General features: G+C 43.2%; 1 protein-coding gene across 1 annotated transcript; it reads left to right on the top strand.

The window, feature by feature from the left end:
- The first annotated feature begins 25,348 nt into the window (after positions 1-25,348).
- LOC136098216 (E3 ubiquitin-protein ligase rnf213-alpha-like) lies at positions 25,349-87,569 on the top strand. The gene is made up of 65 exons (XM_065831426.2): positions 25,349-25,437; positions 25,707-25,827; positions 27,176-27,215; positions 27,540-27,608; positions 27,712-27,888; positions 28,509-28,723; positions 30,685-30,956; positions 34,952-35,157; positions 36,033-36,206; positions 36,832-37,030; positions 37,918-37,982; positions 38,353-38,548; positions 38,911-39,030; positions 39,128-39,226; positions 39,424-39,552; positions 39,754-39,952; positions 40,724-40,903; positions 42,315-42,446; positions 43,302-43,879; positions 44,845-45,010; positions 45,204-45,421; positions 46,004-46,141; positions 46,680-46,859; positions 47,748-49,218; positions 50,023-50,216; positions 50,887-51,042; positions 51,972-55,541; positions 56,484-56,617; positions 56,758-56,853; positions 58,196-58,311; positions 59,855-59,983; positions 60,668-60,732; positions 61,190-61,334; positions 62,572-62,713; positions 62,935-63,108; positions 63,771-63,904; positions 64,124-64,281; positions 64,534-64,737; positions 65,925-66,115; positions 66,604-66,724; positions 67,162-67,262; positions 69,066-69,239; positions 69,759-69,934; positions 70,013-70,109; positions 70,198-70,312; positions 70,934-71,117; positions 72,332-72,543; positions 73,130-73,231; positions 73,428-73,643; positions 74,449-74,530; positions 74,937-74,971; positions 75,068-75,162; positions 75,526-75,676; positions 75,828-75,993; positions 76,140-76,231; positions 77,598-77,852; positions 78,064-78,199; positions 79,163-79,246; positions 79,505-79,673; positions 79,805-80,000; positions 82,719-82,796; positions 83,437-83,637; positions 83,839-83,928; positions 84,335-84,495; positions 85,882-87,569. The coding sequence occupies exons 2-65, from the start codon at positions 25,722-25,724 to the stop codon at positions 86,048-86,050; spliced, it is 14,595 nt and encodes a 4,864-aa protein (XP_065687498.2). The 5' UTR covers positions 25,349-25,437; positions 25,707-25,721; the 3' UTR covers positions 86,051-87,569.
- The last annotated feature ends 46,446 nt before the right edge of the window (positions 87,570-134,015 follow it).

The raw sequence follows: 134,015 nt of genomic DNA on the forward strand, positions 1-134,015 counted from the left end.
CTGGTCCTGCTGTGCACAACCTCACACTGCCCCTTCAGTCTCAGCACCTGGGAGAAATAGTAAACTCCAGGAGAACAGCTCAACTCACCCCACACCCTCCTGTGCACAGAACCTATGGCTCCTTTACCTCCCCTTTCCTCCTGCTTTACAAAGGAAGGTCTTTCTCAGCTCTGAGGATAGCCTGAGTACTGTTCCCCTCCTGCAGTAAAGCCCATTTTTCATACAGTCAGGGACAGCTCAGGCAAGAGAGAGCATTTCAGTTGTTAATTGTTTATCCTTTCTCCCACCACAGCAGGAAAATCCTATCAAAAGGAAGTTAATTATTTAAATGCCTCCTCCATTTGAATTGCTCATTCAGAGATGTTTCTTACACCTCAGTCACCCTGAGGCTTTTCTTGCTTTGAGCAAACCCGTTATGGGTTTATATTATTTACCAAATAGCGCTGCTGCTGACCACAGATTTACTAAAGATCTATGGGAGACAAAGCAGCCATTGAATTACAATGCAATTTTAGTCTGTACTGACTTAAAAAATGTATTGTGCAGACGATAATCACAAGGAGGGCAATTCTAGAAGCTGGAGGGGATCAAACACAGTAATAGGGATATAAAAGGAAACCTGCATTCTTTCTACACTACTCTCCATGCATGTGAATGCTTCTTTTATCTTTCTTTTTACAGATTTTCAAATTACGTAGTAATTACAAATTTTAAAGTTTTTTTCACACAAAACCATCTGATCTTAGCCACTCTCCTGAACAGCATTGGTGCAGCTTCCCAAGGCTTGCAGTTAAGTTATCCATCCCTGCCAACACTGGCTGGTTTTGTACAAGCTTTCTTTTGGGGCTCAAGTTTTGACCCAGAGCCTTCTGCAGGGGTCAGAATACATGGTAACAGTCACTCCTTCTGATATTTTTTTGTTTACAAAAAGACATAAATAATGTCTTGGGCAGAAAGTTGATTGATCTGAATATTACTAAAGTATAATTTCATCTAAATCAGTAGTCAACTGACAGAGAGTTCAGTGAAGCATAAGGATAATTATGTAAGTTAGTTGTCATTTATAGCTGTCCTGGAAGATTTGTCCTACTACCTAGGATAAAAAATCAGTACTAGTGATTACGGTGTGACTTTGGGAATTGCAAAACTGGATTGGTGCCCAAGGAGTGCATGTGGTGGCAGCTGCAAAAATGTTGCATGAGGAAAGGTGATTAATAGGCACAGGGAGAGCCTTCAGTTTAGATCTGAATCAATTCTGCTCAAAACCTGTAGGCAAGTAGGCAAGCCTGTGGAGTACACAGGACTGTATTTCCTTGTCAAACTTGCAAATGGAGGCTTACAAGGGTGCATGTCTACACATTATTTGAATTTGGTTCAGCAGGCAGATAAGAGCAGATAGGCAATGACAGTTACCATTTCCTTGTGAGCCTCTTCAAGGACATCTCTGTTGCAAAGACAGTCAAGGAACTCAGTCCAAAACACCTTGAAATGAGAATTTTTTCATTTGCTTCAACGGGCCAAAGCCCATTTATCATATGCACAGGAGAGCAACCAAAGGGAGGAGGATGGCCCCGTGCCCTGGTCCAGAGTTAGTTTGCACGGGCCAGTAGCACTGCTGGAAGAGCGGGGAGGAAGGTAGGGGGCAAGGTTTAAGACACCATAAGTCACCCAGTTAAATTCATCCCTGCATTTGTAGTTAAATTCTTCCAAAGACAGCTGTTCTTAAAGATGCTGCTGTGTATTTTCTTTGGAGCCTCTATGAGACTGCCAGCCTTCCTTCGTGTGAGGAGTTATAGGAAGTATTTGCTCACTATTATGCTGCTATTTATCAGAATATTTCCCAGAATTGTTTTATACCACACCAAATAAAAGTCATAATAACAAAATGCCAATCTTGCACCTGGCAACTTTTGTTTGTTTGTCAACAAGGTCAGCACATAACCAGAGCCTCTTCAAACTTACATCAACTCCTGTTCCTGAGAGTCACTTCCATGGCCTTCGAGATACCTAAAAACTTGAATTAAAAATTTGAATTTCAATCTTTTTTTTTTTTTTTTAACATTCTCAATCAGGTTCAAGGATCAGCTTTTTGCAACATTATATTCCATGAAATAGGAATGCCAAATAACTTTCTGTTCAGGAAGTTTCTCCTTCTGTCTATCTCTGGAAACACAATGAGCTGTTACATGTGCCAATCGATAGACTTCCTCAAAAATATTATGATCAGAAAATAACATTGCAAGAGAGAGAACCCGTTGTTTATCATATCTGTATACTATATAACATGCAAATTAGTCACCTAAAAAAACCAAAACTTTAAATTATATATTGGCATCAATTTCACAAATAGCTGTCTCATGATCCATTTTGAATGCCATTTTTGTGCTTCTGACCACATGAAAAATGGATGTCCTTTATGTCTTCTATGATAAAGTGCAGTGTCTTTTGAAAGATCAAGGATTATGCAGAACATAAAAATATGCCCATATCAAACATGGTGTGCAGCAGACATGAATACAGGATGAGGAGCCTTCCCTGTGTTAATCTCCCCTTGCACATCCTGAAGGGGACAGCCCACCAGCTGCCATGGCACACAGGATCTTTGCAAGCACCAGAGGTGTCCTCTGTTTGACTGATTAAATCTTCTCTTTCTCACTTCTCTGAAATAAAGTATGTGAAAGGAAAAAAAAAAAAAAGAGGAGAAAGATAAAGGGAAAACCCAAACTTTCCATTTTCATTTGTCTTCTAGTGATTTATGTTGCCTTGTTCTAATATTTCTTCTGTTGCTAGAAACTAGCTCTAACTGCTTGGCTATTTCCTGGGAGTAATGATCAAACTAACAGACACACTTGTACAAGACAGAGATTTCATGTCTTCACTCACTGTAAAGGTGTATGTTGGTCTGGGTATGTACTCCTACATATCAAAGCCTTCTGGACAGAAGTGAGTTTGAAGATAGACAAGTCATCATATTTATAGAATCAGTCATTAATTAGGAAGATATTCTTCTGTTTAAAGAAAGGAATCAGAATATACGGCATAAGCTCTTGCCAGCTTTTGGTCTTCATAGAGGATCTTTTACAGTGTGATTTAGTTTACAAGGTCTTTGGGGTTCTTTCATCATCACCAACTATTTATATTTATGCTGATAACAATAAATTGTACAAATGCCTCTTCTGCTGTTATATCACAGAAATCTTAACAATAAACAGACAGCCGTGCACCAAGACCCTTTCCTTACAGTCTGATATTGCCATTTTGCTCTGTCATTATTGCCTCTTAATTTTTACACAAGTTGTTATTTGTTTGAGACAGAGACTTTCCATACTTGCTTTTATGCAGTACCTAACACAACAAGGTAGTGATCACACTGAGTAAAGATGCTCCATACCATGCTCTGATTGAAAAAAGACACAGGAAAATTAATTGGTACTGTTTTGCTGGGATTTAATCTGTCTGACTTCCTAATGACTCACTTCATTAGGAAATGAAGCTCTATGAATATGCACACACATGTGAACACTTGGATTAATAGAGAATGGGTTGGCAGCAAGGTAGGCACCAAGGATGCTCACTGGCTCTGGATCATAGCAGCTGAGCCTGATTTATTGCTACTAAGGTGCCAAGAGTTGGTACTGACATACTGGGAGCTGGCAACATACAGAAGAGTGAGGAAATAGTATTATGCATCTCAGGATATCTTGTGTGTGAATTTATTTGTGGGTTGTCTGATGTGCATTCTGGTTGCAGCAATGTATTTCCATTGATATAAAATACTCAGGGTAGAGTCAGACACTTAAAAGATTGATCTAAATGTATTTTAAAACAAAGCAACAGCAGAATCAGCAGGGAAAGCACAAGGTTTCTTCCTTACTCCCTCTCTGTACAACAGAAGAGTGACCTGTTCACTACTGTCGTAGCCTTTGCTCCCTTTGATGCTGGACTAGCAGCAGAGGAATTTCAGTGTCTTGTTTCTAGAGACCACCAAAGTTTGTGTTTAGCAATACTCACCATCAGTTATCCCAGATGTGCTTTAAAAGCCTGGGCTTTCTGGGTAGACAACAGGATCATGGAGACATGAGAACCCAACTCCACAACTATAGCACAATCAGACTTTTAGGGCACAATATATGGCCCAAAAAACAATAGCGTTGGTTTTCTGTATTAGCCTCTAACTGGAAAGCAAGGCATGCATATTGTCATTGTGTTAGGAGAGACTTTTACAATATCACTTGGTTGACTAGTGGTTGACCACTGTCTTCAACCTTTTGTGTTGGATTTGCTCATACGGTGTTGTTCTTGGAGCCCACTTCTTTTGAAACCAAGAGCCCTCTGCTAACTCAGAGCATACATTAACAGTCCAACAAATGTGTCTATTCTGTGTGGTCTCCTGTGTCGTCTGCCTTGTGCTAAGAAAGAAATACATTTATCAGTTGTCTGTGATGCTGCAAAAGTAAGCTGGGAAAGTAATGAAAATTCTAGAAACTTCTCCTTTTCTCTACCACCTTATCCTGAAATCAATGCAGGAATGTTTACAAACTGCGTCTTTTGGTGCGTGATGTCTGATGCAGCCGTTGATCAAAGCTCAAATGGACAAAAGCAAACCAAACCAACCAACCAAGCGAACAAACAAACAAAAAAAAATAACAACAACAAAAAACCCAAGCAAAACAAATAAGTAAGCATGCAAACCACAACAACAAACCAGTCCAAAACACGAAGATCCACAGGATTTTTCTCCTGTGCTTTCTAATGCCCAATCAGCATGCCGTGCAGGTCTGGAATCTGCCTTGCAGACTGTGTCCACATATGTCACTATGTCCACACTGGAGCAAACACACATCACTGGTGGTGGAACTGAAAAGAAGGAATTAGTTCACACCTGCAACATATTCCAAGTTAGACAGGTAAATGCTGAACATGATAAAACAGTGGTGAAAGATGTTAATCAGTTATTTAGTGGCAATGTGATTTACATGCCAAATCCATCTGGTGATTAGCACCACCCTTCCTCTCAGAAAGGGAGGCTCCAGCTTATTTTTCAGAATTGATTAATAATTAATTTAGCATCTGGAAGTCACAGTAAAGCAGCTAATATGGAAAGGGAGGATGTAAATCGTCTGCCTCTTCCAGGCACTATCAGGTTATTATTCACAGCTAAAATACTATTTGTAAAATATTTGTGTATTTAATATTTTAAGGATCAGCTCTGGCACTTGGGTCGATTTCAGCATTCTGGAGGCAGAGGGGCCTGTGTGTGTGCTACAGATACTGTCATCTGAAAGATGTGCTCTCATCACCAGCTGAACCAGCCAGAAGAGGATTTTAGTATGCGAGGGAGCAGGTACTGGAATAAGGGGAGATAAATATGAGCTTAGTGCCTTTTGAATGAAGGTTGTCATCCATGGAAGACAAGGGGAACCTTTCCAAGCCAGCACTCTCATCACACACAGAGGACGCACTCTGCCTACCTTAAACAGGGCATTGCTGGAGCTCATGTCAGGGCATATTAAATGCAAGGAAGTTGCTTACAGATTTTACAGCTGTACGGGTAATATATTGCTGTCTTTCTGTGGGTATCACTTAGTGATGACCTCAATCAGACCATGACAGCATCCCCAATTGTCTTCTAGGAATTCACCTGCTCAAATAACACAGTGTTTTAACCTACTTCTACTGACATGCCACTTTTTCGCTGTATGATATCTGCAGTATTTCTTCTCAGAGTTGTAATTCTATTTACCAACCACAGATTCTCCTGAGTTGGTAATAGCTCTCACTGTCTTATCAAGAGGTTTTTAATAGAGGAGACCATTTAATTAACTGAAAAGGGAAAGGAAAAGTGCTAAATGCTGTGTCATATTTAAGCTACAATTTTCCTTTTTTTTTCAATTTTTTTTTTTTCCTTTTTAAGAGATTGAAGTTGTGGTAGCTGAAAAGGGGTAGCTGCTACAACAGTAATAGAAACCAAGTATTCTCTCCTATTTGTTTAACCCTGAATTGTGGGCTGTACTCTCATTATTATTGTTTACCACTTTCAGGGGGCATCATCCGTGGGGTCCAATCCAGACCACCTCTCCCCTGAATTGTGCACTGCACATACGTAGTCCAAGGTGTTGAAGAGCAATTTGGCTGGGGTGGGAGCATTGACCAGATGACCTCCCAAGTTCCTTGTGAAAACTTGGTGAGCAAGAGCGGTGGCTGGAGACCAGTGCTGACCTGAATGGCAGACACATGGCCATGTTGTATGAAAATCTGTACCTGGTGGTGGCAGTCATAAAGGTATGAATTATGAATGCCTAAACAACCATCCAGACCCTAGGCAGTATCCCAAAAACAAAGATGACAAAGATGGGAGAGGAAGCAGATAGGACATGGGCAGAGATTTTGTGGCAGAGTCAAGGCTTCCCAAGCAGTCTGGTTGCTGTTCATTTACCCACAGTGCCCCTCCTGGCTAGTTTGATGGCCTGAATGAAACTGTCAGTGAGAAAAGCAGTGTGAACATGTGCGGTGTGCTGTGATTAGAAAGGGTACTGCTGGGGAGAGGAGCAGCAAAGCAGCCAAGCAGAAGTTTTCTGCATATTCCCTCTGCCTTTTCTCCTGAGAGGCACTTGTCTCTTATTCCTAGCTCCTTCACTTTCAGTTCTGCTGTTGCAGCTTGCATCTCTTCTCTAAAACATAAAATGCAGTTGCTTTCAGTGTGATGGAGGCAAGGGGGGCTAATGTTCCTTCTGCTCCTGGGTGGATGAAAATGCACAGCACTGATTCTGCATTGCAGGAAGGAGACAACTGAGCTCTCAATAACCAGAACAAACCACACAGCTATTCCAATATTTGGGATCACTGGTTATCAAGACCTTTTTTTTTTTTTGGATCAAATTCTCCCCATACAAAATAGAAATTCCCCGTTAAAAAATTACTGCTTATTGACATTTGGCCACATTTACAAGTCAGTTGTCACAGCTAAATCAAATCATTGTTGGAATGATTTAACCCTGAATACAACAGAATGTACTGGCCCTTGGCTATTCTGCCCTGCTTTAAGGAAAAAAAGCAGACTTTCAGAAGCTGAGAGCACAACAGTGATTGACTGCACATTAATCGCCAATAAACATTTTCCAAGATGAATTTCAGAAGATATGAAGAGGGACATTTCAGAAGATATGAAGAGGGACAACACAGCACTAAGAAGCAAGCAAGCAAGCAGATACTGCTGAAAATGCAATGACAGTAAAGCCAGCTTTGAAAAGAACAGACCTTACAAGCCAGGGTAGCTTTAGCCTGCAGTAAAAGAAGATTAATAATGAACATAGATTGTTCAAATGAATCATATGATAATGGATGCCCTAAATGTCTTATGATGGATGGCTAGACAGCATTTAGTGCCACTAACACTGGTGACTGAACAGGAATACAAAGCAGGTAGGAAGGTGGTTTGGGTCAGAGAAGGGCACAGGCAGCATCTGTCAGTAGGAGGGCAAAACCCACCTCCTGGGGAACAGCCATACCCTTCAACCTGTGGTACGGGGGAGAAAACCAATGAAAAGGGAATGGCCATTTCTGGGACAAGGACAGCAATGTCAGGCGGCACAGAGACTGACAGATGTGTTCAGGAGCAATCTTTATCACCTGCAGCTTCAGTGTGGATAGTTGCAGAGTTACATTGCATTAGGAGCTTGCACAAAACTGGTTTTCTACCCTGTCATCTGCTCAGCCCGAACACCATTTTGAATTTGCAGTTGGCTAGAAGCCTGAGCATTTCACATCGTAGACAAAGATATGACTATTAATAGGTGCTCTGTATAAAATACCTTTTTCCTAGTACAGCGGTACCTCTTCAGTTAACTGGCAAAAGCAGCAGATTTGCTAACTGGCATCTGATAAATAACATGACTGACTCCCTGGGACACCTGCCAGTAAATAAATTCGGTGCAAGCTATTGAAACATTGCTAAGTGGTGAACAAAAGTCATGCAGGGCTGGCTGGCTGGACCAGAGAAGCCACAGAGTTTCAGAGACTGTTCCTCACTACATGCCACTACCAACCAGCCCCACTGGGGCCAGTTGTGCTATTTTCTCATGTCTCTCTTTCCAGGCACTGAAAAGTGTAGCTGACTCACTGTAAGAGACAGTGGCTCTTAACATGCCACTTGAGTGTGTGTGAAAGACAGTGGTCCTTAACACGCAGCATAAGTGTGGAAGGCTTAGATGTTGTGAATTATTTGTCTCAAAGCTTGCTTGCTAAAATAATACGCTTAAGGCCTGCTTGTTACAGAAAAATGCTTGCTTAGGTTGTTTGTTTAATTGGGCCTGCTGTGAAGGCCTAAATACAGTTCAAAATGCATGATCACTGTGAATTGCTAAAACTCAAAGAATGCTTTAAGCTTACATAAGCTCAAGTGAAGCTCCAGTGATATCAGCCACGGACATCTGCGACCAGGCCCGCAGGGTGCTCAGGCAACGCCCGCCACCAGCTGCCACAAAATTACCAGGTTATGACTTGCAAGTGTGGCCATCCACCACCAAGACCAAAATGTGTCACCTGGGACGAGCGGACCTGAGACCCAGGCACTGCCAGCACCTACTGAGACCTGGACCCTGCTACCCGAACCTGGACTCTGCTACCGGTACGACCTAAGACCTGCAAACTGCCAATGCAGTTGGTCCTGGTGGACCTGAGACCTGGGAGCTGCACAACAGGAGATGACCTTTGGATCCCTGGCAGTGACTATCTCTTACTTATCTCTTGCTTATCTTCTTGCATGCTTGCTTAATTTTCTTCCTAATTTCTCCCCCACTTTGTCACTCTAGTTTTAGGTGTGAAAATTACATAGATTGTCTTTACTCTGTCTTTAGGCATAAAAATAAGATTGTTTAGCAGCATCTGACCTCATTTGTGTCTTAATCTCACTCTTGGAATCATTTTTGGACCTTCCTGAGTCCGAAATTGGACAAGGCCCACACACCCACTGGAAAAAAAAACCTCAGAGCCTGTGAAACCAGTAAAAGATACAGGAAAAGAAAAATAATTTAAGAAAAAGAAAAAAAATAAAGAAAAAATTGAAAAAAAGAAAAAACCACAGCAATTTTTTTTCTCCTACACTGACAGTAGCCACAACCTGAGAAGAAAAAAAAAGACCAAAAAAAGAAAAACAAACAAACAAACCCCAAACAAAACAGAAAAATTAAAACAACCACACAAAAAACCCCACAAAAACAAAACCAAAACACACACACACACCAAAAAAAAAAAAAAAATAAAATAACCACACCCCAAAAAAACAGAAAACCAAAACAGAAAGAAAGAAACTCTTAATGCCCTCCTTGCTGGGCAGGAGCAAAACTAGCTAAAAAAGCATTGGGAAAAGGGTTGTGCCACAAAATCTCACTGCAGAAGTATGTCCTCTTTCTTCTTTTGATAAGTTGATAGACCCTGTCTTCTCTTCTAGGACCAATGTTTGTGCAAATGTGAAGTAAGAAATGGAGACTTCGCCAGCTGCACCATGATTGCTCTTCCCTCTCACTGCTCTGTAGTCTATTGGCAACCATAGCCATTGCTAATAGGGACAGTGGTTTAAAAAGTGAGGAGAGTACATTCGGTGGTATTTGGATGCCATTGCAGTAGCAACACATAAAATGAAGGCAAACTGACAAACTGGGTCAGCTCATCGTGGGCCTACAGCAATGGGAGGAGAGAGGAGAGGGAGAGGGAGAGGGAGAGGGAGAGGGAGAGGGAGAGGGAGAGGGAGAGGGAGAGGGAGAGGGAGAGGGAGAGGGAGAGGGAGAGGGAGAGGAGGGAGAGGAGAGGTGTTTTACTGTACTAAAGACGTAGGGACTGTATGTTATACAATGTCATGCAGCATGATTATAAGCAACCTATTGCCCTAACAGGCTCTATGATTAACAGCAAAAATTTATCAGTTAAATGTAGCTGCCAAGCATAATTTCCCTGTTAGAAACTGCCCAGGAAGTGTATGATCCAAGTATCACTGTGGTCCTGTAATATGTGTGAAGTAAACACAGCCCTTTGAATGTATTCTTAGTCTGATGCAGCCTTTCCTTCTCCAGGCATTGACTCTTTGTCATGTCTACTGTATTGGAAGTATGAAAATAGCAGGTGGAAATACAAGAAAAAGCCTGAAATCTTTGCTCTGAAAAGCAGCTCTAGTGGATTACACGCTCCTATATTCAGCAGACCTGCCTCTCTGTCAATCAGATCTTCTCTCAAGTGCTTAAAACAAGCTCTCACTTTCAGAAGAGCTGACACAGCCCAGAAAATGATTTACATAATGCAGAAGGAGAAAAATTTATTCATTATGTTTCTGCTGTGATTAACACTGCAACATGAGCTGACCACTCAAATATTCTTCACTGAACTGTGAGGGTCTGAGCCTGTGCTCCCAGCTCGGGAAGGGGCCTTGGTGCCCGCTGCCCTGCAAAGTACCGCTGCCATGTGTCCTCTGGCTGCAGGGCCAGCCCAGCACACCCAAAACGTAGGGTCAGAAGAGTGAGAAAGGCCACCATAAATACCTGCGATTTGGGCTTGTATGTTGTAAACATGGGCAAAGCAGTAAACCCTGTGAGCACCTGGCCTGGTCTGACCATTCTGAGACCTGTGTATAATTAAAGAGCACCCTTTATTCCATGTATATCAGGGCTATACAGCAGCACAGGAGCTGCTTTCCAGGTAGCACTCCAGGCCACTGTCTTTTCTACAGCAGCAAACAAGCCCATTTGCCTCAGGGGAACAGGCAGTAGTGCCAGGAGGGACAAGCACACAGCAAAATGTCTCACTCAGATCATAAGTCTTTATTCATCTTCAGCTCTGCTTGACAGAGCAGGTGGGTTTCATGTTTTTAAAAGCTTTTGGCTTCAGTTACCTTTTATCACTCTCGATATGTTTACGGGTTTATTTGCTCCTTCTGTGCACACTTAAATTGAATTTATTCCTGTACTTCCTCCCTTCCTTCCTTCCACTCCTCCCACACCTTCCCCTTCAGCAAGCTTATCCTGAGCTGACACCCATTTTGCGGAAAAACTCGTCTGATTTTATGAGGATGTTTGTATGTATAAACAGTCTCTGCAAGTCTTGGTGTGTCAGTGTGTTCTACATGTCCCATTTTATTGATTTTTGAAGCTTAGAGCTTGGTTTCCACATTCTCTTTTGGGATCCAGATATGCAGTCTGAATTTCAAGGTTGTAAAGCTCTCTATAGATCTTACTAAAATCTGAAATAAAGTCCCCAGGAGCATGGTCTGGGAGCAGAGGTGTAACAGATGAGATTTTACCTCAGACTTATCTCTAGGTTTGAACTGTTTAACTGTAGCTGCAAAACACTGCAGCAGGGCCTCTGTGAGCCTCCCAGCTATAAAAACCAACCAACCAAACAAAAACACAACAAACAAACAACCCCCACACACACACAAAAACCCAACCCAACCCAACAAACCAACTAAAAATCAAACAAACAAAGCAACAGCAACAAAAACCCAAACCAACCAACCAACTAAACAAACAAACAAAAAACAAACACAAACTATGCCTGTTAGTGTTGCTGTAGAGCCAGAGTAGCATTTTAAAGAGATATCTGCCCTAGTGAGAGATGTGGGCAACAGGGTACCATTGCTGGGGATGGGGCACAAGACTCAGGAACATGGTGATGCTCCTTCGCTAGCATCAGGGTTTGGCAACAAGTATTTGGCAGCACCTTATACCAAGTAAAGATGAAAACCCCAAGGCTGAGGAGCCAGGCTTCCCATGGTGAGAGGTTGCAGAGAGATGCTGAACATGCACACGAGTCCTGGCTTAACAAAGTGCTGCCTAGCTTTCAATACCAGAGGAGATACCATTTCAGCTGTGGGAAAGCTGCCTGACAGAATGAAGTTTCTGTAAGCACTTTGGGGTAATCAGACAGAAAGGAAAGAAGAGATATAAGAAATTAGAAAGGTCACTGAGCATATGAAAACCAGTGTTTTTTGACACATGGGATTTGCGAGTCCCGGCAACTGACAACGTCTAATGAGGAAATCCGAAGGTTGAACAGAGCACTGAAGGTCTCCTTGAACTATTAATTAGCAGTCACTGGCATAGATTCTTTCAGCTCCACTAAAAACATAACTGTCCTTTACTTCAGATTGTAATAAAGCTGAGCTTAATACTCTTGTTGCTGAATTACTTTATTTAGCTTTGTTGCTTTTACATTGTCAAGATTTTATTTCTGTTCTGCAACATGTATGCCTCACCTCATCGCATGTTGTACTAATCATGCTTTTATTATGTATTTTTAGATCCTTCCCAGAGTATACAGAGATTTCTGGGGCTTTTTTGGCCCAGAATATCAGTAAAGCTTACTGCCAAAGCTCCTGGTAGAGGTACTGTGTCTACTTATTCTGATCGTCCTTGAAAAAACTGAATTGTTACAATGTGTGTGGAGACCTGGGTTCAAGGCCCACTGCATATGAAAATGGAATTGATTACTCCCAATGAACAGAGGCTCGCAGCTCTTAAGAACATTACACAACAAATATGTTGGCACATACTACGCATTTGGCATGCTAAGTAGTTTACTGAACTACTCCCTGCAGCATATTTTAATGAAATGCTGACGGTTTGGCATCTTATGGGATAACTGCGTTCAGTGGCATTGGTCATAAATGACAGATGTTAAAGAAGGCATACAAAGTACTCCACAAGATGTCAGCTCCCCCACGACTTTCTGCTCTGTGTTGCTACACTCTTGGAATTTATCATAGCCAGCAAGGAGAAATCAATAATGAGCACATGGCATTCCTCCAGTTCGGCATCTAGAAGCTTCTGTCTCTAAGCCCCCCCAAAAAAATTGCATGCAGTGTAGTTTTCTTCAATAATTTGGTCCTGTGTGCTAAAGGGATGCCATTAGCATCCCCACATTAGATGAGGTGTGAGTAAGAGCAGCTTGCTGATGTAGTGGCTCTGCCTCTGGCTCTGGCCCTGCTCTGCCGGGTGATGCACAAGGCAATGCAGCTGAAGATGGAGGGAGCCGGGGAGCTGCAGGCGCCGCTCCTGGTTCTCTCTGTCAGTCTCTGAGATGTGAACAATACAGGCACAGAGCCTGGGACTGGCCCTACCTATCTGCTGTTTTTCTGTCTCTTTTTTTTTTTTTCTTCCCAGTGCCTGAGGAGACGTTTATTCATAACAAGAAGATTAAAAAAGCTTTAATCGCAGGTGGGGTTTTTTTTAGCTGAAGTAGTTCCACAGTGGAAGTAATCAAACTTTACAGACAGTTCTTCCTATCTTATATCCTCACCTGTTCCTAATCCTACCATTACCTGAGGTGTCTTGCTAGAATAATGTTTTTCTTACATTCACTGCGTTGAGTCTGTAAACAAATAAACTGATAGCACCTCACCTCTCCCAGGATCACAAGTCCCTTTGAACAAGAAAAAGCTGGAGATGTGGCGCTGATTCTTCGTATTGTTGGTGCCACCCAGTGCTGAAAGACTGGAAGTGGCACCACAAAGGCAGACGCTTGAGAAGTCACAGGTGACAGATTCCTCTGGCACACGTTGTGCAGCCATGTCTGCACTGTCTGAAGGCCAAAGTGCAGGAAAGAACCAGGAGATGAGTGTTTTACTGAATTTCAGATGCTGATTGAGGTCACGAAAACACATATGGGTAGGCATTTAGGTATTTACTATCTACAGTAACTGGAGATCTCACAAGTTATTCTCCTGTCAGTATGAAATTCTATGCATTGCGTTGCTTGGCTGGAACATAGCCAGCACACACACAAATGTAGTGCCATGTGCTGAGTTCACACATGTGTCTGGTTTCATGCCTCAGGTGAAGGACTCCACGTTGAAAATGCTTCATCATAGCAGCCCCCTGTGTGCAGGTCCCTGCCACCAGGCACAGTCCTTGACTGAGCACTGTGGCCTCTCTTCCTAGGTCTTCCCATTTCCATGTAGATAATGTGCTTATCACACTACAACCTACTGTGCCCAGCAATGAGGAAGAAGCCATCCTGTCATGCTGTCAGTATGAGAGATGCAGGCAACATGGTGAGGAAGGGAGAAACTGAGCATCTCAGTCAGAACCTATAAGGTATTAAGAGTCCATACATTACCAAAAAATTAATGGTTAGGTTCCATTCCAAATAACTGATGTGCCTTTCAGATCGGCTAAAGTCTTTTAAGAGGACATGGTGTCTTTCTACACACTCTTTAGTGATCACCTTTCCCATGTATCAGCCCGGGGTGTTCTTTGAGCAACAGTCTTTTCCAACCTACTTTCATCCACATCTTTACATCAAAAGGTTCAACCTTTCCTCAATGCTTTCCTACGTGTGATCAGAGTGACTGTGGGGCACACCAGTCAACAATCTTAAAGGTCTTTTCCAACCAAAATGATTCGAAGATTTTATCATTCTATGTTTACATGTGTGTCAAATGGATTTAAGCACCCATATTGACAGGAGAGACTAAAAGTTCAGAAGTCCCCAGGAAATATGGTCAGGACTTCTGGTATATAAGTCAAGCTCATTTTGATGACTTATCCTTAAATCCAGCCTGGCCTAACTCTGTGTACACTTCCATCACCTGCAGTGCACGCACTGTTACAGATTCAGGTTGAAGGAAAATAGAGAGCATCACCTCAGTGATGCAGAATGAGAGTCCTAGCTACATTCTTCCAGAAGCGAAAGCAACATATTTAACTTTTGTGGGGGCTTCAGTTCACTGAACAGGGGGAGTATGCAGCTGAGGATATGAAGTGTAATAGTACAAATACGGGTTGCAAAAGGATTGGTGCAAAAATTATGTAATGTCCTCTTTGTACAAAAACTGTTACTGTGTGGAATCTAAGTCAGGCTATGAAAAAGAAAAGAGCATCTCCACAAGAAGAGGAGGAGAAAGATGGCCTAGGGAGAGCCTGCAACTTGCCACTGAATCAGGCATGAATGATACCAACAATGGTTCAAAACCAACCAGTCTCCCCTAAATGTGAACTTGCTGCAGCACAACACATATTGCTGTTTTACATGGTATGTATCTATCTTTGGTAGACACCTGAGGGGTTTATCTCCTTTCTGATGTTGGCTGCACTGTGCAGGTTGCTATGCCAATTCGCTTCTCTCTGAATTGAACTGAGCTGCCCCCACGAGACAGCGCTTCAGACTGTATCGAGCCTGGGAAGTTAGTTGGGCTTCAGATTTATATCCAGCAAGAAAGTCAGGCACTTCCTGCCTCAGTGTTGTTTTGGCCTTGAATGATAGCTGTAAAGCCACTCCTACAGGGATGAGTACACAGATGTCTTCAGGAAGAAGTGTCAAAGAGGGCACCAATAGACTTTGTCCTTTCCCAGTGGTACTTTGCCTGATTTTGATACAACTGCTTTGCATTTCATCCATCAGAGAAAGGAGCCAAGCATACTGTCAGCTGTACTGGAAACCAAAGCTACTGGAAACAGGGCCACAGAGAAAATGTGTTATACCTCCATATTAAGAAGGGATGTATCTAAAGAGTATGTGAAAATACCTAAGCAGTAGCAAAGGTGGTGATTCTTCTGAAACTCAGTGGAACTGCAGCTCCGGATTCAGGTGGTTCCAATATTAAGACCTATCATTCCCACCTTCTGAAGACCTCCTCATCCCCTTTATCTTAGTTATTTCACATTACTTCTTCAGTTCTGACAGAGGGAGTCATCCACTGTGTTCACCTGTCCAGACAGAAGCTCACTCTTCTCCACCTGAACATTCTGCTGACTTCCAGGTCTTCTGGATGCAGATTGTCCACTTGTCACTAACTTTGCTAAGTAGTTTCCACCCTTAGCTCCATCTTAGGCCTCTTCCTACATAGAGACCTTTTGATCGAGAAGCCAAACTTTCTCTGTGACCCACAAAATGATCCTAGTAGGCTTCTTCTCCACAGGTTTCTTCTCCATTTTTTTGAAAGTCCTGTACTTATATTGTCCTTGCTTGGATTTCACTGGTTGAATTGTGATCCTAAGCCACAGTTAGAACCCTCCTTCTACAGATACCATGACTTCAACTTTCTCTGACGGAACCATGCACCTCCAGTTGGACATACTTCTTCCTCTGAGATATTCTTCTCTTTTACTGATTAGTGCGAAAAGACAGAGGAAATTTTTCCCTTGAGTGTTTCAAGGCTCCTGGTCCCAATCATTAAGGGCATGGTATCATCTAACTCTTTAAGACTTATTTTGTGGATTGGTCATCCCAGACACAGTGTTACCCCACTGAGATTTAATTAACCTCATATGCACTTTGAACCAAGGAGTAACACAGTACCTCCATGCACACCATCCAGAGCGTTGCATTGTTAGTGTTTATTGACATGAGACAGGTAAGACATGTGGGTTCATGCATGCACATCCATTTCAAAGTAACATGGTGACTGAGTTACTACAAGAAAGTTTATTCTTTCTTCAGCAACCAGTTGATAACTTCTTGTCTAAAAGTATGAGAAAAGACATCTGACCTATGAGAGGAGGATGAGCATCTCTAAGCTTAGTACTGCCCATTCCCCAAACCTAACTAGTCCCCTGCTTCTTTTTCCTTTGTTCCATATGGGTCTCTGCTCTCCCAGTGGCCATCATCCGCTCCTGAACACCAGGGACTGTGGCAGAACATGGCGTACAACAGCATTTGACTGGTCTCTTGCCCTGTGACAGGCCAGACCTCGCCTTGACTTGCCTCTTGTGGAAGGACTCATGCTGCTCATATGGACCAGCTGTCCCAAGTCAGCTGCAAAGGAGAAAAACATGTTGTGGCTTCTGAAGCATGGTAACTGGTTTATCCTTGGATTGCCAGGGTAACATAAGATCTCCCTCATTCATTCATTCATTCATTCATTCATTCATTCATTCATTCAAGCTTTGCAGTTGCACTTTGGCCATAGGTTCGCCCTCTGTCCAGTCCGCCAAGATCTCTTTCCTATGCCTTCACAGAGTAATCCCAGGAGCAAGCATTTGTGGAGGAAGACATGGTTTTGTCCTGTGTCCACTTTGCTCTTTTAGAGGTTGTTACATAGGGGTGACAGAAGTCAGAGTGGCTCTTGTACTGTGTTCTACAGTATGCTTTCCCTGTTTGATTTACACTGGTTTTGACAAAAGTCTGTCTCAGCAGTAACTCTCTGCACTGCCAGCTGGCAGTCTGACAGCATGTATAAGCCAAGATTTGCAATCACAAAACCTGGGCAAATGGACAATCATGGGTTACAAGGGATGGTTTTTACTGAAATGCCTTACATGCAGCTTGTTAATGTATGGACGCTGGCATAAACTCTCAGCTGCAGAAAGTTCTTTTCCAGTTTTGTTGCCCAGAAGGACGCTGGCAGCAGTACAAAGCAGCAATAAACCAATCAGCCAGCTAGTGTATAAGTGCATTGCATAACTGGGTAAATAAACAAGAAGTAGAAACGATAAAACACTGTGGATATTCAGGATAGCCATTCCAGACAATCAATAAGGGGGTATAGGAAAGTTCACTGACTACCTGAATAAATCTCATCAAAATCTCATCAAAAAAACAACTGCTGAACAGCAGTAGCTCCCTCTAACAAGAGAAGGGCAGGGCCTTTAACAGAATAAACTCAAGATTACGAAGTGGCAGTGAACAAATATCAAAGCATAAACACTACACACTACGGAAATGTTGTAGAAAAGTAGGATATTCAAAGCATTGATCTTTTTTTTTCTTTGTTTCTTACAGCTGCAGAGGTCTCTATTCCCTTTTGGCTCATGGAAGAGGAGTTTGGAAGAACACAGTTGCTGAGCTAGCCTGATGGATGCACTTGTAAAGTTATAGCTTTACATGTATTTTGACATTCTGGAGAGTTTTTTAGATTTAACAACAACAACAACAACAAAATCTGAACACATTTAGAGCCCTAAAGATATTGCCCAAACTAGCATATTTTTACATAGGTCAAGAGCTGGTTTTAAGCCATTTTGTGACAGATTTTTAAGTCACCAAAGTCACCTTCACCGGAGCAAATCCTTCAGGAATCAAGTACTACTGAAGTCAGTCTCCTGATTAGTACTTAAGAAAAGTTTGGCTGAACACTCATCTCCTGCCCAGAGATGGTGGTGCTGGCCAGTCACACACCCTGTTGCATGCACTTGGGAAGGCTACCATTAATAATAATGCTAAGGAAGCTACTACTTGCCAGGCTGTGTTGGTTGAAAAGGTACAAGCTTCAGCTGTGAAACATTCGTTGTTGATCTTAAGCTACTGTCTGGCACAGTTGTCGTCTGCTGCTCCATGCCAATCCAAAGCATGAAACATTTACTTCCCTGCTGTGTGTTATGGCACAACCACAGTCCAGAAAATCTACGGCTTTATGGAAAGTTCTGTGTCACTGTGTCTCTGGATGGGCCACACAAGTGTCTGCAACCTGGCAGCAGACGCTGCTATACGATCATTTACATCTTCAAAGCAACTTCCAGTAGAGTTTGCAATTCTGCTTGGGTGTTTGGCAGTAGCCACCAGCTCTACATCCATCTGTGCTGCAAAAGTTAAAGTGATTGTACATTAGACACAGAGGTTTGTTGACAGCTATAGACCGGGATTCCAGTTTCTTCATGTCCATAAAGTGCAGAGACTGGGTCAGCAATCAGCCCTGCCTATCCAGTACGCTGAGCCAAGAGCAGATTGGTATCTCTGAGTACATGGAATGAAACAATTATCATGGCTGCTTCCTCTCTCTCTGTCAACATCAGCAACAAATAATTCCTCTGACAGGGTGATGCCTTGATGAAAACCTGAGGGAAAAGGGGAACCATGCTATCTGAGCTAAGTGTCCAGGTGCTGTGGTTTAACCCCAGTAGGCAGCTCAGCACTACACAGCTGCTCGCTCACTTTGTTCTGGTGGGATGGGAGAGAGAGTCAGAAGGGTAAAAGTGAGAAAACTCAGGGGTTGAGATAAAGGCAGTTTAATAAGTAAAGCAAAAGCTGCTCACACAAGCAAAGCAAAACAAGGAATTCACTCACTACTTCCCATGGGCAGGCAAGTGTTCAGTCACCTCCAGGACAGCAGGGCTCCATCACAGCGGTGACTTGGGAAGACAAACGCCATCACTCCGAACACCCCCTGCTTCCTTTTTCTTCCTCCCAAAATATATACTGAGTATGACATCATATGGTATGGAATACCATATGGATCAGATGTCCTGGCTGTGTCTCCTCCCAGCTTCTTGTGCACCTGCAGCCTCCTGGCTGAGAAGTACTGGATTTGGTATAAACATTGCTTGGCAATAATCAAAACATCAGTGTATTATCAACTTTCTACTCAAACTAAATCCAAAACACAGCACTATGACAGCTACAAGGAAGAAAATTAATTCAATCCCAGCCGAAATCAGGACACATATAGACAGTGGGATCTGTTATTTGCACATGAGCATGACTAGAAATAAGGAGAGTAGGTCCTGAGCTACCTGTGTAGTTCTGATTTACACCATTTGGAAGGACCTGGGCTGGGCAGTACCAGCAGTAACCATTCGCTCTCTTCTACGGAGAAAACTGGTACCAGGAGTGTAGATTTGTGAAGTCAAGATTAAACATAAAGAAATATTAACCATGCTGTAAAATCTCGATGACAAAAGGAAAATGTTACCAACTATAATAACATAAATACAGCCCTTGTGCTCTCTGAGTGACCTGCTCTTTGAAAAGGTATTGTTTTTTGTCATCAGAAAATGATCATCAGAGACTATACTGAAAATGTCCTAAAGGAAGGAAAAGGCACATTAGTCAATAGTAAGCGCAGACATAGAATAATTCAGGTTATAATAGAGGGAGATAAGAGTTTCAGTGTTCTCCTGATCTATTCTTAATATGCCAAAATGATTTAACAGACACTTGAGTTACATGAAGCTTATTTCTCTTCCTTCAGGAAGATTACTGATGAGATGCAGCTGGGGGAGCACTAAGATAATAAACTTTGCTAAAATACTTGGGAGAACAGAACTACCATTTGAACTCTGCCCATTAAAAACAAAAATGAAGGTTGTTGTTCATTTCAACTGAATTGTGTTGATATTCACAGGGTGAAAAAATGATTTGCAGAATTAGAACTTGAGACTTCTATAAGTTTTATGGGAGTGAGTAAAAAATGCATGGCTAGAGATCAGGCATAGCTCTTGGGTCTCTGTATGTGCAAACAAATAGGTTGCATCCAAAATTTATTAGAATAATCCCTAAATTGGACATATTATTTTTTTCTGATTTAATTCTGAATATTTTGCAAAACTTTAGGTAGCGTTGTAAAGCGTGATGTCAGTGAAGAATTAGGAGAGAATATACTGACAATTAAATAAGCTTCAGAACAAGCTATGAAAATTGGATAGCACAGCCTACACAAGATCTTTCAGCAACCTACATCTCTCTGCTCAAACCCTGGTATGGCTCGAGAAGTGCCAGAGTGCACACAAATGTATGCAGTACTGTCAGTCTCTCAAAAGTGAGGTGCCACAAGCCAACTGCAGGAATGTTTAGGTCCATCTTCTAAACTCACCCAAAGGAGGTGAGGGACTCTAGAATTAAAATGTGTCACTTACTTACCCCATAACTCTCACACAACCTACCGGTACAGCTGTTCTGTGGGGCAATTGCAAAACTGTAATTTCCTCTTGCAGATGAAGCCCCTGGGATGATTTACAGAAAAAGCAATTGCATTTTCTTTGGCTTGCTTTCAGCATTTTGAGTCAGATCCTGCCATTGTTTCGCATACATCCATTTTGTGTAGCACCATGAGTACAGTGTTAGATGGCCTGAGGCAGAATTTCTAATTTGTCCAAATAACATTCAGCATAAGCTCCATATGGTAATTAATCAATGTCCATTAAATCAAGAGATACCTATGATGTCTCTGATGATTATTAAAGCCTTTTCATGGCATTTTAATCACAGTGTTGCCATGACAGGATTTCCTTTATTTAAAACAAATGTTGTGCCTTGCAAAATGCTTTAGGGTGAGATTTTTTGCAGAGTCCTGAGAGTGAGATTAGTCATTCCTAATGATTCTTTCTCTCTCTTAATGGTTTAGTAAAAAGATTGTGAAAGCAGCATTGTGATTAAAATAGTCTCTAGATCACGAGCCTCATACATCTCAGATGCAAGTATTTGGGTTTGGTTAGACTTTTGTACAGACATTAGGCAGCATTACTGTGCCAGAACATTCACTCCCCAGAAAATGCAACAGGACTAAGGCTCTCAGAAATAAGAGGAGATAAAGCACAATGAGAAAAGCCAAAGTGGAGTGGGGTGGGAGGTGGAACACAATGGTGTTGGACACAAGACACAAAACTCAACTACCTCAGGAAGAAAAAAAAAAAAAAAGGAACAACAGATTTTCCAACAGTGCAAATTCATTATTTAAAACATGATAATTTTGAAGTCTATACTGGTACTGAATCAAAAAAGATTTTAATTTTTGAGGAAAATGAAGCAGTATCCTGCTGTACATTTCAATACCCTGAACACTGGTTTCAAAAGCTCATATTCAAGAGGCATCTGGGGATTTGGGACCAGATCATCAATGATATGTGGGTATGAAACTCTGACTGAAATCACCAACAGAGAAAAGAAAGGGAAGAAAGACAAACAGTTGGCTACAGTGGCCCCTCAGCCCTTTCAAAGACTGGTGGGAGTAAGAGGGCCTGAAAATTGTTTTTTTCTAGACCCAATTCCTGACTGGTGAGGACAGAGAATATTTAAAATGTCTGTGGTGCATTGGTAAAGAGCTGCACTATTCAAGAGAGCAGAGGGTAAACTTCACAGGAAGTTTATACGAGGTATTTTGTACTATTTCTGTCCTGTCAAACTCTCTCAAATCTTCCTTGGGGAGGTCCTATATCCACAGAGCAGAAATTGAGCACAGACATGAGTTAATACATCTTGATTATTAAGTCAAAGCAGGTGCTCTTCATCAAGTGATAAATTCAGCTCATGACTTCTTATGGCATTCTAGCACTCTTTAGCTTTCTAACATGGCATGGCAAAATAAGATGCTAAGTGCATTACCAGGCTAAGGGGAAAATCTAGAAACACATCAAAACTTACGTGTATGCTTTATATGTACATTTTCTCTTTTACACATTCATTTTTTCAAGCCTTTCCTGATCTCCTTTTTTCTTATGCAGTACTATATATAAATTTTACAGGTTAACTATGTGTCTCACATACGTCATACCAGGTTCTGCACTTTTTGACATTATAGCGGTATTACTTTACAACTTAAAGCTTGTACTTTGTTCCTGCCCAAAACCAATCCTCCTACGTAAGTCCAAGCATGTAACTTTACAGGAACGCATGTCTTCAGGAGGGATTTTTTTTTTCTGAACAAGCACAATCACTTTAATCTTTTATTGATACAGTACCAGCTGTTGCTTAGATCATCTTATCCACAATTCATTTACTTACATTGAATGCTATGGACCTCTCAAACACCTAGTATCTTCTCCTTGTACTTCTGCAGAGCTGAAAACCTCTTAAGGACTGACATCTACCAAGACTCCACTGCAAGAGACTGTGCTATTTCAGTCAGCTAATCTGTGTCCATGTCCACACAAGTCATTCCCAATGGTACTGTTTTTGGTGGTAAGACAAAGTAGCAGCTCCTAACGAGAGCAGGAGGTAAGATATCAAAATACATAATCTCTTTTAGCTCAAGGAGCTCAGATTTTTCTAAAGTATTTACTTTAGCCCATCACCATGACTAAATGTCTTTGCTACCTGAAAATCCCAGTAGAAGAGCTCTTCCTACCTGGTCCTTGTCACATACACACCAGTCAGCTAACTAGAAGTATAAGGAGGGAGAGCCCTATTTTGCATAAACTGTGATTTGAACTTTAGTGACCTTTGACTCTAATGTGCATGCTTAATTGCCTTATACATATTAACTTTTCTGCCCTGAGATGCCTAAAGTAAGATACAATGAACATACAATGTATATAAACCCATGTTGCATGTTCTGTGCAGTAAGTGTGTTGGAAAGTTGTAAACTCTGAGTACCTTGGCCGAAGGGGGAAGGAGGAGTGATCTTGCAGCCAGGAAACTAGTATTTAAGGGGTTTTGATCCTCCTGTGGGTCAAGTGACCCCACAAGGACCCGTCTTGTGGACTCACTGATGCCCCTACTGGACTCTTCCTTTATTCAAATAAAGTAACATCTTTTATTCCTGTCTGCTTTGTGAATACTAACCTCTAGTGCCGAGAATTTTCTGTACAGCTGGGGGCTCATCCAGCAGAACTCCACCATTCAGCGACAGCAGACAGCAAACCGATCCGGCAGCAGGCCCACCAAAAAATTGTCGGTGGTCAGTTCCTTTCTATGGCTGCCAGTACCCTGGACAATCAGTTTGGTTCCTGAGACTGTTCAGGAGACATTTTACATGGCCAAAATACCAAGTAGCTGAGGGGCATTACTGGTGAGCTTTTGGTAGGGACGATGTATCAGTATGTCAGAACTTGTGTCTATATCTAATAGATACTAAAAAGAAATTAATTTAGAAGAATGTGGATGAATGTGGTTAAGAGGGAAAGTAACAGGGAATGAATTGTGATGTGGTTGGCGCATTGCCCATTTTGTTGCCACATCCTGGTCGGATATAGAGAAGAAATTGCAGAGGGTTGAAGAGAGGTGGGGTGAGTCCCCAGAGGAAATGGTGAGAGATGCCTGGTGAGTGTGTGTGAGAAAAGATAAGGAAAAAGTTAATAATTTAATAGAGGCATGTGCAGAACTGGTCTCTGCAATACCCTACACACCCTTCTGTGTACCATACACACTACTTGTAATAGCGATATGGATTTTTAACATGATAACTTCAATTGTTCCCCTATTCTTAAAATTAGGTACAGTGATGTGTCATAGAGGATTGACTTAGGGTCCTCTCTTTTGAGTGAGTACGTGCATGCTGTGGATCCTCATTCTTGTATGGTAATAATATCCTCAACTGGTATATCGAACCAGCAGTTTTCTAAATGTTGCTGGAGTGCTGATTGATTTTGGATTACCCCACCCCCACTTGCATTGGTTTCTATTATTTGGTTTCATTCAATCATTTGTTTTCCATTCCAAATGGAAGTTGTTTTAAGCTTATTATTTATTTGAAGTCATTTGGGGTGCCTCTGTGACAAAAGGCCCCAGGCCCCTGAAGGCACAAGGGTATTTGTAGGGCTCAGACACTCTGAGGATCCCTGAGGAACAGAGGGATATGTGTGTGGGATGGAGTAAGGATCCCTGTGGGCACAGGAAGATCTGTGGGGCAGAGACACCAGTGGGATCACTGGGGACCCCAAGGGATTGCAGGAGGGGGTGGGATCCCTGGGGCAGATGCACTGTGGGATCCCTGAGCCAGGGGGAAACCCATTGGGGCTGAGGCAGCCCCACATGACACCTTTGCCAGGGAAGTGAAGGGCTGCCACACAGTCTGGCAAGGTGGACACACATCCTTGGTGTCCCTGGCTTTTGTTCTTGTTGATAAATTTTGTACTTTGCCCTTTTATGGGGAACTAACAGTACTCCACAGAGTCTTCACCATTTCTTTCGTTTTCACTGATTTCCCAGAAACGGCAGCCTGCAGTCCTGGGGCAGATATAAGAGGCGGTGACAGCCCAGCCCAGTGGGGAGATGCAGCTGAGGCAGCCACAGCGTAAGGTAGGAGCTTGGCAGGGTCCTGTCCTGTGGTTTTGCTCAGACCTTTCCAGGCTTTAAACTCAAGGGAAGCGGGAGGCTTTGCGGGGGGATATTTCTGTGGGTGCTTTCCCTGACAGGGTCTCCAGGGAGCCCTGCATCTCTGCCAGGACTTCGCCTGCTCTCTCTCACCCAGCTTGGGCCCTGGTCTCACCATGCAGAGCTTCGGCTGCCTCCAAACTGCTTCCTCCAGCCTCCTGTCTGCAGGCTTCTCCAGGGGGCATGCCTGGGCATGCCTTCATTTCCTCCACCTCAATTAATGACCAGGCTAGAACAGGGTGTCCGGTCTCCCCGTGTACCTGAGGCAGAGGCAGGAGGGTTTACAAAGCTGTTCGAAATGTGCTGCTCCCGCCCCCTCCTGCATCACAGTAAAAAATACTTCGCAGCAAAGGGGAAAAAATAACTGCCTTTTGAATTGTCTTCTAGTTTTGCTGTTTCAGAGCAAAAAACATAACTGCAAGTATGGGAAAGGGATTGGGCAAGTTTTCAGCTTTTAGAGACCAAGCTGCAGAGAGAGAGAGAGAGATGAGCAATACACAATACAGCTGCGAGCAGCATCAGGAAGGAAGAAGGGGCGGATACCAGAAAACGTGTGAAAGTGCACAGGAAAGTCCAGGACGGAAATTTCAGCTCTTCTTTCGCTTTCACAAAGCAGAGCTGGACTAAGCGGAACTGTATTTGTCTGGAAAGTCCCAGTCCATAGAAAACCCTCAAAACACACCCGTGAAGTCGCATTTCCAGGAGAGGGTATAAAAAACACCTGTTTTTTCCATACTCTTGAGCATTCTCAGAGGTGTTTGCAAACCTCTACAATGCTTGAAGAGGGATGTGGAAGCAGTGGGGTTGTAACCACTAAATGAGGTTCTGCTCCTCATTGCATGGGACAGTGACAGGGAGGTTAAATGACCAGACCTGTGCTTCTCGGGCTGATCTTTGTGATCTTTTAACCTTTGCTTTAGATCTTTAGCTTCAAAGCTGCAAATCTCGTTGCTGAAGTTTTCTCCTTGGCTCCCTAGGTTTGAACTGCTGCAATGGAGAGTACAGAGAGCAACAGAGAGGATGAAAGCAGAGAGGAACCTCATCCCATGTCTCCATCTGTCCAGGAAGGTGGCAGCAACCTGCTACATGAGAAAGGAGGTAAGAAGGAATGTTGTAGGTGGAGGTGATGTAAATAGCCACCAAACCATCCCTGGTGTCTCTAACCTAGCAACTTCCTCCTCTATACAGTACGGGAAAGTCCGGTAAAACTATCTAGTAAAGAGCACTTGCCTGTTGAAGACTTTCAGCTCCTGTAATGGAGAGTGAACTTTATCCTATTGTCCTGCTTTTGTTTAAAACAAGATCAATTCTCTTTTAGTGAATTTTCCTTTCAGCTAAGTTCTTCTAAGTAACTGCATTTTTCTGAAGTTAATTGCATGGTTTTTTGTTTTGGTGTTCACTCCGGACCTGATAACAGCCAATATTTACAGTTTTAGTGAGCTAATGATAGGAATGGTAGGAATGGTATGGTAGGAATGGTAGGAATGGTATGCAGAAAGGCCCAGGTTTGTCAAAGTCACTGATAAATTTTGTATGTGCCCTAAGTGAGAGGGGCAAACTTACATAGGAGAGGTGGACAGAACAGATGACCAAAATCAACCAACTAGATATTCCATGCCATTCATGTCATACACAGTATAAAACCGGGAGATCACAAGGTTCTCACTCTCCTTGTCCAAGGCCTGTGTACAAAGAGAACCCTGCCTGTTCTCTTGCCTGGAGTCCTGATCCATGTTGAAGTCCATGCATTCCTGAATCCAGTTCCTGTCTACTGTGGCATCCAGTTCAGGACTTTGGGGTGCCCGCCCTGCAGCCCTGCAGGCCAGGGCTGTGCTAGGCTGGGAAATTTAACATTGGTTTTGTGTATTTTGCATAATTTTGTCTTATCATTAGTATTATTAGTAACGCATTTTTAGCTTTCCAATTTGTAAGTCTCTCTTGCCTTCCTCCTATTCCCTTTCCTTGATGGGGAGGATTGGGGTTAGTAGAGAGCATCTGCCACACTTTATGGTTGCCCTGCAATAAGTGGTGACACCTATGTTTAAAATGCTGAAATGTTATTTATAAAGAAATGTATACAACTGTATATAAAACCGATTTCCCACCAGTCCTACCAGAAACAAAAGGAAAAAAAAAAAAGGGAAAAGATGGCGAATTCTCCCTAGGCCCAAAGAAAGGCTGTCTGCATGAAGCAGCGTGTCACACTTGTGTGACAGTCAGTCTCTTACCTCCTACACCAGGGATTTAATCTGGGAGTCTGCAGAACTAGATGAAGAAGATGCTACAACTTGTGCTAAAGGCCCTGTAATAACCTTTGGCCCCAGTGGGGCCTTCCAATCCCAAACATACTGTGATACTCTGATACTGTGATACTGTGATACTGTGATACTGTGATACTGTGTGCATGTTCTGCTGATGTTAACACAAGCATTCTCCTCACTTGCAGGTGACCATGAAAGTGAAGAAAACCTGGGATTCAATAGCAGGTTCGTTGATGTGGGGGTCTATGCTGTGGGTTTTCCCTTCAGACTTCAAGGAGCTCTGTGAGATTGCTGGGAAAAGGCCTGCCTTTGGGAGGAGATGTAGCTTTGGTACTGTAAAGCTACTCCACCCTTAAACTCCTTCCTCCACCAGCAGATGAAGATGGAGACAGGTAGAGGCCCCCCAGGACTGGAGTTGGTCTCTTTGCAATGCCGCTTGGTGTACAACATGCTGCCTGTATCTGAATTATTCATACAGTGGCTTGATATTTGCATGTAGACAGCTGTAAATGCTGTAAATGCTCTATGGTAATCAGGATATTTGTACAGGACTGGAAGAAATGATGCAGAAGATACTCCTCTTCCAGGAGCTGCAACCACAAGCTGGGAGAAATGCATGTGAGTGTCTGAATGCTGCCCTGGTAGATCAGGTGAAGATGGTGACAGAGTGGTGGAAGGAGGCTTGATGTTGACTTTGCAATATTTCTCTCCCTTCTAATAGCTTCCTGGAGAATCCGTATCTGTCCAGTGAAAGACTTCGAACAGAAGAAATAATGACCATAGAATTTGTTGTTGTATTGTCAAAAAAATCCGATTTTTCTGAACAGTTGTCCACGATCTGTGTTGCTTTTTACAAGAAACCTGGACAATACCAGAAATTTGCTGTTATGAAAAAAAGGTAAAAATCATACCTAAATGTATGTTGATGTCACATTTCTGAAAGTATATGGCTCACCCCAACTTCATGGTCCCAGTGTGGGCTCCAGACAAAGACACCTAAATTTAGTTGTCTGTAGAAGTGAGGTATAGTGTTAAGTCTAACTTCTATATGTCCTGTGTCAGATCTGCCATATCTGCACGGAGGTCTAAAACATTATGTAGCTTCTGAAATGTCACCAGACAGCTTGCATGAGAGAAGATGGAGTGAACAGAGTCAACTCAGTTCTGGTACAGTTGCACCACTCAGCAAGAATATCTCTAGATGTATTTCCCGTTCTTCCTACAAAGGAGCTTCAGCTTTGGCTAGGATCAGGGTTGTTCACATCAGGACTTCTTACCAGTTATTTTTATTTCTTTCCTGCCTGATAAACCTTCAAGCTCAGGTCAGACTGCCAAGATTTTTTCTGCCATTATAAAGGCCAGAGACATTTTGTGGAACTCTGCGTTTTTGAATGTGAATGTTGGTTGCCTGTTCCTGCTGCATGAACTGATCTGTACAGCTAAAGTCCATCTGGGGTTGAACCTGATGGAAGCTCCTTTTGGCGTAGTAACTAATTCATCCTCTTTATTCCATTCTAGAGGAAAACTGATGATGGGCTTTGCGAGGATCCCAATTTCTGATCTACAGAAAGGACCAATTTTTTATAAATATGCTATTCTTAAAAATGCACTCTCAGCCGACCGTGAAAGCAGAATATGGAATTTAGAGCATATATATGGAATGGACTCCAAGAATACAGAAAGTCAATTACATCGAGTGTTAAGCATTCCCAAGGAAGAGATCAAGGCAGATGGTAAGTGTCATACTTCCTTCAAAAGTGAAACTCGAATGAAGTATGACCAATAAATCCTTGCATGCAGCAAACAAATATAAACTCTCTCTGGTTTTGCCTCTCAGTGGGGCAGCACCTGCTTCCTACAACAGAAGCATTGTCATTGTGGGGATTTTTGATACATAGGCTCATGGGCTACTTATTTAACACAAACTCTTTACGTAAAGGACACACAAACTATTCTGGAAAGAGTGTTTAAGTTACTTTGCTTGTTCCCAGAATAAAATCAGACTTTTCATTGTCAGGCAAGGAAGAGTGTGTAATAAAGCCTTGAATCACCTTTGCATCTGCCATCAGGCTTCAGTTGCAATTCTAGAAGGGTGCAGGTGAGCTGGAGGCCCAGCTTCAGATCTGCCACCCTGTGCAGATGCTTTGAATATGCCAGAGTGACTCAAAGAGTAGTAGACGTCTATTGCTGGGGCATTTGAATCAGTTATGGGCTATGCACACCAGGGCCATCTAAAGCACAGTTGAGAACTCGGGGTGAATTTAAATATGCATGGTGAGTGTTGTGCTTAAGTGGCTCAGTTATTGCTGTTGCGCTAAAAAGATTGATTTGGCAGAAACTAAACTCCCTTGTGTTCCAGCTTGTCCTCAGTGTATTTCTGGGGGCTGGGGACAGCTGAACTTGGCTTCTGAGTGACGCCCAATTAAACCAAAATGACCTCAAGTCAGCACTATAGGTCCAATTGTATTCAACAGCCAATCTGGCATTATGTTAAATTCACATGATTAGGGATTCACCAGTAGTGCAGTGTATGGTCATGATCATTGAATTCATGTGCTTGCACAGATTCAATAATAGTATAATATATACCATAAGTCTGAGCTCATCCAATGAGAGAGTCTCACGACTAGATCCACAGATAATGAGTTTTATTAAAGCAACAGGTACAAGTTCTTTTATATTGCCATTGATATAGTACAGTGCGCAAAAAATACACTTCAGTTGCAAAAATACACTTTGGCACCAAATATATATATATTCTAAGATGACTATATAATTACAAATACAATCTTGAAGCCTCAGTTTCTCAGGGAAAGACTTGGCATAACCAAGTGTGCAAATCTTACTGAAAGGCGTCCCTTTGGGGGCAAAGATAGGTTCAGCCTGTCAACTGATCCCAGAAGTCTGCAATGCTGTCTCTTTGACTTCTCCATGATGATGTTTTCCCTAAGTTACCTCCATTGTTAGGGTATTTTATATTATTTTCCATGTTTAGGTGGAGCTTGAGTGACTGTAGTAATACCTTTGTTATTGATTGGTGTAAAATTCTCTTGCTTCAATTTTAAAGGTATAGACTTAAAAAAATTCAGGGAAGATGCTCACAAGAGAATAAAGGCATGATGGAGGCGCATAGCTTTTGGTATGGAGGTGTGTTTTGGTATTATAATGAGATTATAATGGCCAAATTCATCCACAGGGCAAATTTCACCGCAACTACTAGCTCAGCAAATAGCATTTTGGATGGAATGGAATATTTTCTCTTACTTGACAGCAACTATGTGCACAGTTCCATTTAGTTCCTGTACCTGCCTTGTACATGGAGCCTGCCCATGATATCTCCACACCACTCCACCCTTCATTCTCTCTGTTGTTCTCTCCATATGTGAACATCCAAGAACATAGGCCAGGTGGGGTGGAAGGTTGGGGTGGGGTGGGAATGGGAACCATGGCAGAGTAGATTCCTTGCATACCGAGCAGCTGCTTTATGTGCCAAGGATGTGGACATAACTTTATTCTCAATAATTGTACCTTTGATAATTAGTTTCAATAATTTGCCTCCTCAGTAATTATTCCACAATGGCTCAGCTAGGCTTGGCATTCATGTAGAACAATTTGGACCATTAGCTCAGGGCCAGTTTAAGACTCATGCTTTATAGGTTTGAAGGTTCATTTACAAACTCGTTTTCTTCCCCAGGAACATGGACCATTTTTGAAAACGTGAAGTGCTATTTTAATAGGAAAAATAAAATTTGCTTTAAATTGTCTTCAACAACAATGCCCCAAAAGTCTGTCAACTGCGGTATCATAGAACACCTTGCAGATGAATTTCTCCACCACATCAGGCTACAGAATGGATTTAAGAACATAGAAAGGAAACTGAAGATCTACACGGAGAGCTTCAAAATCTTTCTCGGGGATGCTGCAAAAGGCGAACCCTATTCTCCAACTAATCTTACTGAACAAGTGGTAAGTATACATGAAGCCAAAGCAGCAAGGAGCTCCCAAGCAGAAAGACCTCTGAAGAGAATTTTTGGGGCTAACTCTAATTCCTCATAGGATTCTGAACCACAGACAGAAAACATCAAAACGCTGACACAATTGGTCAGTGAGCCTACTAGGGAAGGCAGCCTGCTGTTTGTGAACAGAGAAGGATTCATGGGTAGTTTGTCTGTTGGAGGTCTCACTGGGCATACTGATCATGAAATGATTGAGTTTTCTATTCTTGGAGAAGGAGAGCAGTCAGCAGAACTGCTACCTTGGACTTCTGAAGGGCAGACTTTGATCTGTTTAGGAGGCTGGTTGGCAGAGTCCCTTGGGAGTCGGCTCTGAAGGACAAATGAGCCCAGGAAGGCTGGTCTGTCTTCAAGAAGGAAATCTTAGAGACACAGGAGCAGGCTGTCCCCACATGCCAGAAGGTGAGCCATAAGTCTGGCCTGGCTCAACAGAGAGCTTTGGCTGGAACCCGTGAATAAGAGGACAATTTATGACCTTTGAAAGAAGGGGCAGGCAACTCAGGAGGACTACAAAGATGCTATGAAGTTATGCGGGGAGAAAATTAGGAGGGCCAAACCCCAACTAGAGCTGAATCTAGCTACTGCTGTTAAAGGCAACAAAAAATGTTTCTATAAATCAATAAAAGAAGGGCTAAGGAGGATCTCCACCCTCTGGTGGATGCAGGGGGGAACACAGTAACAGAGGATGAGGGTAAGGCTGAGGTAATAAATGCCTTCTTTGCCTCAGTCATTAATAATAGAATCAGTTCTGCTACAGGTACCCAGCCCCCTGATCTGGAAGACAAGGATGGGGAGAAGAATGAAGCCCTAGTAATTCAAGGGGAACTGATTAGCAATCTGCTACACCATTTAGACATACACAAGTCTATGGGACCAGATGGGATTTATCCAAAGGTACTGAGGAAGCTGGCAGAGGTGTTCACGAAGCCACGTTCAACTATTTATCAGCAGTTCTGGCTAACCAGGGAGTTCCCAGTTGACTGGAGATTAGCAAATGTGATGCCTATCTACAAGAAGGGCAGGAAGGAGGATCCAGGGTATTACAGGCCTGTCAGTCTGACCTTGGTGCCAGGGAAGGTTTTGGAGCAGATCATCCTGAGTGCCATCATGCAGCACATACAAGACAACCAAGCAATGAGGCCAAGTCAAGCATGGGTTTATGAAAGGCAGATCCTTCTTGACCAATCTGATCTTCTATGACAAGATGATCTGCTTAGTGGACGAGGGAAAGGCTGTGAGTGTTGTGTACTTAGACTTCAGTAAAACCTTTTGACACTGTTTCCCACAGCATTCTTCTGGAGAAACTGGCAACTCATGGCTTGGATGGGTGTACTCTTCACTGGGTAAAGAACTGGCTGGATGGACGGGTCCAAGGAGTTGTGGTGAATGGAGTCTAATGCAGTTGGTGACCGGTCACGAATGGTGTTCCCCAGGGCTCAATATTCGGGCCAGTTCTCTTTAATCTCTCTATCAATGATCTGAATGAGGGGATCAAGTGCATCCTTAGTAAGTTTGCAGACAACATCAAGTTGGGTGGGAGTGTTGATCTGCTCAAGGGTAGGAAGGCCATACAGAGGGATCTGGAAAGGCTGGATCGTTGGGCTGAGGCCGATTGTATGAGGTTCAAAACCACCACTTGCTGGGTCCTGCGCTTGGTCAAAACAACCCCAGGCAGTGCTACAGGCTCGGGGAAAAGTGGCTGGAAAGCTACCTGGCAGAAAAGGACCTGGGGGTGTTGATTGACAGCTGGATGAACATGAGCCAGCAGTGTGCCCAGGTGGCCAAGAAGGTCAACAGCATTCTGGATTGTATCAGGAATAGTGTGGCCAGCAGGACTAAAGAGTGATTGTCCGACTCTACTTGGTGCTGGTGAGACCCTACCTCGAATCCTGTGTTCAGTTTTGGGCTCCTCACTACAAGAAAGAAGGGCAATGAAGCTGGTGAAGAGTCTGGAGAACAAATCCTATGAGGAGCAGCTGAGGGTTCTAGTGTTGTTCGGCCTGGACAAAAGGAGGCTGAGGGGAGACCGACTTACTCTCTACAACTACCAGAAAGGAGGTTGTAGCGAGGTGGGTGTTGGTCTCTTCTCCCAAGCAGCGATAGGACAAGAGGAAATAGCCTCAAGTTGCACCAGGGGAGATTTAGATTGGATATTAGGAAAAAATTATTCACGTAAAGGATTGTCAGGCGTTGGAACAGACTGCCCAGGGAAGTGATTGAGCCACCATCCATGGGGTTGTTTGAAAGATCTATAGATGAGGTTCTTAGGGACATGATTTAGTGCCAGTGCTAGGTTAATGGTTGAATTTGGTGATCTTGAGGATGTTTTCCAACCAAAATGATTCTATGATTCTATGCTTCTACGGTTCAGTGATTTGATGATTCTATCTCTTGTCATGGACTGAGCAGAAATCCTCGAAGAAAGATTGAAGCAAATATTCTCATTGTTCATGGAATTGAATCCCTATCCTGCAAATGCAATAAAAAGCAAAAACTCCATGGCTGAAGGACACCACTGGTGTCCACTGCTATCCCAGACTGGCTTCTGTCCGAGATGGCACTAGGTCTGACTGGGATGGAGTTAACTTTCTTCACAGCTTGTTGCGCTGTCTCTTGCATTTGTGGCTAAAACAGTGTTGATAACAAATTAATGTTTTGGCTATTGCTTAACAGGGCTTGTACAGCATCAAGGCTTTTTGTCTCCCTCAGTTCCTCACAGTGAGTATGCTGGTGGTGGACAAGAGGTTAGGAGGGGATGTAGCCAAGACGACCGACCCAAATTGTCCGAAGGGATATTCCATACCATATGTTGTTGTCCTCAGTAATAGTAGCTCAGAGAAATGAGGAGGAAGGAGGGATATTTACAGTAATTACATTTGTCTTCCCAAGCAACTGTTACGCTTGGTGAGGCACTGCCAATCAGGAAGGGCCTGAACATCTGCCTGCCAGTGAGAAACAATGTATGAATTATTGTTTGCTTTGTTGACATGTACAGCTTTTGTTTTCAGTATTTAACTGTTGTTATCTCAGTTTATGAGTCTTCTGACTTCCCTTATATTTTCACCCTGGCCCACAGGAGAGGAAACTAAGTGCAAAGCCTGGTGGAGGTTTGGCTGTTGGTCAGGCTCAACATACCAGTGCTGTTGAATGGAAGCCTTATTTGAGCTGAGGTGCCATATCCACCTGGTATGGTTTGGGGTTGCTGCAGAGGGAATCAGCAGGGTGTGTCCAGAAAAGGACTGGGTACCTAGGTTAAAAACAGCTAGGTGAGGATGTTATCTTACATTGTTGATGTATCCTGAGAGATCATACATAGTGGAAGGCATGAAATACACCCAGGCTCCATAGGATGCAGAGCAATGCCTTGCAAGTCATCTGTAGTGAAACCCCAATGAGAGAAGTTGAGTGATACATGCTGCATCTCTGTCTAGGTGAAAGTTGTTTATCTGTCTTTTGGGTTTCTCAGTCATGGAATCACACTCCTATACCAAGCTAGGCCTCTGAGAGAATCTCCACTGTTCCTTTGGATTCTCTTTAATTTCCCAGCTCAGCTTGGAGACTGAAGATCTGTTTATATCTTGTAATCTGATCTTATTTTCATCTGTGGTGGGGCTTCAACATCCTAGAATGGACAGCTAGTAGGCACCTGGTGCTGGTGTGGATTCAGCATAGAAGAACTGCTTCGTAAACTTATGGTAGGCAGGAAAACTTTTCCCTGTGGTAGTGCCAGGGCAGTCAGACACAACGGAAGCTAAGAAATTTGTTAGCTGTTGCAAAGACAGGAACCTGTATTTAAGTAAGTGGTTAAACTGAAAGGCTTTTGCCTCCAGATAATGATTCTTAGCAACTTCCATCTTCCATTCCCCTTCCTGAACCCTTCCCAACTCCTCAAGTAAAGTTGTCCTGTCTGTCTTGGTGAAACTCCTCTTCCTTATTCTCTTTGTCCAGTTGCACGATAACATGATAAAGTTCATGGACAAGATATTGGGATGCCTGGAGACAGAGGAGGATAAAGATGATGGCCTGCTTTTTGCCTTACACACCTCATTTTGTTATAACATCACACTAAGCAAAGATATAATCATGAAGGCTGAAAAAGTCTTCCAGGATATTGGCCCATTTCAAGGCAAATTCAAGCATCTGAGAGGAAAGAGGTAATTAAAATTGTCATCCTACTTTCTTGAGTTACAAATCCTTTCATAGTCATTCAGTTCATTGGGACCTGTTCACTTTGGAGCAATTGTGTGAAGACAGAGTTGGAGTGTGGTCCCCCAACACTCTTTTCCCTTCACTCCAATGCTTCCTAGCTGTATTTCTGCCACTGGCTGCCATAACCAGTACAATGTATCTCTTCTGCCAGGTCTCCAATGGAAGGAGAGATGCAGGTCCTGTTTTTGGCAGGAATTGATTTGAGATTCAGACCCTTACAATTATGCACCTCTGTAGGTGTCTGGGGTTCTGTTATAATTGTTGGAGATCCAAGACTCAGCTGGGCATCAGTGTCATTTTAGATGCCATCTGCTATCTCATCAAGTCTCCTGCTGAAACTTTGAAAGGATTAATGTCTACCAGAACTTCTGGTTCATATCTGAAAGCCCTGCAGGTCTGTCTTGAATGTCCAGACATCTCAAAGAGAATTTGGCATTTTTGCATAGGCAGCTGAATTGAGCCTTACAAAAATAGGTATATTAGGTCACAAAATCAGATTACTGTATTCTGTCATGCTGTTTTGGTATAATCTATAGCATTCGAGTTATTTTTCTTTTGATTTTCCTTTGCTATGCAAAACTTATGAAGGGAGACTGGTTTGACAAAGCTGGGGTGGGACTTATTTGTTGTACATGGATGTTTGCTGATAAGATCGCTAGATCCAAGCTCTCCCTCTCACACAACTTCATGGATCCATATATTGGCAAGATGAATGCTGTTGGGTTGAGGGGAAAGTACATAGCTCCCACACCATCCTAGGAGGTGTTTTTGTGAGCTCTGACCATTGGTGGAGGTTTTTGGGTGTTCTCTTTCTTTTCAGCAATTACATTTCATCTGTGAAGAAAATGTGCGTAAGAAATAAAGGCAACACCTTGCTGATTTGGCTGATTCCATTGCTGTATGCAATCACAGAGAAGACAGATGACCCCTTTTTTCCAGAAACCATTCCCTTACAACACTTGTTGGAGATAAGAAATGATGGAGGGAAGCAGAGGTATGTTTGAAAGGGAGAGATCATCAAGGCTGGATCACAGTATAGAGCTGTTGTACTGTTAAAATATTTTTTCTTTGCTTTTACTTTCGAACTTCTAACCACCAGAAACCTTGTTTCTTCCCTGGGATGCAAGCAATTGCCTTTCTGATACATCCTACTCCTTTCCTGAGTTCTAACTAGGAGGAGAGTGTTTGAAGGCAAATTGGAGGAGGAGGAAGACTGAGCTAAGAATTGTGCAGTCTCATTTAGACAGTCTGTTGGGAGTGGTCTTAGGGAAAGAACCACCCCTAGATCCTCTTTTGAGCATTATTTCACATGGAGAAATGTGGACTCACTCCAAAATATCTTGTCTCCAGGCAAAGTGAACAGGGAGAAAAGGCATGTATGTGCACTCACACAAGGTGGTATCCCCTGGACTGAATTTCTTAATAGCCTAGAAAAATTAAAAAAAAAGGCTTACTGTGTAAATTCACTTGCTAAAAATTCCCATATATCCTACTTAGTGTCCAGCAACATCTTTTTTAAGTCCAGTACCACATTTACCAGCCACAGAAGCACATAAGATGGCACAAAGTGCCTCCTGATGCTCCAAAGAGTATCTGCTGTTGATAGTTCTTTTCCATAGGAAAGTCCTGGCGATGATAGAGATTCAGAAGTCATTAATTGAAAGCTGCTGTCCACTAGCAAAGATGGTCTTGGAGATGTTGGCACTGAAGAATTTCACCAAGTGCTGCCTGCTTCAGATCAAGCTTCCACCTTACCTCCTCCTGAATACTGTGCACCAACGCATTATTGACGTTGTCTGTAAAGCATCCCAAGTGCATGTAAGGCAATCAGACAATACACACGGTAGTAGATCAACTTATTGTTGGCATTTCTTTGCTAGGTTATGGAAAGTTGTGCAATTTTGGACAGGTGAACCAGAAAGTCTCTCTGTCTCCTGAGGAAATTTTCAACAAATCCAAAGGGGTTGAATCATAGTAACCTGGAGCAAGAGCTCACTACCTGTGTCTTGAGAGAAGTGTCAAAAGAGAAAATGCAGGGGGATCTCATTGATTTTTGGCCTGGTTGGAAAATGACTAGCAAATGCTGTATTGAGTGAATTTTAATCACAGTCTTTTAGTAGTTTTTGCATCCTGTCCCCAGAACAGTAACCAAAATTAACATTGTGGCGATGAACCAATTAGAACTTTCTTTGAAGTTGGAAAAGTTAAAAGAGGGAAGTTAAAGATCTAACTTCATTTTTTAGGGCAGTGATTATTTTTAAATCAAAATTGGACTTGCATGAGGGAACCTACTTCCTGTCATTCTCACATTTTAACTAGATGGTTGTAATATACTCTGAAGCCCTGGGGAGGAATTCCACTTAAAATCAACTTATTGGTGTTTATTATAGGGTTCACCCCCAACACACACTGATTTGTACTTGAAAAAATCTGAGGTGAGCCCTCCCACATCATCCTCTGAACTCCAAAGATCTTGGAGAGAGCTGGCTTCTGTGGGATTTGAAGAGATTGTTTTAATAGGAACTAGATCTGCTTTTCCATGTGGAAGAGCTGGTGGGGAGAGGGGGGCAGTTCAGTCAAACATTGGCAGAAAAAAAAAATCTCTGAAGTTTCACACTTCTCAGTTTTCACAGGAGACCACCTCAGCTCTAGGAATGGATATGTTTTCACAATTGTTTTCAGTGTATGTTTTTCCCTCTATTCAGGAAGAGGATTTGATTGGAGTTTTGAACAACATTGCTGACAGGATGGCATTCTGGTTCAAGGACTTGTAAGTGCTAACCTTCTGAGAGGAGAAATACTGGGAGAGGTCTGTGGAGAAGGTGGGAATGGATGGCTACAGTTGTGGTTGAGCAGAACAAGGGAAGTCGTAGTAATTTTCTTTGTTTGTTGTACATCATAATCCTTTAAACCCCTCTGGGGCTGAGGACTATCATGTGTGAAGGAGGTCCTGTCAGACAGTCTACCTCCATCTCGTGTTGTGGGATTTGGCTCCAAATTCAGACACATAAGTTGGCTGAGATTGCATAGTGTTGTCCAGCAAATGAAGGACAGTTAAGCTCAAGGTTGTGTTGACTGTTTTTTAAATGCTGTCACTAGAATTAGCACAAGAGGAGTATAGTGCTCTTCTGTGTCCACAGGCACCTGCCAAGGAGTACGGATCCACTGACGAAGCCTACAAATAAGGAGGATGCCTTGTCGTGTCTGATTTCAACATATATGCTCCTTTCATTTTTCTTAAAGCATTGGCATATGGTGCCGTTTAGCTTGGTAAAGTCGCTACTACGGATACTTGACATGTTTGCTGCAAAATCAGATGTGTTGCAAGAAGATCAGGTAAAAACAACACCCACAGCTTTCATGAAGACATATACCCATGTCTTTTTTGCTGAGAAGCATCAGGAGTTCAGGTTTGCTTCATCCAAACACAGACAACTAAAGGAGTGATGGCAGAACATGTGGCTGTCCTTCTCAGTTACTAGTTCTAACCTTGTCAGAATTTGCGCTGGGGCAAATGAAGAGGGTTTGCATAGGCAGAGGTGCAAACAAAGCTGGTAGCTGGTGTGCCAGCCATTTTTCTTCTTGAAGGCCCTGGATAGTTGTGGGAAGGACTTCATTTTCACAGCAGTTAAGGATCAAATGTCAGAGTGAAAATCCAGCTCTCCTTGCTGATTCTCTCATTTTTTTCATTTCCCAAGGAATTTCAGCAGTTCACCTCCGAAAGGTTCAATGAGTTTGCAGATAACATCAAGAAGTGGCTGGAAAAATCCTTTCCCAGGCCACCCATGGAAACTAGACGGTTCCTGGAAAACATTGATGTGAGTAAAATGAACCCACACAAGGGATAACCACCCACCCTGGAAGGTCTGTCTGTACCTTGAGGCCCAACTGACCAGCTTTACTTTTCTGCCACAGACGTGGCAACAGCTGTTCTCATTTAAGATCCTCTGTGTGGACTGGACCCAGAAATGGCAAATCCTGATATACTCGACAGCGGAAAGGTGGCTGAAGAAAGTAAGTTACTTATCTCCAAGCAGGGGGTGGTGGTCAGACTTCTCCTGATCCCAGGATGCTCTGTTTTGTCCCAGTCAGTGTTTGGAAGATGAGAGCTGAGGTGCAGAGAGGGATAACTCCTCCTGCACTGTGAGATCCCAATTATATTGGGTAAGGCCCTAGAAAGCAACTGCAGCTTAAACATTTCCTCCCTGCAGGTAGATGTCAGAAAACTTCTGAGCTTCTACTTGGAATTCATGAAGATTGACAAGAATTGGAATACAAATCTGGAAAGCTGCTTTACAGACTGTGTCATTCAAAAGATTACATACTTTGAGAAAAGTGAGGTACAGACTTTCTATCTAAAATCCACACTTCATTCTTGCACAATGGAGTTTCTACCTCCTGCCACACTGAGCTGACCACTTTGCTGGTTGTGCTTGTTTGGCCTGTGGTGGGTTAATGGAGCAGGAGAGGAATTTTCTGTAAAGGCATAGGTTCTACAAAGCCTATTTACGACTAAGAGGAGAAATTTCTTGTCTTTACAGGAGGCCATGTTACCAGAAATGTTTTCTGAAGTCCTCAAAACAAACAGGTCAAGTGTTGGGAAAGTGCTTTCTGCTGTTGTTGAAAAAGTATTCTCAGAAAAGATGAGCACATTGGAAAAAGATAGATTTGACAGCATGGGCCCAGCTCTTGCAGAGATGCTCAGCTCTTCTGTGATCTATGATCTCTTCTCTGCTTACAGTGAGTTTCCCACAGAGTTTCTCTTTTTAAAATTCTTGGTTTGAAACTGAGTTTTGATGGGCTCTGAAAGCCAAGCAACATCTGGTGCACTTATCACTAAAATCTCACACCAAACAAAAGTTCAGCCATGAAGCTGGGTGAATGAAATTTGTGATCAAGTCCTTTCTCTTGCTAGAAGGGAATATGAGGTTTCACCAGCTCTGTTCAAAGATCTGCTAGGTTTGTTGCCAACACAAAGTGGAAGAGACCAAATATTCACATAGTCTAAAAAAAAAATGATGTTTCATTTCAGAAACTAAGAAGCATCTCAATTTTGTTGCTCATTCCTGGGAAATGTTTCATTTATTAAATGAAGGATATATATATAAAAAAAAAAAAAAAAAAAAAAAGCTCTCTGAAGACGAGAAAAAATAACAGAAATGCTAATTTAAAAGCACCCCAGAGGTTTGCCTCCTTCATGAAGGCAGGTTATAACCAAAGATAGGCCAGGATTTTCATGTACCTGAAACAATTGAAAAATGCTATTTTACGTTGACTGGGAACAAAGCAATATTTTTCCCATAGGTTGGTGTTGGCCACTTAATTGGAAAACAACCAGATCTGCACAGTCCACAAAGATGGCTGTAACAGATCCCCTTGGTATTCATGGCTTGGTGTGGGGTGCTGTGAAGCTCCTAGCTCTTCCTGAGGAGGTACATTAAAAAGAAATCCAGTGGGAAAACTGCTTCTTCTGAAAGCACTGCTCTATCACTAATTTCATATATTTTACAGAAAAAGCAGAGCACGAGCTTCAAAAACGGATCAGTGAACGAGCAAAAATCCTGCTTTCCCAGTTTTCCAATTTCTTTCGCTGTTTGAGGCATCAAGTTTTCTCAGGAGACATCCCCTGCAACATACTGTCCATCATCTTGCAACATCAAGTGCTGTTTCAGAATATACTGTGCATCTGCGGTGAGTTCACAGTTTCCAAATTCATTTCTCAAAACAGTAGTTCCATGTGATGTGTTTTCATATGCATGGGGCAAGTAAAAATATATATCTATTGGAAAGAGGCAAAAAAAATCTATGTACCGGAAAGATATCTAAAATACAAAGAAAACAAAAAATTATCTGCAAGAGAACAAACACAAAGAAAAACTATAGAAGTTAAATACAATGTTTTTAAGCCCTGTTAACACTATGAAGGACAGAAAACAATACTTTTCGTCTGTACAATGCATATCTGTTAAAATATTGCAGTGTTCTTGTGATTTATTTATAGAATTGTATCTGTGTTGTTAGAATCATAGAATAGTTTGGGTTGGAAGGGACCTTTAAAGGTCATCTGTAATAGTCCAGCCCCTCTGTAATGGACAGAGATATCTTCAACCAGATCATGTTGCTCAGAGCCCCATCCAGCCTGGCCTTGAGTGTCTCCAGGGATAAGACATCTACCACCTCTCTGGGCAACCAGTGCCAGTGTTTCACCACCCTCACCGTAAAAAAATTTCTTCCTTGTATCTAATCTGAACCTACGCTCTTTTAGTTTAAAACCATTACCACTTGTCCTATTGCAACAGGCTGTCACAGAGGCACCCCAAAGTCAGTTTTAGGCAGACAACAAGTTCCAAAACAGTCTTTATTCTAGCCAGAGTGCAGACAATAAACCAACTAGGAACAGATTTTGTACAATTAGTTAGCACTCCAACAACATAAAACACAGGTTCGGATATCAGTTGAGGAAATTATTGGGGCACAGCAAAATAAGAATAATGAGGATCCACAGTGTGCATGCATACACTCACAAGAAACAGAAACAGAGCCCTCTGACTCCAGGCATCCACAAGAAATAATCACTTGCCTGTATTGGTATCTGAGGTTGCCCCGACCCAGGTGCAGGAAGTTGCACTTGGCCTTGTTCACATGCGTCCACTTGTGGAACTTGTCCACTTCCCTCTGAATTACATCCTGTCCCTCAGGTGTGTTAGCTGCACCACTCAGTTTAGTGGTTTACTTCTTGTTTTCCTGTTGTTATTTATGTCAGTTACAGAATACACGTCAAGGTCATGGTCCAGTTTCAAAATCCACCTATATTTAACAAAAACCTGGAAGAAAATTATTTCAAATCCTTCTCCAATAATAAACTTCATCCACATGTCTCAGAGGGTTTTAGACTTTGGCAGGGATCACATCAGAATGGCTCTGGGTTGATACTGCTGCTTTTACATTAGGTGACACAGCCTTTGTGCAAATTCAAGTATGTGTTTTTCACTGGCAGTGGTTATGTTTCCAGTAGCTCTTCTGTCTCTGCAGGTTATTTGCTCAAAAATCCTCTGTATCTGAGGTCTAAGCATGGGGTTTTTTTGTTTGTTTCTTTCCTCAGATTCCTCTGTCTCCAACTGCATAGCAACAGTCCTGAAAGTCAGAAAGGAGGAATATGAGCAATTGGAAGAGCAAAAGAAGCAGACACGCTCGTTTCTGCATCTATGCAACAACATAATGGATGTGATAAATGGTACCAATCCATTCAATTTGAGAGGATGGGATTGCCTATGTGGTTCTTGAATGGGGAGCTGCATCCTAAGATAAAAAGTTGGTAGCAAATACTCCAGATAATAGTGCTGCATGACTGTCTAGTGGCAAGCAGTGGCTCAGAGAGAGTAAGCAGGGAGCTCTTTAAGGAAAAAAGGGATGGGGAAAGTCAATAGGGGTTTATATATGGAAGGAGTCAGAATAGTGGGAAAACCTGTATCACGGTGAAAGATTAAACAGTGCCAGGTACTTCATTTTGCTAAGTGACATAAAAGGTTAGATTACCTACTTAGACGAATGTTTGTAGGGGGAAAGTGCATTTCAGATAGGACAATTTCAGACAAGATCTGGGATCTGAAAAGAGAAGGACAGAACTAGCAAAAAGTAGCAGAAAGGTATACTGGCTGGGAAGTCTCACCTAGTGAGCTCTTCCTGCAGAGCAGGGGAACATACATGTCCCAGTGTTAAAGATCTCAGACTGGGCGCAAGAATCGACAGAACTGATTCTCCAGCTGGTGTGAGACAATGGTGAAGTAATTCTCAACCTCTACTTCAAAGTTAAGTTGTTTTCCAACAGTACAGACACTACCATAGTTTCAAGGCCATCGTTTGAAGGCTCCCTTCCTCATCACGGAGCAATTGATTTTGCCTACCATTTGTTCTGGTGTTCTTGGCTTCAGTTTTTCCTCAAGAACTTTACTACAAACAAATACATACACACACGTCCCATCCTCTTTGGTATTGCAGTCAGGTTCAGAATATTTCTGTGCTTGGAGGGTAAGCAACTTTCTAGATGCAGAAATGCACCAATTATTTTGTTTGTTTCTGCCTTGTTTAGTGGACACAAGTGTTGTGATGGAAATCTTCAGTGAAACAAGACTTTTTAAGGATCAGATGTCTATAAGCAAATTTTCTGTGAATGGAGAGAAGAAACTTCCTGCATTGCAACACCCTCCTAAATACAGTGACATGATGAAAAAAATTCATAACTTAAGGGAAAGCAATTATTTTTTGAGACTGTGGAAGCAAAAAGCAGAGCAAATCAAGGCCAAACCCCCTGAAGCCAAAATTCTCTCGATAGAAGCTGTGCACGAAAGTATTTATAAGCCAGCCCTTGCTGACTTTCAGAGTACCTATCTGACCCTCAAAGACTTTTCCATCACCCTTGGGAGGGTGCAGAGCCATTTTGATAAAGAGTTAGCAGATGAGAGTCAACTCAAAAAGGAGTTTAAAATTATGGAGATGAGTGAAGGGGAAAGGAATGAAAAAACCATCTGGGTAGATGCTGCATTGGAGAAGATTAAAAACTACGTCACCCTGTCTACTGTGGTGAACACTGCCAAGATGATTGATGAACTGCGGGAAACACTTGACCTTACTGGAAATTTTCAGATTCTCAGCGACCTAACAAAATACGTATGTAGGACACACATGGATATCTGGCTTATACTGAGTACTTTTGTATCTTCTGTGTTGAGAGATCTGAATGGGGAACCTCTGCTCTTGTGTGTCAACTTTTAACTAAATCATACTGGACACAGTAGATGAAATTTTTCTTCTGGAATACAAATTTTACTGTTGTAACAGTCCCTCTTTTAGCTTGGCACCTTTACAGTGGAGTAAGTGGAGTCAGGAACGTGATTCAGCTCACCCTTAATCAGACTTCTGGTTGTCCACAAGTGAGCTCCCAGTGCCATTAGAGATGCCCAAGGGCATCTGAGGCAACTGTATGAGGACAATGGATGCAGGTGTCTGTGTGTGTCAGCAACCAAATTCTGCATCAAGTGATAGACAGAGAAATTGTCTCTTTCCCAACCTCTGGAAAGTTTCTGGTAGAACCAGAAGTAAAAAACTCTGGGAGTTAAATAACAGATCCCAACCTAATATTCTCTACCAACTCCAGCAATTCTTCATTTGGTTTCCACATGTTATTTTTTTTCAGAATTTGAAGCCTCCTGTTTTATGTTTTATTGTCATAACCTTTCTATTAGGGTAGTAATAATGCTCCACTGCATGGGTAGCTCCAAGCAGCAGCTGGATGTTCTGTAACTTTTTGTACTTTGAATAGCTTTCCATGTTTTGGGCAGGTTTCCCCAGAAATTTTAAATTGGAGCAGACCTTGTAACTTTTGTGGAAAGGTCTTTTTAGTGATTAGGACTTCAATGCACATGGCAGACAAGCTTTATATCATGATTCTGTGCCTCTACTGCAGGGACTTGTATTGAAATAACTAGATTGAGTTTATGAAACAGATGGAATGAGAGGAATACAGGTCTCTGGGGAGCTGGCCCTTTGGAAAAGACCCTGAGTGGAAGCAGAGCTTACCTTCCCCCTTCCCTTACCAAGTGATACACATCAGAATGTTGGGATTTTTTTTGCAGGAAGAGCTGGAATTCAGGAAAAAGAAACTTGATTATATGACCCAGGACTTGATGAAGGTGAAAAATAGTTTGAGCCACCTTCGAGAAGAGACGCTGGACTTTTTGAGGGAACTTCTTGAATGCACAAGGAAAGGTTTTGTCTCCTGGATCAAAACCATAATAAAAGGTGAGTTGTACTGGGATGTAACGGACCGATCAGAAAAGCGAGGCAATAGAAAGGGATCGGTTAGTCCCTACTTGTCACAACAGCCAGAGGCATTGTATGAATCACCTATGTGAGCTACTCAGTCAACTATGATACTTCTCAACTATGTGTTTCATATTTGTATTTTTTATTTGTTACTTTTTTTTTTTTCCAGACAAAACAGAAATCCCTGTATTTGTGGAGCTGGCATCAATTTCTGCAGGTGAAAATGACATAGATATTGACAAATTGCTGTTCTTCCGTGATTCCATGGCTGCTTCAGCACCCATTATATTTGACCTGAGATCCACATCTGGATTTGAAGAATTCTCTGCAGCCCTGTTGTTCATCAATGAAACCATTTCAAAAGACAACAATCTGCCCAAGAAGTTGGTGAGTCTACAAATCCCATGTTCCAAAATTACTTGGATTCATATTAGGAGCATGAATTGCCAAAGTTTGGTGTCATGGCCTAGGGGACTCAAAACAGCCAAGTGGGCGTAGCAGATATGACATGAGACCTATGAGAAATCCATGCTGTTTGGGGCTTCAGTTGAGACACCTTAAAAGAGCTCACATGCATATGTGAGAATAAATGGAGGAAACCCATTAGGTGTCACATGCAGAAGAAAGTTAATCCAATGCTCTTTGTTTTCAGACAGTCTACTCTAGTGCTGTCTTCCTTAATCCTCTCCGCAGAAACTATAACCTCCTACTCAGGCTACCGTTTAACTGACACTCTTCCCTCAAATTACCAAAGACTGGCAGAGAACAGGAGCTTCACAAAATACTTATTCACTGGCTTTGGCTTTCAGAAACCTTGTAAGATAGATGCAGATTTGAGTGCAACAGCTGTGCTTTGTCCCTTCAGCTGCAGCAGGCACAAGAAAACCCACTCTTACCAAAAATATCCTTACAGAGCTGCCAACCAGTTATTAGGTTTCATTCTGTTGTGTTGGGTTTTTTCTTTAACAGAAAGCTTCTTGTGATAACAGAGAGTGGATACGGATGGTTCATGACTCTCATGGCTCCATAGAGCATTCCTCAATCTCTCAAGCCAGAGACATCAACAGCAGGGGGATTTTCATCATCTCAGCACCTAAAAAATTCAAGGTAGTGGTTCTCCATGCTTTGCAGAGTACTTTCTGGGGGGTCGTTTCTGTCCAAAAAGAAATTAAAATTATTGAAATCCATTTTCAAGGAGTATGTCAGATAGTCAATACATCTTTAGTCAGGTTTGAAAGAAACACAACCTTATGTCATATTTCCCATTAAACCTTGGTCATTTTCAAGGCGGAATCAGGGGAGGCGAGAGGTTGTCCACAGGGAGGAGAAGAAGCAATATTTTAATACAAAAAACAACCAACTTGATCACTGAGAAAGGGGGAAAAAAGAGAAGAAAGAAAGGGGAAGATTTAAAATCTGAACTGTCACTGCATCGTTCAAGGAGAGTGGTGCTTGCAGCACACGGCAAAAGAGTGAACCCCGTACAACAGGAATGATCCACATCTTAAGACATGGGAAAACTTGATATTTGGCTGTGATATGCAGGGATATACTACTACTATTCTTGAAGGCCCATTGCACAAGGATGGGAAATTAAACAGGGAAAAAAGACAGAGCAGGGCTGATCCTCTTACTTGGTTTCCAGGCTGTCCTTGAGGACTGTATTTCAGTGCAGCTGCCAAAGGAAACCCCAGAGGAAGCATGTCAGACAGATCAGAAGGCTGAAGAATACAGCCTGGCCCAGCTCACAGAGCTCCAGAACAAGCTTATGTTGATCACCACAAAAGCTGAGCAAGGCAGAGAGGAGGCAAACCGCTTCCTAGAGGTAAGCCACAGTGCAACACCAGTATGTGCTTAGAAAACAGTGTCTATAAAACTTGAGAGTTTTGGCTAGAATTCTTTCATGAAGACTCATCTTTGACCTTCAACTCTGTCTCTTCAGAAACGGAGGCAGCAGACTCCCAGATATCAAGTGTAAGGCAAATTATAAGTACAGCCATTCCCTTGCAAGGTGATGGTGGAGTGTGTAGAAGTCTTACTCTCTGATGTCTTGGCCTCACCTGCATGTTAATGATGTGGATATCTCCACTCAAGCAAGCTATCTAAGCTCCAGCTGTGGTGAATGAAGAGAAATAGGCAACTCCAGCTGTGTGATGGAGGTCACCCCAGTGTGGCCACCCACCACAAACCAGATGCTTTACATACTGAAAATTCCTTTTCCTTATTTCATATACAAGCTGTTTATTCAGAAGATGTTTGAAGTGAGGTGTTCTCCTACATATCTGAAAAATCACCTCAACTGCTTGCTGTCTGATCAACTGTAAGCAGGGCAGTGCTTCAGTCAAAGATGAAGAAACCTCACAAGGACCAGATATCTCAAAGGTGGTGATTCTGAGGGTGGGATACAGCTCATCATAATATTTAGGGGTGTTACCTTCTTGTTCCTCCAATAGATATGGCCTATTTTCCATGGAACCAGCATTTTTGAAGAGTAGTAGAAGTTTTTCAGGAAACATGCACTTCTAAAGCGTGTTCTTGTTCAGGAATGTATCCTGAGAAGAAGCTGTACACAAAAATTGAGCCAAATCAAAGTTTTGTGTTTGTTTGTTTACCAGGTTTTAATAGATCTTTGGAAGAAAATGTAATAAGTATTCAGTAATTGTAGTAAACAAATGATAATCCATTTCCCTATTTTCTCTGTGGCATGTTGCAGATCCTGGAAAAAGTTCAAATGGTTGGAAAGTTGTACCTGCAGCTTCTCAGTGTTGGCAATATCCTCTTCACAGACTGGAAAGCTGACATCTACTGCAACCCCCAACACAGAGTAAAAGTTTACACAGAATTTGGAATTGCCGGCATCCTTGTTCAGAGCACCAGACCCGTCCTAGAGGAGCTGGATGGCCTTTTCAAAGCAATGGAGCACTGCCTGCTAGAGTGGAAGAAGTATCTGAAGACTCAAAGGGACACCTACTACCATCTCAACCTGTTCACTGCACACCAGCTATTCTATTTATGTAGCCAACTGGCTAAAGCCCACAATAGTGCAATAGAGCCACAGGTTCTTAATATGCTTTCTGTCATAAAGCATGACATTAAAGAAGAAGATATTAGAAAAGCCCTGGAGCAAGCCCTCATGACTCCACATGACTCTGTCAACACATCAGCAGGGGACAAGAAGTCTGTTACCTGGCATGACTATGTCATTCGTTTTCCTCAGCTCATCAAAAGCCTAGCTGAATCTGGCTATGATACATCAGTGGCGAAGGCAGCCCTGCAGAGCTGCCTTCCAAAATCTGATGTTACAGAGCAGGAACTCATGAATTTTGCCTTTGAACGAGGTGACGACAAGGAAGAGGTTGAAAAACTGAGCAAATTATATGATGAGCAGAGAGAAGCCTTTCTGCAGAAGACAAGGAAGTTTAAAAACAAGAACAGAGAAGCTAATCAGGCAACTTTTAGTAACCTTGCAAAAGATGAACTGGCCACCTCCTTTGAGAGTTTGCCATCCATCTGTGACAAGGTGAATTTGCTCTGGGATGCTTTCTGTAAGAAATTCACTGGCCTTGTGTCAGACAAATACATCAGCCTGGATGTCTTTGGTGAAACACTGAAGCAAGTAGCTGCTCTTGAAACCATATGTATCAAGAGAAGCTTACCAGTAGGCCTCGAAGCCAGGAAACCTTCTCTCATCATGTGTAAAGAAGAGGAAATGTTACTCTACATGCTCTCCATTTACAGACATACCAAGACAGCACCTCTCCCAACATATGATGAGGTTCTGGTGTGCACACCCAACACAGAGGAGGAAGAAGTGGAGCTGATTGTTAGGAGAGCTCTTTCATCTGATTCTCAAAACCAGAAAATATACTGCTTGTTGGGTGCTGAGAAATTAGTATACAAAGTTTCCAAGCAACTGGAGTCCCACTTCTTCCGCTTGCTGCAATCTTCTACAGTCCATGACTTCAGGTTGCTTATCTTTTGCAGTACCAAAGCTCACAATTCCTATGTCATCACAGCCTTTGACACCTACAAAGCTACTATCCCATGCTGCTCTAAGACAGAAATCCAGGAATACCTGAGTACACATCTCAAAGTGCCTCGTGGGACAGCCCCTGTTGCTCAAGCCTTCAAAGAGCCCTATCAGCACAATGTGAAGTTCATATTATCAAATCAAGCAGGAATGGGTTAGTAGTCCTACTGTAAGTCTTGTCTCAAACCAGGAGGCCTTGAGAGGAACATGTTATGCAATGGAGAGCCCTCCATTCTCTTCATATGCCTTTAGTTTTGAGTAGTGAATTTCAAGCAGGATTTTAGGCCACCTGGAAAGAGTCCAAAGGAAAATAATGTGGTCTAGAAAACATAAGCTTTGAGGAAGTTACAGTTGTCCAATCTAAACAGAAAAAAATAATGGTGTGAGACTCTGGGAAACAGCAAGAAACAAGACTCTCTCCATGGAATAAGCTAGATCATAGGGATGAGAGTCAATTGCCTAAATAAGCCCAGATGTCCTCTGAAAGACCATAGGCTAGCCCAACTGGCTTCCACCTGCCATTTCAGAAAGGAACAAGTTTTCTGTAGGTCCTTTGCAAGCCTCAGCAGGATGTCTCATGCTTCCTACTATTTTTGAAACCTTTCAAGACATATTTCTAGACAGTAAGGTTTTCTGACATTTTGTAGGGCACATCTGAGGCAAGCTGGTCAGGATCCAGGCCTTCCAACTACGTCTGTATTGGTAACCTCAATGAGGCTGGAGTAGGGGCATGAGTTCTGTCTTGTGATGTGAAATACTGCCCAAATTGTGAGAACAGACTTGGAGGATGTCCCTCATGTGACTGGGATCTGGTCCCAGGTATTGTCCTAAAGAGGCTGTTCAGAGATGGCCACTCAATTTGGAGGCAGTTCAGATGTCTGGAGAAAAACTGTCCCATGCATGGGAAAGGGCAGACTGAATCTGAGAGTGAATCTTGTCTGTCTCTTCTGTTCCTTAGGGAAGTCTCTCTTCGTGGACAATATCGTCCAAAAGGTCCGCACCCAGCTGGGTGATTTACCAGTGGTTCACAAAACCATTAGGCTGATGGAATCAGAGATTGATTTCCAGTTCCTTCTGGAGGAGCTACTCTCTGTGGAGGAATTCCCGACTGAAAACCACCCCACTGTCTTCCATATTGATGTGTCACCAGTGGTAAGAGTCTTTGTCTTGGTGGTTGAACATTGTGTTTTGAAGGCCTCGTAGGATTTTTTAGAGGAGAGGATTTGGACAGCCTCTTGTGCTTGCTTATTCTCTTCTACAGGAGTAGTAGCAGGTGCTTACAATTTAAAGTGAACAACAAGAGTTCTGGGTACACTTTGGAAGCTTAGGTGTCTGCATTTGCCTTGTTCCATGCCCACAGGTAGGGAAGCTATATGAAATGAGTCCCATTTCATAAAAGCAATCTTTCCTCCTACAGTGGCATCAGTCAGAGCGTAGGACACTGGAGGATGGCTGAATTCAAACCAAGTGATCAAACAGAGAAGGCCCCATATACAGGGAAAAGAAGGGGTGGATTGTCCATCTCACGTCCAATCTGGTACCCCTCTAAAAGGAGTTTTATTAAAACAAAAGGTAGTGGGCTTATGGCAGAGAGTGAATCCAAATGACCTAGTCCTGCCTCAGAAGACTATAGAGTACCAAGCATCTGAACATATTGGCAGTTACAGCTGTGTCAGTGTGTGCTAGAACAGCAATTCTGAACAAGAAGGGGAGCAAAGCTGTAGTTTGGCGGCAGGTACCACTACCTGCCATGGCTAGTGGACTAAAGTGTGTTTTGATAGACATTTTTTTCACCAGTTTTCAAATGTTTCTTCTCTGTTAGGTGTCAACAGGTCTCTACCGGCTGCTGATAGAGCTATGCATCCTAAGACATATCCAGAGTCCCAATGGCTCAGTCTGGAAGTGCAAATCCTCTCATCTTTACTTGATTGAGTACCTGGAAAAAGGGAAAGGTGTTAGCAGAACAAGAAAACAAGAGGTATTGCTTTGGGGACAGTGTGCTCAGGTCAGAGGAGTAGCAAGGGAGGATGCCAACATAACCTGCAGTAAATCTGCTAAAATCCAAAGTCTATTTTAAAGCTATGTGTAATTTAGGGTCTGTCTCTCCAGTGGAGTGATGGCTCATCTACATAGCAATGAGTAGTCCCAGAACATGTCTATTCAGGAAAGGAAATGTAAGGTGTTGTGTGGGGTTTGGGGTTTTTTTCCAGTCCATTCCTGGTGTGACATAGTCATCCCATATGTTCAAAAAATAATAGAATTCTCCCATATAAGAAATGAGGGATGATACTCTACAAGAGGAAATAAGGGATCTGATGGACAGTTAAAACTTCCTGAGTAGTCTGGAGATGGTAAATTGGGACCAGCATGCATCATCTCTTCCAACACAAGAACCAGGAATATCAAACAATGTTAACAAGATCAGCTTAGAACAAATGAAAAGGGGAAGATTATTCATTATATGGGTCATAAACCTGTGAGGGTTCTTGACAAAGGGGGCTGTGTGTGTCCCCTTTAACAGGCTGACACAGTCTGGCCAAGTATTTAGAGGGGAAAGCCGTTGTGGCTTACTAACTAGAGAAAGCAGATGAAGATGGAGAGTACCCTGTGCTGAAACCTGTCTCTCTGTCAGATCATTTAGTAGCTGAAAATAATACTGTTTTCTCTATTCTAGTTTTTCAATAAACATCCACTCAGCACCAGGACCTTACAGGTTATGGGCACGTCAGCACATATCTATCTAGGAGCATGTATGCAGGCTTGGACAAATTTGATCTACATATGATTTTCTCAGCTTCCTGACCTATTTCTGTGCAGAAAATAAAGCTCTTGGACTGTAGGCAAATGCAGAAGGTTGAGCAACTATTCTTATTGTAATCTGTGCACTCCTTATTAACTTTCTTTTAGATGTCCAGTGAAATAGAAGAAAAGTTCCTGGATCTTTTTCCTGCGGTGAAATGTGTGTCACCAAAGCGAGTACTTGACTTGCTGGAACACCCCAGCTCTGATTGCTGTTCTGAAATGAAAGAGGAGCAGTTTGATCGAAACAAGTTGAAGAGTGAAGCTTTCCAGAGGTCTTACCAGTACCTCAGGAAATATAAGAGGGGAGAAGACCTTGACCATTTCCTTTTCAACCCTGAGATGACTGAAGGGACAGAGAAAGAGTGCCTGAAGCTCTTACTGGACTTCTGTGGGAGACATAACCCTTCCTGGACTGAGCTCAGCAACTTCACTCATTTCCTAAACTTCCAGCTAAGTAAGTGTGAGAAATCGATTTTTTGTAGCCCAGTAGCTGGAAAGGATTTCCAGGGGTTTAAAACATTTGTGGTAAAGTTCATGATCACAATGTCCAAGGACTTTGCTGTGCCCTCTCTTGACATATCTGATGAAAGCGTGCCAAGTGCAGAAGATGACTATGAGGAAAACAGCAGTATGAAACAGTACCAGCTAAGACGAAAATGGGAACAAGAGTCCCACCCCTATATAGTCTTCCATGCAGACAATAACTCCATGGAGTTCTTAGGTTTCCACATCAACAGTAACTTGGATGCTATTGATGCCCATTCTCAAGCTGTTTTGGAAAGGAAAGTTATCACGAGTAAATTATACTGCACGTTGGAAGCCCAGCATGTTCCTTTCAATAAGAAGTTCGAAGACTTGCCCAGAAGATTGCAGCTGGAGGCCCTTTGCAGAGTTTTTGGTGTGAGCTACACCCAAGATCCAGATGAATCGTATCAGCTCACTCTGGACAACACCATGAAGATGCTTGCCATTCACCTGCGCTTCCAGTGTGGGATTCCTGTAATCATCATGGGTGAAACAGGTTGTGGGAAGACAAAACTTGTGCAGTTCATGTGCAGCCTGCAAAGGGCAGGCAGGGACATTCAGAACATGGTGGTGTTACGTGTCCATGGTGGCACTACCTCCAAGATCATCCACAAGAAAGTTAGGCAGGCAATTGAGCTGGCACACATCAATGAAGAAAGGCATAAAGTGGACACTGTACTCTTTTTTGATGAAGCAAACACATCAGAAGCTATCTTTGCAATCAAAGAGGTGCTGTGTGACCGCAGTGTAAATGGAGAGAAGATTCTCACTGACCGTTTAAAAGTTGTGGCTGCTTGCAACCCTTACAAAAAGCACACCAAAGAAACCATAGAGAAACTTGAGAAAGCTGGCTTGGGATACCGAGTGCGGAGTGAAGACACACTGGAAAAATTGGGCTACATTCCTTTGAGGCAGCTGGTGTATCGGGTCAAGCCCCTTCCACCTAGCTTATTGCCTCTTGTCTGGGATTTTGGAGAGCTGAATGAAAAGACACAGACCCTGTACATCAGAGAGATTGTAAAGTCCACCATGAAGAACAAGATTGCCACTGGAAATTTGAACATCTTCACCAGTGTCATTTCAGCCTCCCAGAAGTTTCTCAGGAAGAAGAAAGATGAATGCAGAGTTGCCAGTCTTCGGGACATAGAGCGCTGCATGAATATTGCACTCTGGTTTTATAAATTAAGAGATCTGCTGTTTCCTCAGATTGATGAGAAGAAAGATAAAAAGGAACAGGAGTTAATTTTAAATGATGCACAAAGGGCCTTGATCCTTTCAGTGGGAGCTTGCTATTATGTATCTCTGGAGAGCCGCCAAGATTACCTGGAGGAGGTCGCAAAATGTTTTTCTGTCCCTGCATCTGTGTTGCAGGAAGAAATTCAGCTTTGCCAAGAGGTATTCCTTGATAATCTCTCTGTTCCTGATGCAATTGCCCGCAATGATGCTCTGAGGGAAAACATCTTCATGATGATTGTATGCATGGACCTACGAGTTCCACTTTTTCTGGTTGGGAAACCAGGAAGCTCAAAATCCCTGTCTAAAACTATTGCTGTGGATGCCATGGAGGGCAGGTGGTCCAAAAACCAGTTGTTCAAAAGATGCAAGGAGATCCAGCTGGTGTCTTTTCAGTGCAGTCCCCATTCAAAGCCAGAAGGGATCATCTCCACTTTCCGACAATGTGCACAGTTCCAGAAGGGGAAGAATCTGGATGAGTTTGCATCCGTGGTCCTCCTGGATGAGATCGGCCTTGCAGAAGACTCAGCAGAGATGCCACTGAAGGTACTGCACCCTCTTCTTGAAGATGGATGTGTTGATGATGAAAACCCAGAATCTTACCAAAAAGTTGGCTTTGTGGGCATTTCAAACTGGGCCCTAGACCCTGCCAAAATGAACAGGGGTCTTCTTGTATTTCGGACTGACCCTAATGAAGAAGAGCTAGTTAAGACTGCAAAGGGCATTACTGCTGCACAGCCTCACCTTGAAAGCATTGAGGGTTTGTTCTCTTTGCTAGCAAAATTCTACTGTGAAGTGCTAAAAACTCAAAAAAATGAGTTCTTTGGGCTCCGTGATTTCTACAGCTCAATCAAAATGATGCTGTCCTATACCCAGGACCAGAAGTGCATGTCTCACGAGGAGATCATTACAAAGGCCATTCAGAGAAACTTTGGGGGCTCCAGTGATATCAATCCCGTACAGCTTTTCCAAAACTGCATCAGAGAGAGGTCTCTTCCTCCTGACTTGGAAATCAGCCACACACTTTCTTTGCTGAAGGAAAATATGGGCAAACAGCAAGCAGGACTCATGTCTCGATACCTCCTGCTACTGACAACCAACCATGCAGCTTTCCACATCATTCAGATGACACAACTTATAGATGCTGAGAACTCTGAAATCATATTTGGCTCTGGTTTTCCACAAGACCAAGATTATTCCCAGGTATGTCGGTCTGTCAGCAGAGTGAAAATCTGCATGGAGACAGGGAGACCGGTTGTCCTTTTAAATATACACAACCTTTATGAGAGCCTTTACGATGCACTCAACCAGTGTTTCGTTAAGTTGGGGGGAAACTACTACGTGGACCTGGGTCTTGGCACTCACAGGGTGAAAAGCCGTGTAAAGGACGAGTTCAGACTCATTGTGATAGAGGAAAAGAACATAGTCTACACCCAGTTCCCCACTCCGTTGCTGAGCCGGCTGGAGAAGCACTGCTTGGACATGAACACTGTTCTGAACTGGCAGCAGCAACAGCTGAAGAAGGACCTGCAGACCTGGGCAAGGCGGTTTGTCTCCATTGACAGCAGCAAGTTCTCCAATGTTTGGTCCACCAAGCTCAGCCCCAAGGAACAGGATGTCTTCATCGGTTTCAGCAATGACACATGTGCAGCTGTTGCTTTACAGAGCACACAGAGCAGGTCTGTGGGAGACCTCGAGCCCTATGAAGAGCCAGTGCTCTCTCTTGCCAAAAGGAAACTTGTTCAGTGTGCAACCCCTGACTCCATCCTTCGCCTTAAATACTCTTTTCTGGATGATGCAGAACAGATCCAAGACTTGTACTTCCACAAGCAGAAGCACAACAGTCTTGTTAGTGTTTTGGGAGAGACAATTAACCAGCAAACAAGGAAGGAGAGGACCACTGGGGTCTGCCTGCAGGTATGTGTGCTTCACTGTCAAGCCATGAGAGTGGTCTTTATTTTCCTGATAAGGGATGTTGACACATAACCTCCATTAAGCCCCTGGATAAGTTCCACTGTTGAACAGTGATGGGCTGCTACCTGTCCTCTTTGACTCCTGCCCTATCAGTTGTATCACATATATATCTGGCCCTGCCTTGTGATCCTCTACAGTCAGGGTGGGCTCTGCTTCTCCTCTTCACCCAGATATGGTGGATCTGCTAACAGACAGGCAGTGAGTGCCAGCTCCTAACTCTGAAGGCTCTGGAGGTTCAAGGTTGAGGTACCCAGAGCATCGTTCATTGCCTGCAGACAAGTGATAAGCTGTGGGGGTCTCACCAAGTCTCCAGCAGGACTTCAGGTGGTTCTGGCAATTATGTAGGTGCCAGATCATGCTCACTGCCCTCTGACATCTATTTTGAGTATATGCTGTCCATGCCAAAGAAAGCATCCTGATCAGTTCTCCAGTGACTGTCACAGGATCTCAGGACTCTCTGTTGCATAGAGACACCTAAAAGGGTAGCAGCTGGATCCCCAAACAGATCCCACAGTACTAGGAGCCCATAGCCTTGAGAGAGAGTCAACCCAGTAAGAGTCGCATGCGACCATCATGCTAGGCCTGAGTTTCCAAGTACATCTCCCAGAAGGATTATTTTGGTGTCACTGCCTCACAGTATCTGAGTCATTCCTAAGGATGCAGCTCCAGTCTAAGTCTCTTGTAGTACGAGGAATTGGGGTTTTTCTGGTTGTTAACAATGCTCCCACCCTTTTTCCCTGTGAGCAGGGCACATTTATGAGTCTTGGCTTTTGGAAGCACTTGAAAAGGTCCATAAGGGAATCACTTCAATTTCCCCACCCATTAGGGACAGTAACACAATAACTACATAATATTTTCCTGGAATTTATTTCCCTTTCACTGCAGGTTTCAACACATGCAAGGCTTTTAAATGAGAGAGATTTAGAAGAGATAAGGAAGACACTTAACCTTCAAAATAAAATCCACTGCCTCTTCCTAAGCCAGTTTGACACTGAATATGCTTTCCGCCAGGAACTCAGGTAAGGAAAGATTTCCTTCTCACCTTTGTTTGTTAACTTTATTGGGATTTTGGGGAAAAGGGATGAGGAGGAGCAGGGAGAGTGGAGAACAGAGGTGGTTTTATGAATAGTGCAATAACAGACTATTTCATTCTCTGCAGGAACTTTTTTGCACAATCATCAGGAGAGAAATTGCTCCTCATCCAGTTTCATTTTGATGAACCACAGAGCAGCAAAAGGCTTCTAGCTTGTACCAAGTAAATATCCTTCCTTCTTTCTTCTTTTTTTCTATATTTATTTAGTCAGGTACAAAGGTAAGGGAAGATGCAGTGGCCAAATAGCCATGGAATATAGTGCTGTTTTTAGTGACTTGTTCAGTGGAGTCATTGCAGATTTCTCATATATCTTTATCTGTATATCTGTGTGTGCGTGTTCATGCCTCTGTTCTGTAGCATGGATTTCCAAGCCTGTGTTTCTTAAGATATTAAGATAAAACATCCCAAACATCTCAGCTTTTATTTGTCTAAAAGATCATCTTCTTCATTGTGGCAGTATGCTTTATACATCCTTCACACATTAAAACCACCTTCCCCCAACATGGTTGACTCACACAGCACAAACTACTTCAAACAGAGCCTAACATCAGATGATTTTTTTTTCCCTGTAGTCATCAAACCAAAGCACTTAAATTGACACCTGGTGCCATTTGAGACATCTCAGGTATCTAGAATATCTCTCAGGGCTGGCTGATAGGACACAGGGCATTCAGGAGACTTAAGCCCTTCTGGGCACCAGTGAGGGCTTAAATTATTAACAGTAGCATTATATGAGGTTGATCTCAATGCCTAGAAGTACATTAGTGACATCGTCCCCCAACGAGACACATCCTCCCTCAATATGATCTCTCTTACCCTGTCTCACTCATCCACATTTCCTGTTCATATCCTTTTTTCATCATATCAGCTAATGTGCATGTTGTCTCCTGAAATGCTTTGTTCTGGGTGCATTTGTACTTTTCCAGAGAGGGATTTGAACTTTTCTGGTCCTATTTCTAGGAAAGCTGTGAAGGGCTTTGGCCTGCTTCCCCACAAGTTCTGGATTCATTTGTGTTGTGGCTTTTGTTGTCTAATTTGTCTGTATGTTTGTGGCAGATATTGCTGATGATATTCCTATCATTGCCAGAATATGACTGGGCAGAGACCCTTACATAAAACAATACAAATTCCAATTAAAATGAAGATTCAGTGTTCAGCAGGGAGGCAAATTTGTCAGGAAAGAGCTTGCTGAGACATGTGACTGAGTTATTGCTTGGAGAAGGTGTACGTGAGATGTATTTCACCTGAGTCTTGAAGCACCAACACTAGCTTGTCTGTCAGCTTTGGCAGACCCAGGCTGGGCTAAACTGAGCTGAGCTTCTCTCTTCCCTCTTCACCACTTCAGCACAGCCATGCCTTGAGCTGTTGGTCTTTTCCAAAACTCTGCCTGAGCTCTGGAAAGGCAGGGGATGACTTTGGGAGACTCTCTGGGATGACCTTGGGAGACAAATGACTCTCCAGATGACAGAGAGAATGGACTTTTTAGCCTCTGTCTTGATTCCAGGTACTGTATCATAGATGAGAGAAGGAAATCAACAGGCACAGGTCCATCACACGTTGTGCTGGCCACTCAAGTCCCGCGAGTTCTGGGAGGCTGCAGCTACCTGGCATTTGACGGTGGTAAGTTTGAAATTGTTTTTTTTGGATCAAGGAGAGAGTGGGAGGGAAATGAAAGGTTGTGCAAGGTCAAGAAGAAGGATCCAGGGAACTACAGACCAGATAGCCTCACATTGATCCCTGGAAAGTTGATGCAGCAAATAATCCTGGAAACCTTTTCCAAAAAACATGAAAAGCAGTAATTCAAGATGGATTTATGAATGAGAAATTAAGTTTGACCAACCTGATAGCCTTCTATCACAAGATTATGGGCTTGGTGGATGAGGAGAGAATGGTGGATGGTTTTTATCTTGACTTTAGTGAGACTTTCGACGATGTCGCCCATAACAAAGTAATGAAGTATGGACTAGATTAATGGACAGTGAGTTGGACTGACAAGTAGCTGAACTGCTGCACTTAGGAAGCTTTGTTGAACAGAATGAAGTCTAGCTAGAGGTCAGGCGCTAGTGGTATTACCTCAAGGATCAATACTGGGGTCAGTACCATTTAACATTTTCATTGATGACCCAGATGATGAGACAGAGTGTACCTTCAGTAAGTTTGCTGATGATACAAAACCGGGAAGACTGGCTGATAGACGTGAGGGTCATCACGCCATCCAAAGGGACCTGGGCACACTGGACAAGTGGGCCTACACGAACCTTATGAAGTTCAACAAAGGGAAGTGCAAAGTCCTCCATTCATTGAGGAATAACCCCAGGCACCAGTGTAGGTTGGGCACTGACCAGCTGGAAAACAGCTTTGTAGAGAGTGACCTAGCGATCCTGGTGGACATCAAGTTTAACATGAGCTACCAATGTGTCCTTGTGGCAAAGGCCAACACAGCCTTCATTAGGCAGAGCACTGTCAGCAAGCTGAGGAAGGTGATGCTTCTCTACTCAGCACTTCTGAGGCCACACCTGGAATATTGTGTCCATTTCTGTGCTTTCCAGTATAAAAGAGACATGAACATAAATGAGCAAGCCCAGTGAAGGGCAACAAAGATGACTGATGGACTGGAGCACCTGTCATAGGAGGAAAGGCTGAGAGTTCAGCCTAGAGAAGAGAAGGCTTATGGAATCTTATCACCTTGTATATGTACATGATGAGAGGGCGTGAAGAAAATGGAGCCAGATGCTTAAATGGTGTCCCATAACGGGACAAGAAGGCAATAGGCACAAACCAAAATAAAATAAATTTCATTCAAATATAAGGAAAACCTTCTTTATGTTGAAGGTGGTCAAGCATTTTTGGGGTTATAGGATCATTTTCTTCCCCAGTTAATGGATAAGAATGACAGGGCATTTGTGCCAATCAGTACTGGGAAGATGGAGAGGTAGAAATGGAATGGTATAAGAGAAGTGTATTGTCCCTCAGAGCAAAAAGAAACAGAAAGTGGTAAATCTTCCATCTCTCAATATCTTATTATCCAGGCTGCTCGCAGATCAGGGCAGCCAAAGTTTATTAATTTTTCTGGATGGGTGTGGTGCACCAAGGAGAGCAAGTCAACTGTTCACACCAGTTATGTCTGGTACCACTATTTCTGCCATGCTTACTGCCTCCCCAGGTGAATGGATGTCGATCCACTTGGATGATCTGATGCCCCCAAACAACTTTACAGCCAACCTAGGCCAGATCGCCAAAATGACTATTGCTGAGATTTTCATGACCACTTTCCAGGAGCGTGTCCCAACAGGTAGGCAGCCACTTGCTTTTCATCCAGTACCTGCACAGCTCTGCCCCTTCCTCTGTGTCTCATTTCCTCCATCCACAGCTTTAAGTACAGCTAGATCAAGCAGTCCATGGAGGTACTGGCTCTGGGTCTCAGCAGGACTCACTGTACGTGCTGTTTCTGAAGTCTTCACAGCACTGCACTTTTTCCTCCTGCTCTGTAAGCTGTGACCATAGGGTAGCAGAGTACCTAAGCTCGTTCTTCAGTTACAATAGCAAATTGGTTGTACTGCTGTGGCATCCAGCACATAGTAGACACACAGTTATTCACATTGATTCCCAGCAAGTCTTTCTGCCCACCTTGCCCAAATAAAACCACTAAATATTCCTGATCTGATGAGTTCAAAGCCAACTCAATACATCCTGCCATTGTTTTCAGGGTGTATGGACAAAGGGAGGCAGGAGCAGTTGGGGATATTCTCCACTTCCTGTCCTGACACCTGCATTTCCTATGGGGTGCCAACCAGAACTGAGACCTGGACAATTCTCCCCAAAGAAAACAAAGCCCAGGCTGAAATTTCTTAGAATGACAGCTTTGCAGCCCATCATTGATTGCTGAGAAACTCCAGATGATTCCTTTAGATAGAGGTATCTATTTTACAAGTTTCTACAGTTTTTACAAAGGAGTCTTATGACATTGTGATTCCAGGTTCTCCAGAGGCAACTGCTGCTCTTGAAGGTCCAGACAAGTCCAGTCTTTTTCCAGAAAAAAAAGTATGATTTATTTCTTTTTTCTTATTTCAACTGCCTGACGTTACAAAGGATCTGGTTTAGGAAACAATATATTCTATAGGCATTTCAGAATCCAGTTATACTGGTCCCTGGTTCAGATAGTACATCTGCCACCAGAAGAAGTAGTTGCAGGTCTTTGTGTGTCATACAGTGAGAGTGAAGAGGTCCCCACCCTATGACAGACAAGCACAAGGCCAGAATAGGCACATTTAAGCACTGTGTGAACTTTGATGAAGCATGGAATCTCTTTCCCCATTTCTCTATCCCACACCAGGGATTTTAGCTCTTCTCTGCAATGTTGGGATTGATTTACTAGGGATGGAATGGTGAAGTAGATATATACCTGGGAGTCCATTGTGTCAAGTTATGCAAGAATTGACACAGCAAATGCAACGGAGTGTTAGGCAATATACCGACCTCCAACCTTTTCTATTCGCAGCTCTTCAGCATGGACTCTATGATTAAACAGAGCATCCAGAAAGCTGTGATCCAGCTGGAAGACAAGACAGACAACAGCCAGCGTGCGACCAAGAGAATAATGATCATTCACAACTTGCTTTTCCAGGATCATAGTAGAACAACATGTGAGTACAAATGAAGGCCCAGAGTGGGTTGAGGTTTTCTATTTACACATGGCTGCACCCTGAATATTGCAAACCACTGAACAGGGGAATGAAACGAGTGGTTTAATGACCTGTCCTGGTTCCTGTCTAGGCCAGCTTGGGGGATGTTCCAAAGGAGAGATGACCTGGTTTGCTCAGGGCCTCTTCTGCTCTCCATGTACCCCATGTTGTGTGTTCTCAGAGTCTGTACTGAAACATCCAGCTTTTTGCATAACCTTGGGTAGAGACCTTGGTACAGAAGTCTGAGGTAGGGGTCACTTTATACCCTCGTGATTCTTTTGGAGTCCAAAGCCACCCAGCAGATACATAGAATTGGTACAGTTTGTTCATGCAGGTGGTGTGGCATCTTGATAGAAAACTGTGGCTTCAACAAAATAGAAAGGGTCTGATTTCATCAGAAACCAAGCACCAAAATCCTTGTAGGTGCATTTGGAAAATATTCTTTCCTGCATATGGAAAGATTTAGTCACTGTGGTGCATGACTTGCTCTTCTTTGAGCAGTAGGTTCCTGTCAGGTGCCAAGGATGTTTGTTAATGACTGATAAAGAAAAGAGATCATGTTGCCACTTCAAAGATGGGGTGCGTAAGTCCTTGTGGTCATATGGAAAAAACAGAATTTATTCTGTACTAAATTTTGACTATAAGAAAAAGTCCCTCAGGAAAAGAGGTTTTCTTGTGATTGCATAGTGATACCTTCAGTCCTCAGCACACTGCAGGATGAATTTTGCTTGTGGTTATATCAGTACTGAAATGAAAACAATCCTATTGATTTTATTTTATACTGACATCAGTGTCATATAGATAAGAATAGGATCTCAATCCTTCTGCAACACTGTGACTATTCTTGTGACATACACTACTCAACTCTTTTCCATATAAATATGAATATCAGGGTATTTACGCACCAAATAACCTAACTAATACAATTGTTTTTAAAAGACTGAGACAAAGAAAAGTGGTTTTCCATTCCTCTATCAAAAATGGTATGTCTTTACTAAATGCTGCCCTCAAAATCAAGTCACTAGAAATAAAGAGGAAAGGGAAGAGACTAGGGTAGAACATAAAGCCTCTGAATTTTATTGTGAAGGAAAACCAAGACATAGAGGTCACTTTCTATTACTAGCTTTACTTTGAATAAGAAGTTTGCATGGAAACTCCTTTCATTCAAATGTCTTAATAAACTTTGTTTTATAATCAGTTTCTAGTCATTTTATGAGTGTGCTGAAAAGGAGAATTTGCCTCCTCCTACAAGAACGTGAGAAAATAAGCCTCGAGCCAAGGGAGTGGGTTTTCCGTAGAGCTGTCTCCAGTGAGTTCATCCTTGAAGACACTTCATTCAGGTATGTTCATCTGTGCAGCCCTTTCCAAATTTCTAGCAGGTCTCTTTCTCAGGGCATTAAAAGAACTGTGGTGCATGAAGCACAATATTTAATGAGGCTCAGATATGACAACCAGGAGGGATATTGCTATCTGGTATACAGAAGTATATGTGGGTTTCTGATGAACAGGGAATTGGTGAGGTACAAGGAAGACACTTGACAGGCCATGTTATTCCTCCTAGGCATGCACTTTGGATGCATTTAGAAGACATCGTGGCCAATGTGTTTGCTCAAATTCTTGCAGTGGTGGATGCGAACAACAACCTGGATCATCTCTCTCCTCTATCTCCACTCTCAGAGCTGTGGCTTCAGATGTTCAAAGAAGAATCATTCTTGAGAATTAAATATAGCAGCAAGTAAGAGACATAGTGGAAAACACAGTATTTACCTTAGGAGAATAAAAACCTGCTTTCATAATGCAACCCTCTGCAGAAAAAAAAAATGGTAAAAAAAACAAGTCTGAAGTTAAGATAAGCTCACACAGCTCATAATCACCCATGATAAGTCCTTTGTGTCATGATATTGGAATCAGAACCTTCCTGTTCTCTTAAACCTTCAGCAACTCAGGAACATTAGCAAGGAACTCCGCTTCTTTGCAATAACGATTAACACATTAAAGTCAGAAACAGTAAGTCCAGAATTTAGAAACTTGAATATGAGTTCCCCAAGGTCAGAGTAGCTGAATCCCCTCCTTACAACAAAATGCGTTTAGTGTCGAGCTATCACATTTTAATTGATCAGTCAGCTTACTCCGAACAGCAGCTGTGTTCAGAGACAAGACAGGTGATGTCTGACTCAGTTGTCTTTCCCCTGCTGGAATCCTTTTTAGCCTTCAACTCCCAGTGACAGGAACTTTTTCACTGTTGCAGAGTTGCTGAGTTTTTTACAAAATATCTTTCTGTGCTTTTTAACCTTTAAGCAGAATATATGCCAGTGGCAGTCAGAAATTTCTCTGTGATGCTTCAGTTCAGTACATATAGAGCATATGATGTGATTGTTTCATTCTGTGCTGTTTAAGGAAACAAGATGCTAAGATTTCCGTGTTGTCAATGACAGAAGACCCCAACATATCTGTGTTTTGCCAGTTCCCATTCAGTTGGGTTTTGAAGGCCTACCTGGAGGAACTTTGGGAGAGAGTCTATAATACAAAAGGTAACATCAGATTTTGCAAACAGGTATTGTTCTTTAACCCAGGGAAGCTGATCTCCAAAGTGAACCACAATAGTCCAATAGTCAAAGGTTGTGGTAGGAGCAACGGTATCAGTTCTGTTCCCCATACAGCCATAATGACCTAGAACATCTGTTGTGCTCTTCTGTTTTCCTGGTAGCTTATATTTTCTGGTTACTTGACATCTCTGTCCTTTCCTCTAGGTTGTCCAAAAGTGCCTATGAAGGAACCAGCCAAATTGTTCCAAGATCTGATCAAGAATGTGTTGATGCCAGATGGCAGTAATCCAGAGGTGATGCAGTATTATACCAATGATTTTCTAAGGATGACTTTTCCTGGGCAAGCTCTTTCTGTCTATGAGGTAAATGGCACTGGCTTGAGTCACAGGTCTACAGATATCTATGGCTCCAAGAACCGGGGGAAAAAAGAGTAGCTTATCATGTTCTGCACACTTCCCAACAACTATTGGTGATCAGTCTTAATTCCACCTTAACAAATGTTGGGGTTTTTTTAACGGAGAGTTTGGCTGGACTGCTTCAGAAATGCTGAGTATCATCCTCAGTCCCCTGCTGTTTTTTTTTTACAGAAATAATACCTTTTATTTTATCTGCAGATTCTGTCAAAAGCCCTCCTAGTCAATGCAAAACAGCTCTGGTCCTCTGTGGGTCAGGAGGATATAAGCTTTTCGCCCATTTGGCTTCATATGGAATACTTCTACCTACGAGAGGAGTATCAATTCTTTGTTGACTTGGTAAAAAGCAATGAGACTGTAACAAGCGAGCTGCAAAAAATGTATGAGAAGGACCCGCCAGAAATGGTGAGCAAAAGAGAACAACTGGTGTTTCACAGAGCAAAGTGGCACAGCCTGTTTCTAACATGGTCACTAGCAAATAGTCAGTGAAAGTGTGTAAGAAAACAGTCAAGACTTCAGGAGATCTTTCCTTGGAAGTATTTTCCAGCTTCCAGTAAGTCTTAGGGAGTTTCTGGTTATATCCAGCTCATTCCTCACCAAAGGACCTGTCCTTCATCTCCCTCTAGCCACTTTTTAATTCCATTTATACTTTTTGGTCTTTTTGGTCCATTTATACTTTAGGTCTTCAAAACTTTGTAATTTAATCTGTACTGTGTAGATCCTTTCGCATGTGTTATTCTCAGTATGACAGTCGTGCCTTCTCAGATATCCAGACCTTACAGGTGATGGTCATAGTATTTAACTTCTGGGGTGGAGCCCAAGTCTGGATTCAGACACTGTAGCTTACTTGTCTACAGGATTCTGTCTACATTTGCAATGGTTATCTGATCTCCTGTGACTGCTAGTGAAAACATGGGCAACAGAAGCAGCGAAGAGTGACTCATGACTGAAGGGAGAAGTACAGGTCGGTTGCCCAGAAGTAGGCATTTCTTGACATTTCAGGTGCTGTTTTGGCCTCCAGCTACTGCTGCGGCAGGGCATGAGTCTCCTGTAGGTCCTATGCCCTACCTGTCAGCTCCATATAGATATCTCAGACATCCAAGGGCATTTCAGCTGATGGCACAGATATGCAATAGGGCAACTAGATCCTACCTAAATATCTAAGTCTTCCCAAAGAACAATTCATTCAACAATCTTAAACATCTCCCTGTGAAATGGAAAAACTGTTCTTTGGAGATACCCAGTTCTCTCTCCTAAACATCAACAGAACTGAAGGCAGCAAACTTAGAAGCTTAGAGACAAAAGTTTCCCTGTGGTGGGAAATCAGTGCTCTGGTTCAAGTATTCAAATAGTATTCAAGGCACAACACAGAGTTACACTATGGTACAATTATGGTTTCTGTATTTTTCTCACTTCCCTACCTAATAAATTCCTACTATGGTGTTTGTTGCTGTGTGCATCAAGCTAAGGTTTTAAGGTAATTTGCCATCACAGCCTCCAAAGCTTTTTTTTTTCCCACCAAGATGCAATGGGTCTGGGTCCGCTATAAAAGCTATTTCTTTTTTCTTTTCTCTTTTTAAATATGATTTCAGTTTGTCACTCTTGACACCTTGAACATTCTCCTGAAGAAGGTGCAGCCCACAGGCAATCTTATGTCATTCGAGGCCTGTACAGAATGGCTTAGAAGGGTCAAGTCCATTAAGCCCTGGATGGAGAGGATCAGTACGGACAATTACCAGATACATCTTTACCAGAAGAAAAGGGAACTGCTGAAGACTGTGTTGTAAGTTCAATCGGCAAAATCACTTCAAAAAGCTGTGTTAAGAACTACACGTTTTGATCACTGTCACCCACCCTTCATTCCTTGACAATAAGACCTGTTTTCCTGAACAGCTGACTGCATGCTTGATCATGCTCAGGATACTTGCTTTAATAGAGTAGGTATCTCCATAGACAAAACCCAGTAATGATTCAATAACACAATTTGGTCTGGCGATACTCCAACAAGTGACGGAGACAGGAACATACCCTCTTTTCCTATCCTTGTTTAGTCTAGTCATCCAAAACTAGCCCAGGAGGTCTTGTGTCCCGAAGTCATCTCACAATACCTGAGACCTGTTATAGAAAACTTGGCTGGAAAGGACCTCAGAGGTCTGTAGGGCAGCCTCCAACTTTAAATTGCATCATTGCCAACAGTAGAGTAGGTCACCTGTGGCTGTCTCTGGCCAGTCGTGAAGCTTTGTTCAACGTGCATGTGTGTGTGTTTTCCAGACACCAGTGGACCTGCACCAACATTGTCTACATGTTCTTTGACCATCTGCTGCATAATGAGACACAAATAGATGAGAAGCTTCTGAGACTTCTTGCGAAGCAGTTCATTTTTATCTGGAAAGTATGTGCTCACTGCAGTGCTTGCCTGGACAATTTATAGCCTTGAAGACCAGCAAAGTTTGGAAGGAACCTTACCTTCCAGGGATTCCTCTGATCCCAGTTTGGGGGGGCGGGCACAGAAATGGGAAGAGGGTGAGAAGAGAATGGAAACACCACCCAGTGCAAAAAACACTGAGATTTTAGAATCATCCTGAAAGCCCCTCAAAATCAGAATTTTATTTAAAGGAAGGTTTCCTGGAAAGCTTAAGAACTATTTCAGGCCAATTATCCCTGACATTACATGAGGAAATAGACTTGGTGGGTCTGTTTGATTTTGCTGGTTTTTTACACAATTTTGTGGTGCTGATATCCCATATTGTTCTTTGTTCATAGGCCAAAAAGGTATTTCCATTGAACTTTCACCATCCTTTCTTTGTTTTTTTTTTTTTTTTTCTACAGCGCCTGAGTGAAACACAAAATTTTGAGCCAGCAGAAACTTTTGAGTTGGTGACAAAAGTGCTCAAGATTTGCAACCAAAATGCTGACACCGTGTACCTTGTGTAAGTCCACCCAGGGAAGGGAAGGGAAGGGAAGGGAAGGGAAGGGAAGGGAAGGGAAGGGAAGGGAAGGGAAGGGAAGGGAAGGGAAGGGAAGGGAAGGGAAGGGAAGGGAAGGGAAGGGAAGGGAAGGGAGGGGAGGGGCGGGGAGGGGAGGGGCGGGGCGGGGAGGGGAGGGGCGGGGCGGGGAGGGGAGGGGAGGGACGGGGAGGGGAGGGGAGGGACGGGGAGGGGAGGGGAGGGGAGGAGAGGAGAGGAGGGGAGGGCAGGGGAGGAGAGGAGGGGAGGGGAGGAGAGGAGGGGAGAGGAGAGGAGAGGAGAGGAGAGGAGAGGAGAGGAGAGGAGGGGAGGGGAGGGGAGGGGAGGGGAGGGGAGGGGAGGGGAGGGGAGGGGAGGGGAGGGGAGGGGAGGGGAGGGGAGGGGAGGGGAGGGGAGGGGAGGGGGGGAGGGGAGAGGAGGGGAGAGGAGGGGAGAGGAGGGGAGAGGAGGGGAGAGGAGGGGAGAGGAGGGGAGAGGAGGGGAGAGGAGGGGAGAGGAGGGGAGAGGAGGGGAGAGGAGGGGAGAGGAGGGGAGAGGAGGGGAGAGGAGAGGAGAGGAGAGGAGAGGAGAGGAGAGGAGAGGAGAGGAGAGGAGAGGAGAGGAGAGGAGAGGAGAGGAGAGGAGAGGAGAGGAGAGGAGAGGAGAGGAGAGGAGGGGAGAGGAGGGGAGAGGAGGGGAGAGGAGGGGAGAGGAGGGGAGAGGAGGGGAGAGGAGGGGAGAGGAGGGGAGAGGAGGGGAGAGGAGGGGAGAGGAGGGGAGAGGAGGGGAGAGGAGGGGAGAGGAGGGGAGAGGAGGGGAGAGGAGGGGAGAGGAGGGGAGAGGAGGGGAGAGGAGGGGAGAGGAGGGGAGAGGAGGGGAGAGGAGGGGAGAGGAGGGGAGAGGAGGGGAGAGGAGGGGAGAGGAGGGGAGAGGAGGGGAGAGGAGGGGAGAGGAGGGGAGAGGAGGGGAGAGGAGGGGAGAGGAGGGGAGAGGAGGGGAGAGGAGGGGAGAGGAGAGGAGAGGAGAGGAGAGGAGAGGAGAGGAGAGGAGAGGAGAGGAGAGGAGAGGAGAGGAGAGGAGAGGAGAGGAGAGGAGAGGAGAGGAGAGAAAAAAGAAAAGAAAAGAAAAGAAAAGAAAAGAAAAGAAAAGAAAAGAAAAGAAAAGAAAAGAAAAGAAAAGAAAAGAAAAGAAAAGAAAAGAAAAGAAAAGAAAAGAAAAGAAAAGAAAAGAAAAGAAAAGAAAAGAAAAGAAAAGAAAAGAAAAGAAAAAGAAGAAGAAAGCTGTTCTGGGGGACATTTTACATCAAAATTTTTTGTAAGGGGTGCGGTGAGATCAACACTAATCAATGGGGATGAATCTCCTCAGGCCAAAGGATTCCTCCTGGAGACTTTTAGTGCCAGGGCGTGTAATGCTCAACCTCAGAAGGCCTTGGAGCAAAACCTTTCCCAGGCGGCATTGTGCTTGGCTGTTGACAGAGACAATCCTGGAACTGAAAGTGGTGTAATTGATGTAGGAACCCACAGGTTTAGTGAGACTGTGAATACAGCCCATCCCCCTCACCCAGCCACTCCTAGTATGACAGGCCACATCCATTAGGTGGGATGATCCCCAGTGGAGCCACCCCCTTATTAAACTAGCAGATGCTGTCCTTATTCTCTGTGCACCAGTAAGGCTAGTTAAAAATGACCATCCAGTGTCAATGGACATGGCAAATGCTGGGCCTGAGAATTCTTTGCACCAGTGTAAAATCAGTCCTGAGTTGTGTTTTCCTTTGGTGACATCTTTCAGGAAAGGTGTGAAGGACTGCAAGAGCTGTCTACTGGAGATCACTGACCCAGCAGAGCTGCCCTGTGGCCATATTTTCTGCTCACAATGCATCCATGAGTGGAGAAGCAAACAGTGTAAGATCTGCAAGGAAGCCTTCCCAGAGGATTACACACCTACAGCTAGAGCAGTCACAAGGTATCTTGTAACTAGTAAAACAATTAGTTTTTTTGTTTCAGTCTCTATAATTTTTTATAAAATGCTGGAATAGTTATCAGAGCAGAGGCTACACAAATGGCGTTAACACACGAGCTTCATGGAAATGTCCATATTTACCACATGTAGCAAACCATTGTTGGTGAAAGAATTCACACGCAGTGATTTGGAGTCAGTTCCAGCCCCTTTATCTCTACAAGCAGTCTATCCAGGAATATATAGTATATGAGAATCCATTTTCCTTTGTTCTCTAGCTATCTTCAGTGGACATAACAGAGAAGGAGGGTAGAAGGGAAGAAGAAAGTTTGTCCTCAGTATTCAAGAAAAACGCTATAGTGGGTTTTCTGGGAGTTAATTACCCTGTCTAGTTTAAAAGTGTGTTTCTTCTCCACAGTCTACGTGTACCTGGTCTCCTGGTCACATTCAGAGAAGAAGAAAAATAGGTTTTTTCTGGTTTTTTTGTATTTTGATGGCATATTTTTATTTCTTTCCTCCCTGCAGGGAAGCTGTTGCATGTCACAACAAATTCAGGAGGAAATGTAACTCCTTCTTTGTGGAGTTTGTCACCACCACTGTCTTGGGAGACAGAAGCACACCATCCCCAGAAGTCATCACTCAACTGATCCAGTTTGTGGCCTGCAAGCCATCCCACTCTGAGCAGCAGGCAGTTAGAAGGGGTAAGGGCCTGACTTCACTGGGACCCTGACCTGATCTTGTACTGAAGAAAAATAATGAATGTCATCCTTCACTTTTAGTGTGCAAGTCAAAAAGTGAGCTATCACCCTTTGAAGAGTGCATGGACACCAGTACAACAATCAAGTCCTCCCTCTTGAAACTGCTCCTGCGACATGGGTTAGCATGAGCTAGCTCCCAGCCTGATCACTGAGCCATATGGACTACCTGGATGCTCACATCCTATGTCTTCTTTTTTTTGTCATAGGTTCAACAACATAAAGGTGCACCTGGAAAAATACCTTTCTGAGATGGAGGAAAAGATAACCTTCAACAAAAGGAACTGGAACCATTTCTACTTCATGGTGGTGCGTTGTCTGGAGGTAAGATCAAATATCTTTGAAGATGTTTCTGGAATCCATACTCAAACTAACTATCATTTCCATGTCCTGTCCTGTCCACTCTTCTTCTCTCTTTCCCCCCACTGGCTCCTAAGGCTGTCTGGAATAGGCTGCTGACCTCTCTTAGTAATGTACCTAAACATTATCTGAAAGAAACCAGGCCTGAGTTCATAAGGTACAATGTACAGTATGAATTTCAGACCTGGGGTTCCTGAAGTTCAGGAGTGCTACTGGCCTGATTTGTAAACCATGAGAGCTTCCCTTGAGCACAGCTGTTACCCTGAGCAGAACTGTCACTGATCTCTGCTCCACTCTGAACTGGTACACTACAGAAATGCACAAACACATCAGTTCAACATATGATTCTACACCAAGTGAATCAAGAAGGGAGGCCATCCTCTCCTGTCAGGTTGTGACTACCCTCAAAGATGACAAAAAATAGTCCATCTGCAAAGTGGGTCATTGCTGGGAACTTGAGATTCGCAGGGTACAACATGACAGCAAAAGAAGCTCTGCACCTTGTGAAAAGGCTTAGGTATTACCCAGAACCTACAGCAGCTTTGAACTCCTAACTTTCCCTCTCTCTCTCTTTCTGTTGAACAGGATTTCATGTATCCTTCTTCCCAAGATGATGTCAGCCAGCTCGCTGAAAGCTGCCTCTCTGCTGCAGATCTTTCTGCTTTCTGCTCATGCAAGGCCTCAAAAATTGACACCCTCCAGTTCATAGCCCGTCTCCGGTTCTCTATCAGCCACATGGCCACTGTGCTTGGCAGACAGGTGCTCTGTGGTGAGTCCTTCTGCTAGCAGCAGAGAGCATGGGATTTGTGTTTTCTTATTTAAAACAAGCCAAATATTTACCAGTATAAGAGGTTTCTTATGAGGGTAAAAAAAAAAAAAATAAAAAAATAAAAAAAGATTAAAAAAAAAAGATAGAAAAAAGACAAAGTTTTCTCTAAATTTAAAGGGATTAATGGACAAATTTTCAACAGGTGATTCAGGATCAGAAAGTCTAATTTATTTCTTTTAAATCTAGATCAATTTTTAACCCTCTTGTTCTGTTACTTTAAAACTATTTTTTTGCAATATTGAAATTGAATGGAGTTGAAGTTGCTAAATTTTGTATATAAACAGGTTACATCCAAAGATGTGTGTGTTGCAACCAAAATGTCTATATTACCTAGAACTTGCTGCGAAAACATTTTCATTTTTCTGGATTATTTTATCAGTATGAAGCATCAAATTTTTGTTCAGAGTTGAAAACAACTTATTTGAATAATGACACTCCCCCTGAATAAACAGTTCTCCAGACTTAAGGGATGGTGTGCAGCAGTGTTTCACAATAATCATTTAGGTGTCTACAGGTACACACATGTGCTGAGACTCTGTTCTCCTGTTAGTCTGGTGGGAATGACAGGCGGAGTCAACGGAGTTCACGCTAAACACACACGAGTCTCTCGGTTTAGAAGAGGATGTATTGCACCTTAAACTCTGTTCACTCACTTTCTTATATCTTTGTCAGCTTTGAAGTGTGCCAAGGTGAAGTCTGAGTAAAGAGACTAACACAACCTTATCTCCACCCTTATAGTCAACAAAGATACAGGAGGCGCTTCATAAGGGCAAGATGTAAAGTAGGCCAGAGGATTCCCTTTTCTCTCAGCTACCTAGAATGGAGTCATGAGATTACTCTCTGCCTTCTGGACAGCCTTTGAGAGCCTTACTCTCTGACCTAAGATAGATGCTAGAGAAGATTAACCAACCAAGACCATACAAGGGCCAAAAATGGGAAAACATTGGGCCACTCAGTCCCTGCATTCACTGCCTAGCATTCAACTTCCCTGCATGCTGTAGGTATTAAGAAGCCCAAGATAGAATTGTTGCAGGCCATATTTCTATCCTTGGGGAAAAAGTGTTGTTGTAAGATAAGTAGGTGTTATGCTTGTAAAAAGGATCTATGATATCTGACTGCATGGGAGTGAGCCTAATGAGAAATCCCACTGGTAGCTGCAGATCCAAACATACCATCTCCTCGGGGGAACAAGCAAGAAGAGCAAGACTTGGTGAATGCAATGAAACAGCTGGTGGCAAATGCACAGACACCATGGCCTCAAACATTCCTCATCAGAAATCTCTATAACAACTATGGGTTCATCGCACTGCAGAAGATCCTTCAAGCAGAAGAATGGATTTTACCCAGAGGGGTTGAAATTTCACAGGTGAATATCTTCCAAAAGCCTACCTGCAGGTCACTGAAGTTGTGCCACTCAAGCATACAGATACACACAAGCTTTTCTTTGCAGTCAGCTCTGAGGGTGTACGGCTGGCTAACTTAAGCCCTGCCTGGTGAAATACATCTTATATAGCATATATAGTCAGTGGGATAGGAGTCACCCAGCTTAAGTAATGAAAAATTGCTTCCTGGGGGCTTTCTTCTGTTCTGGGGAGAGATATAACCTCCTCTAGAGAACAGTTCATTCCTCCTTCATACCTGCTTAGCACATGACTGTTCCCCTGGAGGGACCTATTCAGGTATTTGGAAGACTGCAGAAATGAAATAATTGTACAGTAAAATTCAAGCAGAAGAGATTTCAGACTCCATACCTCTACAGAACCCCAACCTTGCCCCCATGATACAAACACAAATTTTTAAAGATATAAAACCAGCCTGTAATATTAATAACACAAAAATGACATGATAATTTGCAAGGGGTCCATCTGAATGCTTCAGTGGACTTGAGATAGCTTTTTGCATGCTGGTGATATCTTCATTATGATAACGTAACTTACATCTGTGTTTCACAGCCTATGGATGCCTGGTCAAATATAACACTGATGTTTTCGGTGATGGACAGAGCAGAAAATCAAATAAAAGCCAAAGATCCTCAGGAAGTCCAAAGGCTGGTGGTGAGTATCCATTGTGTCCCCTACAGAAGATTTCAGTGGGATGGTTGTAGAAATCTATAGGAATTTCCTCCTGAGTTGGAGACAAAAGGATCATCACATCCATGTAAAACACCACTTTTGAAGCCTACCAGCAGACATGTTAGATGCCTTATGGATCTCTCTAGATTCTATCTGGTTTGTTCAATTTCTTTTCTAGCCTGTCATAGAACAAATGGAAAATATCCTCCAAACACCATTGCTCCCAGAAGAGCCTCTGGAAAAAAAGATGAAGAAGATTGTGGATGCTTTGTGCACACACAAAAACAATGTCTTGATGGAAGTGATATTTCACACTGCATTTACTCTGGCCATGTCCCAAAGTCCCCTCACTCCACTTCTCAGAAATATCTGCTTTAAGCCTCATCTGGTAAAGGTAAGTCAAGACGTATGAATAGAGAAACTTCACTTCATGATAACACTGCCAGCAGTGGGATCTGCTTTTACACAACAAGCTCTGTTAGCTTACAGACAGATTCGGTTTGGGTCAGTTTGTTGCTTTTTGGCTTGTTGTAAATACCATATGGAGCTTTCTAGTCCTTCTTCTCTCTTCTGGACAGTCCACTGAGAACAAACTGACACTATCAATCACTATCTGTATTGAAAGTGGGGGACATAGCCTGCTGGAGATACCGATATTTCTCCAGTGAGTCTAAGGGAGCCCAGGGGGCTGCCAAATATTAGTTGTTGACTGAGCTTATGTGACCAAACTGTAGCCCAGATTTCTTCATTCTGACCCCAGATAAGCCAGTTGTCAGGTAGAGATAAACTTTCTACTAGACCAGGCACCTCTGTGCATCTGAAGATACATAAATTATTCCTGTTGTTTGAGGAGTGCAGAAAGAAAATGAGATGTGCATTGCCCATGTCTTGGCTGTGAAGACAATAACGATGTCCGGATCCTGCTGCTTCCCTCCAAATCCTCAATTTGGTAGGCAGATACCGAAGAAGTGATGAAGATGCAAACTCGGGCCTCACTGTTCTTGTTAAGCCCAGCCATCCTCAATGTATGCCCAGATGATACAAAGCTACATCCCTTAGTCTTAGTCAAGCTTTCTCATGTGCCCATTTGAATATGTGTTTATCTTCAGCACTGTTATTTCTCCAGTAGATGAGAAGCAAACTAGTAAAATGTTTACATGATTTCTCCAATTCTTCTTTACACCTGTTTTCTTTCTAAGTGTTCATACCTTCCCACCATGCCTGAAGACCTGCTTTTTGATCAGAAGAACTGGAAAATTGGTGAAAATGATACTCTCTGGAGTAAGTACAAGGAAATATTACTTCATCCCGGCCCAGCTGCTCCTATATGGATGGCAGACATAGGAATCTTGCTAGAAAAGTGCCCTGAGATAGCCTGGCCAGGGGATGGATGGAAAGGAGGAACTGGTGGATGGAGGGAAGGGTGGCTTTCTTCAAAAATACCTCTGTGCTTCTGTTGGGAGCTTTACCAATCTCCTTTCAGCTGCAGCAACTCCAAGTCCATTTAAGGCAAATTCTGGGAGAACCAGTTTGTGAGACCAGATCCCAGTAGATGGGAAGAAGGTCTTACTTGGGAAGGGCCTAGGCTGTTGCCTCCCCCAGCCAGTTTCTCGCTGGATTTACATCATGGGGGATTTTGTAACTGGGAGACAATTGACTGATTAATCTAATTCCCTTTCATACACAGCTTGTAAGTGTGGATCATACTGGGTCATCACAGAGGTAAGTGCCTTGTTTATTTGTGATGCTGAGTGTCTTCTGTCTGCTGTTAGGTTTTCTGCCCTATGTCTTACACTGCTGTCATTTCTTTACCTACAGTGCGGACGTCCCTGGGTAGTCAAACAATGCCCATGTGGTGCTAAAGTTGGGGGAACTAATCACAATCCTTTGAGTGATTTTGAGAAGAAGAAAATGTAAGTTGATACTCCCTGCCTTACAGGTCAAGAGAGATTAACAGGGATACAACCACTTGAACCTCTTTCCATTCTCTGGGCACAGGGGAAACACTGCACCTGTGCAAAGCAAGGTCTTGGTTATCCAGGGTCCAATCACAGGAGGATATATTGGAAATACCTCCTGGAGGGAACAGAGAGGAGAGAAAGCCTGAATGGCATGAAACAGCTAGAAAGTGCATTTATTCCCTTCCAGGTGCCTCATCTCACCCCAAGTTCATACATTTTCTGACCCAGGGATGGTCAAGCCTCTGTCCATGTCAACTTACATGAGAGGACCCCAGTCATTGAAAGTGTAAACTGAATTATATTTCCTTATCACAGCACAGAAGATAAAACAGGAAAAGGATATATCCTTGGGAGCCCTTCAATACGGGTAATTGAGTTGGAGAGGGACCTGTCACCTGCCTCTGTCTGTCTTGCGAGAGCTCTGCTGCATTCGTCCATGCTGCTGGGGACCTATACAGATAAAAAGGTAAGACAGCCCCTGCTTCTTTCCTCTCCCTACCTCTTGCCTGTCTGTCCACCTCACTTAAACTGCAGCTTCCACATGATGAATAGCTACTGCCCTCCTCTGGGAGGAAGCTTTCTTGAGAGCCAAATTAAGAAATTACCCTGTCTTCCAGGCAATTCTGAGTCTGATGACAGAGAAGCCAAAGGATGTGGCAAAATTCTTCTGGGATCACCTTGAAAAAGATATTGAATTACTGGCAGAGGCACTTAGCAGAAACAAAGAGGATGCCACAGTGACTATCCATCTGTTTCTCCAGCACTTGAGCAATGCTGCAACAGGTAAAAGTACATTCCACACATAGAGAGGATACGAGCAGGTTTACATCAGTGAAACAGGTGGCTCTCATCCCATGACTGCAGCTGTACTGCACTGATGCCAGTGTCTACTGGGAGAGGGTCCTAATTTTGCTTTGCATTTTCTACAGGAAAAAACATGGATTTGAACAGTTTGCCCAGTCAAGAAGATCGAAGACAGTGGGAAACCTGCTTTAAAACCCTGGCTCAGCCATTCTTCCAGGTATGCAAGGGACTGGTCACTGGTGTTCCGGGTATCCCATATACAGACTACCACTTTACTAGGGAATGAGTTCAGAGCACATATGGGCTTCTCTTTAATATCTTCAGCAGTGATCTGGGCAAGGGGATCCAGGGCACCCTCAGTAAGTTTGCAGACAACATCAACTTGGGTGGGAGTGCTGATCTGCTGGAGGGTAGGAAGGCCATACAGAGGGATCTGGAAAGGCTGGATCAGTGGGCTGAGGCCAGTTGTATGAGGTTTAATAAGGCCAAGAGCCGGGTCCTACACTTGGGTCACAACAAACCCAGGCAGCACTGCAGGCTCGGGGAAGAGTGGCTGGAAAGTGCCTGGTGGAAAAGGACCTGGGGCTATTGGTCGACAGTCGGCTGAACATGAGCTGGCAGTGTGCCCAAGAAGGCCGAAAAGGCCAACAGCATCCTGGCTTGTATCAGGAATAGTGTGACCAGCAGGGCCAGGGCAGTGATTGTCCCCCTGTACTCAGCACTAGTGAGGCTGCACCTTGAATCCTGTGTTCAGTTTCGGGTTCCTCACTACAGGAAAGACATTGAGGTGCTGGAGAGAGTCCAGAGAAGGGCAACAAAGCTGGTGAGGGATCTGGAGCACAAGTCTGATGAGAAGCAACTGACGGATCTGGGACTGTTTAGCCTGGAGAAAAGGAGGCTGAGAGGAAACGTTTTCGCTCCCTACAGCTACCAGAAAAGAGGTTGTAGTAGGGGGTGGGTCTGTCTTTCTTCCCAGGTAGCGAGAGATAGGACAAGAGGAAAATTCCTCAAATTGCACCAGGGGACATTTAGGTTGGATATTAGGAAAAATCTCTTCACTGAAAGGGTTTTGTGCATTGGAACAGGCTGACCAAAGGAGTGGTTGAGTCACCATCCCTAGAGGTGTTTGAAAGACACATAGATGAGGTTCTAAGGAACATGATTTAGTGATTATGTTAGGGTAATGGTTGTACTAGATAATCTTGAGGGTCTTTTCCAATCGAAAGAGTTCTATGATTCTGTGAATACCCAGACAATACCCAATAAGCTGGGACATTTTCACACGTGATAAACATTTTTATCACCTTGTTTTATCACCTCTTTTTTAAGATGCTTTTTATATGCTGATTCAAAACCACTTTAGAAAAATATGGCTCTATGCCTTGGATGGAAAGAAAATTCCCTGTTGGTTTCTTCATGGACAATTTTATTCTTGTCTCAGCTTTGTTCTTAAACAGGAGGTTTTATTGTCTCTTCCCTTTCTTCAGAGCCATCACTGTCTTCCCTCATGAGAAGACGGTAAAAGTCCTCTCAAACCCTTTTGTAACAAAAATCAGATCCTAACAACCCTTCAAATTACACAGGCCTTGGAGAATAACCTTACTTCCATCAAGCAGCAGAGGATGAGAGATCTTCAGGGCTCCAATCTGCTCCTACAAATAGCTTATGGTGAGACAGCTCCTTTTGAAGATGAGCCAAACCTGGGACTGATTGGCCTGTCCGACATGTGGCAATTTGAACAGAAGATGTCCATCCAGACCCTGATGCATCTCCTTCAGCAAGAACACAGAGAAGGTGAAGGAAACCGCCACCCTGTTCTTCTGGAGCTCACGTCTAAGGTTTGCTATAGAAACATTCCTCCTCCTTCAAAGCAGAGACAGGCAGCATGTGGATTCACCATTGTTGGTGTCAGTGAGGCACCAAGTTGGCAAATTTCCTGTGTTTCCCAATAAAGTACCCTTCTCTTGAATACCACATAATGCCAGATACAATCCTGGTTTCTCAGATAAGTGTGTGGATAGCAAAGTCATGCTGAATTTTCCCTTCCAGATCCAAAACATCCAGCATGTCCAATACCTGCCTGACATTTTCAGTCTGCAGAAAGCCCTGATCCACTTCTTCCAGAACAACCATAAAGGGGAATTATACTCAGTACAACAGTTCTTAGATCGATGTGAACTTTCAGGTATGTCATGGGCCTATTCCAATCACAGTAAAGTGGCCTCTACTGCTCCTCAATACCTACATGCTCCTCCCTGATGTTACAGCTAGACTTGTGACTTCTGTTGCAAGCTGTGAGGGAACAGCAAATACAAGGCTGCTCCGTAAGGGAATATGAGCCGGGAGCTAGGGGTGACCACAGAACAGCCATGGCAGCAACCAGGGTGCAGTCCCACATTATCAGGGCAAGGCCAGGGTAGTGACAGAGCCAGGTTCTGTCAACAGCTTAGTGATCATAACACAAGGCAAGGCAATAAGTCTAGGAAGCCCAGTCAATAAGTTGCAAGAGCAGGAGACAGGTCTGCTTACAACTCAAGCACTGGCCTGAGTTTACATGTGTTTCCTGGGCTCATGGGGAAGGGGTGAAGTGGAGTCCCCAGGTCAGGCCTGATTAGTGCCCTCAGGGCCCTGACACAAGCTCACAGTGGTGACTTGCACTCATCTCCATCTTCATGGTCATCTTTTGGGTTTGGGGGAGAGGGTAGAGATCTCTGAGACATTGGAATGATCTCTGAAACACTGGAATGGGTCTTGGGCAGATTGGCTCCCACCCTCACAGTAGGTATAGCCATCAGGACCTGAGAAACTTGCACAGACTTTTTCTGCTGTTTCAGCCATGGATGGGCAACATACACAAGACAGGCTTTTAAGACTCTAAGCAGGTGTATTAGCGTGGTGCATGTGAGCTGGGATTCAGCACCCCTTAATGCCAAATATGTTATAATATGGACTAGAAAAAAATTAGTTCTGGTTAAGCTTGGAGCCACAGCTGTGGAAGGCAACCAACGTCCAACCTAACACAGTTTACTCATCAGTTGCATACCATAAGCTTTATCTTTCAAGGAGACAAAAACAAATATTTTTCAATTGCTTTCTCTTCAGACCATGCATTGACATTGCTGTTTTTCTCCCCTCTTTGCTCCTGAAGAGGACCAGCGTTCAACTTTCTGCCGAGCTATAGGGATCATCCAGAAAGTCTGGAGCAATATCAGAATTAAGCCACTGTGCTCAGGTATTTTGACTTGCCAGGTGTTTTGACTTCCCTTTCCTAAGCCATTGATGAAGGCTAGAACACATGCCAGTTGCTGATCTTGCGTTGGTTTGACCCTTTAGCTGAAAACAAATTACAGACCCTTTCCAAAACCAGAAAACCTTATATAAAAAAAAACCTCCAAAAATATTTTAACAAAAGCTAACCTGAGTTTCACCCTTGGGAGGATTCTTCCTAACATCGCATGAGGCAGAAGACAAACTCTCCATTTTATTACAGATGTCAGTGTCCCCCAAGACCTGCTACCAAAGGACATCAATGCCAACACTGCTGTCCTAAAACTCCTTCCAACTCCGGCTTCTATCAGTTACTTTGTGACAAGTCTTCTCATACAGCTCCAGAACAGATGTGTGGAGGCAGCTACACAGATCACAAAGGAAAAGCAATGGTACGTTTCAAACTATACCTGTAGAGAAAATCAGGTGTCTAGAGCTGCATATGTCATTGATTGCAAAATGGGATGAGGTAAAAAGTAAGCTGCTATCTTTAACAGCAAAGGGTTCACTTCTTCTCTTCCAGGTTTGTCTCTGCAGAAGAGGTGAAACCATCTTCGGTGCTGACAATAACTGAGAATGATTTGATCACTGCGGCACTGGCCAACTCCCAGTATGTGATAGAGGAAGACAACACCAAGACAACAGAGTTTGACTTCCAGACACTGCAGCGGCAAGTGATTCAACGTTTTATCAGTGGGAAACCTATCATCAAAGCTCAGGTGAGCTTAGCATGACACACTTTCATCACAAGCCAAGTTGCAGTGCCTCAGGCCAGCAGAGGGTGTAGGATGTTATTTCCAGGACCTAGTACTCACCTCTCTAGAGCTGGAGCAAATGCGCTTGTAGGTTTGACAGCCTGCCACTGCATCTATCTGCATTCTTTGGATTGTAGGCATTGTGTGTTCAAAAACCACGCTGTGCTCAGTAAACCTTTGTGTTGTGAAAGGCAGTGTGAGCCTTTCTGTTCAAAACCTGAAGAGGACGTTGGCCTGGATTTTCTTATAATGCAGGAGGAGTCAAACATTATCTAAGAAGACTCAAAAGGGTTGAATTCCTGGGCACAGTATGGGGTTGGAGTCTAATGTGGGTCTCTGAACCATGTTGGCAAAACTGATCTTCTGCTATGATATTCATCTTCACTTACCCACATTAGCCTTTGACTTTCCTCCAGCAGCATTCAGGGGATCAGATTTGCAAATGGTTATTCTCATCCAGAAAGGCAGGCCAGAGGTACATAACTCAAAAATTAAGTCTTGTGGGACAACAATGAATTTCAGTACTTAAGTCCCTTCAGCCCCTTTACAACTCCCCATAACCCTCAAGTGGTTATGTAAAATTTGCCTGGCTGTTGTCCTGGTTGTTATTTCCTATGCCAGAGGAAGGGCCTACTGGGTGTTTGGATTTGTGAAATGTGAAAAACTGGCCATGAGGGAGTGGGGAAAAAGTGGTTCAAAGGCATGATAATGTGTCTATCACATAGTGATTCATGTCCACCAGCTTGTCCAGTAGTAGCGTAGGATAAGCAGAGAAACTAATACACAGTCACGGAGAAACTGAACAAGTTTGGCTGGAAGGATCTCTGGATGCTTCTGGTCCAACTGTTTTCTCCAAGTAAGGCTAATATCTAAGCAAGAGCAGACAGCTCAGGGTGTTGTATAGTTTAATTTTGGAAATCTCCAAGGACAGAAATTCACTACCACTCTGCCCCTGTTTTGATGTTTTAGCACGCTCGCTGTGAAAATGTTTTCTGCATGCTTTACTTAAGATCCCTGGTTCCCCTTATTGCCTTCACTGTGATTCCCCATTTAGTAGAAGAAGAGCAATCAGATTCTCCCCACAGAGCTCCCTTTTACAGGGTGAACAATCCCCTGCAGCCCCTCAATTACCTTGTTGGCCTCTGCTGGATTGACTTCAATTTGTCAATGTCTCTTGTACTGAGGAACCCCAAATTGGACACAGTACTCAAATGTCATCTCATAAGCACCGAATAGATGGAAAGAATCATTTCCCTCATGCTGCTGCATGCACTCCTGCTCATATATCCTGGTGTGCGCATGACCTTTTTCACCATATGAGCACACCTCTGACTCTTGTTCAACCTGTCCACCAGGACACACAGGTCTTTTTTGCGAAGATGCTCCAGAACTGGTCTGCTCTCAGCCTATGCTGTTGGATATGATTGTTCCATCAGAGATGCAGAATTTTGCATTTGTCTTTGCTGAACTTCATGAGGTTCCTGTTGGCTTGTTTCTCCAGCCTGTTGAGACCCCTCTGAATGGCAGCCACACCCTTCAGCAAATCAGCTCTTTCCCGCAATTCAATACCATACACAAACTTGCTAAGATGTTATGTCAGTTGTTGCTGAAGTATCTCACCAACATCAGCCAGCTCCCTTAGCACCATTGGATGTATTCCGTCTGGTCTCATGGACATGTGCATATCCAGCTGTACTGGGTCTGGCTGCGATGGGGTTAATTTTCATCACAGCAGCTTGTATGGGGCTGTGATTTACCAAAACAGTGCTTATAACACACTAATGTTTCAGCTATTGTCAGACAGCGTTTGCACAGCATCAAAGGCCTTTTCCATTTCTCATTCTGCTCCTCCCCAGTGAATAGACTGGGGATGTGCAAGAGTTTGGGAGGTGACACAGCCAGGCAGATGATCCAAACAAACCAAAGAGGTATTCCATGCCACATAACATCATGCTCAGCAATGAAATGGGCAAGAGGGGATTTTTAGGGATGTTAGTCGTCTTTTGCTCATGAAGTGGCTGGGAATCGGGACGTAGTGAGTGGTTACCTTTGTATCACTTGGGGGTTTTTCTCACATTAATTCTTCTTTTCCTCTTTTTCCATCCCACTGGGGGTAAGGAGGGGAGGGAAGTGAATGAGCAGCCCTGTGGTGCTTAGCTGCCACAAGAGCAATTTATCTCAGTCCCTAATTTTGTCTTTTTTTCTTGATATGTCTTTAAACTTTGCCAGTAAACAGAGAGGACTGAAAGCAGATCTTTACAATAAAAAGTGAGGCAAAGAAAGCAGTGAGCATCTTGATGAGTCAGTTTTCCATGTCCTTTGTCAGTAGGTCCCCTTCCCTTTTGAGCAGTGTGCCCAGTTTTCATCTGGTCTTCCTTTTCCTACTGAGGTACTGATGGCGGAGACCTTTTTGTTGGTCTTCACATCCCTCAGCAGTTTCAGCTCCAGATGAGTTTTGTCTTTCCTAACTCCATCCTTGCATGCCCAAGCAATGTCTCTGTATTCCACTTGGGTGGTCCCTCCCTGTTTCTGCCAACCTTATGCCTCCTACACCAGGTTGTCATTGCCACCAGCCCTGCAGCCAAGATGGGTAGCTGTGTCCTACTGCATGGCCATGGGTTTCCTATTTGTCCTGTGTCAGGTCATACTTTGTGTCTTCATAGCCACTCATTTGCTTTCCAGACGGCTCCATCCTTTGCACCAAACAGCATGAAGACCCTGCAGTACACAAAAACAAAAGTGAGAGAACAGCTGCAACAGGTATGAAAGAGTTTACCATCTCTAATTTTTTTGTCCATCTAAGCTTTCTTCTGCTTAGTAATGTTTATTGATAAGCCACCACAGAGGACAGAGAGCTCAACAGAGAATACAGCACCTGCAGAATGTGTTAAAATGTCCAAATCCAAATCATGTAGGTGGCTGGAGCCTCACAAGGAGCCAGCATTCTTTGCTGGCTCTGAAGGGAATCTAAGCACCTCAGATGGACTCATCTGTACAAGTGTCTAAACCAAGGGGATATGGTGACCACAGCATGCCATGCACTGGCATGGTAGATCAGCACAGGTGGCAACTCCAGGGTTATTGTTCCTGCTTGCAACTAGACTGGGGAACCCATGTCTTTGTAGAGTCTGCATCTTTCCCATGTAAACAGAATCACAGAATGTTAGGGATTGGAAGGGACCCCAAAAGATCATCTAGTCCAACTCCCCTACTGGAGCAGGAACACTTAGATGAGGTTACACAGGAATGTGTTCCTGGACATCACTTAGTTATCTCTAAGTCTCCCTCTGATAAGAGGGCAGAACTGGTACCAAAGGTCATACGGTCACTTCACTGTACGCTTGCAGGATGCAGACCTTGTGTGAGAGTCACAATATGGCTATATTTCTCCTACTGATAGGAATCACTAAGTGTGAAACAGCTGAAACAGATCATGGAAGAAGCACGATCAGTGAATGCCATTTCCCAAACACTTGCCACCTTGAAAGTGGCTTCTGAGTTCCTGGCCGTGACTGGTGGGGACCCAGGGCGCCAGTTGTCTGAGTACGTAAAAAATGAGCTGAAGATGGATGCAAGTGCAGAACAGTTCAGAGACATGCCGGTAAGCAAGGCACTTTGCTTGTGCTGAATGAGAGACTGACCGAACATTTCTATCCCTCATACCCTCCCCTAAGGATTAATACATGAAGTTTTAAGCCACATAATTCTGTGAGCTAACCCAGAGCATGGTTAACCCAGCTGTGACCCTTCTGAAGAGCAGGAACTGGCTGACTGATTGCCTATCTGTTTTCTCCTCCTCCAGGTGGTACCAAGCACTCAGCTGAGGCACATCCTTTCTCTGTGGCAGACATTGTCAGCAAAGAGATCTGTGCTGCTGGTGCAGATGAATCAGGTGAGGGAGGCAGCCCAGTTCAGAAAACTGTCTACAAAATCTGGGGGAAGAGAGAAACTTTTTGACAAAGTTGATTTTCTGTGGAAGACTTTAGAAATTTTTAGGAAAAAAATATGAAAAATTTGTGATGTTAATATCTTACATTTCAGCAAGAACCAAGTAATATTCATCTGCTCTAATCATGTAAGACCCTTGGAAAAGGGTGATCCACAAGATTTTGTAGTAGAGGCAGCGGTGCTTTCTAACATAGGTCACATCAGCAGCTGGTGCTGTGGTCTCTGGTGGCCCTGGCAGAAGAGACAGGAGCAAAGAGGATCCCAGTCCTACCTCTTCTATCCGATGTAGCCCCCAAATGGTCTTTTCAGGGAGTCCCAGGCTGTCCTCTTGCTGATGTTTGTCATTGCAGAATCCCTTCTGCCTGGTTTCTGAGCAGTACCACGAAGAGTTGAGTGCAGAGGAGGAAGAGACTCTGACTACTGCACTCTCCACAGTTAACTTGGACTTGTTCCTCATTGAGCTCCATGAGATGATCCTTGTGCCTCTGGATAGCTTTGATCCACACTGGGGGTAAGAGTGGATTTTTCTGGGTTTGTTCCAGTGGTAGGTACCAACTCTTTAGACCCAGCAGGAAGGGGTCTTGAAGTCCCTTTTAAAGTGGGCTCTTCAAACTTGCCGGAGGGAAGGACCATGCCTTCGAAAAGTGGGAGTTACTGCAGCTGTGATGAGCATCACTGAGTCTTTTTGTGATGCCCAGGCAAAGAGAAGCGGGAGTAAAATACAGCAGAAACCCCAGCAGCTTCAGTTCACCTGGCTGTCACAGGGAAGCAAGAAAACTATATAAAAATCATACCATCATGGAAACTTAGGTTGGTAGGGTCCTCTGGAGGTCTCTAGTCCACCCCTTGGTTCAGGCAGGTCTCACTTCTAAGCTACAGGAAACTGTTCAAGGTCTTGTCCAGTTGTGTTCCGACTTTCTCCAAGGATAATGCCACCACCATTCTGCATTACCCCAGGGACGCACCACCCACATGGAGAATATTTTTTTCTTTGTGTTTAGTCAGGATTTCCAACGCTGCATCTTGTTCTTGTTAATTCTTGCGTTTTCACTGGGCACTCCAAGAAGAGTCTGGTTTTATCTTCTTGACACCTTCTACTATGTAGTTAAAGATGCATTTAGAATTCCCCTTCAACTTCTCTGCTGAAGGCTGAATAACCCAGTTCCCTACCTTTTCTTCATATGTCATGTGTCTAGATCTCTAATCATACTGGTTGCACTCCCCTAAACTCACTCCAAAAGGTCAGTGTTTTTCTTGTAAGCACAAAATCAGCCACAATCCTCCAGGTGCAATATCACAAGTGCCAACAGAGGAGAAAAATCACTTTCCTTAACCAGATGGCTACAATCTTGTTGAAACAGTTCGGTATGTGTCTGGTCTTGGGGAAAGAAAAAAAGAAGGGGAATCATGTAAGGGAACAAAAAAGGTGTCCCCTATACAGGACCCATGAGAATCCCCAATGTGAGAATATGACCATATCACCTCCCTTTCCCTGTTTCATACACCAGAAAGGTGTCCTAATAACATAGTGACAGCATGACAGACCCCATGAAGAAGGGACCATGGAATATATTGAGTGGAGTTCAGTAGAGTTCAGTATGTTGTGTTATACCTGAGAAGGGAGAGGCAGTCAGTGAAGCTGAGAGAGCTCAGCTTTGAGGAGACCACAACCTCTGCTTGGGTGCAGTTGACAATGTTGACCAACAGTTATCCACATAGTTGTCTGCTACCACCAGAGACACCCCAGAGAATACTGCCTGGCTTCCAGCTGCAAGGTCATCTCAGGGGTGCCAGAGTGGAGTGTCACTGACTGTCAGCATTGCCTGCCAAAAGTTAGGGCATTTGGAAACCCAGGAGTTATCCAGACACTTAAAACTGTGATCTGTCTCACCCACAGGCTGCAGGAGACTTTCAGATCCTTCCTGGAAGACAGGCAAGACGATGCCTCCATTGCAAACCTGACAGGCACTTTGAGTCCAGACCTACTACTGAAGAATGTTGTTTCCATCTGGAAGACAGCTGTGAGGGCTAGCAAACTTCATAGTCCTACTTATATACAGGAGTGACAACCTAACTTTAGCTAAGTCTCCCAGAAATTAACCCACCTGCAGCTTCTCCAACCCAGTTGCCAGTGCCCTGAGTGCTTTAATGGTCTTGACCAACCTCACCCAGTATTTCCACCTATGCACCCATTGTCCACTGGTCCAGGAGCTCCACTTAAGCTCAGCCCTGGACCTTCTGTCCCCGCTTGAGCTATGCTGCAGTTGCATTGGTGTCCAGCCCTGTGCCCTAACAATCCTGATTTACTCACTAGTCTTCCAGCACTGCCCTTGGGCCTGCCTCATCACCTCACCTTGATTGATGATCACTGGGCAGTCAATAGAATCTGGCTCTGCCCAGGTGCTGTGGTACTGTCCCCGGTCAGCGGGGACACTGTCTTGCTTATGCTGGAGTGGCCTTCTGCTTGGAGCTCATTTTCCTGTGTGGAACAGCCCCACGCCTGCTGCTCCCTGACAAAAATCTCACACAGAATCACAGAATGTTAGGGATTGGAAGGGACCTCAAAAGATCATCTAGTTCAGTCCCCTACTGGAGCAGGAACACTTAGATGAGGCTACAAAGGAATGTGTCCAGGCGGAATTTTAGTGTCTCCAGAGTAGGAGACTCCACAGCCCCCCTGGGCAGCCTGTTCCAGTGCTCTGTCACCCTCACTGAGAAGAAGTTTCTTCTCAAATTTAAATGGAACCTCTTGTGTTGCAGCTTGAACCCATTACCCCTTGTCCTATCATTGTTTGCCACCAAGAAGAGCCTGGCTCCATCCTTGTGGCACTCACCCTTTATATATTTGTAAACATTAATGAGGTCACCCCTCAGTCTCCTCTTTTCAAAGCTAAAGAGACCCAGCCCCCTCAGTCTTTCCTCATAAGGGAGATGCTCCACTACCTTCATCATCTTTGTTGCCCTACGCTGGACTCTCTCCAGCAGTTCCCTGCCCTTCTTGAACTGAGAGGCCCAGAACTGGACACAATATTCCAGATGTGGTCTCACGAGAGCAGAGTAGCGGGGAAGGAGAACCTCTCTCGACCTACTAACCACCCCCCTTCTAATACACCTCAGGATGCCATTGGCCTTCCTGGCCACAAGGGCACAGTGCTGGCTCATGGTCATCCTGTTGTCCACCAGGACCCCCAGGTCCCTTTCTGATATACTGCTCTCTAATAGGTCATTCCGCAACTTATACTGGGACCTGGGGTTGTTCCTACCCAGATGCAGGACTCTACACTTTCCCTTGTTATATTTCTCCCCACCAACCATTCAGTTTGTTGCCAATTTATTGCATCTAAGTTTCAGAGCAGATTACCAAAAATAATCAACTAGAAAGAGGAGGGGAAAGGGAACCTCATTTTAATGCTTTGTACTGTTTTTGTGCTTTTTCCTAATAGCTGTGCTAGGATATCAAGGCAGCAAAAACAATGTAAGCAAAAATACACCTAGAAATAAAAGCATAAGCAAGAAACTTAGAGCAGCTGCAGCACTGCAGCTTGGATCAGCAGTGGCACTTGCACAATAAAGATTTGCTTCACAGCTGCAGTGAAGACTCATTTTATATCCATACTTGGGGACTTCGCACCTTGAGAGAGATGATAAGTCACCACTTCAGCTGGACCAGATCAGGCCTTCAGTTTTGGTCATCCTGACCTAGGAGTACCTGCTGTGCTTCCTTATTGGTCCCAGCTATGTTTTCTTTGGTATCCCCAAAACTGATCCCTGTTCCAAAGATCAAATTCCTCTGGTGACAAGTGGTTGATGATTGGTGAGTAGTACAGCCCTGGAGCTTCCAATATCATGTTACACCTCTATTTTCAAGGCCTCTTCTCTCCTCCCATGCCTAAACACCTCTTCACATTTTTATTCTGGGGTCATACATACTTTATTCTGCATATAGTAACTACCTGTTACTAGTATTGGTCACTATATGTATGCGTGCATGTGTATATAATTATATACGTGCTTACGTATATATGCATACATATATTTATTTGTATTTTTATATATACAAATACATGGGCATATATAAATACACATACACGCCTGCACACACACAGACTATTGTAATGGTAGAACACACAGTTGGATAGCACTAAAGCTCAGACAAGTTTAGGTCTATTAAGCTCATAGACAAAGGAAGGAAGACATAGGTCCTCCTGGCCCTGGTGCAAAGCGAAACCAGGGCTCCTCCATCTCCGCACCATAACTTGCAGTTGGGCAGCAGGAAGTAGAACTGGCTCATGTTCTTCCACAGATCCAGAGGAGGACAACACAGGGAGGTGAACCAGGTCTCTGCAGGAATAAACAAGCTCAGCTCACCCACAGTGATGTCTTATTGGAGCAGCTCTATGGAGATTTGGATGTGGGGTCTGCCCACAGGGCTGGAGATTGAGAGCCAGGGAATGGGCCGGGACACCAGGCTCCAAAACTGGCACGGGCCTCTGACAGGAATGGGGACCGTGCTGAAAACTGATCCAGTATGGAAACAGGATGTGAGCACAATGTGCACAAATATTGTTGCTGTGGTATGCAAGCTCTGTGCCTGAGGTGAGAAACAACTTTTCCTTAATTGAAATTGGGAAGGGAAGTAAGGTTAAAGTAAGATAATTCTTCCCCAAAAAGCATAAAATGTAGATCAGACTCTACCAGTGTGGACTGTACAATCAGGAGGGCGTCTTGCAATGTAAGACATCCTTCATCTAAAGAATTCTATCTTTAATACCGTAATAGACCTAAAATGCCCAAGTAACAGTGTCAGAAACACTGATTTTGCGTGTGAATGTAACAGAGTTGAGATCAATGATTGTTTACTTGGGAGGAGTCTCAAGGGTGAAAAAGAGTTGCAAGGGAGACAAAAATGTGAATTCAGGAAAAGGCAAAAATGGGAAATTAGGTATAAGACCAGGTGGAGAATAAAGAAGTGTGAGAGTCTTCTGAGAGAAGGAGCGCAGATGTCAAAGCTGAGCTGTGGACCAAACACCACTGGGGATGCAGGAGAGAACCCATGTTTCTGTGGTAGGGCCATACCTGCCTCTCTGCCTTTTACTCCAACACAAAAATAAAACTCTGTGTCCATGTTTGGAGTGGAGAGCTCATGGGGTAGTAAGCCAGCATGTTTGGACTGCAGCTTTCCCCAGACTGTGGCCTCGGTATCTGATCAGCCATTTCTCCCTTCACTTGGATAGGAAACTCCTTTTCCGTCCCCTCCCAGCACAGGGTCTCTCACATTGATCAGATTCTCCACAGCTGAACGTTGGCAAAGATGAAGACTGACCATGTCATGTAATGTTGCCCAGACAGCTAGCTGATGGCACCTCCAGCCTTGGAGTCATGAACCCCCAGCTGGCCATGGCTGATGCCAGCCATACGCAGATATTGGAGGCCATCTAAGCATCCTAGGATGAGGCTGAGTTCTTCAGCTTCATCCATCCATGTCTTCATGCAGAGCTCTAATGTACCACAGGTATTCCAGGGTGCAGACCAAGGTGTGCCAGGACAGGCCAACATGTTGGGAGATGGCTGAGCCTTGGCCACCACCTATTTCATGGTCTTTCTTTGCAGCTTGATGTGGGTTGAGGAAGAGGAGGAAGAAGAGGGAAGGATTGAAATTTATATGATCTGTCAGGATTCACCCAAGAGAAAACTAAATTCTTCCAGTCTAACCCTAGGCAAACAATTTTTGTTTTACTAATACATCAAAACTTCAGCTTTTCATTTTGTGACACATTCCCAGCAAAACATAAAGCCATAAATCACAGAGAACTGGGATGATTGATTTAACTTAATAAAGGGAATTGGTAGTAAGTAAATCATAGAGATAGGCTTGATTAATGGCTACAAAAGCCATGTGCCAGCCTGTGTACACACACACACAACATAGAACTTAAAGTTCTTTCAACAGTCGTGCAACTCAGCCCTGTTGTTTACTGCACTCCTGTAAACATGGCTACTCAAACATCCAGCAGATACACCCAGTTACTGCTTGTTCTTTTGCTCTGAAGAAACCTTTTTGTTCTATGCAGGAGTGAAAAATCTTAATGACATTCCTAGTGTTCACCAGTGTAGGTCTCTGCTTGGTGTGTTACAGCTTGCCTAGTGGACCACAGCACCCATCCTAAAAATGTCAAGTTCTGATACAAACCTCATAGATGCCTGGCCATGGCTTAGGCTCCTGCAGGAGTTGCACCGTTGTCAGGAGGAGGCATGAGACATCCATAAAGCAGAGCCAGGAGAGGACACAAGGTGACACCACAGGCAGAGGTAGGGTGGTTGAGATGACATCACTACCAGCTCAAGAATTCATGAGAAAAACCCCATCACAGGAAGGTATAAAACCCCCAAGAAGCAAAACAGTGAGGTGAAACAGGGAGACTCAGCACCATGGAGGATGGGACCTGGGGCTGCAGAGACCAACTCTTCTTCTTTGAGGTGGTGCCTGTGCAGACAGCAAAGGCATGGAGAGCCATCTCAGTGGTGAGTGCCCTGGGCTCAGCTGGATAGCTTGTTAAGCCCCAGCGATCCTGTGTGTGTTAACCAGCAAATTTATTCTGTGGAGTGGTGTGTGTCCTGCTTGCAGCACCTCCTGACATGCTGAAGGGTGCCCAAACAGAGCCACCCCAGGGGGAGGCTCAGGTTTCCCTGGGGCTTCTGTACTGAGCACTACAACCTCAAGACAAACAAGACTGTGTGCAGGGGGAAAGAGAGACTGTCCCATACACAGCACAGTTTAGGATCTGGGACGTGCAGTATGAGCCCAGCCATGGCAGCTGGTGAAATGCATGGGGGAAAGTGCATTGAGAAGGCAAGGAATGAATTTACAGCCTGCCAGCAAAGCACTGAAGTTGAAGCTTATTAAGGTTGCTGTCTATGGGCTTTGTGGAAAGTTCCAGCTACGCTGACTAGCTCCTAAATTGATAAAGGGAAGGCTTGGAGAGAAAATTGCAGGTCTAGAAAAAGGAAGGGTGGATTTAAAACAAGAGACTGAATTGATGAAGGCGTTGAGGCAGAAACACATGTGCCTCTGCAGCAGAGAGCTTGCCATGCACACCAGTGGCAGAGTGAGCCCAGGCAGGATGGCTTACAAGAGATAATATATCATAAACTGGAGATCAAGATCCAGATTGGCAATGAGTACCTGTGAAGACAGTCCAAAAGAGACTCAGGGTCATGGATCTGATGCTTAGGTTTGCCAGACGAGGACTGAGCCTTCGGAAGAGCCATGCGGCAGCAGGCTGTGGCTGCAGCCCTCCAGGAGGTTTCTTGGGAGGAGATACTGATCCTGGGCTGAGGGTTGGGGGGGTGGTTAGCCTGACCCTGGGCTGGCTCATGGGGAGTCACCAGGTTACTCAGTCAGCACCTGCCCCTCCCTCTGACCGCTCCTTGGCCAAGTGCTGGATCCCTGACCCTCCTCGTGTCCCTGGTCACTGCTGGCTCACGGCTGCCGGTGAAAGGATGCAGCAGCAGGTTTGAGCCAGGCCTGAGTGAGAGCCTGAGTGAGAGCCTGGAACAAGCCAGAGCTGTATGACAGCTGCTAGGACCCTGCGTGGGTACTGCTGTACTGGGGTGCTGGAACTCGCGTGAGCCCCAGGAACAGCTGTGGATGATCATAACCCCAACAACGTGCTGTCCAACCTTGTTCCGGTGTCAGCAGCACCAGGGGAAGAAGCTGTGGAGAACATCAGGGCCCACTGCAGAGGACTGCAGAGGTACTGCTGCTCTCCTTAACCATGATGTGGTTGCTCGGTTCAGAAGAAGAGAAAGCCCCAAAAGGTTTTTTTTAATCAAGAGAGAAGGTACAGAATACAGGATTAGATTTCATGCAGGAGGGACCAAGACAGCAACCTTATGCTGAGGTTCAAAATTAAGCCTGCAATGATGGTACCAGCTCCTAGGGCAATTACTGAACCTGTAAATCAACAGCATTTGACTCAGCTCTAGTTTAAGAGGAAAGTCATCAGGGCAGAACAATTTGACAGGGCTCAGGCAGAAAATGTAAAGAGAAATAAGAAGGGGGTCTGTGAAACAGTCCAAGCAGTAACATTTGCCACTGATTATTTGCTCGATGGAAAACCAGGTTAACAGAGAAAAGCCAGTATTTCAAAGTTGAGGCAAATGCCTGTGATTTTGCTGGAATACTGGAGATGCAGAGGGCATTTCAGCAGGTCACAGAGCTGAGGACTGAAGGAAAAAGCCCTTTAATGACTTTTTGGAACAACAACTCCAATTAAACAAATCACAAGAGCTGGACAAGGAATAAGCAGTAACACCTGATCCAGACAGATCTGATTCTGCACAGTAGGGATGCCCACCTCCTCAAAACCTCCAGCTGCTCCTGCCCAAACCCATCCAGACTTTATGGGGCAACCAGCAACTAGAGCACCGATCACAACAAAGTGAACACAGACAGTTCCAAAATGCTAACAGGTGCAGGAGCCTCAGCTGGCTCAAGGCAAGAGTCCCCTGGGGAGCCCAGAGAGCCACCAAACAAGGCAGCTGTGACCTAAACAGGACACAAAAAAGAAACACGGACTTTAAGACTGTTTCATATTCAGATGGGGCAGCCAGTACCTTCAGGATCCTAATGCTCCAGCAACCTGCCACGTGTGTGTTATGAAAATGTGGAATATTTATTGGAAAACAGAGAATCTTCAGTTACACCTTCTGTAGATTGCCTTTTGACCCATGGACCCTCTTGGGTGGCCATGAGAGCAAATAAAGAGATAGTGCTGCAAGTAACAGAGGAAGCCAGGATTCAGTTTGGGTGACCCAAGTCCCAACTAGTACAATGGTAAGAGTTGAGCATGATTTTAGGTCAAAAGGACAAGCTGCTGATAAACAACAGGTAGAGCTCATTGAAACACACAAACATGCATGCCAAATCATATCAGGATTATGGGCCTTGCCAGGAATATTTAGCTTTCCAGAGGTTTTGTTCCCATGTTAACGGGCAAAAGCCAGACACAGACCATATCACTCAAGAAGAGATGGTGGCCATGGGGACCACGTTGGGGCACCAAGACGGCTGAAGGAAGATTTTGCTCAGACTCTTGCATGGGCATGCCCCAGCACAGAGGACATTGCATATTCAGTGACCCATCGCTGACAAAGTGAAGGTGGTCTTGACGTAAAAAGAAAAAACATGTGTGGGGCAAAATCCTTGAGAGCCCTGCAGTCAGCTCTTGCACCACACAGAGGAGCAAGCACTGGGACACGGGCCAGGGGACATGGGGAAGTCACCACCAGTACACACCAAGCAAATGCACAGCACTGGGAAAGTTCAAAAGGGTGGGTAGGAAACCACAGCCAGTGCTGCAGAAGCCTTCCTGAATGAGTCAGGGCCAAACACTGGGAAGAGGAAAGGATTTTGCACCTCTACCAAATATGAAGATCTGAACATCAAAAAATATCAGGGAGCAAGTTTTGCTATTGAATCCAGACTCAGCCTTCAAAAAAAAAAAAAAAAAGCTAATACTGTTTACTGATGGATCCACTTAATGTAAATATGTGGAGCGTGAAAGAGGATTTGCAGTTATTTGCATAAGCACAAAAACATACACAAAAATGCAAGTACTCCTCCTTTCAGCTCAAGCAGCTGAAACTTGGGCTGCTAAAGAAATACTGTAAAATGAGGACTGGGAAAATCTACTTGTTATTTTCATAGATTTTCCAAGCTATTGCTGCCTGGCTGCCAACATGGAAAAACAAAGGGCCATGTTCAGAAGATGGCTAACTAATACTACATGTTGCTCCCTGGGAACAAGAGGCCCAAACCATAAGAAATAAATATAAACAAGTAATTCACATGAAAGCCTGCCAAAAATCAGATGAAAAGGGGGGTCTGAGGTAACAAAGTGGATACACTAGCAAAGGTTGCAGTCCTAAGAGACGAGTATGCAGAGACACAGAGACAGAGCATCTGCTCCAAAAAGGAATGATGTTTTAGGAGTCAAGCAACAATTTCACATAAAAGGACATACCCAAAGCTCCAACTTCCAACTCAGTGGGCAGCATGACCTGAACATTAGAAGCAGCCTTGGGAAAGGCCAGCAGCACAGGAAAAGACTGGCATGAAAAACTTCCAGTCACTGTAAGGGTTTATGATCTGTCTCTCTCATACATGGATTCTCCTCTCACATGGCAATGACCATCCAGGAAATAGGATACCTCAGTAATAGTGAGTTGACAATGGAGTACCAGATGAATATCAGCTAAAAATATTAAGTATTGAATACCTACTTATTCAAATAAGACAAATTGTAGAAAGAAAAAAAAATAGCTATCCAGATAGACTGCAACTTGCAAAAAAAAGGCATGGGACTTGGAAAGCCCCAAAACTACAAAGAGTGCAATATAGAAGGGCACGCTGTGTGCCAGTGCTTCCATGAAACCCCACAGGGGCTTTCCCGAAAAGGGCAAAATCCAGTTGTACCTGTGAAAATTGTCAGCCCTACAGAGTAACACAAAGAAATACCAAAACATAGGGCAAACCCATCTTGGAAAATGAGATTTCATCCATCTTAGTTCAAGCTTTGGGAAAACGCACTGAAAAATATAATAACCATGTTGATGGGTTTTGTTGGGTTGTGTTACAGGGTGGTCAGCCACAGCATGAGAACTTAAAGGGAAGCAGCTCAACTTACGGACATCACTCTTGACTCTAGTAAGTCTCGTCAAACAAGTGTTTAAGTATGGACAGAATCTAGAACAGGCGAATAATAAATAATAAAATACTATGATTGAATTGGGACAGAGGTAACAATCTCAGATGGTACAGATAGCTATTAGAGGAAATTTATACCTGTCTACTAACTGGGGCTTAACCAAGGCAATTTACGTAATGGTTCAAATGCAAACGGTTAACTGAAAAACTGAATTGGTAACTGATAAATTTAATCAGGGAGAAGAAATAAAGGTAAAGACACAAATTTTTAACAGCATTGAACACTCTAGCAATTAAATGTCTCATTTTCCATCCAAGCTGCAAGAAAGCATAAAGGAGAAATGTTAGAAGATCTCTGCAGTAAGACTGACAATGCCCAGAAAACACAAGGATTTCAGTATCTGTCATTCTACTGCACTGAAATGTCACCCTGGTGTTATTGCTTACTTATTTATGCCCAATATAAAGAAAATTTGTTTACTAGTGGAAAAAGATGGAACTAATGGATATCAAGCAAATAAAGAACAAAAGCAATTGAAAGATCATAGATAAACAATGCCTTGTTGGCTGGAATATTAGCTAATAAATTAGAAAAATATATTTGCTTTGCTGTCTGAATTAACTTAAAATAAAATATTCACTCTATGGATGATCACTTCAAGTGCCATTTCCATCATTACAAGCTACTGGAGTTTATATAGACACTGACATTTGTGTAGATTATAACAAGGTGAGATAATATATTTTATTTATCTACTAGAAAATACACAAATGTGAACATTGCTGTCACTGAAGAGCAAGTATTAAATGTCAGTGAAACCCACTTTTATGTGTCTGGAGTTGTTATGCGGTATAATGCTTTGCAATATGCATACTTTGATTTGTCTGTGTTCAAGCTGGAGAGAAAGATTCACAGCTGATGCCTTCACATTGTTAGCACTGAGGTTGCACTGACAGGACAAGAAACATTGCCAGGTTTTGTAAACAACGCCCAAACTGCTAATGCAGCTTTCAGCACCATCATCCACCATGTCACACCTCCTTGAACACCAACCACAGCATCCACTCATGCCGCAGGCTGGAGAGCAAGACGTAACAGGCCTGGAGCAGAGCAGCATCGCCCCGCAGGGAGGAGAGAGCGGGGCAAGGCCACCTCCTGCAGAGACCCTCACCCTGGCTGGCGGCTGCGGCCTGTTAGGCAGAAGTGCAAGTGGAGAATTAGCCTGGTACCAAGCCTAATGCTGCTTGTGGAGATGGTATCCATGATCAAATGCTATCAGCTGGTGATGGCATCTAGGACCAAATGCTATCAGGCCATTGATGATGGGAGCTGCAGCCTTTGTCTGCAACTCCAGCTGTCACCTCCCCACCCCTGACCAGGGCCAACCACCAGCACCTGAGGCCCCACAGCCCAGCTCTGACACAGCCTTTGTGGCTGCACAGCTGCAGCTCAGGCAGACTGTTGTACGGTCATCAGGAGAAACCGTGAGACATCCACAGTGCAGAGCCTGGCAGGGACACCAAGGTGGCACCATAGGCAGAGATAGGGTGGTTGAGATGGCATCACTACCAGCTCAAAGGTTAGGTGGAAAACCCCAGTACAGAAGGGTACAGAGCTGCGTATGTGCTGCTTGCAGCCTCTCTTCGCATGTGCCAAACACTGCCTGAGCAGGGTGAGCTGGAGGGGCAGTGACAGCCACCAGCAGAAGTGGCAGCTGGGCTGAGGTCACTCTCACTGAAGGTCCAGTCCCCTGTCCTTCATGGCATGGTAGATATGATCTTGAGAGTGTGCTGCTGGGGGAAGCCGTTACACCTCAGTTCAGCCTTGCCTTGCACTGGCCTTGGGACCTGCAGAGAAAAAGAGAGGTTACAGATTTTGTTTGAAATGGGAGATAATTCTGGAATTCTTTTTGAGAATACAGAAGTTTCCAAAAAATGTAACATTTTTGCCTCTACACACCATGTTCACTTTACCTCTGTTCAACACAACTTCTTTTGAACATATATAGGGGCATATATCTTGGGCATATATGAAGATGTGTTACATGTGTCCCACTGCAGCATGAAGACACTATCCAGTTAGTCATGGTGTTCATTTACACCATAGTGGCTAGTAACCAATATTTTAGCAGGTCATGACAACCCTTTCCTGTATCTGGGAACTATCCACAGAAGTAATTTTAATCTGTCACTTAATGGGAACGGTTCAAAAGCCCCAAGACTGTCCCTGGCATTCCAGCGCTGTTGGTGAGCTGTTCACAGCCACTCTCACCCCACCAAAGGCTGCCCTGTCTGCCTGGATCTCCTGGAGATGGTGCCTGAGACCTTGCAGCCCAGGAGAAGCTGACATAGACCTGGCAGAGTACGTTCCTGTGCTCCATGCTCCCCGCTCCCTGCCCAGAATGACACACAGCTAAAAAGAAATCAAAGCAGTTTGAAGATGACTATTTCAGGAACCGTGGTAAAGTTTTTCACTCTGCATGAACTGATTTCTGCCATGGTGGCTCCAGAGGTCACAGGGTTGTTTTGTGAGCCCCAGAAGTGCACAGATAGAGATAGCCCCTGCTTGGATCAGTTTATGGTGTAAGTAGACAAGAAAAATTACAGATAACAAGAAGGAAATATGATCTTGCACAAGGGGAATTGAAGTTATTTAGAAACATACAAGGTAAAATTTATCGAAGGCACAAGGTAGGATCTAGCACCCAAATTCCAACTGATGGACAAGTGTGTGATTCAGTACATGTTCTGAAATGCTTCCCCTCAGTGACTTGCTTGAGATCATGAAGAAAGTTTGCAACAGCACTAAATATCTGTCCACAAGCTCCAGAGACGTGATAGTATAATTACAAGACCACCCTCCCTTCTGAAGAATGGCCTCTCTGCACCGCATTTGCATTCAGCTAAAATCATTTATATGCACATTCTCAGAACACCATTAAAAAGGAGAGAGAATCCCAAAGCAAAAGCACAGTTTTTGTTTGAGCTAACGCTGATGAATACTTCTTTGCAAAATTTGCCAAGGTCTACTATTGATTAAAAATAATTAAATTATAACATTCATTTCATATTTATTCTGCTATGGTTGCTGGAGTGTTTCTAAGTGGGCAAACTTCCCTGTGATCATATCATTTGGTTCTGAAAGTGCTGCAGGCTGAACAAGGGTATAAATATGCAAAAGCTGCTCCATTTCACTGTGGCATGGATATGAAGCAGATGGATAGATGAATAAAACTCCTTCTTAGAAAGCAAGTGCCCTTGTCAATACAGGCTGCACCCATCTGGCTCAGTACCGCACCCAGCTTGATGAAAAAACAGATGAACACCATATTTAAACCTCATCCTGTTTTTCTGAACACGGTGGTAGTATTAAGAGCTTGATGAACTAACTATTTCTGTTACTGCTGTAACAGGACAATCCCCTCTGGAGCACAGAAGGACACTCTCCCACCACTTTCTTTCATCCCTCTTCTGACAAAAATGGGTATAGCCCACCCGTGCGCCATGTCACCACCACAGACCACATCTGCGGTGGGGTGGCGGGGCATCATCCAGCCACAATGTGAGGGTCCAGCAGTCTCTCCCGCAAGGTGCTGGAGGCACTCCTGGCCCAGGCATCCACCATCCCTGTTCAAGCAGTGGGACCAGACCTTCCTCTAAATCCCTGCTGCCCAATGTATCCATCCACGAGCCGCAGCAGAGACCATGTCTCAGTGCCCTGCTGGCAAGGGACAACTGGAGGTGGTCTGGGCTGGTTGTCCCCACTGCTGGCCTGCCTCGATGCCTGTGTGAGCAGCAGAACCAGTGTGTCCCAGTATCCAGCACCTCCCTCTCAATCCCAGCCACTCTGCTATGTTCTCTGGGTGTCTGATGAGACAGGACACCTCTGGTTTTTCCTCCATAAGCAACCAAACTTCTCCAGTTATTTTCACCCAACACACACTGATATTTCATATTATTTGATACATCTACCCTTCTGTCCATCTTGGTTCCAACTGGATCCAAAAGTTACTGGCGGGAGAAGAACAGAGGGAAAGAGAAATGGCATGATCCAATAAGCCTCACTTCCTGAGGAAATTAAGTCTAGAAACAGTGATTCATAGTCTCAGTGTGAATCCACTGGACTTGTCTCCAACACCAGTTTTCCCACCATCCCACATGAAAATAAAACAAAAGCAAACCCAGTAAAACAACCCCAAAATAAAAACCAAATGCATTCTGAGAAGATGGAAATTCTGCCAGAGTGGATGGAGAAAAACTTTTCTGATTACAAACCCTGAGCTAATGCAGGTCACAGCTCTGAAGGAGTGATCAGGATGAGCAACCCATGGGAGCTGTGCTGGCAGAAACCAGATCAGGAGGTGCTTTTATGTCCAGCTCAACTCCACAATTCAGGTGCTGCCTCTCCAGGAATCAGTGGGAACTTAGGGCAGGCAACCAGCTCAGTTGCAGCTCCAGGTACAAACTCCACAATCTGCCTGTCTTCATCAGCATTCCCCACCCCACATATCTGACCATATAATGATGTACGTTCACAAACGGTGAAGTGCAAGCAAAGGAGTGATCCTGAAGTTATTTTTCCATTAAGGTCAACTGAGACTTTTTTGGGAAAAAAAAGAAACTGACCATTTTGTGTAGTTCTCACTTTCTTTCCTTGCCAACACACAAACATGTAAAGTCTGTGTTCTTAACTTGCAGAGCACTTGCTGATGCTTTACAGACCAGTAGAGCTCCAGGACCCCCAGCTGTGAAATGCTGTGTTTGGCTGTGCAGATGCTTCCCCTCTTACAATGAAAAGGAGGTTTGTACCTGGGAGCTGGCTTATCTGAAACCCACCGGTAACAATCAGGTCACTCCAAGGCAGATAATTAATTGTGGCTCATTCCCAAAGGCAGGGCACCATTATAATATTCTAGAGCTCCTGAGTTACAGTTGTCCCTTAATCACCTTTTCTGTGGAAAATGCAGGAAACTTGTGTGGAATAAGCACTTTCAGTAACTATTGGCTTCAGTTTAAAGCAATGAATGTTCAAATCACTAGTATTGAGCTGTTTATGAACAAATAGAAAGGTCCAAGAGACGTTACACTAATAAACAGCCAGCAGGTGCCTGGAGAATAAGAGTATAAGTAAGTGAAATTGCTCCTCTTTGTGGTTATATTAGAAGGCATGGGGAAGTGCCAATCTTTCTCTTTATCTTGCTTCTGAGGGGACTTATTTTTTTAAATTCAATAATCTTGTTTCTTCTCAAGCTTTCAGTTCAGTGGTGCAGAGGATGCAGGACCGTGGCCAGTGCAGCAGTGGGTCCAGTACCAGCCGCCTTCTTGCTCCAGCCCCTTCCCCGACCCCCTTCTCAAGGGGCTGCTCTGCCCTGGGGGGCACACAGGGGAATGCTGTGGGGGGCACGTCACCCCAAGGAAAAGCTGGCTGCTGGAGATGGGACAGACTCAGTGGGTCTGAGGGGTCCAGTGTGGTCCTGCCTTCATACTCAGTGTGGTCTTACCTCTGGGCACCTGCTGTGCCCCAAATCACATGAATCTCTGCAAAGCTCACCGTTTCCTTCCTTAAGCATTTATAATGCAGAAACTACTGAAGGGCAAATGTGCTTGGAGTAAGCATGCAGTGCAATGGCTGTGTAGTGCTGCAGGCAGGTACAGATGTGGTCTTTCTCTAGGGATTTCTTTACCTTCTCCACTCCCCGTTCATCTCACTTATGCAGAATAAGCAGAACGATGCCTTTTCCTGATATATCTATAAAGCCAAGCGTATGCAGCTAGTGCTAATCACACCTGTGAAATGGGGGCTAAGCAGTAACCCCCATACCTGCTGCAGGCATGTAGGAGGACAGTGGGAATGAGCAGAGCATCCTGACCTGTGCAACATGGCCCAGCTCTGTTGCCATTCAATCTCATCTGCTTGCACTGACAGCTGTGTGGTCACCTCACCTTCAAAAAAAAACACATGTAACCCTGAACCCCTGCCAGGGGACAAAATCACCAGTAGGTTCACTTCTCCAATAGGGAGGGGAAACAGTGTCACCCCCAATTTGTGCTCTGAAGTCCAACTGATTTCGGAAGTTAACTAAGACTTTCCTCTACATGCTACTTGTGATAACAGAAGGCACAAACTAACCTTCGGTTTTTCTTTGGAAATTCAACTATTACTCATTGTAATTGTTCCTGGAACATGTACTTATGCTTCTTCTGGAAATCTGTAGATCTCCTTCCTGCTTGTATGGAATAACACTGCTGCACCTACGAACTCCGCTGATCCAGGGAATATGCACTGTGTCCTTCTCACTCAAATCTAAAATGTTTCATTTCTGCCCTGCATGTAGTCACTTTTGTGATCAGTAAATAGGTTTCTCTACTTCTTAAAACACAATTTCAAGAATGAAGTTGATGCACAGAGCCCTAATTTGACAGCCAGGCCCTGCAGTGTAGTCTTTCTTTTCCAAAGCTGTCAGAAAACATCCTGTAATTCCAAAGAAAGAAGATGACCCCAGTAACATTTGAAATGTGCCCATGTTGCAGACAGGTATGTCAGTACTTTAAACAAGTAACTGGTCAGTTTTATGAGGCTAATGTCAGCAGTATGACCCCCCAAAGACCATACATCATCAAATAATTTTGTTGTTTTGAAATGCAGCCATAGAGCAGAATCAAAAACACAAAGAATAATTTATCCTGTAACTGGTCACACAGCCCAGTGTGCACTCAAAGCAGAGACAACTCCAAAAAGACATTAGGCAGCTCAGGGCTTTCAGATTTTGCTTTTTTCAGTGAGTATTTTTTGTCCCTTCAGTTCTCTGACCCTGAAATTACTATTCCACATCTCACCTAACACCTCTGCAGGCAAAGGGCCACTGCATAGGCCTCTGGACTTCAGCACTCTCCCTTCATCTGCAGCATCTGCATTGGGACACCTCAAATATTTCAGCTTCTCCTCTGTGTTTCCCTCTCCTTTTCTCCCACTCATCAGGACAAAAAAAAAAAAAAGCACACAAACAAAGCTAGGGAAAATTATTAATATTGCCCCATGCCATTTGGAATGATGAATTAAAAAATTATGGATAATGATGGATGAAAATTGCCATCCTTTCCCTGAGAATATGGCATACAGGGAGCAGCAAGTCCTGCAGCAGGCTGAGGAGTAGTGCTTCTGCTGAGGCCATTAGCTGGGTTTGAGGCCATGAAGCCCCTGGGACCAGACCATAGCATCCCCGAGGCTGGACCGCAGCATCCCTGGGACCGGACCACAGGATCCCGGGGCTGGACTGCAGCATCCTCGGGCTGGACCGCAGCATCCCGAGGCCGGTGGCGGGTGCTGGCAACGCTGCAGCCCTGCCTGTCCCCCACCACCGGCTGTGAGGGAGGATGCTCTGGGACGAGAGCTCCTACGGCAGTCAGTAATACCGACATAGCCCGCTAGACGGTGCCGTCCTAAAAGCTTAAAAAAAAAAAAAAAAAAACAAACACCCACGCAAAACAGCTAAACGTCAAATCTGATTTTTCTGTGAGATGCAGGCGAACTGCTGCCGGAGGAGGACCCACCTTGACACCTCTTTGACCGGAGATCCCCAAAGATGCCACCCAAGCATCCACTCATAAGACCTGCCCTGCTGCAGAAATGCCCCTGCTCCCACCACCGCAGGCCCAGGGGTCCCAGGCTGCCCCAGCAGCAATGCTGGTCCTGTGGAACAGCATCTGGGTGCAGCTGGGTTAGTGCTTTCTTACAGAGTGCCAACGACAAGCAAAAAACCAATAACCTGATGAGTAATCTGCAAGATTTTGAAAGCAGTGCTGATGTACTTTCTCCCCCGGCTGCACCTGCATACTGCGGCTGCAAGAACATCCCATGCCAAAGCCAGCAGAGCACAAACCTCTTGGAGGGTGTGGAGCTCAGCCATGTGTGCAGCCCAGCCCTTGACACAGGGGAAACCAGCCAGAACCAGCAGTGTGAGGAGACAACCGAACTGTCCCGTCCACTACACACCTCCTGGTATCCTATCCCATCTCTCCTTCAACCGGGGAAATGAAGGGTCCTCCCTCCTCTCAAAGAGTCTGACTCCAGTGCAGGGAAAGGGTCTCACCTCCTCCTGGTAGCACCTCAGAGCTGCAAATACATGAAACATCATTATGAACTGCTCCATGCCAGGTATTCCCCACTTTGCACCAAACACTCAAGCCAAGATGCAACACAACCTTGCCCCAGATGAAGACCCCCTGCCCACTTCTCCCTGAGCCGGGCTGTTCGGAGGAGCTGTGTTTCCAAGGATGTATCACACCTCTTTCTTGATGGCAAGCAGCTATGCCATCCTCACGAGGTGTCCTGGGAGACGTGCTGCCCTGGGAAGGCACCACTTAGCCAGGGAGCATCATCCAAGAAGGAAAATGGAAGGGTTAGTCACCCAAATTGCTGCTCCCATGAGGCACAGGTTAATGTGTCTCAGGAAATACTTTGGAACAGAAATGTTCAGGGCAGGGAGGGAGGGATGAAATAACAAAACAAAACAAAGCAAATCTATGGTTGCTCAGCTGTACTTCTAGACCCTCAGAAGATGCGCTGTCTTCACTGCGAGGGAAACCTCTCAGAGTGGGAAACAGGGAGCTAGCACAGATCAGCACGTCCTTAGAAATTTTCCTTGGAAATTTCCTTGGAAATACTGCCGTTTACTCATTGGGTTATCTGGTTTTGCTCATATTTGGCACTCTAACAAAATATATACCACTCATACAAAGCTTAATCAAGTTACATTAAATTTATATGCTTTTATGTAAAGGTCCTTTCTTGCATTTTTATAAATAACTGCTGTGTGTACCACACATTCATCTCAGTAACAGTGACTTATCCTGTTGTCCAAAACTGCTATGTTTTTGTTTGTTTGCTTGTTTGTATGTTAACATGGCACAAGCAAACAGTGGTGGAAACAGCAATCCAATGAGTTAGAACATGAGTTTTTTACTCCATGCCAGACCATCACACTAGTTTCTAGAGAAACCCCCCCCTTTGTGAATCTTCCAGTTCACATTACTGCCTCACCCCACATCTAAGGAGGAGCCAGCACAGCCCACAGCTTTTGCTCAGACAAGGAACAGCCACCCACATAACGCAGTCTCCAGAAAGGACACTGACAGAGCTGTTTCCTGACTTCAGCCAATATGTTCCTCTTGTTTCCCACTCTTCCCCTCTAATTTTCCTCCATCTCAGAGCAGCCACAACAAAGATACTCCAAGCTGTTGCATGAACCAAATGTACAAGAAATGGCATTAGAGCAGTGAGACATGGCACACAGCTCTCGCGGTGGAGAAGGAAGAAAACCTTTTTGCTCAGACAAGGTGCTATCAGTTCACATCCCTTCAAACAGAGGATCTGAAGTGAACCTGGGTCTTATAGACCCTGAGATGTGCCATAGCTAGTGAGCTCAGAGATAATAAATAGGAGACCACCTCACCATCAGCCCCCAAAACTGCTCTCGGGGAAAGTATTTGGCAAATTGGGTCATACTCACTAATAGCCTGGTGACGACCAACACTGTGCTGTTGGAAACGAAGCATTCACCAAAAGCAGTTCAGCCAGCACTACCGACAGGTCCGAACAGAAGATCAGGGCTCAAGGCTTTGTCTGAAATCAAAATTTTCTGTAATTTAATGGAATTAAATTAAACAAACCAAATTAATTAAACTAGTGCAAATCCCTGAGCAGGCCATCTTAATCTACTGTGCCTTAAGGCTTATTTACAGACAGCTTTATGCTCCATTGACCATTTCTGTATAGTTTCTTTATATCAGTGTAACTCATCTGAGGAGACACCTCATTATATCACTCCAGGGGATGCCCTGATTTAGCTTAGAGTGATTGCCAAATACAGTTAATGAAAACAACACAAGCATTGTGTGTATGAATTCAAACAACTACCCATTTGATGTAAGCTAAACTAGGTTTAGACAAAGTTAAGCTTTCCCTATAACATTATGCTAGTCTTAAATCACTGCATATGCTGTAATCTTCTCCAGCCAAGAAACAAATGGTCTCATTAGTAAGTGAGACTGTAGAACGAGACATGCATTAGCTCTAAGCTGCCATGAGTGGGCTCTGAGTGCAGCTAACGTGTTAGCTTAAGCCGAGTGTCATCAGCACAGCACAATTATAGCACAGATGTACTGAGAACAAGGCCAGTTCTGCATGTCTCTTTATTTTAAACAATTCACATACTCACCTCAAACCACTTGCAGTTCATTGCTGAACGGTATTATCATCAAGCAGCAGCACCTCTTATCTTTCCTCCCCTGGGGCATCACTCCACCATTATGCACTAATAGCCATAAGCCTCTCCATCCTGCACATCCAGGTAGGAAGATTAATGCACAGCCACATCTGCTGTAATTAATTCAGCCTCTCCCAACACCGGCACATGCTGCATGTCTTGGCACCAAAGCTATGAGATGGTATTAACTGTCGCATGACCACATGCCCTGATGACAGGGAGAGGTCTGCCTACAGTGAAGGGCTGCATAGCTGTATTGCTTCTGGAGAAACTGCAAACTACATAAAATCAGCTTTCTGCATGGCCCTAATACCTTCCTATGACTTGGCTCCTCTTCTGCCTTTTTGTCTCTCCTGTACATGGAAAGTCACAGGTATTTCGGGCAGGAACCAATACTTCATCCTCGTAGGTATTCAAATTGCAACTGGATGAAGCTCTGAGCAGCCTGACCTGACCTCACACCTGACCATGCTGCGAGCAGGAGGTCGGACCAGAAGCCTCCTGAGGGTCCCTTCCAGCCTGAGGTATCCTCTAGCGCTGTGATTCACAGCAAGCAGCACATGGAGTCAGTGTGGGACTGAAAGAAAGGGGAGGGAGAAAGGCTTCAAAAAGCAAATATTTTTGGTTGTAAGATCATGCTTACTACAAAAAAAATACCTTCTGCATTCTTAAATACATTGAATTCATCAAATTAAATGCGAAAGTCTACCAGGACATTCAACAAGGTATTTATCTCACTAAGTGCTTTGAGGAGCAATAGTAAATGAACAATAAATCCTGTCTTCTGAGAGTTTGGACCAAAACTTGCAATTTTGCCTGCTACAGTTTAAACTTGTCTGTACAAAGACAGCAAAATGAAACTACAGCTACTTCAGCTGAGTGCAGATCAGGCCATGAAAGTCTGAAGTTAGATGAATATAAATGAAACCATCATGAAGGTCAGAGGTTATCTTCTGTATACAGCCTCCTCAACACAATCAATTCATTTCCTCTGAAGACTCAGAAGAATAGTATCAGTAACCACAGCAACGCTGAAATGCAAGTATCATTTTTAGCTTCATGATGTAGGCTGCACAAAATGAGATAATACATTTTGAAAGTTTTCATCACAACCTACTTCAGTTTTTCATGGGTTTATTTTAATTACAGAAGACGTATCTGAGGGGGTTTAATAGTCCTTACAATTTTCATTGAGACATGACTGGTTTGCGTTCATGGTAGCTCGCAGTGAGGAAGTCAGTGGAACCAGAGCTCTTCTGCCTCCCACTGTGGCCTCCTCACCACTGAGGAGACAACTTCAGTCCACTGCCCTCACCTATTCTGAACATAAAGCAGAGCTTGAAACTCCTTTTTAAAACTTTGGAAAAGGCCCAAATGGTATTTCTGAGCACTGCGTCACCAGCCAGACCAACGGAACCCAACTACCCCAATCAGTGTCTTCCCGGCACTCCTCCTGTAGCTGGAGGACAGGCTGGGTCCATGCATAACCACTTGTTCTGTGAGCCCTGAGGCATCAGGCTGTGGGCAATCAGACCTCTGCACCATGTGCCCATAGTGCCTGGGCCATGACTGTCCCTGCCCAGCACAGCACCAACCTGAGAGGAGCTTTCACAGTGGGATGCCCGTCACAACCACCTCTAAACACTATCTACACCATCTCTGAGAGATTGACATGAGACTTTGAGATATAAGGGCTCAGGGATCCTTCGTGTAAAGAGATGGAGGCCACCAGAGAAGAAGGCCACCAGTGCAGACCTCTGTCCTGAGCAGAACTGCAGAAGTGATGGTGCCTTACAGCTCTAGGGGCTGTCCTGCAGGACACTATCCTGTCCTAAGATACAGGGCATAGCAATTCATGCTTGCTATTGCGATCCCTAGCCAGGTTGACTTTTAGAACTATTGTATTTATTTTCAGGAGCCTAAATAGAAGCAAAATAACTTGTCAGCAGTCTTGGCTAACTGGAGAGGTACAAGTTGACTGAAGGCTGGCAAATGTAACACCCATCTACAAGAAGGGCCAGAAGGAGGCAACTACAGGCCTGTCAGGGTGACCTGGGTGCTGGGGAAGGTTATGGAGCAGATCATCCTGACTAACATCATGCAGCAAGGTTTATGAGGAGCAGCTGAGGGAACTGGGGTTGTTCAGCCTGGAGAAAATGAGACTGAGGGGAGACCTTATTGCTGTCTACAACCATCTGAAAAAAAATTGTAACAAGGTGACTGTTGGTCTCTTCTCCCAAGTAACAAGCAATAGGACGAGAGTAAATGGTCTCAAGTCGTACCAGGGCAGGCTTAGATTGGATATTATGAAAAATATATTAACCAAAGGTTTGTCAAACACTTGAACAGGCTGCCCACCATCCCTGGAGGTATTTAAAAGTCATATAGATGTGACAGGGGCATGATTTAGTGTTGGAGTTGGCAGTGCAAGGTTTACAGTTGGACTAAATTATCTTATGGGTGTCTTCCAACTTAAATGATTCTATGATTCTATGAAAAGAGTTCATTTTTCAAAAATAAAAACCTCTTTATTGAGTTAATTTGCCAAGTACATTGTAAAAAAAAAAAAAATGAAGTAGTTTTTAGATGACAGAGAAGAAATACTAGTCTTAGAAACACTAGTCTTCACAGTGCAGACTCAATTTCACCAAAAGACTTAAACTGGATTGAAACTGGAAAAGAAGAAACTGAATTAAATCCTGTGAGGTCCTGATGTGCTGCTGCTTTTATGTAACTACGAGATATTTGTTTCATTTGTCACATGTCACTCAAGAAGGAAATGCTATTAAATGAAAGTACAGCTATGACCTTCCCCAAAATACTTATCTGATACTTCCCCACCTCCAGCAACAGATTTAATAACTCCTGCAGAGGATTCAGAAGTCTTTGCAACACCTTTATATCCATGGCTTCATTTTTTCCCATCTTCTTATGAGCTATTAATCCATGATCAAATGTGTTCCTTGATCCTCACTAACTTACTATCTTTGAGAGTCTTTAGTGATGGATCTTCCTGAAAGCCTTCTGGAAACTCATGTACATGAATCAGTTTGGCTTAGCTCCTGTGCTCACTGGCTTTTGGCTAGAAACCCTGCAGAAACTCTGCTGGTCCTTCCCAAGCCCATGTTTGTCCGTGTATCTGCTGATCCTCCTCGTTACCGTAGTTCCCTTCAGTTTGCTGAGGGTAGCCCATTGATTTCTGACTCCATCTGCAGAATTCAGGTGGAAAATCAGAGCCACATTTGTCAGCTTCTCTGTCACTGACGCAGCTTTAATCAACAGGACACTCACAACAACTTACTATTTAGCAACTTCAAAATGCCCTTTAAATTCCTCCACAAGCAGTAAGCATCTTCCACTGATTTAAGGACCACACTGTAAAACTTCCCCTGTTAATTTTAGAGTAAATGAAGCCCTGAGCAGCCTGGTCTGACAGGCCTGACCCTGCTGTGAGCAGGAGTTTGGACCAGAGACCTTCGGAGGTCCTTCCCAGCCTGAGCCATCCTGTGGCGGTCTGTTTTAAAAGTGACCCTCCAGCATTCATGTCCTTAAAGAAACACCAATCTCTTCCACTAAAACAAACACAGCAAATTATTAACATTGTTCTTCTGTTATAGACCAATACTTCTTCAGAACTTCTTTAGCTTTTTGAGTGTTTATAGGTTCTCCAGTAGGTTTCTTGTTTCACCTGTGTTTAAGAAAGGAGATTTTCACTTTTATGCCTTAAGCTCTGTGTTACTTTTTGGCCTGCCTTACTGTCATTTTATATTTTGCTTCCCAGAGTTAATGTCTATTTCTATTTTTCCCTAAGTTCATTATTTTAAGGATGGTAGTTCTTGAACCACAATAATTTTGTGGCAGCTTTTTTGATTGGTCTTGCTACAGATGCTATTTAGAGGGATCATGCATTTGCTTAAGTCTCTGATATTTTCAGATAATTCTTATGTCACCGATGAACACTTCACCCTGTTATGTTTCTTTACAAGTATAATCATATTTATATTGTTTTGATTTTAGGGGTTCTGTTTGTTTGTTGGGGGGGTGAGTTGCTTTTTTGTGGTTGGTTTGTTTTAAATTGGTCATTGTGACTTTAACATCAGTATTTTAAAACCAGGGTTGTGCACAGCTGTGGATTCAGTGGAGAGTTGTTGCTCTACCTGTCTTTTCCCTGACTGGCTCCTCTAGGGTGCAGTCTACTCATGTCTTCCCAGCATCATGTTGCAATCACACTGCAGGTATTTAATTTATCTAAAGCAACTCATGTATCTCATTCTGACTGGGTTTTCTGCATTTGTCATCTCTCTAATTTCTGTGAGTATGTTACAGTCATTGTCTCCATCCATCCTGGTCTAACATATAGTCTTAACACTGCATTTTTGCTATTTAGTCTGGAGTTTTTATCCGTGGTGACTTTGTGTTTTGACTTACACAACCTAATTTTTTAGATTTGACTCCATGTCTTCTTTAACTCATAGCACCACTGTTAGAGCTGGGCAGCCACTCTTTTTAGTCATTTTTTCCTAGGTGTCACACTATCCCAATGATTACCATTTCTTCCATTCCAGTTCTGAGGTGTCTGCTATGTCAGCTTCCAGGTTTAAAAGGAAACATACCTGTTCTCTGATTTCAGCTTTTAGACATTTAGCATTTCAATGGAAATATATATTGCTTGATATGGTTACCTTTGTGCGTGTGTGTGTGTGTGTGTGCGCACACATGTACCATATTTAAATAGGACTTATTTCTTCAGACCAATCTCCACTGTTTCTCTCCTGGGTTACCAGTCTCTACACTATCACTCATCTGAAGATGCAGAGTTTTTCATGCCTTCACCACAGAGAACATGCCTTTCTGATACTATACCTCTTCACTTTCTTACAGTTCTTTATTAATCTCCCATGCAACTTTTTCCATTTTGAATGCCACTTTCCATTTCTAACATTTCTAAATGTAGAACCCACATTTTCAAAAGCTTCCAATGGCTATGAACCCTGCATCATTTCTCTGTCTCTCTGACATTAAACTATTTTCTCCTGCAGCAGCTTGGGCCTTCTGGCCTAGAAGTGAGATTTTTCTATTATTTGCCTCAAAGTCCTGATGTTGAACCTTTTTCTTTATTACCAGGTTTATTTTTTCATTAAAATATTTTTGGTTTGGTTTGGTTTGGTTTGGTTTTTTTCCCCTACCCTCACTAGAGAGCAGTTTGTACTGAACTGAGCCCTTTTTTTATCCTAAATGGAAGACTTCTCCCTCTGATAAACTAGGATCTTCCATGGGGATTTAAATCTGCAGTACAATGAAAGTTAAACTGTATCAATTACATCTTATCCTACAGAAGACTGTTCAGGTACCTGAACAAAGGGAATGTGACAAAGCTCTAGAAGTGTTTATCAGATTTAAGAGATTGTATAACAGCAAGAGATGGTGAACAGTGGGTAGCATTTATACATGTCCTGTGAATCATAATCTTCTTCAAACTAGGGTTTAACTCTGGGAAGTTATCTCCAAAGTAGCATCTGCTTTTCTTCAGAAGCAGGGAGGGGGCTTTCTTAAAGCAGATAGCTACTGACCCTGTTATTTCACCAAAGAAATGACAGGTGAGAGAAGGGAAGAGGCACAATTTTCAGTAGAAAAAACATACCTTAGACCTAACTGGCAGACAGACCCATCATCTTGTCAAGATGCTGCCAGGATGTCTTGTGTTTGGGAAGTTCATCTCCACCATCGAAGCAGGAGTGTCTCTGGTGGGTGCCTGCTCATGGGGCACTCGTCACCCCTAGGTAATGCTGGGGCTCATGCCCATGTGCTCGTGAAGGACATCAGGCTCAGTGGGAGGGTTTGCACTGACTTTGGCAGCTGGAGCCTGGCTCCTAGTCAGCCTCTACAAAAGATACACCTATGAACAACTGCCTTCTGTGCAGTACTGGCTCCTTTGTGATTAAAAAAAAATTTTAAAATATTTAAAAGGTTCCATTATCACAAACATAAAATTGCTGAAAATTACATGGGAATGGCAATTACACTCCCACTTACTGTGGTCCAAAGCAGGGAAGAATATTGCTTCATTTTTCTCCAGGAATTCCTGTCTGCCATTTTGGGGCGATATTGAAGCACTGGACTGTTTTGGTCAAAGCCGTCCTATGCCGTCAAACTTGCTAATAATTAATGAAATGTAAGGGACTGAAAGTTGTCACAAAGTGTGCTGTAACAGTACATTTTTTAAAGCTGTTCACTATATTCTTTCTATCAGCACTTAAGAATAGGCTCTTTTAATTGCTTAGCAGCTGTCAGTTTAATGCTTGAAACACAATTTAATTCAGTGAGTCAATGAATCAATTCTCGCACATGTGCTTCAAAGGGATGTGCTCATTGCAATGTCTGGCAAACCATTTCCACGACCTCTTCATTCACATCACAATGCAAATTCCATACTAAGATGAAACTTTAGATCCACTTTTTGGAGTCACAGGTGGTGGGTTTCTTCTTCATCTCATTGAAGATATCAGATTACATCACGAACAGCCTTAATCAACTTAGTATCACAACTCTGTTCTCTCAACCTGATAATGCAGAGTTCGTGAAGAGGAGCACCCTGTTACTTCTTGTTTGAGATAATCAAACTCCTTAACATGGCATTTGGAAAACTAGAATTACTTTTGTTGTTGATTGTAAGTGCAAAATTATGTCACTACAATTGCGACATCAGGAGGAAATAGGCAGAAGATACTGCAAACATACCTATCAAAAGGAAGTTTGTTCCCTGACATAGGTAGAATTTTACATATTCATTGGAAAATAGAAGAGAAATAATTCTTCAATAAAAGACTTCTTGGCACCAGATAAAAAGGACAAATAGAAAAATAAACCTTGAAATCCCAAGTATACATATCTAAATACTTACTGGTGTTGCTTGCCAGAGCCAAATTTAATATTCAAGGTCAAAAGAAAACTTGCACAGAAAATCCCTATCTAAGCCAAGATTGCTCATTAATCTGATCAACAGAAAAAACCAGCATTCAAAGGAAGAAGCGTGCCTTTTTCCTCCTGAACATAAGATCAGTACCTTCAGTGGTCAACGTTTCTAGAGTTTTAATTCAATTGAATGAAAGGAATTGTGTTTTAGAGGTTAGAAGTTGGCATATTTGTCAAATCCAGCAATTTTACTCGAGGTGTCAAGGTACGTACTTAAGAAATAACATGTCCCAAATGATTTCTCAGCTTTGAAAGGTATTGGCCGACATTTGCATTTTAGTATTTGATCATTTCAAAGACTCCTAAAATGTTTTGTAACCATAATGAAATGTAGGTCATAGTTGATAACAATTGCCCGTTTCTTAGTACTTCTGTTATGTTTTATTTAAAGCAATGATCCTGGGTTTGTAAAGGGAACCCAAAGTGGGTTCTTAGTGCCATCGAAAAGAAGCTATAGGCTCCTATGACTGAAAAACCAGGTCCTTAAGAAGATTCAAACATCACTATAAAACTTCTAAAATCAGAGGTGAGGATCAAAATACAATCCATTACATATGATTGATTGGACTGGAAAATAAATGTTAAAATCACACTTAGAGATAAGTTAATATCAGATCAGAAAAAATTGAAAGCTTTCTGCATTTGGAAATCTGTTTTCACTATTAATTAGTGTTCAGGGATGACAAAGTCCAAACTAGCCTCTCCACTAGCACCTTTAAAACTAAGATCATTTTATTTGGAGTCCTAGAATACAAGATATTGATATAAGTAATGAAGTACAACTAAGGCAATGCAGAAATAGTGCCAGTGATTGATAACAATATGCACAGTGGTACTTGTCAGTCTTGAGTTCTGCTCCAGATGAAATGAGTAAGATAATAGGCTGAGTACTCTGCTAAACTACACAGAAATTAGTAATGAGACCAGCATTAGTTACTCAATGCACAGATAGAAAGGCATGTAATTTTAAATGCTCTCTCTGGGTCTTTCAATTCATTAACACAATTTTAAATGTCAGGCTTATTACTGAAGTCTCATTTTTACTGACAATAGACCTTTACTTGAAATCATAGCAGATGCAGCAATTTTCCAAGTGCAGAGCAAAAGACTCCAGAACTGTTGCAAATGTTCCTACAGATTTAGGACTTTGAAGTTATTCATGTCACACAGCTTCAGCTGCCTAAAATTTAGGTATCCAGCCTCAGTTCAGTATTTAGTTCCTTCTCTAGTCAATGGGGGAAGTGAAACCCCTTTGAGATGCCTTTCTCTGCCTCTCTGGTCACTGATAGAGGCTCTTTCACAAGCTCAGCCTGGACCTTACTTCTAGATGACTGAAGGCAGGTGAAGTCTGCCATGACTTCAGTGCTCTGCAGGTACAGACCTCACAGAAACGGGGCTTGGAGGTGTGGAGAAAATGTCCATGGTGATGTTATGGCCTGGTGACACTGACTTCTCCAGCATAGTTGCAGTACACGAGGGGAGTCTGCCACTGATCAGTCAGTAGTTTTGGGTACGCCATTGGCACTTCACATAATACCATGTTGCCAACACTGACTTTTCAGCTGTAACCAGCACATGCTCAAAAAACAGATGGAATTAACTGCATAATGGAAATACTAGATTTAGAAATAGCTCTTTGTTAGAAGAAGCCAAGTTTCAGAATTAATAATAATACAGACAGAAATCAACCTAGCAAGATAGACGAGATATATAATCAGTGAAGCTGTGTTGATCAAAACAGTGCTTTAATAACTTCTACTTTTTAAACACTGTCACTAACGAATCAATGGATGTCAGCCAATTTATCATTCTCTGTGGTTAGAGATTAGTTCCTGGGAAATTATTGGAATATCTTAGCATGATTACACAGTATTAAATAATTACTCAATGTGAAGTAATACTCTTCAGCAGTACTGCAAACAACCCTGAATGTTGTTTTGCCTAAGTAAAGAATAAAAATTCTGAGCTATAATCCTATTATTTTTGCATCCTTTGTACAAATGTAAGGATGTACTCTGCAGTCACGACAGGGTTCAATTACTGAAAGTGCCTTCTGGGTTTATCAGCTGATGCCCCTGTCTCAACGAGATAAGAGTACTTAACCCAGGGTAGCAAGCAGTTGCAGAGTACCCATGTACATTTGGGCATGTATTTGGAGACGTCTACATGTGAGTAATCTACACTGTGGAAATCTAGGACTCAGTTCAGATAAGTGTTGAGTGCCATCTGACATGTCTGGTCACCAGCTGCTGCTGGAGATGACATTAGTCTCCTATAGGTCCTGTGCCAGCTCACACAGTCATCTTGGACACTCAAAGACATCTTGATCAGCACTAAGCCCCTATGTGCAGACAACTGGATTGAATCCTGAGAAAGTACAGCCAGTAGACCCCAGAGAATAATTCAGTTCACCCTGACGTATTTACCTACTACTTGATTCAGTTTTCCATATTTGAGGATTTAGTGGGTTTTGGGATGCCATGGGACACCCAAGACTTTCACATGGGGCTGGCAGACAGCCCCATGATCTACAGGGAACCATGGCCTGCTGGAGGCCAAGCAGCTGAAATGACACTATGTGCAGGCAACCAAACAGGTGTGCAGGTCTCTAGTGCCTGGCTGCTGAGCAGCTCCCTCCACCCAGGGATGTCTCAGCTGGGATGCTGTTACCCATGATCATGGAATCATAGAATCACAGAATAATTTGGGTTGGAAGAGACCCTTAAGATCATTGAGCCCAAACATAACCTAACTCTAGCACTAAACCATGTCCCTAAGAACCTCATCTACATTTCTTTTAAACATCTCCAGGGATGGTTACTCCACCACTTCCCTGGGCAGCCTGTTCCAATGCCTGACATGTGTTTCCTCACATCCAGTCCGATGGGATCCTCTGCACTAGAGCTCCCAGTCCCCTATATTCAGGTTTCAGAATCTCAGACTGAATCCCTCCCTGAAAAATGGGCAATTACAGCTTGTCTTTTACTATCTTGCTGAAGAAGCTGGAGTGGCCTCTGAAGAATTGTATTTGCCCTTTGTGCCTTTGCTTTGGTAACTAATACCCCAGTTCAAGCATTTTTATCTGGGGCACAGTTAAACATGTATTTATATGTTAAACATTTAAATAAATCTTACTGCTTTGAAAGGAACTTCATTATGATGCCCTCCTACATTAGTATACAAAACAGCAAGGGCTGTTTCAATCACCTCATTCCACTGTTAATAAAATAGCCCATTTCCCAGGGCCGCCGAAGGAGAAGAGAAAATAGTCAGGACAGTTTCTCAAGGGCTTAGCAGTACTCCTGGGTCCAAATGGCAGAGAGAAATAGTGCCTGCAACTCTTACACAGTTAACTCTGAAGTGAACTTTCCCTGGTGTCACCTCTCACTGCTGACCTGCCATCCTTTCCCACAGTTAATTAATCAGATCAGGCTTCATTATCCTGTCCCAGTCCCACCTGAAAGGTATCTGCCTCTTAATCCGTGTGCTACAAAATCAGGGTGCAGAGGAGGAACAGTGAAACATAAGGAAGGAAGGGACAGCACATCAAGCATAAATGAAAGGATTTTTATGAAAGTATGATGACTCTGCTAAACTCATTCTTGCTGTAATCCCACTACAAGCCACAAACTGCAGAAATGAACTCACCCCAATGCCCAAGGGCCCTAGTAACTGTCTCCTATGGGCCCAGCCCACAGGCTGAGGAAATCAGTGCACCCCCTTCCTGTGACTTCAATGATCTTGATGTGACCTTGGCATCATTTCTTCTGCTTCCTGTCTTGTCTTCTCTATTTTCCCTCTACTGCAAATTTGCACTGCCTTAAATATGCTGTGAATTATGGCAACCAGCTACAGAAATCTGATCCTTTCAGGAGTCTGTGTTATTTTCTGCCAGATAATCCATCTGTGCAAATCAGCCTGAAAACAGGAATTTAGCCCTGCTGAAATTAAGCTGAGAGAAAACAGAAAGAAAATACCATTCGAAATGTAGATCTGCTACTGATTTTTAAAAAATATGTGACCATGATCTCAGTTAATCTGCTCCACCTGTGACACTCTCCTATAAACAATATCATTTTTTCTGGGTTTGCATGCCTTCATAAATTAACTGCAAGTGGACAGTATCAAATTTTACCTACAAATTCTGAAATTCTTTATTCATCTATTGAACCAGCCCTATGTGCCACTTTCTCTTCTTATTTCAAACTCAAGGTGGCTGGACCAGGCTTATACCTGAGTAAAAGACCGTCACTTCTCATGTCCCTCCTACCATGGGGGACATGTCAGTGATCCATCCAGCCACAACCAGCTAATTGATATCATCCAGGCAACCAACAGGCATGATAATGGCTTTGAATTAGTACGGCTGAGGTCTTTGCTATGAATTAGCCAAACCAAGACAAAAAGTGCTACCCTTCTTTCCCAAACTCCTGTGTTGAAATACATTTCAATAAATACAACAAAAACAGAAAAAACAAAACAAAACAAAAAAAACCCTGTTTATATTTAGTGTAATGCATCTACTTCCATACTTCCACAATTCCAATTTACAAACACGCATCTACAGAATGAAAGACAAAGCACTGCTCAGGAAAGGGTACAGTTAGACAGGAACACAGGATGAAGATAAGCCACAGTCTTGGAAAAAGACACAAATCACCCCAAGAGTGAATAAAGCAGAGGCGAGTGGGCAGGAAAGGTGTGGAAGATGCCCACAACCTGCTCAGAGCACGTGAGGCCTCAGCTGATCCCTGCCCATCCTCATCATCCTTAGGAACATACTGGAGAAACATGTCCCAGGGATGGTGTAGTTACAGTTAATTTTTCCTGGGGTAAAAGGCCAACTGTAGGTGACCTATAAGGAGCCATCCAGCCCTGGTTTCTCCAGCTATAATTCTCAGCTATGTAGGAAACTGGCACAAGAAAAGGGGTCAGCATGTCCAATATCACACCTGGGTTCCCATCTAGGAATTAGGAGTATGGCATGATCCATGATATCCACAGCTGTGACACTGCTAGGAAAAAACATTCTGTTTCTGTTTAAAACAAATAGCAGTTGGTTTCCTATGATCTTCCATAAACAATTGTTTAAGTGGCTTCTTCAGTAAAGTCATGAAAGTTTTCTTTGGCTGAAAGCTGTTGCAGTTGATTTAAAATGAAAGCTGTGAGTACAAAGTAAGCTGTTGCACTGATTTCTAAGTACACAGCAAGGAGCATCTCCTGTGACCAGACTGAGAGTTTGCAGACTTGAGAATGAAGGTATGCTGCAGAAATAATCTCCTGGATTTCCTGTTCTGCTATATCCAGGGAAATATTCAGCAATTTCACTGACTTCAATGGTTAAAGTTAACCTAACTAACCAATGTCAGACCTTTATCTGTATTATATGGGAGTCCAGTAGAGTAGTGTCCCTGCTTTTGAAGGACACAGGATCAGGCCTTTGTGCTCTTCCTGAGTCAGAATCTGCCTAGGAGAGTTAAACTCAGAGTTTATTCTCAGGATGTTGTACATAGCAAATGGACTGCATGCTGGACATCTGGGATAAAAGTCTCGTTCTCTTAACAGTGAAGAACTGACTTTTTTCTTGCTCATATAAAAAATATTGAATCATTTATTAAATTACTGTTATTAGGGCTGTCAGCCAGGTACCAATAAATGACTGAGAATTTTTTTTTTTATCTTTGCATCACATTTCATTGCTGCCATGCAGCATGTGCCCTCGCATACCAACCGAATGAGGAAATGTTGCGTGGTGTAGCAGTGAAGAATTGTTGCTTTGTTTAAGGGACACTGCTCAGTGGGGGAACCAGGATTTTGCACAGTAATTAATGACATTCCTTTGAGTCCTCAGCTTTACCTGATTGGCTTGGGCAGCCACTAAACAGGGTGGTGAGTGTTCTTCTGCTTTATCTCAACAAAAAAATAAGTGGGTTCACTGAAAAGCTTAAATGAAGGGGTAGAGGACCTTTTATCCTCCAAGATGCCCATATATCTCAGTCCTCTCAACAGGCAGTAATTTTAGAAATGACTAGTTTTCTGATCCCGGTTGCACTATTAATGGGATTGTATCTGCATCCCAAAAGCTGCCAGCTTCAGTCAGGAGGCGGGGATGAAGGGCACAAGACAAACACCACAGCTAGACTGGTACCAGTACCACTTCTGTTTGCCCTGTATGGCTGTCACTCCTGAGGGTGTTTAATAGTCACATCACCATCATGTCCACTCCAGCCCCTCCAAAAGGACTCTGTGAAATAAAAATCAAGCACTATACATCATTCTGTGGACTACAAATGTATATTACCTAGGCTTTGTCAGTAAACAGAAGACATCAACCACTAAATTGTCATTCTGCATCAACTCCTGAGCAGCCAGTGCTTTACAGATTGCCACTCAGTAGGTGATACGATATTGTTCATTATGTTTGGTGGGAAATGACACAACATTTTTCACAGTGCTTGAATGTGATTTATCCACAGCAGAAGTACATCGTGAACACTGCAATTGCCATTTCTCACTAATCATGTGGAAAAATCCACCAAGGGAAAAATAAACTCTTGCAATAGCTTCTTAGCTAACAAGAAAATGAAAAGGACATGAAAGGTAAATGTACATCTCTAGAAATAAATAGAATATTCTCTCCGTCCATAAAAAGCAGAACTACTACCAGCAAACAGTTTTTTGCCCTCAAGGACTTTGAAGAAGAAAAGAGAAGGTTAGATTGACTAGGAAGTGCAGGGTACTGAGTCAGTGCACAGAGCATGATGAATCGTGCCCAAGGCATTGCTGCTGAGGCAAAGCTACTGGTATTTAAGGTTGATTGAACAGGACAACAAAGAAGGATGTGATCAGGTGCTCTGGTTCCTGCAATGGGGTATGTGGGTGAAGGCTTTCATGGGTTGCATTTAGGAGATTACACCAGACATGTCAATAGCTCTGGTTCAGAAAGGGGATTGAAAACAACATTAATTACGGTCTTAGCTATGCTATTAACTTTGTGCCCATAATTTCAAGGACAAAATGTTCAGACTGAATTGCCCTTATCTTGCCTACTGTTTCTACAAATTTGGTCTGGATATCACCACAAGTAACAACCACGGGAGCTTTCAAACGTATTAAATGCAAGTTCAGCCCCACTGCTGGAGTTGACCTGCCAGGAGAGGGGTTCAGGAAAAGTTACATTTCATAATGGAGAAAAAAATATTATTATTCAGTTTTTACGGTACATTAACTTTCCATTTCTTTTCCACAATCTTCATAGCCAAAAAACCTAAAGACATAATAAATGACAGTCCAAATTTCAAAAATTTGATTTTTGACATCTTTAAGGGGAATGTTTTGCAGAAGACGAGTGATCAGCACTGCTTTTATTCATTACTAGAGCTAGAGGCTAAGAAATGCCCTGACAGATTGGCCCTAGTCACCAGTCTCCCCTTTAGGGCATTGAACTCTCCTAAATTTATTTGGGGTTTATCTGAATGTTCTTTCAGGTCCAGCTAAGCCGATGCTAGTGGACTCAGAGCAAGCCCATGCATGACAACAACTCACAGCAGGTCTAATTCTGACACAGACAAGGCAAAATATCTGCAACATGTTGACAGCAGTCATCAGTAGAGACACAGGAAAAAAAATATTTTTTTCTGTGCATCCTAATTACTCTCAGGGAAAAAAAGAAATCCCAAGACTGGACCAATTTTAAAAGTACTTGCCACAGACAATCCTGCTAGGGAGTCAAGGAGGAAACATTGCGAACACCTTGACACTCCTTAATGCCTCTTGGATTTGCACAGAGCTGCAAAACTGCTCATTGAGTCCCTCATCTTCAACCCTGCTCCCCTGAGCTTGCTCAAATACACTTTGCTGCCTCTTCTTGTCTTTTCTCTCTGCCCTCTGAACCTGCCTAAAGGTTTGGGAGTGGAATCTCCATCCTCACTTGAGGTTGAACTCCCTGGTACCGGCTGCCACGCGGGTACCCTGGCTCCTGCCCATTCCTAGCTCAAAGCCCAGGGCCAGGGGCTGGGTGAGGAGCTTGGTGTTATAGCCTGGGGAATAAATTGGTGTTTTAAAGAAAACAGTACCAATTTGGGGGGTGAAATCTGAGCCATAAATTCCAGCAACTGAATCTGCTAATTCTGTGAGCATCTTCCCCATCCTTCTCCCCACCTCACCTCCCTCATGCTGCTGCCCTTCAAAATAATCATTTCAAAAGGGCTACAAGCAGCCAGTCCCTGACAGGCACAAGGGATGGGCAATCTGCTGCCGAGGGACGCTGACGGGCAGAGCACACATGGCACACAGAGCACTGTAGCTCAGGGCCATGATATCTTGCAGGACAGGAGAGAGAAGGGCTTCAGATCCCCGTTCCTGCAGCCCAGGCTTCATCCTGAGCCAAGATGCTTCAAACATCTCATTAGTGGCATCTTGCTCTGGCTCCCATGATTCTCTGCTGGCACATTTGACCTTTAATTTGGACAGGAAACATTCAGCTTGGCCTTCTACCTTGGAAACGATGCTCACACCTGCCACATATTTTCACTTGAAAGAGAAAGTAATTCCTGGTCTCCTTAATACAGTAGGTAGCTCGGATGACCCATGGGATGAGCTAGATTGATATTTTGAGAACAGTGATTCTTAACTAAAAGCTCAGCTTGGAAGGGCTTTCTATGTTTGTGAGTCTGCAGTTAGTTTGGCATTTATTTAGCTGCTGGTGTGTGAGCGGCTCTGATGCTAAACAAGCTCCAGTACATTCAGGTCTTTAAATATTCCTTTCTCAGGCCATGGTACTGCCTTTGGCCTTGAGGGAGCTGGAGCAGGCCTGGCTACAGCATGAATCCAGAATATCCCCCAGCAGAGGACACCTTCCATCACACACCATGCCAGGAGCAGCAGGGCCCAGGAAGCTCATGCCAGGGTCACAAAAGGCTTTGAGGGAACATTTTCCATGAACCAGGCACTGTACTGGGAGGAGAGACAGTACAGAGCAGAGCACAGTCATGAAGCAAACACATTGTCACTTGGCACTACCAAGTGTTGTTCTTTTTAAGCTGACTAAGACCTAATGAGTTATAATAATGAAGCCATAAATGCTCTGGCATATGGCCCATCACAGTTCTGTCTGTGTCTACGTCATCGGGGCAGCCTTTTGGCCAGCATGTTGTATTCTTCAAGTCAAGCTACGTGTTAAAAGTACCACAAAGGAGACCGGAATGACTCCTTGGGTGCAGAAAGAGCTGCTTTTGGGATGGTAACACACTGCCTGTTTCTTTTAAGAAGGCTTTATAAATACTTTTCCTTATGCCAAACAAGGAAACAAAGAGGAACTACGAACAAAAAGAGACTCACTCAGTCCCGGCAGCAATTAAAACATTCACATGCTTTGCAATATAGTAATAGACGCCCTTGATGGCACGGTTATTTTTCTCCTGTCATTTACTGTGAGGGAGCTGGCTTATATGCATTTACTTCTCAATGCTTTTGGAGTGTCATCTATGCTATGCATGCAAGAACATTAAAGTAGGAAAAGAAATTGCAAAGTGTTCCAGTTTGATCAATGGCGCTTAAGTAGTCCTGGTAGCCACATTTTCTGAGCATCTTACTGCCTTTTCTCGATGTACTTATTCTCATAGCACTTCCGTAATACTTTCTAAACCCATGACACAGGAATAATTAAAACACAGATACTAAGGCAGATTCAACTATCCATTACACCATATCTGTACAAGTAAATAAACATGCCAGTGACTCTTATCTGACTAACTGGCACAGCACAGCTCACATCCATGTAGATACCCTCCATCCACCAAAAGACTGGCCACATCCAGATTGCCTGCAAGGAATAGTCCCAGGCCTATGCTAAACCAGGCTTTGTCCAACAGAGCATCAGCTGTCCCAGGCCAAAACCAAGTGGGAAGTGCGCTATGAACTCAGCACAAACAGGGTAACAGTGTGACAGTTACTCTGAGCTACCTGAGCTGCTGTCTGGGAGCAGCCGCTTCCCGGCCAGGGCTGCACACAGAGCCTGGCGCCCGCAGCTCTGCACCACGGCTGCTCAGAGCAGTCCAGGATGCTTTACCCAAAAGCAACACACATCAGAGCTCCTGAGATCAACACCGTCTGACAGGTTCCAGCAACAGACTTCTGCAGTGAGTGCAGGTGTAGGATTAACACAAACGTGACCCTGGCTGGTCTACAAGTTACTGCAATAAGCCTGTGATAACTTTTAATTTAATGCAAAACCCATTAGCAATTGCATTTGAAGCGAACACGGCTCTTCCCATAACCACTAGTGTGTAATCTTTGTGATCAGTCATTTTTCTCTTAAATGTTGATACTGTTACTGAGCGCTTTCTCTGGACAGAAAAAACAGATCAGCATTTCATAAAGCCTGGCACAAAATCACTGAGCACTGGGGGGAAGATAACCCTCTATCAAAATCCTTTCTGGTGAAATAACATTCATCAAATAGGGGGAAAAATCTGGCAAGATTTTTCAAGATACCTGTTAAGTACTGCAATTCCTGACAATAGAAAGTAATAAATAGCACAAGCAACAGGTGCAGAACATCACACAGTATGAGTAATTAATGCCACCCTCCTTGATACTGCATGGATGTCGGGGTCCAGTGAAAACAAAAAAACATTTAGATCATACCTCATCTGATTGTTACTCACTGACTAACACAAGTTCACAGATGAATATACAGAAAGTATTTAATTTTATATTTATATATATGTATAAATATATATCTAAAACCTCCCCCGAGCATTAGCTGGAGCTCTTAAAAATACATGAGCACACGTAAGAGATCTTTACTTCCGCACCAGCTGGATTTATTGTAGTTTACAATAACAGAATTTAATAAAACCTCCCATAAGGCTCAGTTTCCCATGCATCCCCCACAAGAGAGCAGTGAAATACAAGTGCCATCAAGCCAGGAATGAACAGTGAGAAGCTGCGCCATGAAGCCCCTTTCTCAGCTGAATCAGGCAGCTCCAAAGTAAAGATTTTGCACCTGCATCTGCTCAGTCTAAAATGCTATTTCATGTGCAGTGATCAGTGGAGTTGCCAACTGCACAGAACTAATTGTTTAAGGTTTTATCAGCATACATCTTTTATCTTCTAGCACACATCATGGTATCTCAGTGTCAGAAGGCCAGACCTGGGGGGCCACAGGGAAACAGAGGAGTCACCACCAACGCGCTATTGCTCCCAGATTCATGACTTCGTAACTACTTTCTATACAGCACCAGTAATCACTTATCTTTTTCACCTGTTTATCAATAAAAACATTCTGTCTCAGAGGGATATCCCAATAATATGTTCACATAGAATTTCATTTTCTGTGGCTACTTTTTACAGTTATAAACTGCACTCCAAAAGATCCCTGAGAACTTTGCAGAGGTTCATCTGAGGCCTTCCTTGAAATCTTCCTTGAAGGCTTTCGGAGAAAAATATTGACATAAGTTTAAACCCAAATCAGAATCCATTTCAAGACAAGCAAACTTGAGAATGAGGGTCATCGAAGAACTGGAATCAGTGAGCAACCTGAGAGCTTTGTAGCTGAATGAAAAAGAAAGAACCTGCCATATTTCTCTGTATTTGACCTTAAACAAAGAAATGACTTTCAAATGTCTTCTGCTTTACTGTATGTAGCTTTTTCAATTTTTATTTAAAAAAATGCAGTTCTCAAAGTATCAATACTCATTGTACTGTGATTTTTGGGTAGCTAGAAAGGTAGAGACAAAAATACACCAGACTTAGTGGTGATCCTGGAGAAGACTGACTCCCTCTCAGACTACTTGGAGTAGGGAGTTCAGGTTTGCAGGAGTGGGCTGAGAAACAGACATGAGCAGTCAGACTGACGTCAAGTGTCGGTGGCGTGCAACAGAGCAGCAGGGAAACTCTCCGAATCATCAGAGCTTCCCCAAAGTCACGCTGTCAGGTTTCACAGCTCATGTGCGGTACCACGCTGGCACATCGAAACTGCCGGCGGTACTTAGGTAATTGAGTTTTAAACCAGATCAGATACAGCACTGTCAGCTAGAATGAAGTCATGGTCTTAACCTGGTTAGTGCATGCTAAACTGAGTATCTTACAAATTTCTGCCCTATATGGATGAGAATCAATTGACCTGAAGTCTGCATTTTCACTTATTGTTTTAAAGTTTAGCCTTCTTCTGAATACATAACTCTGACCCAGACAAACAATAAATCACCTTAAAGAAGAAAACATTCATCTGCTCTCAAATAAAAAGGTTAACCCCGGGGTATGGCATCATTTCAATCAAATTTAATTAATTGTCAAAATAAGGACTGATATGGGGAGAGTTGTGATATCTAAGGAAAGGACCTGGCATTTTCCTAACAAAGAAGATTGCCACCTGTGTAAAAATAGCAGATTAATCATACTGATTGTGATGCAAATATATATGCAGTAACACTAGCAGATGATCCTGGAAATATAGTAACAGAAAATGAGGCAAGAACAGCAAGTTTCATTCAGGCTTGCTGCAAGCTCTGTTCAGGTAACAGGATACAAATTTAACCTTGTGCAAACCATTACGGGATTATCATCCTCCTGCAACCGTAGCCTTCAGCAACACATTTGGAGAGGCACACAAAAAGGCTTGGTTCACGCAGCAGTATTCCTAAAGCCAGTCCTGGTACATATTATGCTAATATTTTGGCAAGATGCTTATAAGCTGTTATTAAGACAGCTAAGCCAAGCCAAAGCTGCAAGGTTCTAATCTTAGGTTAGCAATACCTCTTGAAAAAAGAGGTGAGACTATATTCAGGGTCTGACTGATGTCAGGCAGCTGTCTCTTATATTAAAGTCTCATTGCTACATACTAAAAAGCAGCAAATATGAGAACAAGTGATTCTCTTTTGACTAATATCTAGATAAGGCAAAGACAGTAGCCTTGTAATTTTTCAGTATTCTTTTCAGTTCCCTCTAACGTGACATTAGATTGTCCCAGGAACACTCAGCTCTGTCTGTAACAGAAGCAGCCTGGGGATTTGTTTCTTCCATGGTAGGGAACCGTTCCTCTGCGCAACAAACAGGCACTGTTTGGTTATTTGCCAACCAAAATCCCTGTGGAGAGAAACTATCCAAGGATGCAAAGCAAACATAAATCTCATGCAGAACACCTGGACACCAGAACCCTGAACACACTCACTACACAGGGCTGCTAGCAGGGGCGAAAACCCACAGATGGACACGAGCTAAAATCAAAGCTGTTCAATATTGCCATCAAGCAACTCCTCCCATCCCCAGCAATAAGGATCCTATAGCACAACGTGAATCTGGGACAGCCAAGAGCTCACTATTTGTCCCATCTGTGCCAGGAAGAAAGTGGCTCTGCACTCACCCCCTCAGCGAACAGCAAGATAGATTTGCCTCCACTAAGACAAAAGCATTGAGGATTTTGCAATAAAGCCCTGCCCCAAATCAAACAGGATTTCATTAAAAGCAGAAACACAAGGTCTCTGGTACCAAGGCAGATACACGGCACAGACTGTTCCCACACCCCTACCTCCTGTTGGGTTAGTAATTGTACTAATGTTGTTTTCTTATCAACCTGTGTCTCTTCCTAGGTCACAGTATGGATGTTCCTGGTATAAGGTGGAACCTCCACCACTAGCTGCTGAGCTCTCTCATGTTTGGTCAATAAGCAATTTATTGATCTCCATAACCGTTTGAAGCTGAGGATACGCTTGTTCGCCAGAGCGCGGTGTGGCACACATCTAAGGTGTATTTCTCCTGGGGCCCTTGGCGCAGTGCACAGCATGGACTCTTAGCACTTCCCAGAATAGTACTCTTAACAAGTGTTCATTTTCGTTTGAACAGTTGCCGCAAGCAGTGAGGCAGACAAGCCTCCCCCGTGCTGTGCATGTTTATGTATAAATGTAAATCTTCCTTACCTTTCATCTGTGAAAGCTGAAACATCACCAAATGTCCTTGTTGACTGAAAACCCACATGCTGCTGCTGACAGAGAAGCAGCTTTCCATCCAGCATTATGTACACTCCTCCAGACCTGGACTAAATTCATTTTGGATTGTAATAGAAAGCTGCACTATTATTTTTACTTGAACCAGGATGGCGATCACAATACATTGTAGTTAATGTGTTGTACAGACAGTGAAACACAGGAATGCTTTTGAGGCCTTCAAGATATTTAAAAGATTAATCATCCCTTTTTAGGGTAGGTCTAGCATGGGGCAAGTATATTTGGATTAGGAAAGCATTTCTGAGCTGTCTTTTTACTTCTATCTAAGACTGCGCCCTTTCATAATGTGTTTTGCATAAGTAATTTTGGGAAATCGCACACATGGCAATCAAGCCAGTGAATTTTGCAATAGGACATATTAAAACATCAAATCGGAAATCATTATGCCTCTTTAATGTGTTAGTATTTTCACATTGTCACTTTTAAGGAGATGGTGAGATTTCACTTCACAACAGTGTGTCTAAACAATACCAAATCTTCTGTTGACACAGAATCAACCCTACTTAGTGTCAGCTCTGCCTTAGCTTCAGTAGTCTACAATGCTCAAGCAAATTCAGACCAGCTACAGATAGTACACAAAGTAAAAGTAATAGCAGTAACTAAAATTAACCTGACATTTGAGGTTAAAACAAAAAGAGAACCAGTGCCAGGGCCTTTTCCACATCCCACCTCTCAAATGCCATGCTGTGAGCCATGGTTTCCATGTGTTCTTAACATTTCTTCTTGTGCTGCTCCTACAAAGAAGCTGTCCTTACACAGAGGTCACCTACAACATGGTTAGCTCTAAATTTTGAAAAGCACTAGTGACATACTTAGTAAATGTTACTAAGCATTACTTTGAAGAAGTCAAAATCAGGGAGATTGACTAAAAATTACTTCATTGTTCATGAAAAGTGCGCTGTACAATTTACTGTACGTATCCTTGTGTCAACACAGGCTTGCCAAAAGACCAAAGAGCTTTTCCTTGTCTCACTGTACTCTGGGGAAGAGACAGATAGGAAACAATTTTCTCACCTTGGGAAAATTTTCAACAACTGAAAAAAATTCTCAATGACAAATTGGGACAAGTACTCATGTCAGTTAAAGAAAATATAGAAAATTACTTGGTTTTAAAAAGATATTTCAATTCAGTTTTGATGATTTTGGTTTTTTCACCATAGAGTTTCAGTAGAAAAGTTACTTTCAAATGAGAAAAAAAATGAATTGTCTATGTAGGATCTCAAAATACTTCATTTCATATCTCCAAAACCAGTGGTTGTTCAGATCACATGTCTCTGACTGTGGCATCTATCTTCTCTTGTTCTAAGTGAGGTGCTATGGAGGGGACAGACATCCTCTTTTCATTCTGTGCTTGTACAACACCTAAACAAGTCCTCAGTCTCCTACTGTAAGCCTTTAAGTGTAACAGTAATACAAACTATAAATAATAATTGAATAACTAGAAACAGCAGGTCATCCTTTGTGTCAGCAAGTCCTAAACAACATGAAGTTTTTTATATGTATCTATATTATATATAGATACATATAAAAAACAAAAACAAGGTATGATCAAAGTGGTACAGATTTACTGCTACTGATTTACTACTATTATTTGCAGACACTCACGCATTCTCCCACAGTCCTAATGTCAGTCTAGTTGTTGATATTTTCTTTGTATTACCTTTGACCTCAGACAACTCTTTCCACTTGAAGTTTGTTCCACTATCCTCACAAAACTCTTCTGAGTTTCTTATAGTTTGATTGACACCCGAACAATTAGAAAATGCAGAAACAATTATCCTCCATCATAAGATGTACTACAGTAATAAGGATTTTTTTTTTAAGGAACTATTATAAACCGTTTAAGCTGTTTATAAAAATAGAATTGAAAAGGTAATATTTCTGAACACTCAGCTACAATGGAGTATATTTTTAGATCCACTTGCTTTTTAGACACATGCAAAAAATCCTCTCAGTATTCCTCCCCCACACGTGAACTTGAAAATTTACTCCACAACTTCAAGAATGAAGGCAATACCTTCTTAAACTAGTGATTGAGATAATAAAGTTTCTTAAGACCACTTCTGGCACCGTAGACATAAATCATCAAGAAACAGCCAGCACACTTTTGCTGACATGACACTTGCTGAATTGGGTCCTCTCCTACCAGGCCTTGTGTTTCCCTGCTTACTGCTCAGCTTTGCAGCAAGTATAGCCTGGAGGGAACACTGTGCAGCTACACTCATTGCTTTTGCTTCCGCCGTGATGTAGTGGAACTGAGCTCTTCCTCTGATTAAGTTCCCTACCCACTGTCCTAAAAGATAAGCTGGGGTTCACGCAGCATACATTTAATGCCATGCAGTCTCTCTTCCACCACATGTTTGGTTTCGAGTTCCTTATTGTGAGAACTACGCAAACCAGCTGTGAGGAGTCCAAAGAGGAACAAAAAGGATGATTTGAGAATAAACAGCGTTTAAAGAGATAGTTGGCTTATTAAGTCTAAGGTGGGAGGCAGCATGATATATAAGGGTAAATGGTACACAACCTATCTGGAGACAACTGAATCAAGATCCAGATCTCCACTTCTTCTAGCAGAAAGTTAGAAACCTACAGTATTTGTAGATATATACCTGTAGACATCCATACTTAAAGAATTAATCCCACAAAGACTATTTGAAAGACATTTCCCAGGGAAATTATTCAAACAGTACACACCAGTCAGTGTTGGAGCATTTTGCCTACAAATGATATGGTGTCTACATCACCAGGCATTCCCTAGAAGAAATAGGACAAACACCTTCAGGACTAATTGAGGTGGAAATGATCCTGATGGGGAGTATAAAGACGGGCCAAATGACACCTATTCTCATAATATTTTCTATGATTTCTATGATTCTGCATATAAGGATGTATGAGGATGGCCAGGAATGGATGATATAGGCCCCAAGAGGTTCAAAGACTGGAGCAGATTAAAAAGTGATTGTAAAAAGTCACTTTTGCCTCATGGCTAAAATATACCCACTGCAAACTGCTCTGTTGTTTCAAAAATCTGAAAGGAAATCAAAGTGAAGCAAAATCTGAGAACATGAATGTTCAGTCCCAGCTATCACATTATTGCTATCTCAAATACAATCAGGCATTTAGCTGAGACAATTTAATGCTTGTTTGCTTTCAGGGCTTTGTTCAAAAAAAGGGGGCAGAAAAATTATATAAATGGAAGGAATAAAGTAGAGATTGTCTTCTCCCAGAAGATGAAGTATAAAGAACAGGAACCAGTAGGAGAGAAGATATTACTACTATCTCATTAATGATATGCAAAACCACTAAGAAAATGGTAGCATGTAGCTAGCAGCTTTTGGCCAAATTGCACAGTTCCTGAAAAAAAAAAAACCAACAAATTCTCACTGCAATCAAAAGCCATTCTGTTCATTTCTGGTAACTGTTACGTTGACTTCTGAGCCATTACGAAGCAGAACTATATACTAAACATGTCCCCCCTCCAGGAAAGAAAGCACAAGCATTGATTCTTTTATTGCGTCAGTAAGATCAGACTCCACTAAAACGAAGGAAACAAAATGGTATCACTTCACCTTACAAAAGCACCAGCTACCCACAGCACTGAGCTATAAAACTGTCATGTGAAACAGCAGAAGATGACCAAGAGCCATACTGGCTGCAGAAGGACAGAAAAGAGCTTGTTCCTCTGTAGTGCTCTGCCCATTTTTGCCAGCTGTGAAGAAAATAAAACGTTGGGAGTCAACATTTGAGTATCTGAAAATTATCACCCAAGTGCTCTTTCAATTTAATTTTCAGCATTTAAAGTATTTAAAGATAAACTAAAGGAAATGTCAGAGTGAAAATTTCTTTCTCAGCAAGGAATCAAAAAACCCAACTAAGGATGTAAACACAAATTATTTTACTTAGTGAAAATTCTGTTCAATTTCTGAATCTAAAAATGTTCAGTGTTTCAAGGTTTTTGACTCAAAATTTGAAACGCTGTAGCAACTACTCGTTTGAATTCTCATTCCTTCAAAATACAAACACCCCCTAGTAAATAAATGGGATGAAGGCATTTTACACTCCCATGTACTTCCCTTCCTTATTCATTAAAAAGCAACATGACAGTAGCAACAGATGAATATATGGGGTAACAAAGACCTTTCTAAAAATTCTTTTTCTTATGCTTCCGTTTGTTTTCTCCACCACCTTCTCACAGTGCTCTTGCCAGCCTAAAGGGGACTGTAGGTACGATGAATCCCTCAGCACTAATCTTCACTTGCTGGCTATACAGTGTCTCCCAGTTCTCCAAGAAGCTGCTGCTCAAGGTGATTTCTGTCCCTCCTGGTCTCCAGAAGCCAACATGTGCACATCCTCCTGAGTAAAAGCCTGTTCAATATTCCTGTCAATCAGACTTTTTCAAACATCAAACTCTTGCTTTCCTGTGTGCTGCTGGGAAGAAGATTCCCCTGGTAGCTCTCAATCATACCCCTGGATGTGTTGACAGTGGATAACACTCCTTGCTGATGCTCTGGAAATTTTGAAAACAGCGAGCATGACCTCTGCCCTGACCCACTTCAGGGATCCCCCAAGTGACGTCTCCCAGCTGCAGAAAGTACGTTTGCATCTGCTTGATTCACTCTCCAGCAAGCACAGCAAGGGAATTTCTTCACTGCTCCCCCCACCCCCAGCATTATTGATCCATTTTGTGGCCTCAGAGTGCCTTTAGGACTTTGCTTGGCATTTTCATGGTGAAGGAGAAGGTGATAATGGAGTCAAGCATCTGTCCATATTTGTCTGTTTCCACGGATGAAGGAGGCAATCGGGTTGGGTTTTTTTTCACTCAAAAAAGAAAGGTCTGACTTATGAAAGGCAGATTCCTGCCTCCTGCTTATTCATTTGATCACTTCCCAGGGTAACTGTCTCCTGCAGTGCTGCAAGTTTGCAGAAGCACAGCTCCAGCCAACTCAAAGGGTTTCAGAGCTTCCTCAGTGAGCAGGCTCATAAACAAAAAAGTCAGAATGCTCACACTGGGACATGCATCTCAGTCCAGCCCAGCACCGCTCTGCAACAGCGGCCAGCTGAACACATCCGCTGCCAAACACAGGAACTATAATAAACATATGTATAAAGGCTCCAGTAGGGCTGGAACCTGGAGCTTGGAGCTGTTTTAGGGACTTGCTGAAAAAGAGAACTCTGGACCTTAGTGTTTAACAGCTCTAGATGGGTTTTCATTCCACGAACACATCTACTTGCTTTCTGAAAACACTGAGAGTTTCAGGGAATTTCTCCTTTTGTCTTTCTGAAACGTGACAGCTGACAATTTTATCTGATGCTCCCTAACTCCTATATTAAGAGAGACAGTTAATCTGTTCATGGCTTTTGCGTCATCTGTGGTTTACAGATCCCTCTCATACCCTCTCTCGGCTGGTTTCTTTTCAGGCTGAAGAGTCTGTCTATCAGCTACAGCTCATGGAGAGGCTGTCCCATATCCCTGGTCATCCACAACACTCTTTTCTAGCTCTGCTGCATCTCTTTTCAGATACGAAGGCAAGAGCTGCTTGCAGCATTCAAAAAATTGGAGCACCATAAACCTGTACAGAGGCATAATGATGTTTTCTGTTTTCTATTCTTTCCTTAATATCTTGTTTTTTTTTTTTTTTACACAGGGCTGAACACTGACATTTTATACAGAACACAGAATTTTTATTACAACTCCAACATCCTTTGCCTCACATGAGGTCAATAATTCTTCACTGTTGGATTTTCATTTCTATGACCCTGAGAAACCCAGTATTATCACAAAATTTTGCCACTTTACTCCCCATCTCTTCTTCCACATCACCTATGAATATGTTGACCAGCCCCGGTGCATGGGCAATACATGTTTTTTTTATAGAAAAGCACACTATTAATCTTTAACAAGAATTCAGTAGAAGAAAATCCTCATTCTCTGAAAGGATGACGACACAATTTACCAAAGTTGTCCTGAAAGGGAAAAAAAGGTAGGTTTAAACTCCTGATGGACATTGTCTGTAAAAGCCCTGCAAGTAATATATTCAGCATTGGTAATTGTTGCAATAGCTTTTTTATTCTAGGGTTCCTATAATGTGCATAAGTCTGCTCTCATAGGCATGGTGATAAACAGTTCTAACAATAAAAGTTCATAGAAAGATGTAGTATCTAATTACACTAGATAACGTGGTCAGAAAAAATAGTAAACCTATCAGACATGCTGTCTGTTGATTAGATCTGCCAAGTAAACAGCTATTCTTGGTATAACCTATTTATGTATAAATGAATGTTAAACTACTTCTTTTTAAAATATGCAAGACTTTGCAAAAGCGAATCATGCCTAGAAAACAAGTAACATAGTACAGTTCACACTAAACATTTCCATGGGCCCTAGCAGTGAAGACTGGAGAATCTAGGATTGTGTGCATGAGATAGGTCTGGAATAAAATAACATTTCATGAATTAATTTTATCTAGCATGTGTCTAAAGAATCTCAGATTTATGTTAATATTATGCAGGGTTTATGTGCAATGTGTTTGAAGAGGCAGACAACTGTTATTGAAGTAATTTTTATTTCATGTTTGACTCACATGAAATTATCATAGATACCTCAGAGCTCATTGTAGTACAACTCACCAGTCTGTGTCCACTGTGGGCTGCCAAGAAAATGAGAAAGGCTTTGGTCACACACAGAGAAATGTTTTTGTCCTCCAAAGAACACAGGAATGACAGGGGATCCTACTTGAAAAGAAAACAGAACGTACAACGGGACTAGATAAAGGAACGATGATTAATGTGAAGCCTCAGATTATATCTAATCACAGAAAAATGGGTCTGGAATGGACCTTGATTAGTCACCGAGTCCATCCTCCAATTCCAATGACAGATCAATAGCACTTACTATTTGTCCAGTACATACTTAAAGACATCCAGTAATGGAGACACTATTACACCCTCTGTAATATAAAGCTGTGCTTCACTAATGTTACCATTAAAAAAGCTTTTTCTCCTTGATGCAATCTAAGTCCATTACATCCTACCCTACCTACGAAGAACAGATTATTCCCTGTTTCTTTGCAACGGCCTTTAAGTATATGAAGACTCTTAGCACGTCTTTCTTTCGCCTTCTTTAGCCTGAACAACTCCAGCTCCTTTAATCTTCCTGTCTTCTGCTCATTCTTGTAGCCGCCTGCCCTGTCTCCTGTTGGTTCACATACTTCTTGAGCTATGGTTCACAAAATTAGCCCATTTGCTGGTGTCCTACCAACACTGCACAGAGCCCACAGACTGCTTCCCACACATACATCTTCCTGGGATATTTACTGTTTTTGCCATAAAAACACTTTGCTGATTCATTTTCAGCTTGTGACTTACCATAGACTCCAGATTCCTTTCTGGAAGATTTATTTTTCACCAGTTGTTCATTTTCCTGAATTTGTGCAATTTTTTATGCCTGCCTAGGCTTAGCAGCTTGCTGTTGTCCCCACCAAGCTGTGCCTTATGTGTTCTAGATCAGTTTTGCATTTGTCAGCATCCTAATCCCCTCCTTCAATGTGCCTGCAATTCTTCCCAGAACTGAACAGAGGTGTATTTAGGTTTTAGAGCAGGGGTGTCACACTCATTTTCACCGGGGACCACATCAGCATTGCAGATGCCTTCAAAGGGCTGAATGTAATTTTAGGACTGGATAAATGTAGGAGTAGCTAGTGTAGTAGTGTTCTAGAGGATCCTACCTGGTAGACCGATTTTGACACCAGCTGTTCATAACTACTCTGTAGGCACAGGTATCTACCTAGCTAAGCCCCAGACCCATAGCAGCTCTAGTCAGATGATGTTTCCCCAGTTTTTTATCAGAATATCAAGGTACAGTACCAAACAATGTAACAGTACATTTTTGCATGACTCAGTTGCTGTGGTAACATTATATTAACAAAATGTACATTGTCATAGCAGATTTGTCATATAAAGTATGTAGGCTTTTCTACGCAAATAACGGCAGAAGCACCATGAGATTCTGAGATTAAAAAGTTACTGGACAAAATGTGGTGACCTGAAAAGGGAAAGTAATGCCAGGCAGAGGCTAAAGAAA

This window comes from Patagioenas fasciata, chromosome 1, assembly GCF_037038585.1.
Source record: "Patagioenas fasciata isolate bPatFas1 chromosome 1, bPatFas1.hap1, whole genome shotgun sequence".
Classification (NCBI taxonomy): domain Eukaryota; kingdom Metazoa; phylum Chordata; class Aves; order Columbiformes; family Columbidae; genus Patagioenas; species Patagioenas fasciata.

Coding starts and splice junctions, on each gene's coding strand:
- LOC136098216 (XM_065831426.2), top strand. CDS start 25,722: ATGGAGAGTACAGAGAGCAACAGAGAGGATGAAAGCAGAGAGGAACCT. Junction 36,207..36,831: donor AATGATGGAGGGAAGCAGAG/GTATGTTTGAAA, acceptor TCTTTTCCATAG/GAAAGTCCTGGCGATGATAG. Junction 79,247..79,504: donor AATTAAGCCACTGTGCTCAG/GTATTTTGACTT, acceptor ATTTTATTACAG/ATGTCAGTGTCCCCCAAGAC.